The sequence below is a fragment of the Amyelois transitella genome, chromosome 14 (genome assembly GCF_032362555.1).
Source record: "Amyelois transitella isolate CPQ chromosome 14, ilAmyTran1.1, whole genome shotgun sequence".
Lineage (NCBI taxonomy): Eukaryota > Metazoa > Arthropoda > Insecta > Lepidoptera > Pyralidae > Amyelois > Amyelois transitella.
The window spans coordinates 4,939,770-5,044,661 of record NC_083517.1 but is presented as its reverse complement, the minus strand read 5'-3'; the positions used below and the strand labels follow the sequence as shown (position 1 = coordinate 5,044,661).

General features: G+C 34.7%; 14 protein-coding genes across 34 annotated transcripts; 8 read left to right on the top strand and 6 right to left on the bottom strand.

Moving 5' to 3' along the window:
* Positions 1 to 4,117: 4,117 nt before the first annotated feature.
* Positions 4,118 to 7,918, top strand: LOC106135403 (collagenase). 2 transcript variants are annotated; one of them, XM_013335692.2, is made up of 5 exons: positions 4,130 to 4,392; positions 4,886 to 5,153; positions 5,511 to 5,606; positions 6,905 to 7,098; positions 7,717 to 7,918. In XM_013335692.2, exons 1-5 carry the CDS (start codon positions 4,198 to 4,200, stop codon positions 7,819 to 7,821), a joined length of 858 nt encoding a protein of 285 aa, XP_013191146.2. In that variant the 5' UTR covers positions 4,130 to 4,197; the 3' UTR covers positions 7,822 to 7,918. The 2 variants fall into 2 exon arrangements, with proteins under 2 accessions (XP_060803802.1, XP_013191146.2); XM_060947819.1 differs by lacking the exon at positions 5,511 to 5,606 and having other exon boundaries at positions 4,118 to 4,392.
* Positions 7,919 to 8,051: 133 nt separating this feature from the next.
* Positions 8,052 to 22,291, top strand: LOC106135388 (uncharacterized). Its single transcript, XM_060947818.1, has 3 exons — positions 8,052 to 9,347; positions 19,353 to 19,446; positions 20,090 to 22,291. The coding sequence occupies exons 1-3, from the start codon at positions 9,213 to 9,215 to the stop codon at positions 22,018 to 22,020; spliced, it is 2,160 nt and encodes a 719-aa protein (XP_060803801.1). The 5' UTR covers positions 8,052 to 9,212; the 3' UTR covers positions 22,021 to 22,291.
* A 520-nt stretch (positions 22,292 to 22,811) lies between these two features.
* Positions 22,812 to 25,115, bottom strand: LOC106135389 (uncharacterized). The gene is made up of 3 exons (XM_013335673.2): positions 25,043 to 25,115; positions 23,421 to 23,568; positions 22,812 to 22,944 (listed from the first exon to the last, which is right to left on the bottom strand). Exons 1-3 carry the CDS (start codon positions 25,080 to 25,082, stop codon positions 22,812 to 22,814), a joined length of 321 nt encoding a protein of 106 aa, XP_013191127.2. The 5' UTR covers positions 25,083 to 25,115.
* A 251-nt stretch (positions 25,116 to 25,366) lies between these two features.
* On the bottom strand, positions 25,367 to 30,554 carry LOC106135404 (mitochondrial import receptor subunit TOM70). The gene is made up of 2 exons (XM_013335694.2): positions 28,872 to 30,554; positions 25,367 to 27,945 (listed from the first exon to the last, which is right to left on the bottom strand). The coding sequence occupies exons 1-2, from the start codon at positions 30,356 to 30,358 to the stop codon at positions 27,792 to 27,794; spliced, it is 1,641 nt and encodes a 546-aa protein (XP_013191148.1). The 5' UTR covers positions 30,359 to 30,554; the 3' UTR covers positions 25,367 to 27,791.
* A 630-nt stretch (positions 30,555 to 31,184) lies between these two features.
* Positions 31,185 to 34,819, top strand: LOC106135394 (large ribosomal subunit protein mL48). The gene is made up of 5 exons (XM_013335678.2): positions 31,185 to 31,348; positions 31,610 to 31,717; positions 33,210 to 33,343; positions 33,853 to 33,955; positions 34,571 to 34,819. Exons 1-5 carry the CDS (start codon positions 31,322 to 31,324, stop codon positions 34,772 to 34,774), a joined length of 576 nt encoding a protein of 191 aa, XP_013191132.2. The 5' UTR covers positions 31,185 to 31,321; the 3' UTR covers positions 34,775 to 34,819.
* A 5,609-nt stretch (positions 34,820 to 40,428) lies between these two features.
* Positions 40,429 to 50,520, top strand: LOC106135390 (uncharacterized). Of its 3 annotated transcripts, none has more exons than XM_060947822.1 (5): positions 40,429 to 40,736; positions 41,473 to 47,145; positions 47,593 to 47,923; positions 48,183 to 48,230; positions 50,334 to 50,520. In XM_060947822.1, exons 2-5 carry the CDS (start codon positions 47,140 to 47,142, stop codon positions 50,480 to 50,482), a joined length of 534 nt encoding a protein of 177 aa, XP_060803805.1. In that variant the 5' UTR covers positions 40,429 to 40,736; positions 41,473 to 47,139; the 3' UTR covers positions 50,483 to 50,520. The 3 variants fall into 3 exon arrangements, with proteins under 3 accessions (XP_060803805.1, XP_060803804.1, XP_060803803.1); XM_060947821.1 differs by having other exon boundaries at positions 48,180 to 48,230; XM_060947820.1 differs by lacking the exons at positions 47,593 to 47,923; positions 48,183 to 48,230; positions 50,334 to 50,520 and having other exon boundaries at positions 40,433 to 40,736; positions 41,473 to 43,908.
* A 2,671-nt stretch (positions 50,521 to 53,191) lies between these two features.
* LOC106135393 (uncharacterized) lies at positions 53,192 to 55,982 on the bottom strand. The gene is made up of 4 exons (XM_013335677.2): positions 55,725 to 55,982; positions 55,227 to 55,438; positions 53,897 to 55,034; positions 53,192 to 53,490 (listed from the first exon to the last, which is right to left on the bottom strand). Exons 1-4 carry the CDS (start codon positions 55,799 to 55,801, stop codon positions 53,313 to 53,315), a joined length of 1,605 nt encoding a protein of 534 aa, XP_013191131.2. The 5' UTR covers positions 55,802 to 55,982; the 3' UTR covers positions 53,192 to 53,312.
* A 2,120-nt stretch (positions 55,983 to 58,102) lies between these two features.
* LOC106135391 (menin) lies at positions 58,103 to 63,714 on the top strand. Its single transcript, XM_060947815.1, has 5 exons — positions 58,103 to 58,810; positions 59,053 to 59,278; positions 60,049 to 60,343; positions 60,655 to 60,804; positions 60,897 to 63,714. Exons 1-5 carry the CDS (start codon positions 58,253 to 58,255, stop codon positions 61,375 to 61,377), a joined length of 1,710 nt encoding a protein of 569 aa, XP_060803798.1. The 5' UTR covers positions 58,103 to 58,252; the 3' UTR covers positions 61,378 to 63,714.
* A 2,987-nt stretch (positions 63,715 to 66,701) lies between these two features.
* On the top strand, positions 66,702 to 67,870 carry LOC106135396 (uncharacterized protein KIAA1143 homolog). Its single transcript, XM_013335679.2, has one exon. The coding sequence runs from the start codon at positions 66,781 to 66,783 to the stop codon at positions 67,186 to 67,188; it is 408 nt and encodes a 135-aa protein (XP_013191133.1). The 5' UTR covers positions 66,702 to 66,780; the 3' UTR covers positions 67,189 to 67,870.
* Positions 67,871 to 71,133: 3,263 nt separating this feature from the next.
* On the top strand, positions 71,134 to 77,738 carry LOC106135397 (exportin-1). Of its 3 annotated transcripts, none has more exons than XM_013335680.2 (4): positions 71,134 to 71,328; positions 71,668 to 74,651; positions 75,079 to 75,222; positions 75,979 to 77,738. In XM_013335680.2, exons 2-4 carry the CDS (start codon positions 71,760 to 71,762, stop codon positions 76,123 to 76,125), a joined length of 3,183 nt encoding a protein of 1,060 aa, XP_013191134.1. In that variant the 5' UTR covers positions 71,134 to 71,328; positions 71,668 to 71,759; the 3' UTR covers positions 76,126 to 77,738. The 3 variants fall into 3 exon arrangements, with proteins under 3 accessions (XP_013191134.1, XP_013191135.1, XP_013191137.1); XM_013335681.2 differs by having other exon boundaries at positions 71,134 to 71,332; XM_013335683.2 differs by lacking the exon at positions 71,134 to 71,328 and adding an exon at positions 71,349 to 71,480.
* Positions 77,739 to 80,368: 2,630 nt separating this feature from the next.
* On the bottom strand, positions 80,369 to 82,765 carry LOC106135398 (putative lipid scramblase CLPTM1). The gene is made up of 3 exons (XM_013335684.2): positions 82,469 to 82,765; positions 80,639 to 82,259; positions 80,369 to 80,542 (listed from the first exon to the last, which is right to left on the bottom strand). The coding sequence occupies exons 1-3, from the start codon at positions 82,583 to 82,585 to the stop codon at positions 80,376 to 80,378; spliced, it is 1,905 nt and encodes a 634-aa protein (XP_013191138.2). The 5' UTR covers positions 82,586 to 82,765; the 3' UTR covers positions 80,369 to 80,375.
* Positions 82,766 to 83,863: 1,098 nt separating this feature from the next.
* LOC132902483 (uncharacterized) lies at positions 83,864 to 86,315 on the top strand. Its single transcript, XM_060947687.1, has 2 exons — positions 83,864 to 84,165; positions 85,262 to 86,315. The coding sequence occupies exons 1-2, from the start codon at positions 83,864 to 83,866 to the stop codon at positions 86,145 to 86,147; spliced, it is 1,188 nt and encodes a 395-aa protein (XP_060803670.1). The 3' UTR covers positions 86,148 to 86,315.
* On the bottom strand, positions 84,096 to 86,489 carry LOC132902484 (uncharacterized). The gene is made up of 2 exons (XM_060947688.1): positions 86,309 to 86,489; positions 84,096 to 85,175 (listed from the first exon to the last, which is right to left on the bottom strand). The coding sequence occupies exons 1-2, from the start codon at positions 86,487 to 86,489 to the stop codon at positions 84,820 to 84,822; spliced, it is 537 nt and encodes a 178-aa protein (XP_060803671.1). The 3' UTR covers positions 84,096 to 84,819.
* Positions 86,490 to 94,373: 7,884 nt separating this feature from the next.
* LOC106135399 (E3 ubiquitin-protein ligase RNF8) lies at positions 94,374 to 104,014 on the bottom strand. Of its 16 annotated transcripts, none has more exons than XR_009657135.1 (12): positions 103,720 to 104,014; positions 102,634 to 103,224; positions 101,896 to 102,147; positions 101,490 to 101,687; positions 101,059 to 101,136; positions 100,056 to 100,169; positions 99,515 to 99,774; positions 98,796 to 98,914; positions 97,720 to 97,809; positions 97,125 to 97,288; positions 94,728 to 95,602; positions 94,374 to 94,684 (listed from the first exon to the last, which is right to left on the bottom strand). XR_009657135.1 is itself a non-coding variant. In XM_060947679.1 (12 exons), exons 1-12 carry the CDS (start codon positions 103,807 to 103,809, stop codon positions 95,454 to 95,456), a joined length of 2,088 nt encoding a protein of 695 aa, XP_060803662.1. In that variant the 5' UTR covers positions 103,810 to 104,014; the 3' UTR covers positions 94,374 to 95,453. The 16 variants fall into 16 exon arrangements, 11 of the variants coding, with proteins under 11 accessions (XP_060803662.1, XP_060803663.1, XP_013191139.2 ...); XM_060947679.1 differs by adding an exon at positions 98,162 to 98,207 and having other exon boundaries at positions 94,374 to 95,602; positions 97,125 to 97,225; XM_060947680.1 differs by adding an exon at positions 98,162 to 98,207 and having other exon boundaries at positions 94,374 to 95,602; positions 97,146 to 97,225.
* Between the last annotated feature and the right edge of the window lie 878 nt (positions 104,015 to 104,892).

Genomic DNA, 104,892 nt, shown 5'->3' with positions numbered 1-104,892 from the left:
TTATTACCAGACCTTAACCAAATATCTATGGAACTCATCGGACACTCAAGTCTTTTGAAAGCAAAAAGATTTTATCAATTTTTTATGCGTACGTTGTTACCCATCCTTACAAATATGTAGCAAGGAACAATGTGTATCTAAAACGGACACAATAATTGCGCAACCGAATGGATCGTTATAACTTCTATGCACTGTCCTTTCTGCCGTGCTTTGTCTAACATATTATACAACACCAATTAATAACAGGATGTTCCATCATTAAGCCATCCAGTTGAACGTGCCCTTTTATAGTCCTTTCGATAATAATATTGACCTGATTACCCCATGAGGGGTAAAGATTAAAGATATATCTTATGCACACAGGTATGTAGGTATGCTTATTGACATAAATAAGCGGCTCTGGGATATATTGTGAGACAAAATCTGTAGGTACTTGGAGCCAGTGCAATTTCGAAAAGACCGAGAGTCCACGTTGCTAGCCCAAAGTCTATATGAATAGTTATTAGTTTGTAAGCGTATTCCCTAGTCGTTTTTTACGACATCCTTTGAAAAGAGAGGGAGTGGTTCTATTCTAATTGCCAGGAACCATACAGTACTACGATATCAAACTAAAAATACTTAATAACGTATTACATAGGTATACATAGATACTATCACTTCTTTGTCTCTAAAACCGTAGACTCCTTTGCAGGGACGTTTATGTAAACGGGGCAACTCTGTTTATATAAGTGTTGAAGCAATGCTTGAAGTAAATTTTCTATTAACCATAACTTTTTTTTTCTCTACCGATTTTGACGAAACAATAGTTTTGACAACACTCTTTAGGTATATCCACCTGTGAAAACCGAATTCGAATCTGTTCTGAATTTTTGAAGTTATAACGTACCAGACGAACAAACAAAATATCCAAAATTTGATTTTTTAGTTTCTGTTACTCTCCTTTTATCGCTTATTAGGTACTCGATTTTTCTTTTTATCAACTTTATGTATTGATGATAACTTTCTGAAGGAAGTTCTAAAAGCACTTTGTTCAGTTTTACGAGTACTTAGGTAATTTATATTTGAATGTACTTAGGTATTACTAGGTAAGTTCTTTTCTATCGCGTTTATGTAACGCAATGTATGTATACTATTCGTAATCCGTTCGCGTTTCTCTTTGCATTTGTTTCTTTCTCCTTGTATAGCACATGATACACGCGGTATGCATACGAATACGAATCATATCATGTTTTCACATTGACGAACAGTTGAACAAAACCCATGTAAAACCACTTGTATGTAGGTACCTAATCTAGGAACCACAGAATTATTATTTACATTTCTATGGTTTTATTGAAAATCGTTAAGTTAGTACATATATGAAAGGTTCTCCTTCTGATTATAAAAAACATCTGATTGATGCCTGGGTCTATGACGATTATCTAAATAGGTATGCATTTATTATAAAATATAGTATCTATCGTTGAGCTACTTTCTCGTAACACAAGTTTCGAACATACTTCGAGGCTAATCTGTGTAATTAATAAATAATAAATATATACGGGACAAATAACACTGATTGAGTTAGCCTCGCAGTAAGTTCGAGACTTGTGTTACGAAATACTAACTCAACCATACTTAATTTTATAATAAAAACTTATATAGATAAACAATCAAGACCCAGGCCAATCAGAAAAAAGGGAATTCTTTTCTCATCATGCCCTGGCCAGGATTCGAACCCGGGACCTCCGGCGTCACAGACAAGCGTACTACCGCTGCGCCACAGAGGCCGTCAATTGGTCCCATACACGTTTATTATTTATTTTATTTACATCCATTTAAACTTTAATCATGAAATATGTAATAGAACCTAGAAACCTTTCTTTACAAGACTGTAGGCCTTGTCTATCCCGTAAGGGAATGAATGAAAATGAAAAACAAATGAATTGAATGAAACAAAAATTTTTCACCGTGAAACCTCGTAGAACGTGATGCATATCTTATGTATGAATAATACCTATGTACGAGTAGTTTGTAGGTACTTATACTATAATTCAGACAAAATGAATAAGACAAAAGGCGCCTAAATTGTTTTTATATGGCTATGTACCTACCTCATCAAAGATTAGATATGAATTTGTGCGAAGGGCACAATATACATAAGCATTTGTTTTCATGACTTTGCGATAATGTGGTAGGTACCTACCTACGTACCTACTGTGACGATTATCGAAAGCGCAAAACGTAGTAAACTAGACTATTATATAGGTAGGCATCAAGTTTACCCATGGTACCTTCTAATATTATACAAAAATTGAGTTTATAAATTTGTTTGTAGGACTTATTTTCGGTGATACTGAACCGATCATGAAAATTCTTATATTATCTGCCGGTGTTATGGGTTATGTACTACATACCATGGGAGAAGCCATGGCGGGCTGCAAAAAACCTAGGCAACATTCTTACTTCAGTTGATACTTACAAACCAATCGCAATAATGAAATTAATTTGGCTTATATTTTGAAATTTTCAACTAGATAAGTATCCGCAATTACACGTCACATGAGATTTGAGCCACATACAGTCTACAGTATTAGGTACGATACACCTACCCTATAATTAAGTTAAACTTAAGTTTGAATGTTTTTGTCTTATCCTCCAGCCATATGCCTGCGTTATTGGCTGTCTAGCCCTGCAAGGTTGTGGATTTTTTTAGATACCGAAGTGTAAATAACAATTGCATGAAGGGGAGACCTGGGTGAGTTGTGACAGAGGAGAGTTGTGACAGCGATGATTTCTGAAAATTCGTGACCGTTAGCCGGACAGCAACAGCGCACAATAGTCTCTCTTGTGACGCGCTATTTGTCGCAGTAAGCACGGGGGCCCATGGCAAGTGGTTGCAAGAGCACGACGACGGCACGAAAAAATATCCAAAAAGTAAGTTTATTTATAAATATTTTGATTGTGTTTACATCACAACCTATAACACTAACACGGGTTTTCATTATTTTTTTATGGAGCATGTCTATTTAAGTTTCTAAGCATGGTAATATTTTATTGTGTATGCATCTTGTTTCGAATTTACAAAATAATATTCCGACGGTGTCCTGATTTTTGCCACCTAGGAGAGTTGTGACACGCTGTCACAACTCTCCTAGGTGGCAAAAAAAAACGTGTCTAGAGCTTGTACTCCTCTTGCTACTGTCTCTAATGTGTTCTCTCCAGAATAAGTAGGCAGTTACCAAAAGCTGCACCAAGAAAAAAGGACCACCCTAATAGACGCAAGATCAAGTCAGCGGTGCTAACCAACACACCTATCAAGAATGAAATTGCTGCTATAGAAGAAAAAAGGAAGTTAAAAAGTATGAAAAAGCGTGTTTTGACCGAAAAAGAGAAGAAACCTAAGAAAGCCAAGAAAATCAACAAGGAGGGTGAAGGCGATATAGATGAAGATGCGGAAAATGATTGCTTTTGCTTATGCTGCCTTGAATCTTATGAAAATAGCAGATCAAATGAGAAGTGGGTTCAGTGCCTTGAATGCAAAGGCTGGTTTCACGAAGACTGTACTGGAGGCGAGCTGCAATATGTCTGTCATAATTGTTTGTCCGATTAGATTAATAATTTTACCTCCTTATAAAACTATTTGTCTCTTATCAATAACATAAAATAATTAATGTTTTTTTAAGTTTAATGTCATTCTAGTTCCTATATTCAAGACAAAAATGATAATTATATTACTTTTATGCAAAATTATGTGTTTTTTTGTTTATATTCCCATAATATTATTTTTATTTATCTAGAAATAAAATTGTCACAACTTACCTCGGTGTTAGGAGAGTTGTGACAAAAGGAGTACCTCCGGTTTTTTCGAAAATGCTCAGAAACCTTCCACTTTTTATTGACTTATGTGATAGTTTTTGAAAGAGTAAGGGTTACGCTATAATATGATATAGAGTTTATAATTGTGCTGTGATTCTCCGACGAGATATACTCCTTAAAGCAAAAATTGTCACAACCTTCCTAGGTCTCCCCAACTTATTTTTGCATGGTTTATGCAGATTTTTTAAACAATAATCTCTTGTCAGGTCATTCATTAGATAAAGATGATGATTAAAAGATAACATGTAAAGTATAAATACTATCAAATTAGGTAAAAATACCGAGTATACTTGTATATACATACCTACGACATACAAGCTGGACACCCTAGTCGATAAAATGAGATTATTTCTTTTGTTTGGTTGTGCGTTTATAGGGTTTGGCAGCGGAGAAATAACAATTGATGTAAATTATCACGAAAACATAGGCATAAAAGAAGCAGCGCGAATCAAGCAGGCAGAACAAGCGATTGATTTTGATGGCGGCAAGATCACTGGTGGCTGGAACGCTGCATTGGGCGATCATCCTCACTTGGTATGTCTTTGAATTAAAAGCACAAATATTAAATCGAAGAAAATCTTTTTAAAACACCGAAGATGTTGATTGCTGACCCTCAATTTCCTGAACAACGTTGGATTAAATCTTGCTTGAATTTTCGAGATGTCAATTACAATGCGCTATTTGTAATATTTTCGCAACTTTAATTAAAAAAAAACAATAAATATTCCACTTACAACTAGGTATCTGCATGCAGTAAGCAAGTGGAATAAATATGTACTTTTTTGTTTTTTATTCAGAAAACGCTTCTGTGCGAAATCTAGGTCGCTGTCCTAAAACACAATCATCACAACATGCCCTATGTAGGAACTTGTTAAACGAAAATATATAAACAATATACCTACAAACAAAGCAAATACATCAAATTAGTTAATAAAAAACCCCTTCTACGAATTAAACCTCCATCATACTCTCTATAATTACTCTAACTTTCTCGATTATCAGTAAAAATAAGAATTTATAATTTCAGGGTGGCTTAGTAATTGCTCTAACATCGGGAGCGACCTCAGTATGCGGTTCCTCTTTGCTGTCGAATACCCGTGCCATAACGGCGGCCCACTGCTGGCGCGACACCTTCAACCAAGCCCGCCAGTTCACCGTGGTGCTAGGATCCCTCACATTGTTCACGGGGGGAACTCGAGTGGTCACTAGCTCCGTCGTCCTCCACGCCGGCTACAATCCTAACACCTTACACAACGACGTCGCTATTATCAATTTAAATTGGGTCACTTATACTAGTAAGTTTTTCCACTGAATAACAAGACAGAATCAATTTATATTTACATCAATTATTTTCTATTTTATATCTGTGCCAATTGATTAGTTACAAACATACATTTAATATTGTGAAGTTGACGTTGTTGAAGAAAATGCTGCAGTGCAGTTTGTTACCGCTTCTTCTGCACTGACGCCTTGGAAGCGGCAGTAAACTTAGTTTTTAAGTAATTTATTTGACGTCAACCAATGTTGTTAAACCATACGACAATTATTAAGCGATATAATAGTATCCTATAATATTGAATAAAAATTTTGAATTTGAATTTGAAAATTTGACAAAAGAACAAATCTTTGCTGTTTATTAATCTGTTGTTTAGATTTCATCCAGCCCGCTAGTCTGCCAACCGCTTTTGTGAATAACAATCTCGCTGGATACAGAGCCTGGGCCGCGGGTTTCGGCCGCTATGGAGATAGTAAGTACCTAATAAATAAAGTAATAGCAAAATATCCCCTCAATTTCATAGATACATTTATAAGAACTAGGTTTGTAAGTAGATACACATTAGGTCTCTGAATTAGTAGGTAGGTACTTAAACGAGAAATTCTTATCAGACTGAACAATATTTGCGAAAGCGAATTTCCATATAGGTACTTTACAGATTTGTTGGTCCGATTTCCAAATATCTTAATATGTCTTTTATATTATAAAGGGAAAGGTGACTGACAGGGTCTTCTCTTCTAACGCATAGCTCTAAGTTGGCATAACACAGCCTTAACGACAAAGGACATTGAAGCAATCCCTCCAAAGCGAATTTTAACAAAATTATTATACTACATATTCTATTTATGCTACTTATAACTTTTTGATGGGTGTGAAATTGAGTGACCGGATAAGGAACAGCGTGATAAGGGAATGGGAACAACAGAAGTTACAGGAATAGAAAAGGGCATGTTAAGAAGGTTTGGTCATGTGGAGAGGATGAATGAAAGCAGGTTGACTAAGCAGATATACAACGAGAGTGTGGAGGAAAAGGTCGGAGTGGGAAGACCTAGACGAACGTGTCTTGTTCAAATTAAGGGCGTCCTGGTAAAGGGTCAGGTCAAGAGTACCCGAAACCGCCGAGCTTGCATGAAGAGAGTTATGAATGTGGATAAAGCGAAGGAAGTATGCAGAGATCGTGGCAAGTGGAGAGAGGTAGTCTCTGCCTACCCCTCCGGGAAAGAGGCGTGATTTTATGTATATATGTAAGTAATAACTTTATAAAACAATATGTACAAAAAATATTATTTTTTACCTCCCTATTTCTCTGGAATTCACTTCCCGAGTGCATCAGGATATAGGAGTATTTTTATTGAAGGGGACGTCGAATCTCTCTCTTCCTGAAGGCTTCAGGATGGGAAAGAAACCGACTCGGAAAATAAAATGTAATATATTGTTTAGTTATTGTAGTTTTTAAGTATTTTATTATAATTATATTATCGTGTATTTATTTTTATAGATTTATTTATACTTATATATATTTATTTAGAACCTTAGAAACTAAATACCTTCTTCTTTTTCCTGGATTTGGTCCTGGTTGCATTCGCACCCCTCTAGAGAGAAGCCCGGGGAAACCCTTGACTATGGATCTGGATTGAGTGAGTCAGGTTTTTACACGAAGCGCAGGAGTCGCAGTCTAACCTCTGCAACCTTTCCAGGAGAACCTGACCCGTATAGTATTATGGTTATAATGTTTATATATCAAAGTATGTTTGTATATTTATTCCACAGATCTAGGGATCGGTAATAACCAGGTGATGAGACACGTGCACCTGACAGTGATCACGAACGCGGCGTGCGCGCAAGTGTACGGTTCCACAGTCCAGGCCAACACGATCTGCACCAGCGGTAACGGAGGTGTTGGCATCTGCGGCGGCGACTCTGGTGGCCCTCTCTGGTTCTGGTGGAACAACCAGAGGATCTTGGTAAGATTTAGAAAAATAATTATCGATCGGACGTGGTAATATATTTGTGCCTTTTGAGTTCAGTTTCTTTAATAATATTTTGATTATATAATAATTATAAGACTTAATAAGATTTTGAGACTTACTAATCAAAGAATCTAGGTGATAATCAAACAATAACAAATCAGCACGTTATCGTTAAAACGCAATAAAATAAATATACTTATAAAAATCGGATTATTCCGAACTCTACATATTTAATCAGTTTTGCATTAAGATAAGATGGATGAAGTAGACAAATAAATTATGATTAATTACATATTTTAGGGCGTGACTTAATTCCACATGACAGTAGTTTTGAAATCTGCCAAGTGCGTGTCGAGCCACGCGCCGCGTTGGCTAATAGTCACCCATCACGGTAAAACAAAGATTTATCTACTAATATTAATATTATTATTCGTTAACCTGTCACAAAATTCTTACAAGACAGTTTATGTCGTGCAGGCAGCCTTTGACCATATGTGTCATATTAGGTATTATTCTTTAGCAGGCTTTTGCTAAGTTTACATATTGGGCGCTTAGTTGAGAGACTTAGAGAGATTATAATCTAAAAACCTTAAATTTTGTTGGCTCTTTCAGGTGGGTGTGACTTCTTTTGAACATATCAGCGGTTGCCAACGTGGGTTCCCTGGCGGGTTCGCTCGTGTCAGCTCCTTTATCGCCTGGATACAAGCACTTCTTTAATTATAAATTACTACTTTGCGCCCGTAGGAAATTCCAGAATAAAAGCCTATAATATTCCTAAACGTCTACCAAATTTCATTAAAATCAGTTCAGAAGATTGCGATTTTATTAAATATAATTACCTAAGTACATACTTATAATTTATATTTACTTACGTAGTAAGTAATAACATTCACGCAAGTTCTATTTGGTCTTTTAGCTGACTAGTAGAAATCATCATAGTTATAGAAACTTTAGAGCACCATGAAAATACATACGTACATTACAGAACAAACATAATGACATGGCCCTATAAAACATATCCTATCATTGGTTCCTTTTAAACGTAAAAAATAAAACTTCCTAAAAATTAATCTAAGGAGTAGGCGTGAAAGCTGGTGATAAGTATCTAAAGGATTTCTTTTCTTTATTTAAGATCCTAACGATTGATAACTAAAGCGTTTTCCCTATCCTACTTCTACGACATTGTAACGAAGAGCTCACATTACATTTATGGCTTGTAGTAGTCAATGAACTAAAAGTGGTTACTACCTACATAGCCAGCACTCGCACAAATACAGTCGAAGCGATTAATACGTAGAATTACATTGGAAAATGAATTTATCTCTAAGTCGTATCGTAAGTCACACTATCTCCAAAGCTTCGGTCATTTCATTTCACATACGTATCCGAGAAGTGGTGAGCAGGTATCATGCATGGCAGGTGATACAAAACAATGAGGGTACAGCAGTCGAACCATATAAGTGAACCTATTCCATAGGTAAAAGAACTGTTTGTTTGAAGCAATAAGAAAGGAAAATCTTAATTTCTATTTTTTTATACGTATTTTCTATGTAGCGAAGCCATCCAAGCAAAATCAAGAAACAAAAGTTTGTTTAATCAAAACTGACTCTACTTTTAGGCAACCGTTTGTTAACTTAATCTGGTATCTAGACCAGATTAAGTTCACACACACATTCATATTATCCAGGTCATGTAGGTACTGTACAGGTTTTTGCAGTAGGTTTGCCTTATCTACCCCTTTGTCAAGGGGGATAAAATCACTGTTTTTCTAAAGCACCAGAAATCCGACAATCAATCCGGGTGTGTTGCCAATGATGATGTGTACTGTTATTCTTCCTGACGTTATTTCCAGTTACATCAGGTTTTTACAATAACCGATTTCCTTCTTCGCAGCCACTGTAGGGAATGTTCCTTCGTCTATTACCTTAGTAACCTTTTTCGAATTCCATGGAAAGTAGATAGAGTAGACTTATTCTAAAGCGGAAACCACCCGGCACCCGGTACATGTTCTTATTTACGTTTCAAGTAATAAATATGAGGGGAAGTAAATACGATGATACTATTTCTGCAATCTCCATATTGTGTTCGTATGGCAAGGAGCGTGCGCTATGGAGGGCCCCCGGTCACCGGTCACCGACAGACGTATCACAGACGTTGAGCAGGAAACGCGCCCACCGACCCGCCGCTGCTCAGCTCTGTGCGTGACTCGTGACAAACGTGCGGATAATATGGAAATTATTTGGGTGAGATATTTTGTTTATATGTAATTGATTTGTGCGATTTTAACGGATGTACTGTACGGTTAAGTAAGGTTAGTTAACAATATCACGAAAAATAAGAAAATTAGAAACAACATGCGTGAAGTTGTGAGTGCAGGAAGCATGGAGAACGCAGAATATTTGCATTTTTTATAACATCGACCAAAATCAGCAAAAACAATAATAATTATTCTTATTAAGAAAACCCTTTACATGATGCTTATTTATATATAAATCGGAATATAAAGTTCTTACAAATATTATTATTGTGCTTCTTGGGTCCGTGATTTCAACTAATGACTATTTTTTTAAGAATTAGTTTAGTGAATCAACGATGATACACGCTTAACTACGTTTATTAAAGTTTTTCCTATTGTTGTTCCTGTAGAATATAGAATGTAGTATATAGAGGTAAAAGCTGTGCAATTTATGTGCAAAAGAATCATTATCTTCGAGATTTTTCCCGTAAGGATTAAATAACTAAAAGTTTAAAACTTTTTTAATATTTTCTTTCGTTAAAACTAATTTTATTTACTAAAGCAAGCATTTGTTTTTCTATAGAGAATTTTAATTTATTTTCAGCGCGTTGATGTCTTTTGTATGTAGCACTTTTGCAAACTCAAAAGCTATTTTTCAATACTTCCTTTAATATATTTAATTGATCTATATAATTTGATCTTTTCGTGCTATTGATACATACATATAGTCACGTCTATATCCTTTGCGGATAAGATAGAGCCAAAAAGTTGAAAAGTCTGAAAAGCGATGTTAATCTGTATGGCTTAATAATTGGATTATATCAGCTTTATGATACCTACATAATGTTGGAATTAATAATATTTATAATAGAGTAGGCACATTAATTCTAGAGCAAGCTATAGCGAATAAAAAATATTAAGTGTGTGCCGTGCCAGTTGCTGCCCTTACTATGCAGATTGTAAAAGTCAATCAAAGAAAAGGGTAATAAACTTTTGACTCATATTTTATGCAATGGGCTGTCACTATTTGAATTTCAATTCCATCGTTTAACCATCTAAATTAGATAGTTAAATTACACCAGCAAGCAGATATTCATAAAATCAAAAGGAAGATTCATAAAATGATGTTATTATAAAAATAATAATAATAATTAAAATGATGTCACAGCAGCTGTTAATGTGACAAGTGGAATAGGCGTAGACGGGATCTGAAAAAAAGAAACGGGTTTACATTTCACTTACATTTTACAAAAGGCTAATTAGGAATAAAACAAACCTGCACTTGGGCTTTCTAGAACATAATATTGAATTTTCGTAACGTTGAATTCTCAAAAAGTTGGATTCTCAAACGGTTTTTTGACAAAACATGACAATGCTGATAAAAATTTACACAACATATAATTTCGAGCATACAATCAACTGGTATTGCCTTAATTATCTTCTTTCTTTTTATTCTTTTGGTTTTCCGGCCTCTTTCCAGGAGGAGTAGGCAGCGATTACATTTTATACATACCCGCGGACGTACTCTAGTACATACATAAAATCACGCCTCTTCATCATCATGTTTATATTCATGTTTCGCTTCATCTATTTAAAAAATAAATCAGGCGGGTAAAAAAGGCTGCCTTAGAAAGGAACTACCTATACCTACTATAAATTTCAAAGAGATCCAGGAATACATAAATTTCAAAGCTGTGACAGATCGGCCTCCGAACTCGGACGTCTGAAGGCGTGGGCTCGTCTTCAGCCAAGTGCCGCCGCCGGGTCATCGACACATTAAACATGTGAAAGTGTTAATATTTCTTTCCTTGCGCACCCACTCGATTCTGAGGTTGACAGAAATATATGTAATCCAAAGGACCATAATATTATTCAAAAACTTAGTACCCCCGTAAAATAATTTTTAACGTCATCTAGTTACTCTTTCATTTTTGTTTGATGTGCATAGTTAACTAGTAAACCAGTTAAATCCAGTAAATCTACGGCGATACTTAAAAGTTTAAGAAAAAAAAAATTCAAAGAAATATAAATTTATCTTACTTATCGGAAAATAAATTTCATAGAAATGTTCCTTACATCTCTAAGTGATTTTGCGAATTTTATGTGGTTTGGATAAGGATAGAGTTGTGAGAGATAAAGAGATCAACAGAGCGATCCAATAAAGAGAGCAATGCAATTTTATCCTTACTGAACTCCTGGCAGACTTAAACATCCAGAGGCAGTAATTAACATACCTATCACATTTCATGAATGAATTGACATTCATCATTTGCGTACCTATCTCCATTCATAAAATTTATTAAGTTTGACGTTTCGTTAACCCCGTTGGAGTAGCGCTTGAAGCGGTCAAGCAAGAGTCAGTCGGCCGTTTGCGAGTTGGCTGGTCCAGTCAGGCTGCTTCGTGGGCGGCGCGGGCGCACGCTACTCAAACCGCCCGTGGCGCCACTCGGTCTGTCTGCGCGGTTCCCACACCTCTCGCCCCGCCGCCCCTCCTCCGCGGCACGACACCCTACACTATCCAATGTCTGAACATAAAGTTTATAATAAATAAACGTCACACTTTAACTTTCACTGCTAAATAAATACAAGTTTTTTGGAAGTGCGTGAATAATTATTGATTTAGTTAAACCTGTTTCGGAATCACACGGAGACAACGCTAAGCTAAAGTACTCGTAGATATTAAACATGGAAATGACAAAGATCAATTTTGGTTCCCCAAATTTTTGTATTCCTAATATATGTATATTGGCGCACAAATTAAACGCGAAAGAAAGAAAAGAATTCGACGATCAAATATATAAGCACTGTAAAGAAGAGACTTATAGACAAAACAATCATCCTGTAACGCAATCTACTACGTATATAATTTTGCGTTTACGTTTTTTAGGGCGTGTAGTTGAGCAACAATTTTCGAAACAACTTCAAAAACAGAAAAATTCTTTAGCTTATGAAGTTACGGATAAAAATTACAATTAGTTACTTATTTAAAACCCAGGGTCAATTTTTGTTTTGTACACTTAGATGACATTTGTAATAAGAATAATTACACCAATAACAACCCTGAAGAAAAAAAATATCCGATCAATTTTTTTATTTGGTTAAAGGGGCAGTTCTAAATTTTAGATCCTTACAGCGCATTCGTACAATGCAAGCTCATCTGCTCCGTCAAATCGACTATTTAAAAAAGATGATTTATTTTTAGAATTTGTCTTCCCTCATAGGGTAACATACATACATATGGTCACGTCTATATCTTTGCGGGGTTGACAGAGCCAACAGTCTTGAAAAGACTGATAGGCCACTTTCAGCTGTTTGGCTTTATGATGGAATTGAGATTCAAATAGTGACAGGTTGCTAGCCCGTCGCCTAAAAGAAGAATCCCAAGTTTATAAACCTATCCCTCATAGGGTAACATTATGTAAATTTCAAACTACATAATAGGTATAATATAACAGATAATTGGCTGGTGAACCTGAAGATTGACGTGCGCACCATTGAGTATATCGAGGTTGGAACATAGAAAAGCGACAAGCCATGGCAAATCATTTTGCTTCTGAGAATTGCTGGGATATTGTTGGAAAATTGGAGTTATGTAGTAGTTGGAGTACTGATTATAACAATCTTGCGCGTAAATTAATATAATTTTAAATATTTAGTCTTCTTTAATTATATTTAGCAAATATTTCACTTTAATAAAAATCTATATACGTCCCGCATGACTAACGCACGTAAGTAACGTCTTTTATTTGTAAGACTTTTCAAATTACTTAAATGAAACTTTACTTGCTAAGTAGTTATTTATCAGGTGTTCTATAATGTACCTACCATAAATATTTGCCCAATAATAAGCCAGATAAGTAGGTACAATACAAATATGTAGTTGTTTTATCAGTGACTCCAGTGATTAGTGTGTACAGAGTTACAAACACCAACTTTTTTCTTTTTTATTAGAATTATTAATTAAAATGATTAATTCATTAATATACATGTGCCGTGTGGTACCCGGCACCAAAAAAAAAAGAAAAGGACCACTCCATCTCGTTCCCATGGATGTCGTAAAAGGCGACTAATGGATAGGCTTATTAACTTGGGATTCTTCTTTTAGGCGATCTGCTAGCAACCTGTCTCTATTTGAATCTCAATTCTATCATTAAGCCAAACGGCTGAACTTGGCCTATCAGGCTATTCAAGATTGTTGGCTCTGTCTTCCCCGCAAGGGATATAGACGTAATTATATATATGTATGAATATAATAAAACAGTAACAAAAATTGTCTGTACATTATTTTATTTTCTAAAAAATAATTTATTACGATGAAGAAATAGTAACCGAGCATGAATTTGAAAAAAAGGCTGTATATTTCTATGTGCACGCTAATCTCCGGAACTTCTAAGCCGATTTAATTGAAACTTTTGCTTGTTGTATTGCTCTTTTGGCTGGCCAACATATAGGGTATAATTTATTTTGAAATCTGGAACAGCTGAACATCGAAAAGACATTTAACAAAAGTCGTTCAAACTGATGAGCATTTTCTGTTGGCGTATAAAAATCGAAGATCTGGAACATCGGATGCAAAACCATTATCGACCAACTAAATCATCCGAATTATGGAAAAGATGTCATAACAAAAGTTGTTTCACCAGATGAGAATTTTCTTTTAGCGAAAATATATAAAGAGATCTGGATCATGTGACGTGGAAGCCAAAGGGACCAGCTACTCTGTAATATGTACGTGAATTTGAGTAAATTTAATAACCTTATAACCATAGTATTTTCAATAACACGCTTACGGATAGTTAGTGACAAAATAAGCTAGTCAGGGAATAGGCATATTCATTAGTGCATGATTCCACGCTGGTAGCAAAGAAAAAAGATAATGTGTGCCAGCTGCTCCTTTTTCGGTGCAGATTGTAAAAGTAAGTCCAGGGAAAGGCTAATTAACTTGGGATTGTAACAATATGAATCTCTATTTTATCTTTTAGCCATCCAGCTGAACGTCGAGACTGTTGGCTCTGTCAAACCCATAAAAGATAAAGACGTGATGTGCCTATATATTGTAACAAAATGATGGTAATAAAGGTTAAAATTCTCTGTATACGCTAAAAACTCAACAGAAAGTAAAAGTTTACAGCAAACGTTGTAATAATTTGTATCTAATCTATTTATCTAATATATTTAAACGAGCAATTCTTGTATACATATATATAATTAAGATCTCGGAAACGGCTCAAACGATTTTAATGAAAGTTACAGATTAGAGGCTTTTCGGCTCAAGGAATCGATTTATCAAGGTCCTAGGTTCGAGAAAAGCTCGGTTCCCAAGATATATAAACATTTTAAAAACCGCGTTTTAAGAAACTACGTACTGTATATCAGCGCCATCTCTGGTACACCGAGCAAAGCTCGGTCAACCGGGTACTTTATTATTATGAAACTAAACGATAGATTTCATATTCCCATGAAATAAAATCAGGAAGAATTTAATTTTATAGGATATTGCTATAGTAAGATTTAGACCTCGTAGGTATACCCATTAAAATGTTATTATAGACTACTAAAAGCTTTGAAATTACTTGCGCATGGTCGGAGCGGGTCATGTTTTGCGTTGTTCTAACGGCGGGACAGGTTCCAGACTGGCGCACGACGCAACTCGCATGCAACGTCAATAAATTGTGTCAGTATGTGGCGATACTGGAAGAAATTTAGAACATATATACATACATTTATATTCAACATCGTTTTTCTACAGCCCGATCGCGGAAAACAATCACAAGTAACCCTAATCTGTAGCGTTGGTGAACTTTTACGACCTATTCGTATGGACGACGACGTATTGGACGAACTCCACCGCACCACGAAACATTAAAAACTTGGTTACGATGGGAATGTAATTAATGGATGGTCCCAAATTGAAATATGCAATAATTGCTTATACACTATGTTCAAAAACTGAACTTATCTATATATGTACTATATACATATAATAAAACAGTAAAAATATTTTGTCTGTAGGTACATTTAGTATTTTTGACTGAAATGGATAGAGGGACACTTAGAATGAATAATAGAAAGCAATTTTTTTTGTCTGTCTGTCTGTATGTATGATCACGCTTATCTCCGAAAGTATGGAAGCGATTTAGTTAAAACTTTCACCAGTTGCTTTGTTTAAACTCAGAAAAACATTTAAAGTTTGTTTCATCAAAATCAGTTCACTAAAAAAAATTATCGTCATTTGAATGAACTCAAGGCTCATATGAGTTTGCCTGCAAAAAGTTACGAAATTTCAAATTCAAAGTCATTTATCATTGTACGACAGCATAATACCTATAACATATAAATATAAGTGAAAATCAGTTCAATAAATTCGATTCATCAGAATATATTGTAATACACAGGAGAACTAGAATTTATATAACTATTATCACGAGAATTTTAGACCTAACTTAAAACACTTAAGTTTTGATATTAGAAATTAAATCTTTTGCACAAATCATGGTGGAGAATAGAATTTCTAGTGTAAATCCGGAAATAACTTACACGGAATCTATCTGCAACAAACGAACATAAATTGAATCATAAAATTTTCCGTGTCATAGCTCTATTAAAACGCTTATTTTACACGCATATACGATTGACGGGTAATTTAAAATACATGGGACCATTTCCCAACAACAAGGTATTCTCCTTATGAATAATATTAAATAAAATATATTTTTTGTGTAAACTTCGAAAGCTGAGAAACTTTTATCATCGTTTTTTTAAAAGTACATACGTACATTTTTTTATCTACTTAACTGCGTTTGATTTGCCTGAAAACTTAAATAACAAAATACCTACGTATTCCGTCTTGCCTTGCAACTCCCTCTAAAATTGGTAAGAATGAGTCGTAAGAAGAGAATCTGTTTCCAATTCTTCATAAAAGCAGTTTAATTTCAAAAATAGAGCATATACAAAATTTACAGTCACAAAATAAATACTTATTAGCTATTGGAAGCTCTATGCAAATATTAAATTAATTTTATTTGTTACTTTTATTTAAATAAATACAAACAGTGTTTGTCTTTAACTGGAACGAAACATACTTATTTAGAATTTCACCAGTGAACCCGTGAGGACGCGGTCAGTATATAAATTTCATTTAGGCGGTAAAGCTAGACGATTCGATTGACCACAATGGCTCAAGAAGTAGAAAAGGAAAGTCGCTGCCGCGTTTGAGTCCGGACCTGGGTCAAATATTTGCGGAACGTGTCTGTTTTCCGAAAGGAGACATTAGTACTTACAATGTTAACACAGTATTTTGTGACGTGACGTGTGATTACTAATCAGCGCTATTGATTTGTAATCGACCCTTCTTTCCGACTTTGGAATGACTTCTTCAAGTCAATACTTTACACAAACTATTTAATGATACCCTATTTATATACTAATTTTGAAAACCTCGGCACTGGCTGACTAGACGATTAATTATCTATACAGTTTAAAAATACATAATAAAGATATTAAACACGCACGTAATGTACCTTTATTTGTCTCGGATGTTTCCAGTCATGTTACAATGATTCGGAGGGACTCGCTCGGTGACCACGGATCATTGTAATAAAGCTTGATAGAGATATTATGTCTTGTCTAACATCTCTTTCTAACTCTGAAGTTAACTGAAAATTCAGGAAAATAAGAAAATGTTCCTCGTCAATGTTTACTTTATTTAGTGTCAGACATTTGAAAGAGTGAAAGGACTCAAAAGAAAAGGAAAAATTAGAATTAAAACACTACCTAATGATTCCTGTCATGTAACACCCGCGTTAACAATTCGTCGCACGAGCAAGCCGCGTCGCACGGCGCCGCTTCGCTTTCACTACGCAACTATAGTCCATTTCTTTAGGTAAGAACTAAAATTAAAGGCAAACAATCTAAAAATATTAATAATATATTATTTAATCAAATAAAATTATTTGTTTAATAAAGCATGGTTCATAGCAAAAGTAATTCATTTTGCCTTCTGTTATTTTATCATTAAATCCTATTTTCCTTATCATAGCTACAAATTAATTTGAAAATGTTTGTTTCAACGAAAAGGCGTATAAAGATTTTTTACCTTTATTTCTTTAAAAATGGACTATAAAACTAAAAATACTACGCACAGTAACTGCGGTAAACGAATGTAACCTACCGTTAGAACGTGTTTCTACGCCCGTTTAATTTTTACTATAATTTAACTTCAAATTTTTTCTTCAAAAATGTACTATCTATCGGTTAAATCAAGTTCAAGCGGAGGAGGAGCTTAAAAAACCTTTGCTTAACAAGATAACCATAGTGTCAAAATTAAATTTTCGTCGATGCTTGGTACTAAGGCTAGCCTTCTTTACGGTGAAATTATGATCGATCGAGATTTCGTCCTCTTCTTGACTTTCCCGTGTCCCGGTAGAACACAGGTCTGTTCTATAAGACCACAAAACAGGAGTAGGAAAGTCCATTTATAACATGCCCCGGTTTCCTTACGATATTTCCGTTACTGCAAAGCATAAAATGATCGAATCTTAGACCGGGTGTTTGTATTTCTAAAACATTCCTAGAATGTCTAAATTCAAATTCAAAATTCAAAATTTTTATTCATTACTATAGGATACTACCTATATATCGCTTAATAATTGTCAAAACGTATGGTTTAACAACATTGGTTGACGTCAAATAAATTACTTAAAAACTAAATTTACTGCCGCTTCCAAGGCGTCAGTGCAGAAGAAGCGGTAACAAACTGCACTGCAGCATTTTCTTCAAAAACGTCAACTTCACAATATTAATTTAACTTAGAATAGAATGTGGACGAGAGAATACATTGTTCAGATTTATATATTTATGAGATTTAATATTGAAAAGTATATAATATATATATATATATATATATATTATGGATTGCCAATTTTAAAAAGATTTATGTACAGAGTGTACTGAATTTTGATTTAAGTTCAAATCAAACTACAATTAATTACGAGGTTCCTGTGCCAAGCTCAAGCCAGATGTTTTTATCATTAAGGTAATCATCAGTCCTATAATAAGCCTTCTCACAAAGTACTTTCTTTACATACTCTTTGAAGTCTTGTGTTCAAGATGAAATTATAAACAATATCTTCGTCCAGCCCATTAGCTAATCGTGGCGAAGGAGTTTTGAGACTATTGTCTCTGTCTACTTCATAAGGGATGAAGCGTGACAGAAGTGTCTAAAATTATAAAACAAAATGCCTTTATCAAACTTACGTTATAAAGTATGTTTAAATATTTTTCATACTTAAAAAAATGAAAACCGAAAAAAAAATCACATTTATTATACAATCAACATTTTTCGTCAATCGAGGTCAAACATTCCAAGTTAATAACAAGGAAGATGCATATATGATATAAAATTAGCTCTTCTTTTGCGCAGATTACCGACAGGTATTTTAACAAGCACCTTGGGCCAAAAACTGTCAGCCCTCCGAAGCATGAATGTCGGTAATGCGAACATAATTTTTAAAATAACAAGTTAACTACTTGAAACCCAGCAACTGTAAAAGATCTGAACCTGAACTTCAAGTCAGAACACATCACAGAATAAAGGAAATCTTAAAGTCACTTGCTAGGTTGACTGGTGAGAAGAAGCCGAAAACTTAACTTCGCCTTTTGCGATTTTTGTAATGAATAATGTAAATAACAAATAAATAATATAAAAATATATCTCACTTTAGAACAAATGGTACCAAAGGGCCTCTTCATGTTGGCTTCGGCACCATGAACGCCTCCCAAGTACCGGGTCCCCATGGGCCCGAGCACATTATTCATGTACCAACATAATAAATACTTAATAAGTATAATAAATTATCAAATTGATACTTATAGAAAGCAGCCACATGAGGACAGGGAGACTAATTTATACAGCATAATGATATGTAAACCAAGTAAAACAGATTGAAATACATAGAAAATATGGAAATAGTAAAAGCTTACCTTGAGACATAATTTTTTAAATTATTTACAGATAAAATTTTGCATGCTGCTAGCGCTGTTGAGCAGACAATCCGCAGTAGCAAACATAGAGTCCCGTTTGCTTGACACATCAGCTAACGAGTCGTGTAAGTTTTTCATCAGAAACAGCAAAGACTTATTGATAGTTTTCGAGATAGATTATTTTAAAATATAAATGCAAATAAAGTAATAAGCTTCTTGAGTGCTGCAAATTTTGTACTAGTATAGGCGCATAATTTTGGCGTTGTACCTATCGGATAATAAAAAATATATTCCATTTATTTTTTATTAAGCGTCATTAGATTAATTAATTAGGTAAAACCGAGAAGATATGACATAGAGAGCGAGAAAGTTTTGACATTATATCCCACTAAGTATGTGTGGATTTAATAGTCGAATACTTTCTGAAAAATATTTACGAAATGGTAAAAAATAAGTGCGAATGGCTGTTGCTACGCTTCACCATGGTTCCCTGGAAAGTAAAGGGAGGACGAATTTTCCGAAATTCTAGTAGTACTGGCTAGTTTAATAAATCCATATAATCACGTATGTATCCCTTGCGGGGTACACAGAGCCAGCAGTATTAAAAGACTGACAGACCACGTTCAGCTGTTTGGCCTAACGATAGAATCGAGATTCAAATAGTGACATGTTGCTAGCCCATCGCCCAGAAGAAGAAACCCAAGTTTATATGCCTATCCCTGTCCTGGTTTAATAAAATAAATTCTAATTGTAACAATTAAATTCCAGATGAAGCAGATAGAAGAAACCTTAGTAGTATAGTCTCTATATTTTCCCCACGTATGGATTTCGACCAGTGGAAACCGTTAACAGGTCGTGGAGATCCGCTCCGTCAGGACCCCACATACGATTACGAGCCACCGCTCCTCGAGCGGGTCCACTACTGGCTGGATGATACGAGAAATGACCGCGAACATTTTCCAGAAAGAAAGTCAGAAGTTCTCATGCTTGGTGTCTCTTCACGCCGTCCTAGTCTCGGATCTCGAATGCCTCCTTTAATTCCTAGGAGACAGCCGAGACCGCCGCCACCAGTTAAATATGAAGATTTCGCTTACAAAATCAGTGACGGTTTTCCCATGACAATACTTGTTCCTCCACCACCGCCTCCTCCACTTAATGTTCCACAGCATTTTTCAAGACCCGAAGAAAAAATACCAGCACAAGGCCGTCCAGCTTTGCCCACAACGCCTACCCTATATTCTACTAAAGTTACACCAGTTGAAGAACATATTACTCCATCTTACGCTTTTCAGGAGGCCAACTTAATATATCAATCTTCTTCAACAAATATAAACAATTGGATTTTAGACCTACAAAATAGTACGACTCCAATCCCGAACAGAGTTAGCAGCGATTATTCTGGTTGGGGACCTACAACCCTTATCGAAGACAATGATAATATCATTATAAATGAAACTCATAATTTCATATCGAATGATTACCCAAAACCTGATCAACCATATACTTTTTATAGGCCAATGCTATCAGAAGCACCACCACCACCTCAACTTACAGTCATGCCATTCGTTCCAACAGCTGCTCCTACTTTCTTACCCACTACTCCACCAGATACAGATTACACATACATGACTAATAACACAAAGCCTATATGGCCGAATGAAGAATTAGCAAACGCGACGTCTATAGACTTACAAAAATATTATGATGAGCCAACAACACAAAAATTGACGACGTATTCTCCCGAAATAGTTACCGAAACTGCTACTTATGCAAAACCTGAAACGACTGTTTTTGATATGTTAAGTTCAATGATGTCTATGCCTTTAGTAGATGGGCCGGACAGACCTGAAGATAATCTTTATGGGCATGCTTCTGAACATTTACAAGTTTTTAAAAAACAGCCTACTGAAAACAGCCTTTACATAGAAACTATGCAGACTATGCAACCACCACCACCAGTTAAAATTTCAGAAAGTACTGCTGCATCGCATCAAAATAATTTATACCGATTAAAAAAACCAAGTGTCCATACACACGATCCTTATTTACATATGAGATTTACAACTCCAATGCCAGCAACCACATTAACAGATTTGTCATCCACTGTTGAATCCACTACACCTTCTACTCCAATGTATTTAATAATACAAGGGCATTCAAAAGTAAAAACATACAGTTCTAAACCTGACATAGAATATAACAAAAAGAACATTATAAGTAACGAAATCCCCAAGCTCAATAGAACCAACGAAGTAAAACACCTCCATACAGCAAAAGAACATTATAAAAGTGATACAAAGAGAAAAAGTAAATCTCATTCTGATTTAAAAACCTTAATCGAAAAAGGTCTTGGTTCAATTGAAATACAGGAAACCGACTTGGGCATTAAATATGATGTTAGTGATGGTAGTAATGTACCTATTGAAGTCTATAAACAGGGCATTGTAGAAAATGATGAAAATGCATATTCTTCCAAAAACAAAGTTATTTTAGAAAACCGTGAAAAAAGACAAATCGACTTGGAAGATCTTATACCTTTTGATGAAGATACTATAGAAGAGTACGTTTATAATTTTCTGAATAGTAAAAAGAATTCAACGGGTATTACTGGATTATTAGCACAAGCAGTAACAAGCGATGCGGCTGGAGTTGTGGACGAACTAGAAGACGATGATAACGAGAGTGACGAAGAAAGATGAATAAAAAATGTTCATAACTCATTAGTGAAAATTTATTTATATTTAAATAGTAATTTGCAAGTTTCATATTGTCAAAAATGGCAAAACTTTGGAGCATTTTTCATTACCTGTTAATGCAATAGTAATTTTGCTTTCTACAGGATAATGGCTAAATAATATTGCAACTAAAATATTGCGAAAAAATTACAAGCAAAAAAATTCAATTGTACGTAAATGTAATTATACTCGAATTAAATGTAGAATGGAATCTACTATTAGCTAAGTGTTTATGTATCAACATTGATAATGCTTTACTTATGTACCCACCTTATATATAAGATTAATGTTTCTGTGATCTGATTTTTGATGTACCTATTCTTCAATTTATTTATTTTAATTATATTTACATAATTCAGTAAAATCATTAAAAAATACTTTAAATGTGTGGTTTTTTAATCCGTTAAAGAGTCCTTGAAACTGTTTATCTAGATGATAAGCCCATAAACATTATATTTTCTATTTTTCTAATTATGTAGCTACATTGATGCAAGTCTACAAAAAAGAAGTGTGCGAGGCACGGACGCGGCCCACTGACACACACACTTCTTACCATCCTTTTCGTAGAAATAAACGAAGGTAACTTAGATAAAGTGAAAGCTGCTTATAAACCCATAAAGTTACATTTATTGCGTTACTTAGTTGTTATTAAAAGTTTGAATCACAACATTTAACACAATTTTTGTACCTTCCATTCATGAGATAAGATTAAATAGAAGCTAAAGTTTATCTACAGAATAAGTCATAATGCATTATCAATAAAATTTTATCTTGGTAAGGGCTGCTATAACTGTCAATAAACACAGTGTGCCGCTTTCAGTCAGTTTGGAACTGTGATTGCACCAATCGGCTTTGCAAAGGCATACTTGATACTCAGCATCAGCTAACCTGCAAATAGTAGCAAACGAAAACTCTGAAGGGGTCCTTCTTCAAAAGTGAACCGAAACGACTTTTCAGGGCAACCCGCACGAGACAAATCATAGCAGCAGATTCGGGGTTTTTAGGAAGTACTTTACGTATCAGGTGGGTCTTGAAGTAAGTTATATTAATAGAATTTGTAATAGTAAGTAGTTAGGTACTATAAGACTTTAGAAGTGGTAAATACTGGTAAATGTAATCTAACGACGCAACTGATGGTTGTAATACCGTAACGTTTTCGTATTGCATCTTAATTCGGATTTATTTAACAGCTTTAATAGATAATATTTGCGTAGAAAACTGCATACCTTCGTTGCAAGCATAAGGTGCACATCGTTCCTATAAATTCGGGTAAGAACAATATGTTCTTCCTATAGTCTAATTCCAATTTCTATTGATAAAAATAGTGTTTAAAAATAATCACACAAAATAAACTATCTACTTACCTTTCTCGCCTGCACGCCATTGCTCGGGTAGGAGTCTGTAGGGTTAGTGGAAGAGGATCATCCTTAGGAGACTGATAGCAGCCGCGTTGCACGATCCACGCGAAGTGGGACCGAGAGGCCCATGACCTAACAAAACACATGGCATCATCTGAAACAAATACATAGCCTTAGATATAGAAACAAAGTCTGTATAGGATTTATTTCAAGAAATTCCACGGGAGAAAGACCAAGGCTTAGCCAGTTCTCATTGCGATTGACCTGTAAACTACTTTATACCAGAGGGATTTTCAGCAAAATGTATTTGTGCAATTACCTGAAGTACAGTTTACAAGGAAAATTCGACTGTGATTGAAGGAAAATTTCGAGATTGCGAACGATCCCGCGCACGTCGCCCAATCGCGATGTGTAGAAGAACAATTATAGCACAGTAGAGCTACCCCATTGTTGGCACCGACCAATATGAGCCAACTATATATTAAAAACATTAGTCTGATATAACTAAATTAAATTTTATTTACATTTACGTTGAGTGAGTATGAGAGTCAAGTCAAGTGAGACAGGATAATTCTAAAAATATTGAATGGTCTTGAGATAAACAACTGAAACTTTTTAAGAGTTAAGGACAACTTCATCATGATGCCTTATCGCTTATTTTTTATTTGAGAAACAAGCACTATAGATTATAGAATGCAGCTGAAGATTATACCACCTGAACTCTTTTATGGGAAAAAGGAACAATGGCGCTTACCTTCTTACATATAAAAAGTTAGACAATGACTTATATTCGATTCAGTTCGATTTCAAGGATAATCTAGAACCAGTTTCAAGTCTTTTTTTTCAACTACGAGTACACAATTCGAATCCCGCTTTGAGCAGCTGATGCTGCGCACCCAACCGGCGAACGTTGGCACATGATTGGCACCCACGGTCTTCTCCATTGGGTTTTTTACACATTCAGTTTCCTGAAATGTTTCGGTCTATCCCACTGGTCCCATTGAGTTCTCTCAGTGGTGGAATAATCCGTGCTCATGTATAGAATATTTATGTTCCTCTACTCGGTGTTTCTTCACAATGTTTTCTCTCACCGAATATCTTCATTGTTTTTCTTTCTCCACCTTAATCTAAGACTTCAGGAAAGAATCCTACGTTCTTCAAATAACTCTTACTACCCCTTTTCACCGTACAGGTTTTTCCTCCAATTCTTTCGCTGTTATAGCTGTAAGGCTTTGGTATTCACTTCCTGAGTCTATCCGGACATTCCCAAGTCGTTCTGGTTTCAAATCACAAGCCTTATACAGGTTTCTGTTGAGTCGCGAGGATATTTAATAGACACCTACTTATAAGCCTTTTCACTCTTTTCGGTAATCGTTGCACCTATTTATGTAAATTGTTTATTAATTGTAGTTTTGTGTATGTTTATTAAAATTATTTAATTTCATATTTTGTGTACGTTTAATTATATTTATTTAGTTTGACCACAAGTAAAGTTCTTTGTCGGACCCAATGGTTGACAGGTAGATAATGCTTATAGCATTAAGTCGGCCAATTGTGCTATACATTTGTATTTTACACAATAAATTAAAAGAAATAAGATCATGAGCCAATGAAAAAAGGATTCAAACCTGAACATCGCACTGTGGACGAGCACCGCAATCTTGCCATTATCTTCCGCTCAGGCGCATTGAGACCGACAAGCAGGAGCGGGTCTCGGTTGAAACACTTGCTGTTGTAAGTGCCGTTAAAACAGAATAATGAATTAATTCCGTGAGTTACACATAGCAATATAATAATTAAAAATATCATTAGTGACAGCTCTCAGCCCACTCGTTTAGCTACTTACAATTTATGATTCAAAAGAAAAAAAACACTTGCTTCTTAGTAACCTATTGATGAATAGGTTACTAAACAATATGCTCGTAAGGTACCAAATAAATAAAAAAACTTGATACTTTTCAATAATGTATTACGAAGTTTTCATAAATTGATAACTATTCACTATCGGTGAGGTAACAACTCTTGAAGAACTTTTTTACCAGCTATAATCTAACTCACAATCTAAGTATTTGACGATTTTAGGGTGCATTCAATGAATAATTATCCCTGTTAAAATTGTAGATATATAAAACATTATAATGATGACATGGATGGCAACTGAAATATTGAAAACAGAAACGATCGAATGCACCCAGCGCTAACAACCAATGTAAAGCGCACTACTTCATACATCTTCATCAAGGTGAAATGAACTGTGACCGTAATAACATAGACATAAGCTTCATATAAGTACGAGCTCTTGCCTGATTGGACAAAATAGTTGGTACTTCAACACCACACCAGTATTTGGATTTATTTCAATGCAATTTTAACATCTAATAAGTGATTAGGTAACAATCATTGACAAACTAAGCACGATCAGATGGTTAAAAAGTAACAACTGAAATATATATTTTTTTAATTAAGCCGAAAATATACATCTATCTATTATATACATTATATGTAGAATTAATATGACCTTACAGTTTTCAATGTACAAGACTGTCATATTAATATGTGGTCATCGAACAAGCGTAACGCTCACACAAGTTGTACCTTTACTTCGTGGAGGTGTAGTCTACCAATCGGAAGTGTCCGAACAGAAGCCGTGGGGCGCGATTGGTCTTCAGCGTCTTTTCGCCTCAGTTTTAATTACACACCTAACAATAGCATATTTGATGGCGACAATATGGCAAAAACATTAATTATTTTTAACATATGATAATGTAGTGCCCTATTCAACAATTTGTTTTTCTAATAAAATGTGCTATCAATCATGTTTGTCACAAAAGTAGAAAATAGGGTATTTACATAAAGCAGAATAGGCAATATAACAAGAAATATACAGAAGGCGCAAGATAACTATCCTTCAGGACTGAAATAAATTCAAACGAATGTGTTTTCGACTAGATCATAAACAGCAATGTAGTTCTTTTGAATAAATCGATGTACTGACTTAAGTATTTTGCACATTATTCAAGGCAAGATACAAAGGCAGTGAACAATATCGAAATCCCTAATTGCAAACAAACATAACGTCTCTATTACATATCTAGCTTGGCAAAGAGCACTTGCGATTACGACGTTTTTCAAAACAGCGAGCGCCACATACTTCCAAAACTTTCTCTTTCCAAATTTGATGTGAATTATTTCCTGCTGAGCACTGAAGTTTAAATATCACAAGGTTTTATGAAAAATTTCGGCAGAAGGGTGGCATAACAATTATATATGTGGATTATTTTAATCAAAACTATGACATAGTTAATGTCATCACCAGGCACTGTTTAAGATTTAGCTTTTAATTACGGACTTGTAGATTACTTTTCTCTTGTTTGTCATCAAATTTTTAAACTGTTCAATTTATACTTAAATCAAAATTTTGAACGCACACACTATTTTCCATGGCCACTGCACAGGCAATACTTACTTCAATATGAAGTACAAGGCCAACACACTATATAAAATAATTTCTTTAAAAGCTCACTTTTAAACACAAACAACCTCAAATTACACACTACAAAAGGTACTTCTTCAAAGTAGCAGAGTTACAACAATCAGTTACAAAATACATATAAAGGTCTTGACGAAAAAATTTTTATTCTGCCTAGCACCCACAGTACACAGGGTTTAAGTGTCTGAAATGTAACTATTCAAAATCAATAACTGACTAAAAACACAACTAAAATGTATCATACGCAAATCACATCAGTTCAATCACAGTGTGTGCTAACCTTGCAAATGAAACCTCAATAAGGAGCTTCAATATTCCCGTTAGGTACTAGGATCCGGCAGATAAAATATAATAAAGGTTTATTTGTAACTACAATGTTAAAATTTCGAAATCCTAAATAAGACAATACAATGAAGAGCTATTCATTCACAATAAATAATTTATTACTTTATTCATGTACAAATTCAGTTGGTTTCAAAATAAACTTTTCAAACTAGTCACATGAATTACATAATAATTACTTCCATTTCGTAACTTACATTTTTTTAAAGTAAATTAATAACAGTCGTAAGTCTCAATTTTCTTTGGATGAAACACCATTAATGATAAATACAGTTTAATTATTGGAATTATTCTGTAGTGGAAGAATAAATGCTAGCATATATGTAGATATAAAATCTATAATTTATATTCAGAGCTTAAAATTGTTCTTATTTTCAACAGAAATGTTGTATTTAATTAAAGGAAACGCAAAAGTGGGGATGACAAGAGAAAAGTTTTTAAAATCACAATAATGAACCAATTGAACAATGTGCCTAACTTGGACGTATTCTGGTGTATGCCAAGTAAGTTTCTCACAGTATTGACGACATTGTGGCAGCAGGGACCTAACTAACAGTCCAATCCAAGCCCCACCTCTCAGATACTTTCAGCTGAGCAGCCGCTGCATCCTTAAGTGAGTACAGGTGGGTCATTTCTAACTCCGTCTTTGCCAAAGCTATTGCTTTTTCAAACAACTCTAGTGATCGCCTCAAATTACCCCTGAAATTGAAATTAAAACAAAAGTTAGTTACCTTAAGGACATTTAGAAAGTGCAGTAAAAGTGTCATTAAAAACACATGAACAATGTGACTTAATTAGATGACCTTAATTAGAGACAGTATGAAAGCCAATGGACAAATTCTGAGATAAATCATTTTATAAATCTAAGTTAAAATAAAATTAAAGCCTAAAAAATATGGCTACATTGTTATACAGATTAAATACATAGGAAGAAAGTTCTTAAGAACACAACATTCAGTGAGTTTAGTTAAGATATCCTAAATTGTAGGATTTGAGATAATATGTAAGTGATAAGGAGTGATAAAGAGTTACCAGGTGTTGTATCTAACCAACAGTTATATACTAAGTTCTTTAAGTCATAAAATACTCCTAAGTGGAATGGGTGAAGAACATGGTCTTTCAGTCAACCCACAAGGGATATAAGACTTATTTATGTATTTACTAGAGGCCCCCCACGACTTTGTCCGCGTGGAATTATTCCCGCGGGGACTCGGGGATAAAAAGTAGCCTATATGTTGTTCTGGGTCTTCAGCTACCTAAGTACCAAATTTCATCATAATCTGTTCAGTAGTTTTTGCGTGAAAGACAGTAACAGACGTAACAAACATCCATACTGACATACTCACAAAGTTTCGCATTTATAATATTAGTAGGATGTATTTTTGTGTTTAATTAACCAATTAAATAATACTAGATCTCAAAGTTTCAAGTCTATGTCATTAAATATGTGATTTCAATAAGTATCCTTGTATCTAATTTTGAAAATAAATCTATTTTATTCTATATCTAGGTCTCTCAACAACTTAATAGCAAAATTTCACTTATTGAATTATACATACTACAGCCAAATGACTAGGGTTATATCAAATTAGTTGAAATTGTCTCTGAACAAAAGTGCCAATTACCTCTGTACTTCAATGGTTCCAAGAGTCTCGTATGCAAAATCACACTTGTCATCCATCTCAATGGCTTTATTGATCAATTTCACTGCCTTGTCAAAATCTGTGCTCTTCTGCAATTGCACAAGACCTTTATGTACATAGAGGGTAGCATTGCTTGGGTCTACAGACAGGGCGGAGTCAAACAGTGATTCAGCCCGGCCCCACTCCTGCTGATCTGACAAAACTTGTGCAAACAGAATATATGCCTCTGCACACTTTGGAAATCTTTCTAAAGCTTTTTCAAAGTCAGCTTTAACTTGGGCGAGTGCACCAACATTTTTATTTATCTGAGCATGTCTGTAGTCAGCGTAGCATTTCTGTATAAAAGCAATAGAAAAATCAGGGTTGAGTTCTACTGCCCTAGCAAATTCAGCGGTGGCTTCATCCATTCTTTCCACTAGTAAATAAACCTGACCACGATGGTGATAAACATCAGAATTCTGTGGGTCTAGCTGTGCAGCACGGGCAAAGTCTTCAAGGCAGCGTTCAGTGTTCTCTAGCTGAGTGAACAGGGATGCCCTCTTGATCAAAGCATTGACTTTGACCTTAGTAGGAGCATCACTATCAATGACTTGTCCAAGATCAGCTTGTGCTTCATCATGTTTACCAAGCAACAAATAAAATGTAGCCCTCAATAATAAGGCTTCATTCTTATACTTTCCACTTGAATTTAGTTCTTCTGTGCATGCATCTACAATAGCATCATAGTCCTGAGTATTAAAGGCCTTCTTGGCTTTAGCAAATCCACCAGTTTCTTGGTCATCTAACTGAACTTTTGTTACAGGATCTTCAGAAAATGCTGAGAAGTAGGTTTTGATAAAATGCTTTGATGGCATGACGGGACGACGTTTGGCAAGCGCTTCTCGGGCATGTTGTCTGCCAAGGGCTTTTAAAATTCGGTCAGCATTTACCAAAGAACTTTGTACTTGAAATCTCTCAAGAATACAGGCAGAAGTGACGTCTTCTAACGCCAGCACTAGATCGCCACTTTTCTCAGCTGCCCGTGATCGTCTTAAGAAAGCTTTAACATACTTCTCATTGAGTTTGAGGGCAAAAGTGCAGTCTTCCTTTACCTGTTCCCACATTTCACGTTTTTCATAACACGCTGAACGATTTTGATAAAAAGTAGCTAGATCGACTGGACGATCAGGAGGACATGCCTCAATCGCTTCGTTATATAAAGCAATAGCCTTATCATACTCTCCAGCATGAAAAGCACGATTTCCGGCACCTTTCAACTTCATAGCACGGTCGATAGCAGTCTCTGATGTTTTTGCATTATCTTCATTGTCCAAAGATATTGTTGTCTTCGCTTTAAGCTCTGCAACTTTTTTACTCTCAGAATCTTCTAATCTATTTCGTAGATAAAGGTAACCTAAGCCGATGGCTAAAGGTGCACCGAGAAGTATGGCCAATTGCCATTTGGGAAAGGGAGTACTGCCCGTCGACATATTCTTTGCCGAAACTTATCTAAATATTGTTGCACGAAACGGATTCACCATTTAATATAAAACTCACAGAAAAACAGATAATAACGTTAAATTTACTTTACGCTTTTTTAACCATTTCTTCTAAATCTTGATGCAACGAGCGATTAAAGGTCTACCATAGACAACTTTTTGACATTTTCATCATGACATGAGTGTTGCAAATAAAAAAAAGTAGAGGGATTATCTTGCCAGTTCGGCTGTCACGGATAACAAGAACACTTTCAAGAAATAGTCTGTAATTTAGTTTATGCAAGACTTCTCTAACTTGCACAATAATATTATACGTACACAAATCTCAATAAATCAGAACAGTCATAGTCGAAAAGAAAGAGATCGAGAAGAGATGAAGTCGGTCGTTAAGGTCGAGCATCATGGAAACGTGGACCAAAGATGCTTCCTTGCAATTATAAAAAAATAAGAAGATTGATGCATGGTCTCGTATATCCCAGGAATTGACCTCTCATAATGGATAACAAATCATTTTGTTGATTGGTTCTCATTTTATATAGATTTGTAGATCCCCATCGTCTTGGTATTTTTCGTTTTTTGCTAACTATCACTATAATCGCTGCTGCAGCAGCGGCTGCTGCAGCAGCGGCTGCTGCAATGTCGTCCATTTTCGCCAAGAGTTGCGAGCACACTGCGGAGAACTATGTTCGAGGATAGTGATCGTTGCAGGTTCGTTGTACGTCCACACTTGACGCCGCGAAAGATAAAGCCGAGAACGCTCCGCTCGTGCTCGGCTCTTGCATAAAATAAAGAACACGTCTATTATGGAAACGTTAACTGTCATTTCGTCAAAATAAACTTGAGTAATAAACATAACCTTAAATTTTAAAATCAATCGTATTAAAAAAAATTATAATATTTTCTGTTACCTTACTATAGCTTAAAATAAAAACTATTAGTTTAATTTATTTCGACATGATTGGGTTGCAACTTTTGAGACTGGTGAGTATAAGCAAATTTTGCTTTAAAGAAATAGGTATATAGTATATTAAATTTAGTATACATCAATCAATAAGTCTATAGTACACATAAGTAAGTTCATCATGCTATACAGTTTTACGAAGCCTTTTATTCTTTTCGAGAATGTGGGCTCCGTCTACCCCGTTAAGAATAAAGACGTCATTATATGTATGTACAGTGTACAGTCCATTTTCGTATATCAACACAAATCAGTCAATATAATATTATGCTTACTGTTTTCAGGCAAGAAGTAAAACACATGTAGGACTTACAAAGTCATTACCCATACCGGTAATACAGTGTCAACAACTAAGAAGAAAAAATGATCTCTATGAACCTGATTACTTAATTGTAAGTAAAAAATCTGTTCTAATAATCTACTTCCTATAAATAAGCAAATATACAAAGGAAGTGTGAATGGGACTGTTGGGAGTAGGAAGGCCTAGATGAATTTACCTTGTTCAAATTGGAGATGTTCCAGCAAAAGGTCTGGTCATGAGTACCGAAACCGGCGAGCTTGCATGAAGAGAGTTATGAATGTGGATGAAGCAAAAGAAGTATGCAGCGATTGTGGCAAGCGGAAAGATATGGTCTCTGCCTACCCCTCCGGGAAAGAGGCGTCATTTATGTATGTAATAATCTAGTTTACATAATAATGATGTTTTCCATACAAATTGCAATTGTTAGGGTTTCATACCTTTTTATTTTATTTTCTTAGGTTTTTTATTTAGCTATAAAGCCGAAATTTTCACAAATTATGTATTGCAATTTCTGATATACCTAAATACAAAAAATTAAAATATTTTGGGTCCCAGACAATAAATGTGATTATTTCAAGTTTTTTTTTTGCTCAATATTTATAATGGTGACCAGTAGCCTTTTAAAATCTTCACAGGAAATTTAGTTGTATTATTGTTGTTATAACCTTTTAAATAAATAATTTAATTGTATGGGGGGCTCCTATACAACAAACGCAATATTTGAGCAATTTTTTTGGTGATTTTAATAACAGGTTGTGTTTTGATAAACTGGTTTTATATGTGTCATGTGTGCCGTGTGGTTCCCGACACCAATAAAAAAAGAATAGGACCACTCCTTCTGTTTCTCATGGATGTCGTAAAAGGCGACTAAGGGATAGATTATAAACTTGGGATTTTTCTTTTAGGCGATGGGCTAGCAACCTGTCACTATTTGAATCTCAATTATATTATCAAGCCAAAAAGCTGAATGTGGCGTATCAGTCTCTTCAAGACTGTTGGCTAAGCCCCATAAGGATTATAGACGTGACTATAAACAAGTTTATTGCAAACACACATGATGATGGTGTGGAACCTTTCGTGCACAAAACAAACTCACAGTAACAGTTGACCTGCTTTTTTATTTAAGAATTAGAAAATTTATTATTTATACAAATAAAGTACAAAAATACAAAGCATATTTTTGTTTATAGAAACACTGGTTTTTTTAGTTTATTATACAGGATGTCTGGTTAATCGCATTGCATATTAAGTTTCTCCAAATAGTATCTCATTCTCATTTAAAGTAAAAAAAAATAGGGGTTAAAATTGTTCTTAGTTATCCAACAAAAACAAGAAGTGTGGGAATACACGCTGAAGGCGCGAATTCAAACAATGATTCGACAGCGCGTGTGAGCGGGCAGCAAGCGCAGGGTGTCCAAATTCTTACTGCACTATTTTGATTAATTTTAAACTAGTGAGTATATTGTTGGTTTACCAGACACCCTGTATTTGATCTGTTCTTAATCAAGCAAATTAACAAAACATCTCATTAGTCCACCTGTACAACATTGCCATAACATACTAACTGGTTTCTCTATTTTCAGAGTATGGAGCCTGACGAGCCGGTATATGACTGTTTGAATCTTCAATTGAATGGATATGATTTTGCATTGCTTGAATCTGCCCAAAGTCAAATACACAAATTCGCAGAAGTAATGGGCATTCAAGTTGAGGAATGGTATGTTGAAGTGATTTTAACTTTGTGAAGTCTTAAAGCAGAAATTAATAAGAATGTGATATTGAAGTTTCTCTATTGCATCCTCAGCTGGTTTCCACTTAGAGAGTATGAAAATATTATTGTTACTTACCTTCTACATACATACATATAGTCACGTCTATATCCCTTGCGAGGTAGACAGAGCCAACAGTCTTGAAAAGACTGACAGGCCACATTCAACTTTTTGGCTCGATGATAGAATTAAGATTCAAATAGTGACAAGTTGCTAGCCCATCGCCTAAAAGAAGAATCCCAAGTTTTTAACCCTATCCCTTAGTCACCGTTTACGACATCCATGGGAACGAGATGGAGTGGTCCTATTCTTTTTTTTTTAATTGGTGCCGGGAACCACACGGCACAACCTGTTAATAAATTTCTATAGTAATTTTTTGTGTAGAACAATCAAAATTCTTTATTTTATCCTAACTACCACTATGTATAAATATATTGGATATAAAACTTTTTTCCAGTTGGGCAACTCCAGCGAAAAAGCTTAAAGTTCAAAGGTTCAAACCTGGTGGAACTGTGGTTGATTCAGAATATCTTCTCAATGTATATGAGAGAAATGTGCAGGTAAATTATAACAAAATTTAAAAAAATAAATGTTTCTTAATTCCTTATTTACAAATGGTCAAAGCCGAAAGATAATAACTAATATTTGGCCGAAAGATATAAGTCTTTAATTCATCATTCATTAAGTTAAATTTTTACTTTGCATAAAATACTAGCTTTACAATACCATATTACAGTGATAAATCATTATGTACATACCTAATTAAATTAATATAATACTTTTGATAGTCTTCTAATAATAATGATAAAGCACAAAGCTGTCCAAGCTAGCCGTTCCCAGCATCAATAGAATAGGACCACTACATCTCTTTCTCATGGATGTCGTAAAAAGCGACTAAGGGATAGCCTTATAAGCTTAGAATTCTTTTGAGCGATGTGCTAGCAACCTGGCCCTATTTCAATCTCAATTCTATCATTGAGCTTAACAGCTAAACGTGGCCTATCAGTCTTTCAAAACTGTTGGCTCTGTCTACCCCGCAAGGGATATAGACGTGATTATATATATGTATGTCCAAGCTGGGTTAGATTTCCTGTACATGAGAGGTACTAAAAAATATATAATAGCTAAAGATTTCTTATTAGATTAAACATTATTTACAAATAAATTAATTACAGGTGACCGACGTCCCGGCGTGGGCTCTAGGTACCCTACTGCGGGTTGCGCGCGCGTCTCTCCCCGAGGGCTGCACGCTCAACGTGCAAGAGCACGCTGTAGAGCACGAAGAGATTCGCTACGTGCCGGACAACCAGCTGATCGAACTCAAACAACAGCTTGAAGACATGGGCGGCAGCAGAGCCGAAAAGAAGAAGAAGAAATAGTGTTAATTATGTATATTTTTATAGTTCGTTATTTAATTATAGTTTAGAAAATATATAATTTCTTTTTACTTTTTTCAACCCTGCTTCTCAATTATTTCCATTTTGTAAGATAAATTGTACTGGAATCCGTCTATGATTAGATATGATAGCTACTTACACAACAAAAAAATATTCGTCACAATCTTTTCACTATTTTTTTTCCAAACAACTGAAAGATTTTAAATTTTATCCTACAAAAATTTACCCTTTACCACCTGTAGCTAGTTTTTTTTTATTAAATTCAATGTATAGGACTTATTCGTATTTAAACAGTGTGTTGTTATGTCTACATAAAAATTGACTGCTTGTAATTCACAAATTGTAAGGTCACTGAGATAATTTGAACTTAATTGAGATCCCAATCTGTTCTCACTATCTCAGTACAAGACAATAAAATTAGTTACATTAATTTTCAGTGTGTAGATGAAGATAGTTTAAATGGCGAATGGACCGAGTAAGTATACTTTTTGCTGCTTGCCTCAGATCACAAGATCCCGGATTCGACTCCCGGTCAGGTCTACTGACTGAATCTGACTGGCCTGAATCTCGAATCTTATATTTGTTACAAAGATATTATATATTGAGCGTGTATCCCATGAAACAAGCCCAATAGCGATGGTGTGTCCATTTGTAAAATACCATCCTACCACCTAAAATAAAATCGGCCATAACTCGGCATAGATACCTACATACATAATATAATCACTTCTGTACCTATCCCTTGCGGTGAACACAGAGCCAACAGTCTTGACAAGATGGAATGACCAGTTCAGCGGTTCAAATAGTGACAGATTTTTAGCTAATCGCCTTTTTTGATCCTAAGCTACCGGGAACCACACGGCTATAAGGGTGACCGTTTTTGCGTTAACTACCCCCATATACCTACTAAATGAGTACACTTCAGTATTTCTAAAATGTAAATATGTATATTTCCGAAATTTACCTAATTATTGTTGTTACATTACGCAATGACTACACATAAACAAAGCTATTAATCAATCATTAACTTATTTGTTAATATCTATCTATAATCAATAGAATTATTGACAAAAACTTTTGTAATCATACTTATGAATTATTAATAAGGGCTACTTAATTCTCATAGATATTGTAATAATAATTCTCACTTCATAGATCGATAAAATGCACAAGGTTCAGGCAGTACTGTTATATAAGAAAATACATCCGAGCAATAATAGTGTAATAGGGAGGTAAGCCTTTAGTAGTTTTTATAGAACTTTGTTATACCTATGTAATTTACCTTCGTTTGAATGGGGAATCCCAGCGGAAAAAATAATTCATGCTTGTGAAGTCGCTAAGAAAATTAACCCCATTCCTGGTTGTATGGTAAGTTTCTGCAAATGTTTTTCCACCAGATGTTGAAGATACCCAATAAGGTAAACTGCTTATTATTTTGCACGTATTTCTGTGTAATTATTAAGTAGATATTAATTTTGTAAGTTGCTTCAAAAGATTAATTGCTGGCACATTCGACCTTCGTCATCCCAAACGACTTTGCATTTATATTAAATATATGTATATACACCTTATTATTTGGTCAAACACTTACGATATAGAAGAGTGAACTACCAACTTAACGTGATGTACCCCAAACTTAGATCAAGTACGTTTTTTATAACTACCTATAACGCGAGAAGAACGACCACTCTAGGTACCACCAACGCTCAACTCCATCTCTACATGAGAATAGTGTGTGGTATTATAGACCAGTCCATCAAGCTTAAGTGTTACCTACCAAAAATAAGTATTTCACAAGATCTTTGGTGTCCTTAAGTGCAGCTATATCCGTCATTGGTAATAAAACACGAAACATGATATTACAGCCAGCCTGGCATCACTGTTTCGCAATATGGAGTAGAGCAATAGCACAGAGGTCACGGTGGATCATAATTACCTACCTTTTATCTATGATGAACGTACTGTTAACGCTCTTCGAAAGTCCTACTTCAAGGCAGATAAAGATTAGATCTGAAATATTTATTTTTGTTTTGGGAAGTGAGTCGAATAAACAATCAAACGAAGTATAGGAAGTACCAACTACTTAAACCAAATAAATTTATAAGAAGCTTTTTTTACATACATACATAACATACCTATGCTCACGTATATATCCCTTGCGGGGTAGACAGAGTCGACAGCCTTAAAAAGACTGAATGGCCACGTTCAGCTATTTGGCTTAATGATAGAATTGAGATTCAAATAGTGACAGGTTGCTAGCCCATCGCCTAAAAGAGGAATCCCAAGTTTATAAGCCTATCCCTTAGTCGCCTTTTATGATATCCATGGGAAAGAGATGGTGCTTCCCTATAAGTGATTCCAAAGATGTTGTATATGTTACTATACGGGTATGTGGGAACCAGTATGTGTAAGAATATTGTAAGATATTCACGCCTAGATCACATTATCCACACAGTCAGCATCTTCTTTTGTAAACACGAGTAGAAAGTTGACGATATTAACAAAAAATTAAGTAATTTTTTGAAGAACCTTAGTAGTAATTGCTTGTTTTTGAGCTTCTTTATTATGAAATAAACACATCAAAATCATGAGGTAAATGTACTTAATCTCAATGTCGTAACGAAACAAACGGACAATAGATTTTATAGCGTAGATTTAGTACAGAGAGAATGGTCTATCAAGAAATCAATTGAACATGATTTGATAAGTAGGTATTATTCAGAAAGCTTTGAAATCTCAGAAGACGATATCTTTTTTCGCACAATTTCAATTCAAGGACGCCAGTTATTTTAGTACCTCAAATTGTTTTCCCGTGCTTCCCGCTCTGTTTTCCCAGAAAAACAGAGCCTTTGTTTGATTTAGTTTTTCACAGATTTATACAAAATTGAAATTGTAGTTTGTACCTTGGAAACTAATAATACCTTCTTCTTCCTCCTGGCTGTCGTCCCGGTAGCATCCTAACCACTCTAGAGAGGAGCCTATGACCATGGACCCTGGATTGGGTTAGTCAGGTTAAATATTACATGAATAAACTCCTATCTAACCTCCGCAACCTTTGCAGGGGAAAACCCAACCCGTATTTTAAACTTTCGCGTTGCATTATACTATTTAGTTATGTTCGCGTAATGATGGTGTGTCGTAGAGTATCCTGAATTCAAAAATAATTGAAAAAGTGAAAAATGACTACAGAAATCAGAAACAACTAGGTACTACATGTGTAATGTGTGATACCTACCAAGTTACGTACATAACTCCATTCGAATTAATAAAAGCAACGTGTCACTCATTATAGAACACTAGAGTACCCATGACCCAAGCCCTGTTATTTACATAATATAGTAGTAGATAAACATATTCTCAATCTTAAATCAGCGCATCATTCACAGTAAATATTCAGGGCGCGCATGGAGGCCTATGATGACCCGACGTCATCAAGCTGAGACGAAAAAAAATTAAGCGATAATTGCATTTACCATTCCATATCCATTGCATGATTTGTATGTTAGTTCAATACTGTTAAAAATACTGAAGTTATAATGAATTGTAAATTTTGTTACTGCTCGCCTCGGCTACCTATAGCAAACGTTAGACTTTAAGTCCGTATTATCTGCAGCTGTTATCTAACTATAATCAACACTTTATATGGACCAGGTGTTCCTAGAGACTAAAGCTAGTACAGTGTGATGCGTTGCAAAATCGTAGAATTCATAGGACACCATTTTGCGCAATATTTTCTACTCAAACGCTGGCTAATGTGTGGGTATGGCGGCTACCCGAGTGTATATTATTACTAGTTTATTTTGATGGTCAGTGTATACCTTCCGCTAATCTTCGAAACTATGAGACGAAATATTATCGATTTCTTGTAATAATAATATGCTCTCTTGAGAACTTATTAAGATCTTTTTTAGCTGATGTCTACACGTATTAATGACATTGAATGTTGATTCGTTACCAAAAATATCATACATACATGCATACATAAAATCATGCCTTTTTCCCGGGTGGGTAGGAAGAGACTACATCTTTCCACTTGCCACGATCTCTGCATACTTCCTTCGCATCATCCACATTCATAACTCTCTTCATGCAAGCTCTGCGGTTTCGGGTAGGTACTCTTGACCTGTCCCTTTGCCAGGAAAAAGAAGTAGGTATTCATAAGTACGAATTCTTCTTCTTATCAGCGATAGTCCTTTACTACAATGATCTTGTATTGGGTGAGTCAGGTGTAAAAACCTGCTACTCCCATCAGAACTCCACAATCTTTGCAGGGGAACCTTAGTCATATTGGATCATGGTTAAACATTCAGTACAAAATTAGAATAACTTCCTATAAAAAGAGGATATAAACATATGGTACCTACATATTGCTGTTTTTGAAAGTATCTTCACTTTCAGAGTTAACCATTCCCGCATGATGTAATCCCTCTTACTTTGGTCATATTTCACTATGAATTATCAGCTGACCGCATTGGTGACCACTGTCCGGTGTATTTGACCTACTGAAGGTGAACCAAAACGACATGTCTAATAATTATTGATGCTCATAAGAGTTCTTTTCAGGAAGTGTAAGAGTAAATATATCGTTTACTCACTCTGGTATGTACCTACCTACAACGATAATGTAACAATCAAAATTTTCGTAACGAACTTAAATTGTCGAATTCACTATAAATATTTACTGCTACGATTAGAACTGACCTTTGTACTAACCCAAATTGCCTAATTTTGTTTGGGAACTCTCGGTACAGCGAAGTTCATTCTTACATTGTACATTTACAGCAAAACAAACCATCATGCGTGGATCCTTCTCACGATAATTTCAAGTAATATACTCTCTGAGAGAAAAAATGCATTACCTACTAATGTTATTATAAGTCAGAGTTTTGCAATTAACTAAAGTTCAGTTTGACTCGTTTCCCGGGGGAAGATCCAAAATAAATATTATCTTATGTTTGATCTTAATAAGTTAACTGTTTTATACATACAACATTTCAAAAAGTCGATCCCTCGTTTCAGCCGTGAACGCATAAGAGATAATAATTCAGAATAATAATATTGTAATTATAATTGCAACAGTCTGATCGGACCTATTGAAAAGAGGCAGATCAAGACTCGAATGCAAACATAGGGTTCCACTTATTATAAATACCTACGATTTTGTATACTCTACTCCACGTTATGAAACTTTGAATGCAGATATTAGATACTAAGATTTTTCAGTGTGAAAATTGCTTTCGCCTTAATAAAAATAACTTTTCCTGCATCATTTACGATACAACCATTCAGATTAAACCTGTAAAGGCAAGAACCAATTAGATAACTAAATTTCAATAAATTGAGTAAGTATTAGGTGCAGGGGCGTAGCTACCGCCGTATCTGCCGTATCAATTATACGGGGCCCCCGAGCCACGGGGGCCCCAAAGTGTGTAAGGAAAAAGAAATAAAAACTTCCTAATTTATTTAATTTTACAAATGACAAAATTCTATAAAGCAATTACTTTTTATCCCGCCTTAAGCGTGCGTTCAAAAGTTGGCAACACTCTACATCGTTATGGCGGGCTGCGGGACTTCCCCGTTTTACTTACTTACATCTGCAACTCAGCGGGGAATCCCTCAATAAATAAAATCGATATCACGATGTACGTGTACGTCCATACTCTACATTTGATGTTAAACCACGGAGTGCAGTGCAGTGTTTATTTACGCGTTTTATGTAATTGTGCATTACCTACATTGTAATTCAGTACAAACAATATTGTTCTTCTGGTTTAACAATATTAGTAGCGATTTGTAAAAGAAATGAGTGAAAGGAAAAGAGATTATCCCAGCGGTGCTGAGAAAAGAAAAAGTAAACGGAAAAGGGAAGAGGTTATAAAAAAAGTGCCCAAAATTTCTTCATTTTTTCAGAGACAAGATACTGTGAGTGATTTAGATTGGAAAGGTAAGTACTACCCAACCCATTTATTCGGGGTCCGTAGTGATTAACAAGGAAATCTTTTAATTTCGGTCTGTCAATCTGTCCGTCACAAAAAGTGGTCTCCCCCCCCTCGTTTTTCACAACTACTGGTCCAAAAATCTAAAAAAGATATTGGAGACTCCTTACTAATTAAACTTTTACATGAAATTGGTTTGGCAAAAATCTTAAAACGGATAAGGTTTAAAAATAAATGTCAAATTGTAAAATTAGTTGTTCGAAAAACCGAAGTACTTACTAATTTACACAAGTACTATTTTACACGACGCTAATGTGGATCTGCGTGGTTAGATACGCGTGGTTGGTTTATTATTTACCTGTAGCGAAGGGTAAATTTTGTTTCTAGGGTGCCTCGAAACAAAAAAAAACCGAAACTAACTTATCTATAGGATCAATTTGTTTTGTTGTTTGTCTATCAGTCTGTATCGTATCGTAAATTGCGTGTTGAGAAGATGTGCTGACTCGCTTTCGGGTTGTTCTCGTTTTGTATGGCCACTACACTACGCGCTGCGTTCAAATAGCACGCAGGTGTAATGTAACGCACGGACGGGCTGCAGGTGATTTTGTATCTACTAATACGAACACAATCCGCGTAAACACTAACTGTAACCCTTAGTAAAGTTATTTATTTATATATAACTCTTTTTAGTTTAGTACCAAAGCATTCGTATTTATTTTTTAACGAATACTCGTTTATTTTTAGATTCTTCTGAAGCACGTTCTGCGTCAAATATCCATTCGGAAATAGAAGAAAGTCAAGCACATACTTCATCGGATGTCCATCCAGAAATTGAAGAACACCAAGTCAACGATTCTGATATATTTGAGGATTGTAATATAATTTCATCAGATAGAGGAAATTTCGGTGACAATTTATCTGAATGCGAACGAAAAATAATTTTTAAATTGGGTCCATTTAAACCACAAGGACCATTTCCAAAAGATCCAGAAAGTAACCGACCTTTTTCGGCCTATTATTATTCATATTTCAATCAGGCAGGCATAAAACTTGTAAGACCATGGTTATGTTATTCTATCGTTTTAAACAAACCGTACTGTCACTTCTGTTGGTTATTAGCAGATCGTCAAAACAAATCATACTCCTCTGCTTGGGTTAACGGTGTTTCGGTTAGAAGCAATTTTACGCAAACTATACTTGACCATGAAAAGTCACAGCAGCATATGAATGCCTCACTCTCTTATAATAATTGGTTGCAAAGAAATACCATCGATACTCTATTGCAAAGTGAAATCAATAGTAAAATTACATTCTGGAGAGATGTACTGAATCGTATTATTAATGTTATAATTACTTTAGCATCTTGTAATCTATCTTTGAGAGGGCATGATTCTGATTCTGGAAATTTTATGGCAATTTTACGTTTGCTATCTAACTATGATGCAACTTTAAAAGAACTTCTTCTAAAACCGAAAGGCGAAATAAATTATTTAAGCCCTACGATTCAAAACGAAATTATTAGTTTGCTTGGTACCACCGTTAGGAACAATATTATCTCAGAAATTAAAAAAGCTCCATTTCTGACAATAATTCTGGATACAACACAAGACTTGTCAAAAATTGACCAACTTTCTGTAGTTTTTCGATATATCTCGGTTACAGAAAATGATGATAATGTGCCTAAAGAAATAAAAATCTGTGAGTCCTTTTTAGGATTTATAGCAGTAACCGATTGCAGTGCTGCAGGTCTGAAAACTGACATTTTAAATTTGACTAAAGAATATGGAATTGATTTGACTAAATGTAGAGGACAGGGTTACGATGGAGCAAATGTTATGTCGGGTGTTTATGGAGGATTACAAACCCTAATAAAAGAGCATGCTCCAAATGCCGATTATGTTCATTGTGCTGCGCACGCTTTAAACTTAGTTTTAAACGATGCTGCGAGACACGTTCGTGAAGTATCGACTTTTTTCGATAATTTAGAAAAAATATATACTTTTTTTGGCAATAGTATAAAACGCTGGGCTATGCTAAGTGACGATCCATCTGAAAAATATTTGATTACCCTTAAAAAGGTATGTCCAACCAGATGGTCTTCTAGGAACGATGCTTTATTATCGGTAAAGAAAAATTTTTTACTTATCATGAAAACTTTGTACCAACTAAATTTAATTTCAAATAAAAAAGATGAACGTGAAGAATGTAAAAACATAATTAATATTTTAGAGAGTTATAATTTCTTAGTGCTCGTTACATTTTTTTCTTCACTATTTGAAATTATTAATCCTATTTCTAAAGCTCTACAGCATGAAAATAATGACTTACAGAAATCTAGTATTTTATTAAGTAATCTTTTAAATAGACTGTGCCAATTAAGAAATCAGATTTCATTTAATAGTTTGCTAAATGAGTCCAAAGATTTAGCAAAAGAGTGGGGGGTAACAACTGTTTTTAAAAACAGTAGGCGAAAGATAACGAAGCGTTTTTTTGATGAGTTATCACAAGATGAGAGAATTTCCGACCCGGAATCCTATTTCAAAGTCAATGTATACTATTGCTGTTTAGATATATTAATTTCTCAAACTAAAGAAAGATTTCAGAGCCTTTGCGACCTGAGTAGTATGTTCGAAATATTACAACCGGAGAAACTCCTATCTTCTTCAAACGAAGAGATATTAATCGCTTCCGAAAAACTGTCGGTTAAATACAGTAAAGACATCTCAGTTAATCTTTGTGACCAATTAAAGGCTCTAAAAACATGCTTAAAATCTGAAATTCAAAAAATTTATTCCATTAAAGAACTCATTGAATTATTGCTACTAAAATTCAATAGTCTTGCATCTAGTTTTCCCGAGGTAATCACAGCATGCTTTTTATTCTTGACCCTTCCAGTTACAACCGCAACTGCCGAAAGAAGTTTTTCAAAATTAAAACTGATAAATATTACTTAAGAACTTCGATGGGACAAGAACGGCTGTCAGACCTCTCACTATTGTCCATAGAGGTAGAAACTTTAGAAAAACTAAAATCATCATCAGCCATAAATGATTTAATAAATCAGTTTGCCGAAAAAAAGGCAAGGCGAATGAATATTTAAAATTTGATTTTTATTTGTAAAATTAAATTTTTAAATTAAGGTTAAATTATGTTATGATAAATAAATATTTCTTTTCACAATATTTTTTTTCTTTTGTGAAAAATCTTTACCCCCAAACAATACAAGGGCCCCCAAACAATTTTTTATACGGGGTCCCGCCAATGCACGCTACGCCACTGATTAGGTGCCTTCATGTGACGTTGACTGTACTAACGCAAGCAACATATTAACATAGCAATCATTGACTAGTGTTTATCTTAGTGCTCGTGACCGTGTCAGAGGAACTTTAACGTTTCAGAGCCGCTAACTATTCCGACTTCCTTTTTGATTGACGTTCAAAATATACCAATCCTTTCTACAAAACATCACGACTCAACTAATCATCGTTTTGGTAGCAAGCCATTAAAAAATATAAAGGACAAATGAGTTATTTATATTTATCGGTACAACCCAAAGATTTAATAAGTATACTCAACAACATAAATAAGTATACAGATAAGAATTTTCTACAAAATTTTAATCTGACACTAAAAAATTACGGCATAGCAACTAAATTTGAGAAAATGGTAGCTCTTGGTAGATATGCAGGGAAGATTAATTTTTGTTTATTATTATTTATTATTTAATTAATTACAATAAAGTTAAAATAGTTAAGTAAGTAGATCACAGCCCTAGGTCGGTTACGTTTTTGACTATATGTGAATAAGTTTACTGCATTCTACTGACTATACCCATATTGATCCGACAATTCATCATAATTATTACGATACGAAGGTTGTAAAGATTAAGTTGCTAGATATTCTTCTAAATGTGATGCAATTCGTGATGCTCGAGATTGTCAAAAGCAACCTTCTATTGCTTCAAATATTATTAGAACAATTAATCGAGATTTCAATGAACGAAAACGAAGCAGTCGTTTTCGTTCATTGAAAATATTGCAAAATACTTGGTGTTTATCGCAGTTATGTCTGCGTATGAGGGCCCATGCCCTTTTATACCATTATAAGTAGGTATGAGGCGTTATTTACCAACGTCAATATCGTCCCTCGCTCTCCAACAATTTGACAAATGTAACTTTAGAATTAAATTATAGAAAGCGGTGAAAACGCCTCATGTGACATCAGATGATATCTATTTTTGCTTACACGAATAATTGTTTTATATAAAATGACAAACTATTTGTAGGGGGTTTGATTTATTCATTAATTAAAAGGGTCATTAATTAATCGTGCAACAGTTAATCCTTATTGACAATAACTTTTTTAAAAAGAGAACCGCCTTCAATGGATATCCTCCTTTTTCAAAAAAGTCAGTTAAATTTCTAAAACCCTCTCCTAAGTGTAACAAACACTTTCCTAAAAACCGCATCTAAATCGGTTCAGCGGAACGCGAATAATCAGGTCAAGCAAACATACGCAAATAAAATAAAAAAATTGAATTTGAATTACATACATTATCGCATAGTTCAAAGTGAGAACCACCTTTTTTTGAAGGCAGTCAAAAATGCATCTCGCCGCCAAGTTAAAGACATCAACGCGTCGCTTACAAAGTAGGGGTACGTAACGTAACGCAATCGCAATAATTATGAATTATGAACAATGGTGAAGGAGTTGGTTTTCGCAAACTATTATTATGCATGTTCACAATATTTGCTAATTTCGACCCAAGTCCAACTCCAGTTAGCACATATTAAAATTAAATTATCAATTGCAGAAGAGTTGAGATTGAGTGAAGATTATTCGTTAGAAAATCGTAAGATGGTATTCATTGGTAACCAAGGCAACTATTCCAAATAACTATGGTTAACCTTAAAAATAGAACACGAGAAAGGGTTTGGCCCCTTTCTTTCCAATCTTTAGTCACTCTTTACCGACTTAACCACTTGACCGGTTTTGAATAAATTTTCTAGGTATAAATGCAGTTAGAGGTATGTACAGGTAGGTACATACCTAGTCTATTTATACTGAAAATTCACACCTGAAAGGGAAAAACAGGAATTTTAATTTTCACAAAGACACAAAGTGCTCATACTTACTTAGCAGTTACTACTACTAAGTATGAGCACTTTGTAGTAAGTAACTAGCATAAGTAGTAGCAGTAGCAACTAAATGTAATAGTACCTACCTACTTACTTACTTATAAACCATTAATGACAAAATCTGTGAGGCCCCGAATATGAATTAATCCTATAAAAAGTAATTATGTACTTACCCATTATTCATTTTGAAATTTTCAGATATCTGTTTTGTAAGTAAAGATAAATAAAAAAATAAAATAAACGATTTTTTCGCTAAGCAACGGGCTTCTTTATCTATAGTTTCCGCACGCTATTTCCAGGTGTCGGGAATTTAAGATGAGCATTCTAAACACTATGCAGCTTAGCTGCAGTGAGTTAGAAGATTGAGTCAAGTAAGAAACAATGGCTTGCGTTATAGTGGTGCATCGGTTACAAATAAGGAGAGGACAGAAAAAGAACTATAATAGAAGTATGTACAAATCCCTCCTCGGCCATGTGACAATGACTTTTCTAAGGTACCTACTTATTTTAAATATTACCTAACCGATGCTCTTACGATAAGGGAAACAATCTTGAAGAAACCTGTAGGGAAACTGGACGAGTAATTCCACTGCAAAGGTTGCAGAAGTCGGGTAGAAGTCGAAAACCTGCCCATACCCTGAGCTCCTTTTCAGAGTGATGATGTACCCAAGACTATAGCCGGAATAGGAGGAAAAAGACAAATTTTGGACGATAATGTATTCTGCCTCAAGTAGTCACGTCATGCCGTCGACGAATGGTCGCCCGAAACTTTTATCCAAGACCTAAGGATATTTGTTATTTTTTTAAATTATAAATCCAAAATGTTCCAAAAAAAACATTCAATTTTTTTTTTTTATAATGGTTCTGTTTAACATCACTAAATAATTGTTATAAGATTGACGTCAAATAAATTACTTAAAAATAAGTGTACTGTCAAATCAATACGGTAACAAACTGTATTGCAGAATTTTCTTAAATAACGTCATCCTCTTTAAGGTACCTACCTAGTACCCCACCCCGACATCATGTTCCAAGACCTAGGCTAATAAATAAAGTTCGTTTTCTATAATGATTGATTCTATAACCTAATACTTGGATTGAACCGATTAGTTACTGTGACTTAGTTATCCATCTAAGTTTTAATAATTTTATCTCTGCGGATCCGCTTCCGCTGTCCATTCGCCGGCGCGGCCCTCGGCGTTTGGGTGGGAGATGACACTCCGTATATAACGCCAGACATTCGACCCTCAGCCAAGCAGTAAACAGCTTCATCATGAAGGTAAATAACTAGCACATATAATATATCATCTCATTCCCCTTGTAATTAATTTACTTCAATAACTTACCAAAATAAAAGGTAACGACGTCCTGACATAAAGGAAGTAGACAGCTGAATATTTGAGAAGTGAGCATCTGCGGCTGAGCTATGTGTGTGTGTCAGTCAATTCAATAGTTAGCTCTGGAAGCGAATTCTTAAACAGCTTAAATCAAATCGTGTATGGGTTATGTAATTAAAATACTTTTCTAAATATATCTAGCTGCTGTTTTGATCATTGCTGTTTTCCTATAATAATTTGGTAAATTTATGAAATAATAACTGACATTGAATAATTGAGCCAAATTCCAGCCGACCGTCGTCCTGCAGTCTTTTCAGGGCTGTTGGCTCTGTCGACAACCCCCCGAACTACCCCGAAAGGTGTATTGAACATTATAATGTATTATTCAGGTATTCGTCTGCGTACTGATTCTTGCCGCGGCCGCGCACGCCGGCTTCATCAGCAGTGGAGGCTGGTCGGGGGGCGGCGGCGGCGGCGGGTACGGAGGCGGCAGTGGCTGGTCTAGTCTGGGCAGCGGCTGGTCCAGCGGTGGCGGCGGCGGCGGCTGGAAGCTCAGCGGAGGCGGCGGCGGCTGGTCTAGTGGAGGCAGCAGCGGCTGGCCCAGTGGAGGCGGTGGTGGCTGGAAACTTGGCGGCGGCGGAGGCGGCTGGTCCAGCGGTGGTAGCAGTGGTTGGCCCAGCGGCGGCGGCGGCGGCTGGTCGAGCGGCGGCGGCGGTGGACGTAAGACTTTTTAGAACTTTTCTCTCAATAAAGTAAATCTCTTTTATTATAGTGACAAAACACGTTTGTAACTTTAAAACTGATACTCCGTTACGAAAAATTATATACCTATATATTAGACTAAGATAGTTAATGGAAAATCATTCCTGATTACATACATTATCAAGTGCTGACAAAACCCTTAGCTTATTCATGTTAATAAAATATGAGGATAATATGGTTATACTGATTTACTACATTGATTTTTTATTCACAGAAGTGAAAATCATCAAGATCATCACCACAGGCGGTAGCGGTGGTGGATACGGTAAGTCTTTTACTAGTTTTTTAAAATATTCTTTTATAGTTTCATACTTCATCAAGAAGAATTTTAAAATGGTGGGAGTCACTATAGAATAACTGCATGGGACTTATGGGATAGACGGCTAAATTGAGTTTCATTTCAAGAGAAATAGAGAAAAGAACCGTGCTGTATTAGACCAAAATCCATCGTTTAGCATAGAATGCCTAGGGGAGATGCGAATTAATTAAAAATTTTCATTTAAATCAACCAAAATTGTTCGTTTACTTTTTTAAAGGCATTTCGAATGATAAACTTTTATTCTATCCTCATTGTCGGCAAAATATTCAAAATAATCTCAAACAATCCGGTTGGTTTTTATAGCGAACGAGATAAAATTTAACGAGATTATATTTTCTAATCATTCAACCAATTCACATACACCCTAACAAAGCACTGCAAAAATATCTATTCATTTTAAAATGTAATTATCTTTGAAATTGTTACAAAAATACACCATTCGAGTTTAAAGGCCAAGAGATCGTTCACATAGGGTCATCCATTCGCTCGGCTCACAAGACACAGACTGATTTCGCAATCGTCCATTCAGTCAGTCCTGTACGCTTGTCATTACATTACTTCATATTAACAAAGATTTTTATGGCTAATCCGCAAATCATAATTTCGGCAGGCAAAAAATGATTCGGCCATTACAATGTCTATTTACGACCGACTAGAAATAGAGATTGAAAGTTTCTGACCTCAATGACCTTCATAAAATACTCTTGCACATCATTAAATGATTCGCGAGTTCGCAAGGATTGATGATAGAATTTAAAACCACAAAAAATATACTGCGGAAGTAGGTACTCGGTAGGTAGGTAATAAACACATGTTATCAAATTACTATACTATATATGCAAAAAATAATTTGGGTGCAGCTACGGATGACTCAAACTCGTGTCATTTATTATGTCGGCCTTCATAGGTCTGTCCGTACTATTAGTTCCATGATGAGGTGTGTTAGGTCGTTAGGTCATAATATGCTACCGGTTTATCACACTTACTTAGGTCTTAGTTCCGTTAAGATCGCGAGAAAATAGGTATTTCGTAAATTCCTATGTACATCCCAAGGCACGTTAGCCTAGTCCCACGGCCATTGTGGGTTTTCAATCCAATATTTACTAAGTTACAACAGACAAAATAATTAGTTTACGAAATCTCTGCGCTCTAAAAGACTTTGAAATTCTCAAGTCATTGTCTGTAACTTAGGTAGATATCCATTTTCGAGAAGTCGTACTCCCAGAAATTTGTGGTGGCTAAAGGAAAAATTCTTTGACCTATGATTTCGTGCAACAACGATTAAAGTTGGGTTTGGTTCCCCGGCTAACAAAGTTACAGAGATCAGCCGGGAGTTATATGTAAATCGGGACAGGCAGACCAGTTTTTTCACTCTTATCGTGGTCGTCAACCAGCTTCAGTGGCAAGTTCAGTCAATCAATCAATAAGAGGCCTCGAATAGTAAATGAGTGGCTACTCAGAGAGTAGTATGTACCCCCGCCTTCTTCAACACTTGCGCTTTGGAAGCGGTAGTAGATATAATACATACATACAATTAAAATACAAAAAAATATTGTGAAGTTGTTGAAGAAAATGCTGCAGTGCAGTTTGTTACCGCTTCTTCTGCACTGACGCTTTGGAAGTGGCAGTAAACTTAGTTTTTAAGTAATTTATTTGACGTCAACCAATGTTGTTAAACCATACGTTTTGACAATTATTAAGCGATATTATAGTATCCTATAGTAATGAATAAAATTTTGAATACATACATATGGTCACGTCTATATCCCTTGCGGGGTAGACAGAGCCAACAGTCTTGAAAAGACTGAATGGCCACGTTCAGCTATTTGGCTTAATGATAGAATTGAGATTCAAATAGTGACAGATGGAGTGGTTATATTCTTTTTTGTATTGGTGCCGGGAACCACACGGCACGTAGTACGAGTAGATATAATTAGGGTATGTTAGTTGTGTTGAAATCATTTTGCGATACCTCGTATCCTATTTTGAAAACATCTAAACCTATTTCTATTGCTACGCTGGAAGATGATAATGTTGAATGTTGAACAGGAGGCGGTCACGGAGGTTGGTCTGGCGGCGGCGGCAGCGGCTGGAAGTCGGGCGGTGGCAGCAGTGGGTGGTCGAGCGGCGGCGGCGGCTGGAAACTAGGCGGCGGCGGCGGCGGCTGGTCCAGCGGCGGCTCGTCTGGCTGGTGGTGATCTCCAACTTGTGTTCTAGCTAAATGTAATAAAGTTATACCTCCCAACAATATAATAGCCTTTTTATTCAACCACCACACGAGTAATCCCCTTGTACAATTGACTTGGTGCTTACTTTTTTATTCAATCACAACACGAATTGTTTCTTTTGGATGTGTTAGTTCCTCTAGTAACTATTTCCCTGTTGATTTCTACATACATACGTTATTATACGTCACGTTCTATATTATATCACGTCCTTATCCTTTACCGGGCAGACACAGCCAACAAACTCGAAAAGACAAAACTGAAATAATGATAATGATTATAATGTGAAATAATGCCGTGTCGTTCCCGGCACCATTATAAAAAAAGGATAGGACGACTCCATCTCTTTCCCGTGGATAATGGGTAGGCTTATAAACTTGGTGTTCTTCTTTTAGGCGATGGGCTGTCACTACCTATTTGATTCTAATTCTATCATTACGCTTAACATAGCCGAACGTGGCCTTTCGTGAACATCGAGTCTTTCAAGACTGCTGGCTCTGTCTACCCTACAAAGGATATAGACGTGATTATATGAATAAATATGTGAAAAAATTATGCTTGATGGAGTTTTAACTTTTGTCCGGTCACTCAGTGTTGTCAATGTGATGATAGAAACTCCATTTATACCCATAGGTAGATATTTCTTAAAATTAGAATACAATATTTTTTGTCATCATACTTAATTCCGGTTCTAATTAGGGTTGGGGTTAATGAGGGCATATATATATGTATATATATATTTGACGGCCTCTGTGGCGCAGCGGTTGTATGCTTGTCTGTGACACCGGAGGTCCCGGGTTCGAATCCCGGCCAGGGCATGATGAGAAAAGAACTTTTTCAGATTGGCCTGGGTCTTATCTATATAAATATTTATTATAAAATATAATATCGTTGAGTTAGTATCTAGTAACACAAGTTTCGAACTTACTTCGAGGCTAACTCAATCTGTGTAATTTGTCCCGTATATATTTATTTATTTATATAGGTTATAATGTAAAAGTTCTAATGGGCTGTGGTGTACGTACTTCCAAGCGTCGGTGGTTGTGGTAGAAAGTTACGAGTACCAGAATAAAAGAAGCACGAAGCAGAGCCAAGTCTCGAAAAGACTAAAAGGTTACATTCAACCGACAAGCTACCAGCCCATTGTTCAAAAGCATTCAAAATTTATGTAGAGTGCTTTTACTTTTTTACTGACAAGGTATGTTTCCCCTCTTTTCTGCAATGAACTTTGGATAGCTTCATATATTTCACAGTCGTACCTATTACATACTGCATTACAGTATTTACAACTATTATAAGTTCTAATAGGGATGTGGACTATTTTTGGGAAAGTGTTTATAACCATGCATAAGTACCAAATATAACCCAAACTTTTTATTATTATTTTTTTATTTGAAGTAATACCTTTAAAATAATTTATTTAAAATTCCATTTAAAATTTCGCGCTAAAACGCGGATACCTGTCAAACGGCCGCTGTGACGTCACGCGTTATAAAATATTGTCGAAGTTGAATGTAATGAATAGTTATTTCATAGTTGTGTGATAATAATATGAATTCTACATTTTATAAATATTGTGCGGTGCCGCAATGTAAAATTACAACTATTAAAACACCTGAAAAACTGTTTATTCACGTTCCACGTACAAAAACGATGCTGAAAAATTGGCTTCAATTAGCCCGTCGGGATCCGGCACTTGTATCTACACAAAGTAAAATGTATTTCTGTGTGGATCATTTTGATGTAAGTTTGATAATATTTGTTACATTTACTTGTATTAAAATAATTTAACTCTTCAAGTTTTCAAAGACGAAAACTCGAATTTTTAGGTTAGAAATAAAGTAAACAATGTTTCGTAGTTTCATTGTAGTTGCCAATGATATGGAGAATTATCCAGAATATCATTTGATGGGCACAGTATCCCAGATCAGACTGGGAGCAGGTTGTGTGCCAAGAAAGTTTGCATGTCAACCCGATAGAAAAGACGAACCGAAAACATAACTCGACTATTAGCAGTTAAAAGACAAAGATTGGAATCAATAGCGGAATGTGAATGAGAAAAAGAACAGACTCATTCTACACAAAGTATTTCCGTGGCTAAGATAATCGGACGGTAATCATGGTAATAATATGATCCAAATATCAACAAACACCATAGTATTTGACAGCGAAAATTCTTGTATTGCAACGCGTGACATCACGCATTTTGATTGGTGTTCATTGTCACGTGACTTGAGGGTGAAATATTTAATTACATTTTATTAAATAAAAAAATAATCCCTTGTTTTTTGAGGAAAATATTGTGTTTTTTATTATTTTTACTATAGAAACTACCTTTTCGTGGTAAAATTTTATACTTATTTGAGTACAGTCCACATCCCTATTATTATTTGACGCAAAAATATTTGAGCCTATCGAGTTATTAGAGCGCGTCATTTAAACTCGCGAACTAAACTTTTATGGGCAAGATACCAGGAGACAGTGGATTTTTAGTTTATTGTACTTGTAATAAGGTCGTTATTTTATTGAGTTTTGATTATATTTGATTCGGATGTAGGTTGCGGTATTCTGCGCCGTTCAAAAGTGGTAGGTACTGCAACAGGAACAAATATATCAGGACAGGAAAAACAGGACATTATTGCTTGAGATGTTGCAATAGTGTGGACGAATTTTAAAATATTATTAATGTATTGTTAATTGTAATTGTATATCTGTGTAATTTGACATATAGGTTATAATAGAATACAATGTACTTATTACTTATCAATAAATTAATTGAATTACATTTGAAAAAAATCAACCCTCAGGATTTTTTGGGTTTCTTTTTACCCTTTTTTGTATATTTAGATCTTTTGATTCTATTGGGATCTAAATTCTCCTTTTCTGACGAGTCGGAGCTGCCGGGCGTCGCTCCACGTTGCGCCCGCCTTTTCCTGTTCATCATCTCGGATAATGGTAGTTGCGACAGAATTTCGTAATCCCTATAAATAAACACTTCAATTAAGAGACATTAAAATTAAAAATGTATATAAGATTTCAATTTAAATGAATGTTTTTTTATTTATTTATATGCATATATGAAATGGTCATTGTTCAGATCTTTTTCCCATTAATAGGAACATTCATATAGTAAAGCTTTTACCATGATCCATTATGGGTTAGTTTCCTCTGCAAGGGTTGTGGAGGTCATACTGGAGTCGCTTTGTGTAAAAACCTGACTAATCCAGTCCAGGATTATGATCAAAAGGCGCACTCCTGGCTCGTAGATGGGGATGTATTCGGGATTACCGCCAGAAAGTAGGGATGCTTATTACAAATGAAGAGAACACTCTTCTTCATGATAAAAGGAACATACTCAAAAGCTCACAAATCTTCTAGAACACTCACTTTGGTAGACATGCTCTGTGAACCTCAACTGCTACTTGCAAATGCTCTGACTCAACATCAGTGTCAGATTCATCTATAACCTGTATTTTTTTTGTATTTTGTGATAAATCATTTTTCTTATTTTCGTTAAATATTTCCAAGTCATCCATAAAAACATCTTGACTCCCAAGAACGAAATCTTCCTCTGAAGTGGTTTTTTGTGTCAAGAGTTCATCATTATTCTTATCTAGTTCAACAGAGGTAATAGTGTCAAATATTTCACTTATGTCTGTTTGAACAGCAACTGATTTCTTATTAACATTTGCTTCATTGCTAGAGCCATATTCAATTGCAATAGATATATTACTAGTTTTATGATTTTGAGCATGTGAACTGCAATTAGGGCATGATAAATAAAGTAAACTCCGTTTTTTATACACTACCTTTATCTTATCTTTAATTTTACTTGTATATCTACTCTCTACATTATCATTTGTTGAATAGTCTGAGTGTTCATTCTTTTCAGCTTCATGCACAGCTCGCAAGGCTAGCTCATCTTTATCAATTATCTCAGTCGGAGTGTCCTCTATGGTGATACACTCTTCATCCATAACAATACCACTATCATCCTTCCATCCAACTTTGCTTGTATTCTTTAGCCGCAAATAATCTTTAACAGTGTACTCAGTATTCACATTTTCTTTGTAAGATTTAAAAAAACTTTGTAAATTTTTGTCCGAATGCGTATTAGCACCAACTTTTCGATTTTTATCAGTTTTAGTGAGTTGTTTTGACTCATTCAGAAACTTGTTTTTTACTGCAATAGACTTAATGGAACTCTTTTTTCTTACATCTTGTACAGCTCCACTTGAAAATGTCTGATTATTGACATTTATATTTGAAAATGGTTTACGAGATTTAGTAGAATTGCTCTCTAACCACTGCTGAACATAATTAGACTTTTTCATTTTCACTGTCTTCAATGAAGATATCTGTTCACCAGGATAAAAAGGCTGTTGACTGTTCTCCTTATTTTTCCCAAAAAAAGATGATTTTAGAGATTTTCTCTTATTACTATATTTTACTGGAGCTTGTATACAATCTGGGAACAATTCTTTTTCAACTTTCAATTGGTCAGACAGCCTCTGCCTTTTGTAAACTGGAAAAATATCATCAAGATATAAATGAAAATATTAAACCAAAGTTTACAAAAAAAATTAGTACCTATGTGCATAAATATCTCTTTTGTCCAGTAATTTAATGACTTTAAGGCTGGTGGTTTTAGCAGATTATTAATATTGTCGTTATATATTCCCTCTAAATATTATTTTAATAAATAAGTGAAACTTACCATCAGTTTTAAAAGCATCTTGGAATGTATTCAAAAGGTTGAGTGCATTTTTAACTTTATCTGATTGCAATTTGTCAATCACCCAAGTATTGTGGACAACTGGTGAGTTGAATATAGTGAAACAAGTAAGGCAGCCTTCTTCTTTAGAACAGCATTCGTTACATACTATATGACCATGAATACATCTCCAATAGACGCTACCTAATTTGTCACTGAATAAAGTGTTTTAGTATTAGTATATGTACTCAAACATGGATCATGTTTACACTTTCAAGGGGAAGAGCAATAATACAACAGTAACTGTCAATTATGTAATATGAAAAATAAGAGCTGATTGATACCATAAGGTGCCAAGTGTAGAACAACTAACACTGACTCCAAAAAATTTATCTTAGCTAATACTATAAGTACGACGAAGACAATTTAGCAATTGCATACGTTAAGCGTCACATTATAAAGATATATTTCGGGTTTAAATTAAAAAAAAATAATGCGTACCAAATGCCACATCGATTGTTGTCTATCAAGTTACGAAGGCTTTCGCCAACTTTATCAATATCAGTAAATTTAGACATGAGATTTTATCATGATTATTTATATTAAGAAAAACATAGCATCAAGAATGAACACAATTATTTATTAAATTTCCCTTTTTTGGTGTATTCGTATTCTGGGCCATGGGCATGACGTAATTCGAAAACAGACGAAAATTCGAAATCATTCAACCCACAAACTCAATACAGATAAAAGTCAGTGTTGCCAACCCCAAAAAGCTAAAAAACAACAACTCGCCTTAAAAAACAGTAGGTAGGTAAAACAAGCAGATTTCATAATTTTGCTCATATAATTATTATTAATATACAATTTTCTTAGTTACAAGAACTGACATACATTGACATAATATTTGTAATTACAACAATAAAATAACAAAAATCAAAGTAAAATTATTTTTCAGTTTCAATTTCGTCATCATCAATATTTTCACACTCATTATTATTTTTAAAATCATACATATTTTTGTTGAATTTCTTCATGTGCCTTTCTGTGGCTTTAAATGAATAGCAATCGGTTATTTCTGATTTAGTGTGTAATACTCCTTTAATAGTTGTATAGTCGCTGCCGGCAACGTTCCCAAAATAGGATTTTACTGGGAATATTGATTATTTTTTCTACTAATTTAAATCAAATATATGTGGGATTACTCCATGACATGACATTCATGTTTAAAGGGTTAAGAGATGAATGATATCAATAACTAAGAGATAAATAATAGAAATTGTTCGTGTCTTCTTTGTAGTATTTATGTTCTTTTGAATCTTCGAGATTTCGTTTTGACTAAATTATATAAACTTAATGATAAGCTATTGCCAAAAGATTGTTGCAAAGTCGATTTCTCTTTCGTGGCCCTTGAATAGGCCTGTAGCGGGAGAGATGATTCGGGCTCGACCGCCACCAAACGGAAGATCTTCCGTCAGGCAAGGTGTTACGCCTGGAGAACCGTGGCACACATGGGTATGTATGTTTCCTTGCCGGATATTTTCTATGCCAGTCATTTCTAGACACGATTCGATCCATGGTAAACTAAAACGAGAAAAAATACTTTACCATAACTTAGACCCTAGTTTATCAATATGATTTTATGTTCAATGATGTTTGACACTAGCGCCCGTGTTTATGTTATCGATGTGAATGAAATATTGAGAATATTACATGTTTCTCAAAGTCACAACTAAGAAGATTAAAAGTAATAGGTTTTAAAACACCTTTTTATAAATACACTTATAATAATTTTACGAAATATTAACCACTTACCGGTGAAAAGTTAGATTCGGCCTATTTTTGCACTTCACTTTATAGTTTATTTTCGATTAATATTAGCACAGCTTTGTACATAGTCGAAAACCACGGGAAAACGTATAAACATCACGATGACAACTTCATACACGTAAACAAAGCGGGAAAGTTCGATGGCGTCAGCGGCAGCAAAACTACATCGAAGCCAATGAAGAGGGTGCTGATAAAAGAGTATAAGTATTTTTTCTTCTGTAAACCACTGTTTTGAGAAAGAGACAGATACATCATTGTTATTTCTGAGTTGAACAAATTTGGCATTCTTCATTGTCCAAAGATTGGGTTGTAAACTACAATGACAGTCACTATCATTGACATTGCCAAACTAAAACATAACTTTAGTTCTATCTTAGATTATTTAATAATAAAATAAATTCTAAATTAAATTTTGATCCGTAGGGAGGGCGCATCACGCAGGCAGCATACCTGCGCTGTACCCACAGATATTAGAATCCTAGTGACCAGTATCCATGGAGATTTTATACTATAGCAACTTGCGAATTATGTAAAGAAAAGAACGATTAACAAAATAAATATATATTGGGTGCTATTTATACAATTCTCTAACATAAAAAATAATCGAATGAAAAAATGTGAAAAGAAACAAAAAACTATCGAAGAAAAACGCAACGAAATTCAGAGAAGACTCCGCGATTTCAAATTGCCGGGTGCTAGAGGGTCTTCCATTAAGAGACAAGACCGTACTCTAGGGGCCGGACTCAGCAGAAACTTAAATACGACATAATGTACAAATAATAAAAAACTTTAAATATTAATTATAAAACAAATTTTAAACTTAACCCAATACCCGCTACAATACCTAAAGCTTGTCGAATCGAACACAGATTGAAAAATCGAATAAGTTTATTTTGATAGTTTTATAATACTAAAATATTAATGAATACAAACTAAAACACAAACACTACATATAAATTCACATAACCTTATACCTTGATTATAAATACTTATAATAAATAATCAATAAAATTAATATATTTTGTAACTATATCCGTAAAAAAAAAAAAAAAGTAATGTACCGGCCGGTTCGCGTCAGAATTGCGATGATGGATGTTTATTACACATTTGTTGTTATTATTTTTGTGAATATTGTTCTCATGTTCAACAAATTTAATAGGTAAACAGTTGAGTAATGAAATGAATAAAGTTAAATAAGTATGTCGGGAATAGTTGAGTGTAAACGTTTCTTTCCCATTGATAGTATACAAAAAGTTTGCGATCTATTTCATGATCAACTGCGTAATGAAAAGGAACCCGACTTAGCATTGTTTTCTATAATTATTGGTGCAGTTGAAAATAACTTAACAAATACAAAGAATAGTGACAAAGATGTTACTTTATCTGCTAATAAATTTATAAAAATGAAGTTTCCATGTGTTGAGTGGGAAGACGTGCAATCTCTTTACGAGCGCTTTGTATCTTTGATGAAAGGAGGAGTTGATACGAAGCTTCTGAATGGAGAATACGCAACCCGCGACTTAGTTAAGCGAGTAGCCGATGTGGTGTGGAACTCTTTAACTCGTAGTTATTACAAGGATCGAGCACACCTGCAGTCTATCTACAGTTTCTTGACAGGAAATAAACTGGACTGTTTTGGAGTAGCCTTTGCTGTCACTGCAGGGTGCCAAGTTTTGGGTAAACGGGATGTACATTTAGCTTTGTCTGAAGATCATGCTTGGGTTGTTTTTGGAAAAGATAAGACTGAAACTGCTGAGGTAACCAATTATGTTTCTTTTAGTAATGTTAATTTATTAGTTATATGTTTTTAAAGAAGTTAGTAGCAAACTTTATATATGTATGTATATAGACAATTTTATTAGGAAGTGATGCTAGGCCCTAAGATTTTAATTATACAATTTTCTAAAAATACGTATAATTAAAAAGAAACAAAGTTACTTCAGGATTTATATGAAATGTTTATGATTCCATTTTTTTTTCCATATATTGTTTATTTTAGGTTACTTGGCATGGTAAAGGCAATGAGGATAAAAGAGGCCGTTCAGTAGGCGATGGTGTTTCAGCTCGTTCTTGGTTATATGTGGCTGGAAAACCTGTTGTGTGCACCAGAATTATGGAGCTGGCAGCATTGGTGTCCTCAATAAATCCTACCTTAACACCCACTATAGATGTCCATGAAGTGGCTTTGATGCAATATAATCTCTTGTGGATGCTGTATGACAAAGGTTTTCTTACGAACTTTTTTATCTAGTTTCACTGGGCATGTACAGTACACCTTGAACAACCTATGTTGTATATAATTTTTCTATGCTTATGCCAGTATTAATGAAATCAATTTGAATTAGAAGTTAGGTGATTTAGCAATAAAGCATCATTAAAATCTTAGAAGTAGTCTTGCAGTGCCTATGACTGCAATCCTGGATTGTTTGTCAGGTTTTACACTAGTTACCTCCCATTTGATGGTTTGAGCTCCATAACCTTTGTAAGTGTACCTATCATACACATATAGTTGCCTGAATGTGCAGGTTCACTCACAATAAAAATTATACATATATATACCTCACTCAGGAATGATTTATTAGTACTTTCTCACTGTAGTGGTATTTGAACCCTTGTATCACAGTTTCTCCTCTTGGTTGGATGTCTTAACCTTAAGACTGATCCTCAGAACAACTGACCGCCACCAATGGGAAGATAAAAAAAAAATCATACATACATAAAATCACGCCTCTTTCCCAGAGGCGTAGGCAGAGACTACCTCCTTCCACTTGCCACGATCCCTACATACTTCCTTTGCATCATCCACATTCATAACTCTCTTCATGCAGGTTCGGCGGTTTCGGGTACTTTTGACCTGACCCTTTACCAGGACGTCCTTAATTTGATCAAGATATGTTCGTCTAGGTCTTCCCACTCCGACCTTTCCCTGTAATTAAAAAATAAAAAAAATCACCTGAAGATATATTTGTAAATTTAGTTCTTTAACATTTGTCAGGACATTTAGATGCATATCCCATGGCCCTGGGTAATCTTGGAGACTTAGATGAGTATATGAGAGTATCAAACTGTTCAGAAGACAAGAAAGATTCTCCCGAGACAGGAAACTTGCAGGGTGGACAGCCTCGGCCGGATTCAGCAGCCCTGTATGCGCAGGCCATTCGGTCTTCACGTACTCATTATGAAGACAGGCATGTTTATCCTTACACATTTCAAGGAGGCTATTACCATCGCCACAAGATGTACAAAGAAGCTTTCCAAGCATGGGCCTGTGCTGGTGATGTTATAAGGCAGTAAGTATTTGCTTTTGAGTTGAGCTAATAAAAACAATTTCTTTAAATACCTACCTCAATCCCAAAAAAATTATACAAAACCCAACTAAATTGCCTTTGACTGGAAGAGATCCCTTCATGGGATAAGTAGCCACTGCAAGTGATTTATATCTTTCCTAACTTTGTACTATTTCTTGTAACTGTGTAAATTTCAGTGCAATAAAGATATTACTAACTTAAAATATTTGGACACCGTGCACTTGCTACGCCTAGTCAGCCAGCGACGCTGACCCTTATATTTTATTTAATGTATTTTTTTTATATATTTGCAGTTATAATTATTCACGTGATGATGAAGAAATATATAAAGAATTTTCCGAGATTGCAAATGAATTAATACCTCAGCTAATGAAAGCTGAAAGTTCAGGCCATTCAGCCAGATCTATACTGAAGGACCCAGAATGTTTTGCATCATTACTCAGGTGTAGTAAAATTGGGTTTGAATAATTCATTGTAAGTAAATTAATTGTTTAAGCCTTTGCACTTTATTGATGTCCATTTCTTTTATTTATAGGTTTTATGATGGAATTTGTAAATGGGAAGAGGGTAGTCAAACTCCAATACTGCACATTGGTTGGGCAAAACCTCTTGTGAGCACTATTTCCAAATTCGATGCAGAAGTTCGTGCTCAAGTTAATATCATATGTAATACAGACATTGAGGAACCCAGTGAGAAACACAAAGAAGGCGTTAAATCTGAAGATGGTAATTCTGACGAGAAATGGAATAATAATTCTGAAAATACTGAAATGAGTGTCAGGGAGCAGTTGACAGCTGCAGTGAATAGTCGACCTCGGGTAACACTTTACAGTCATAAAATGGCTGCGCTGAAGCCTTTACTTTTGGCTGAAAGACTCAACACTCACGCTCTTCAACTGCAGTTGACGGCGCAGAGCCAGCTTCAGCGGCCGCAAGCCCCCGCCAAGCGGCGGGACGACGACGACAGCCCTTGCGCTCCCACCGCACGCGCTAAACGCGCTAGGCGCGAACGTTAGACCCGGCTTCACAGAATACCGGTAAAGTAGCTCTGTGGGCTTATTAACAAACAATGACAAGGCATGACTTATCTTCTCTGCAATGATTTCAAAAGTAAGTATACGCCCATACAAAAACATTGCTATTACTAATGGTTTTTTTTATATACTCTCGACTAAATGACTTTGGCACTAAATGGAGTGTTTTGGGTCAAAAGCAGCGGTGCCATTTCAATGAGCACTTGGCTTGGTCCTTATGTAGTATATATGTATATACAAAGAATTCAATGCTTCTCTTTTTCACTAGGGTTAACCTCTGAGATTACCTCTAAGATAGAAAGAGATCATAAGACTTATGCCTTGTCAACGTTTGTGAATAGTGCAAGTAGCTATGGCAGAATGAGCTTTCTGAGCTATAGCTGAGCTTTGTCATATATGAAACTGATTTATACATAACAGTCATTAGGGTTTCAATCCTGCAATAAATATACCAATAGGTAGTGTTTAAATACAACATGGAATAGTTTTTGACTTTGGGTCATGCACAATCATTTTCCTGGTTTCCTGGTGTTATTCTCTGTTGTGACCTCAACTCTTTGGAGAGGAGCCCGCACGGGTTCACCTATTACCACTATCCTGGATAAATTAAGTCAGATCTGCACACGACGACTCCCGTCTTACCTCTGCAACAATTGCTGGGTACCCTAACCGCTATAGATCTTGGTGACTTATTGAGTCTGGAAGGCAAATACCACATCTAAAATGACTCCACTGCGAGGTTGTCGAAGTCCGATGGAAATCTTTTCATATAACACCTCATTCATATGCCCTTGGACTCCTCTCCAATCCAATACAGGAAATAAAAGTATACAAACGGGAACGGGGGAAGAAAAATTAACACAGGTTATTATTTTTAAAGAATTGAATTAGTATTCATGTTTGTACTGTAGATTCATCAAGTACAATGTCTGTAAAACTCTAATACGCTTTCTGTTAGACTGCAATTGTACTATTGCCTTGAATTATTAGTAAAAGAGTAATGTATAGTAATCAATGTACAAATTTGACAAACATAAATTTTTATCTAGTTATATCAATAATATGTGAATTTTCTGTTATAAATATATATTTTCTGACTATGGTCAGACATAGAATATATTATCACAAGAAAATAAATATATTGCGTACGATATCATCACATTACAGTAAAGGTAATAGGATTACTAGGTCAACTGTAAACCCACGACGTGAACCACGTAGACAAATGCACGTGTTATTCACTTGTTAGTTAACATACCTATTTCTTGATACGACATGAGGGAGGACTGTGATTATTGTGTCACCCATGCATGGCCGTTTTTCTCTGTGCAAAGTCTACTAAAAAATGGTATGTAAGTACCTACATACCTATAAGTTCTATAACTTTAACCATATAAAGTCATATTACCGACCTAGTGGCAGAAGCTAGAAATATGGACATGGAAAGAAGATGTATGTCGAATATTGTAAAAACAATCGGTTGTCATCTTGATTATAGCTCTACCGATTGTAAGTATTATTATTTTATTTTATGAATTTTGTTCTACATGAATATGTTAATTTTAACTAGGGTTGTTGAGAATGACTCTTCCGCTATCGCTTCCTCAGAATTTAAGAGGAATTAATGAGGAATTTCAATGCGCATGCGCATCGCGTATAATGAACGGAACAATTCTAATATGTAGGTACTGGCCTGAATTGGGTGGCCTAATATGTACTAATATATCTATAAATTCAAGACATGCGAGACCGGGTCAGTAGTGTAAAATACACCATTAAATTGTATCGATGAAGTAGATCAGGGCATTTTAATTTTAAGCGAAAAAATCAAACGTGCATTTTTATGTACCTATTACTTTTTATGAAACTACGAGTTGATCCACAAGGAAAACGGGCATTTCTTCACTTCATATGGCCGAACTTTGTTTCCGGACGAATCACTGGTAGTAATATATTTTCTGGTTTAACATTCCAACTATTTATTTACCAAATTATGTACACAGAAAAAATCGGGAATGATAAACACAAAAAACAAAAATACCTAGGTTCTACATTCTCTAAAGAAATCACTTCTAGCAGACCTGACGTAGGAGACGTGTTATTTATTCTTTACTTTATAACTATGATAAACTTTAGAATTTCGGTACAAGTGATTTATCTATATTTTTTTATTATTATGTTTTGATCATAAATCGTTGAGATAATTAAGGATTTTAGGTATAAATATGCGCTAATTATGATAATTTTGTGATAAATCTAGGATTAGATGATTTGTTTTATGTCGCACTCTGCAGAAATCGTTTGTAATTTTGTTGTTAAATTACAATAAATCTATTTAATAGTAAAATTGTTTGTCTCCTTTCTTTGTAAATTCTCTAATAATTATTTTTACATATTAAAAATGGTGTAATAAACTTTCTTTGTATGTAGTTACCTACATACTTAACTGTTTTCCATTTCGGATAACAACACTCAGGTTCGCCTCTTGGTCTGATGGTCTCAAACTTTTATTCCATATATCATATGGAATAAAGGTTTGTTTTTATCTAGAATAGTAAAATAAAGAAATGGTTATGTTTATTTGCGGTCTTGAAAAAAATAAATACATACATAGGTATATAATCACGTCTATATCCCAGCCTAGCCTACAGTCTTGAAAAGATTGAAAGGCCACGTTAGGCTTACTGGTAAAATTGAGATTCAAATACTGTCAGGTCGCTAGCGCGCCTAAACGAAATCCCAAGTTTATAAGCCGATACCTTAGTCGCCTTTGACGATATCCATGGGAAAGAGATGGCGTGTATCTATTTTTTTCTGTGGGTGCCCGGAACCACACGGCACTAATCCTTTTCCCGGATAACTTTATAAATATTGATTATCTGCAATATAATTAATTTCAAAACAAATATATGCTTATTGCAATCTGGGATAACGTACCTTTCTAATGTTGCAACACATGGTACCTAACAAGCTTGACATATAAAAACCCTTGCAGAGTCAACAGTTTCGGAAAGACTGGAAGTCCACGTTCAGCTGTATGGCTTCATGATGGAATTAGCGATGGAGATGCAGATATTCGAAATTTACGCGGACGAAGTCATGAGCAAAGTCTAGTGAGAAAAAAAAAATAGTTTTTTGGGGTTCGAAGTTGGACCGCCAACTTCAGTCTCCCGCGCCAACCACTGGACCATCGAAGCCGCTGCGTTGGTGTCGAAATGAAAGTAGACTAAAAAACCAAAAAGCTTTTTACGTGAGAATTACCGCACATACCTATTATGCTTAATATAATGTGCGGCAAAACCAGGATATTATCAAACTGATTTTCACTTATATTTATATGTTATTTATAGGTATAATGCTGTCTGTCGTACAATGATAGATAAATGACTTTAAATTTTAAATTTCGTAACTTATTTGCAGGCAATCTCATGCCTTGAGTTCATTCAAATGACAATAACTTTTTTTTAGTGAACCGATTTTGATAAAACAAACTTTAGATGTTTTTCTTAGTTAAAACAAAGCAGTTGGTGAAAGTTTAAAGTAAATCGGTTCAGTACTTTCGGAGATAAGCGTGATCAAACATACAGACAGACAGACAAAAAATAATAATAAAAAAAATTTGCTTTCTATTATTCATTCTATGCCGTGTGGTTCCCGGCACCAATACAAAAAAGAATAGGACCACTCCATCTCTTTCCCATGGATGTGGTAAAAGACGACTAAGGGATAGGCTTACAAACTTGGGATTCTTTTTTAGGCGATGGGCTAGCAACCTGTCACTATTTGAATCTCAATTCTATCATTAAGCCAAATAGCTGAACGTGGCCATTCAGTCCTTTCAAGACTGTTGGCTCTGTCTACCCCGCAAGGGATATAGACGTGAACATATGTATGTATGTATTCATTCTAAGTGTCCCTCTATCCATTTCATTCAAAAATACTAAATGTATAGACAAAATATTTTTACTGTTTTATTATATGTATAGATATAGTATCTATCGTTGAGCAAGGATCTCGTAACACAAATTTTGAACTTCGAGCTAACTCAAACTGTGTAATTTGTCCCGTATATATTATAATAGCTGCGCCCGTGGCTTCGTCCGCGCGGAATAGTTATTTTGATATTTATTTTTATTATTGGATGACTAATTTTCCCCGTTTTTTTTCACATATTTTCCATTATTTCTTCGCTCCTTATAGTTGCAGGGTGATGTTATAAATCTAGGTCTATTCAACGCAACAAACTCTTCAGCTTTATTATATTAGTATAGATTTATATCTGGCATTTTTCTACATGATGCATTGGTTAAATTCGGGAAACAATACTTCACCATAGTTTTTATATAGTCCGCTTAACTTTTTCGTTTTTTAGTCTGTGGACGCATATCACTGACAGCTGTCAGGAATCCGTCACAATATACATAGTATCTCTATTAAGTAAGGATGTGACATTTCTGATAAAAAATCTATTTATATTAGTATGAAAAATCGATTAATAAATAATCGATTTTTCTTAAGAAAATAATCGATTTAATTATATTGATAGATTTTTTCCTAAGTTTTTATTAATGTCAAAATAAACGCAATATACATTACATCAATAGATTTATTCATTAAAAATAAACAACAGAAACAGTAAGTTCTTAATAATCAACACAAATTAAAGTTTTTAACAATCAAGTTTAACAAAAGGAAGTTTCAGCAACGAATAATTAATAACATATCAACCGAATGTTGGTAAAATACTATTCATCGACTAACTCCATATAGAGAATGATTGATTAAATGAATCATCTAAACTGTTTTAAAAGCACAGAAAGAATGCACAGATGGCGTTAATGTAATATTATGGAGCTATGATAGTATTATTAGATTACCATAGATAGTAGATTACCACAATAAGGCTGCCGTGTGGTTCCCGGCACCAATACAAAAAAGAATAGGACCACTCCATCTCTTTCCCATGGATGTCGTAAATGCGACTAAAGGATAGGCTTACAAACTTGGGATTCTTTTTTAGGCGATGGGCTAGCAACCTGTCACTATTTGAATCTCAATTCTATCATTAAGCCAAATAGCTGAACGTGGCCATTCAGTCTTTTCGACTGTTGGCTCTGTCTACCCCGCAAGGGATATAGACGTGACCATATGTATGTATGTATGATAGTATTCTTTCCGGGCTCCAAGCCAGAAGACAAAAACGTAATGTCGGAGTGCATTTATAGCATGATTACAAAAATCGATTTTTTATCGATTTTTAATTTAAAAAATCACGTATGATCGATATTTATTTCACATTCCTACTATTTTGTTTGTGTTGTGTCCGTCACGAAAACGAAAGGTAAAATTTTTTCAATTCTGCATCTTTTCAAATAAACAGTAGGTATGAATCGAAAAAGAAACGTTCAGTTCACAAAACCAGACGATCCACAGTTTTTAAAAGTGCTTAAAAAACAAGCAGGTTATGATGATAGAAATCATAAGTTCGATAAACTTGATAATGACGAAGATGATTTTGTTGATGATACTGAAAGTGATAAACCACAAGTAGTGGTACTTATGGAAGGTGATCTGACTGCTGAAGAGGCGGATTTAGAACACAAGAGAATATGCGATAAATTATCCGAAACTAAAGCAGATTTAACTAAACGAGTGATATTTAAAGTCAAACAGAAACCGGTTGAAGTTAACAGTAAAAAGCATAAGCTCAAAGATTCCAAACCAGAAACATCGCTTAAAAAAAACAGAAATTTACTGTCTTTTGATGATGAAAACCATGAAGATGATGAATGACAAAAACCTTTTGATAGTTATGGACTTACAGTTGGATTATAGTTTTGTGTTTTGGGACAGTATCAGACAGTAGACAGTAAATAATATATAATTGAATTGTATTTAACTGAAAATAAGAGTGGTCTTACTGTAATAAACATAGAGTTTATTTATTAGAAACAAAAATACAAATCCTTTCTCATTAAAATATTAGTTGTATAAAACAAACCCAATTAAAGTGAAATTACTTTAATTGGTTTTGTGATGGGATGGGACCATAGGTATACACTCCTTTATGTTTAGTTAGAGTTCCTTTATATATAGTTTTCTGTCAACAAATTAAGGTTAAAATGTTATTGTCTAAGATATGATAAGATGTTGTCTGGTACTTTCAAAATGTTTTACCACTAGTGCTGAGGAATAGAATTGGTTTATAAAAAACTATGTTAGGTTGTCACCTATCCTTATATACCTACCTACCATACAATATACTATTACAAAAAGATAAGATCAATATTTTTGTTTTTTAACTTAAGACTAGGTAGTAACTATTATGTAAACTAGTAAATTTGTATTGAGCACTCCTCTGTTCCAGCTATAGATGATTGAAGATTAAGATGAAATATATCAGACAAATATCGTATGTAAATATTGTATCTTGAATAAGTACCAATGTTGTGATGAAATTAGAATCTTAATCCTTCTAGAGTGTTTCACTACAAACCTCTAGTAGTACATAATCTGAGCTACAAGCACTATGCTACCTATCTAAAGGTACTTATGTTCGTCTGTACTCATAAAGGCTTGCTTGAGGCGTGCATTGTATAATTTTGCCCACCAATCCTTATGCACCATAACAAAAAAAAGAAAGAAATTTAAAAAACAACATATATACATACATAAAATTACCTCTTTCCTGAAGAATAGGTAGGGTAGGTTTTTCACTTCAAAAAATTGGGCATAAAAATAATAAAAAGTGAGCACCCCTAAAAAATTATTCTAAGGCACACCCTTTCAGACACTCTGACCCAAAATAATGGAAAAAGATTCAAAAAGTGACAGGCTACTAGCCTATTGCCTACTGAAGAATCCCAAGTTAGTTCTCCTTGTCGTTTAGATGCCTTTTACGACAGTCATGTCAAAGATGTGGAGTGATCCTATTCTAAAGTGCCAGGAACCACAGGGCATTTTATACAAACCTACCCATTTTGTTTTTGTTACAGGCACCTTGCCTTACACACCTTAAGTGAGTCTAGTCCCATTCTAATTTTATGATTAAAAATACTTACTATGTACCAAATTTCATGAAAATCGATCTAGTAGATTTTGCTTGAAAGAGTACACTCGTGCTACAGATATTTGCTTACCATAATTTAGTACATACATATAATCATGTATATAGCCCTTGTGGAGTAAACATAACCAACAGTCTTGAAAAGACTGATATGCCTTGTTCAGCTGTTTGGCTATATGATAAAATTGAGATTCAAAAAGTGATTTTGTCAAGTTGCTAGCCCATCGTCTAAAAGAAAACCAAAAATATCCCTTGATCCCCTTTCACTTATATAATTTTTCTATTGGTACCAGGAACCACGTGTCATATATATGCCAATGTCTAACTAAATCAGTATACTGTATAAGTAGAATCTAGTTTTTTTTTTAATTTAAAAGAATTTTCAATTTAGCCCTTCATAACTTTAAAATTGATAAAATTTTAGGTTTATCATATTTAAAACCTACACATCTATATAACTTCACGCTGCAACTATAAGGAGCACAGAAATAATGGAAAATGTGAAAAAAAAACAGGGAAAATTGTTCATCCTTAAGCCCTAAGTTTAATGATGCCCAAAATAATAATTCCACGGCGACGAAGTCGCGGGCACAGCTAGTAGGTAATATAAAGAGTAAAATACCTAGTTGTTATGTACCTACACAAAATTTTATTTTAATCAATTCATGTACACATCACACTATTAGATATTTTGTATATGTTTATTTATTTGATCAATTTTATACTACATTCACAGATGAGTTTGATTTTCAAACAAATTCATATAAACACCATTTTCAAGATATATTCCATTCAAATATGGACCATAACATATTGCAACAATGCCTATTTGAGGATTGTATGACTTATTGTAATACATTATTTGTTTTAACAAATTTGTTTAGTTGGGACACTTTTCCCAACAGAATTGTGGGTTTAGATAGTATGTCGATGAGTTTTGTCCTTAAAATTAAATTTGCTAAGATATTGTGGTAACTTTTCCACTTTCTTCCAAACTATTTCTTTTTTTAGTTTTCCCTCTTGTGTTGCCATTTGCTGTAATGACAGGTTCACTTTTAGGAACTGTGACTGATATTTCCACATCATTTTCATATTCTAATAATTTACGCAGTAAAAATTTTCTTTCATCCTTAACAATGAGTATACTTTCTTGAATTTTGGCAACTTCATCACATAAAGCAGCGTTTTCCTGAAAATAAAGAAACCACCCATTATTAAATATTTCTTTAAATAATAGAACCATCAATAAATATATATGGATACTGATACAGCCCTATTTTGGGCTGTAGAAAAAGTAAAATTTCTTTGCAAATTTTTTATATTGTAAATAATAATGTAAATATTAAAAGTCAAGGTACTTACTAAAATTAAACTTTTAATCCTTAATTTAAGATATTTGTACTTTTGTTTATACCGCTTGCTTTGTTTCTCATTTAGATTCATTTCTGTTACGAAATCTATTGTCATCAATAACAACAACTTTTTGCTATACAAGCATGAAAATTGTCGACCTTATACATAAAACACAACTTATCTATTTGTTGACTATTGTAAACATGTATGGTACATAGTGTTGAATTGAATTTATAAGAGGGTAAGCTGCATTGTGCTTAATTTCTTTGTAAATAATGAACCAAATATGAAGGTAATTATACTATATAAACTTAGGAATAGGAAATTAAATAATTATATTTGCTTTTATTGAAAGCAAAGAGTATATAACCGCGAGACCGCGACACTATTGAGAGCAGAACAGAATTCTACGAGAGGCTAGAGATGGGAATTCATTCATGTCACGAGTGGAATCTGTAATGTTCTTAAGTAATCTTTAAATCTATAATTCCAATCAATTATACATAGCTATAATCAGTAGATCGTTATAGCAAAGTTACATCTTAGCAGCTGATGAGATTTTTTTTTGTTTAATTCATAGGTTTTCAGATAGGATAAGAATATTTAAGAATATATGGCATATGTATTTTTTTAGCTCTCGTTGATTTAAAGATCAAACTTGTAAGTAGGGCTTGAATTACCGTTAAAAAATTATTATAATTATTACTGTCAAACAGGATTACCGTTAGAAATTCAGCATCGATAAGCTGGCTAACGATATTTTTGACGTCATTTACTGTACTTTACTCTGCTACTCATATATCGTTACTCGTAAAATTAACGGTAAGAGTTATCGTTAAGATTGTTTAACGTTAATTAAAAGGAATGCAAGGGACGCGCGTGCGGCACGTATAGGCAACAACGCTTTGGTAAAGATATTTAAAGCATTAATTGGTAACGTTATTTATGTTATTTGATATAGTTATTATTAGCGTTTCTTGGTAACGATGTATAATAATTTAATATCGTAAAATTACATTACCGATCACGCTTTTCTCGGATTCAGTCATAACTTTTTGAAAATGTCGTGATTTACCGTTACTTTAATGTTAATTTAGTAACGTTAAAAAGCCCTGCTTTTAGTCACGTTCTCTACTCTAGTGATGTACTGATCTGATTGATGCTCGTGACGTTGACACACCGTCGGCAGAAATTGACACTGTTCTCATATTAAGTGGGCTAAGATCACAAATCATACTGTACCGCATAAAATGTAATGCTGACGCATTCCTTTGAATTACATGAACAAATATTTGACTCAGTGGCAAATATGGAACTAAATGTATAGCTGGTTTCATAAAAAAATCTGTTCTGAAATGAAAATCTGGACTTTTTTTATTTGCTGAGCATAGACAATGACGTTCTCTATCGTTCTATACAACAAGCTTTTTCAAGCTTGCTTCAAGAAAACAACGGAACGGACTAGTGTGTATGGAAGTGCGTTAGATTGATTGCGCCGCAAATAATTTTCACGGGTAGGTAAGTTTATTTGTTTCTTAAAATTGTTCATGTGGTATTTATCAAAAAACCGCTTGTCGTTATATCCTAGTAACGGCTGATTTCAACAATGCAACCAATTCGGTCATGACAACTATTACGGGTGTGTGTTGTGTGCAGTGCAATTTAGGTAATAAATTCCCAAATTTTCATACCTTTTCATTATATAATTAGTTCAAAATATATGCGTCGTAAATATTTATATTATTATATCACAATAATGTTTTAGTACAGTTTCTTGCTATTTGCGACGCTATATTTCGAAGAGGTTATATTACAAGAGTAATCTGTAATTCTGCATTTGTTTGATTTTTCAGTGTCGCATGAGGTGAGGAATGAATGTGCAAAAATAATTTAATTTTGATCGTAAGAAGGGCAATTAATTTTCATCAAGAATAAAAAAATCACAATGGCAGGTTTAGAGCAACAAGCTTCTAAGCTCTTGGACTTCAATCAAAAGTTAGATATAACTTTGTTGGACAACATTGTGGGATGTTTATATTCGACTGTTGGAGAGCAGCAACGTGTAGCACAAGATATACTGACTGCCCTTAAAGAACATCCTGATGCTTGGACCCGTGTTGATACTATTTTAGAGTATTCACAAAATCAAGAAACAAAATATTATGCTCTACAAATATTAGAACAAGTGATTCAAACCAGATGGAAAGTTCTGCCACGAAATCAGTGTGAAGGTATAAAAAAATACATTGTTGGACTTATTATAAAAAATTCTTCTGATCCAGTCATGATGGAAAACAATAAAGTTTATTTGAAGAAGCTTAATATGATTTTAATCCAGGTGTTAAAGAGAGAGTGGCCTCATAACTGGGAAACCTTCATCAGTGACATTGTGGGAGCTTCAAAAACCAATGAGAGTTTATGTCAAAATAACATGGTGATTCTGAAACTGCTAAGTGAAGAAGTGTTTGTTTTTAGTACAGGTCAGTTGACACAAACTAAAGCTAAACATCTGAAGGACACTATGTGCTCAGAGTTCAGTCAAATTTTTCAGCTCTGTCAATTTGTACTTGAAAATTCACAAAATGCATCTCTGGTTGACGCAACACTTCACACTTTATTGCGATTTTTGAACTGGATTCCACTCGGATATATATTTGAGATGAAGTTGATAAGTACTTTAATATTTAAGTTTTTGAATGTGCCTATGTTCCGGAATGTCACTCTCAGTTGCCTGACTGAAATAGCCGGTGTGACTGTCAGTAATTATGAAGAACAGTTTGTGGCATTGTTGGTCCAAACAATGGAGCAGCTGGAAGTCATGCTTCCCTTGAGTACCAATATCCGAGAGGCGTACGCTGCTGGTCGCCATCCGGAACAAGTGTTTATACAAAACCTGGCATTGTTCCTATGTACATATCTTAAAGAGCATGGTAAACTTATTGAAAGAAGAGGTCTGACAAACACATTAATGAATGCTTTACGTTATCTTGTTTTGATATCTGAAGTTGAAGAAGTAGAAATATTTAAAATCTGCTTAGAGTACTGGAACTCCTTAACATCAGATTTGTACAAGATGGCACCATGCTCACATGCTTCCAGCCTTTATGGACTTGGCAAGGGAGTAGTGAGAAAGGCATTATATGCAGAAGTACTAAGCAGTGTCCGATATATTATGATATCAAGGATGGCCAAGCCAGAAGAAGTGTTGGTTGTTGAAAATGAAAATGGTGAAGTGGTCAGAGAATTTATGAAGGATACTGATTCAATAAATTTGTACAAGAATATGAGGGAGACATTGGTTTACCTCACTCATCTGGATTATCAAGATACAGAGCGCATTATGACTGAAAAACTTCAAAATCAAGTGAATGGCACAGAATGGTCTTGGAAAAATCTCAACACATTGTGTTGGGCTATTGGTTCTATATCTGGGGCTATGATGGAAGAAGACGAAAAACGGTTTCTTGTTGTAGTCATCAAAGAACTATTAGGGCTTTGTGAACAGAAGAAAGGCAAAGATAATAAAGCTATTATTGCCAGCAATATCATGTATGTGGTTGGGCAATATCCACGTTTCCTTAGAGCTCATTGGAAGTTTTTGAAAACTGTTGTCAATAAACTTTTTGAATTCATGCATGAAACTCATGATGGTGTACAGGACATGGCTTGTGATACATTTATTAAGATTGCACTGAAATGTCGGCGCCATTTTGTAACCACACAGGTGGGCGAGGCTTGCCCTTTCATTGAAGAAATTTTGAGCACTATTAGTACTATTATCTGTGATCTGCAGACACTTCAAGTACATACTTTCTATGAAGCCATAGGATACATGATTAGTGCACAAATTGATCAAGTAGCTCAAGAACAACTAATTGAAAAGTATATGCTGCTACCCAACCAAGTTTGGGATGATATTATCTCACAAGCATCTCATAATGTTGACACACTGAAAGACCCTGAAGCTGTAAAGCAACTTGTGAGTATAGTGAAGACCAATGTAAGAGCATGCCGTGCTCTGGGTCATCCATATGTTGTCCAACTTGGCAGGATATACTTGGATATGCTGAATGTCTATAAAGTAATGTCAGAAAACATAAGCCAAGCAATTGCATTGAATGGAGTGGTTGTGACTAAACAACCACTTATTAAGAATATGAGGATTATAAAAAAGGAAACATTGAGATTGATAGCGAGCTGGGTTTCTAGATCTACAGATAATACAATGGTGTTGGAAAATTTCATTCCTCCACTTCTGGATGCTGTTCTTTTGGATTATCAAAGGACCACTGTCCCAGAAGCTCGAGAACCAGAGGTTTTATCTTGCATGGGGGCTATTGTTTATCGGCTGGAAGGCGATATAACATCTGAAGTACCGAAAATATTTGATGCTGTGTTTGAGTGTACTCTGGAGATGATTAACAAGGATTTTGAAGAGTATCCAGAGCACAGAACAGAGTTTTTCTTGCTTTTGCAGGCCGTGAACACACATTGTTTTAAGGCATTCCTTAGTATACCACCAGCACAGTTTAAGCTGGTGTTGGATTCCATAATTTGGGCATTTAAGCATACAATGAGAAATGTAGCCGACACAGGTTTGCAGATCCTGTACAAATTACTTCAAAATGTGGCAGAGCATCCACAAGCAGCTCAGAGTTTCTACCAGACTTACCTGTGCGACATTTTGGAGCATGTGTTCAGCGTAGTGACAGACACGTCGCACGGCGCGGGGCTTACAATGCACGCGACAATTTTGGCCCATATCTTTGCTCTGGTGGAAGCTGGATGTGTCAAAGTTCCCCTTGGACCAACTCCTGACAACATTGTTTATATACAGGTTTGTTTTGTTTTTATATTTATTTTATTAAAATTTAAGATATATCCTTTTAAATATATTTATCCTTAATGGGGTAGAGAGGACTAATAGTCTCAAAAGACTTAAATAGCATTCACGTTTTTTTGAACCTGTTGCCCTATATGGGATAAACAGGCACACCTCAATAGGGCTGTTTACTTCACACATAAATACCTATGCCATGAGAACTACCCTCGATTAAAGTATACAAGTTGCACAGGAAAAGAAGCATTTTTTTTTCAAATTATAGTCCTTAATTTTTCTATGATTTTCAAGGGCAATATGATATGATTTTCAATTCGAGCTTCCCAAATTTGTATGCTAAACTTTATACCATTTAGAATTACAAAAGAAAAAGACAACTATCATTTTTCATATGAAATTATGCAACAATATATTTTATTTTCAGGAATATGTTGCAAATCTTCTCAAAACAGCATTCCCTCATTTAACTGACAATCAGATCAAAATCACTGTGCAAGGTTTATTCAACTTTGATCAAGATATTCCTGCTTTCAAAGATCACCTCAGAGATTTCTTAGTGCAAATAAGAGTAAGTACCTACTCAAATGTTTATTTAATAAGTTAAAGAGGATGATGAGTGATGGCTTGGTTCATTCAGGCCATTTAGTAAATTATCCTTCTGGATAAATACCTAAGACATGTTTTGTAATTATCGACTTAGGCCGATTTACATTTGTAGTCTATATAGATTCTAGTCTAAATGCGAAATATGACATCATCATCCTACTGGCGTAAATCGTGATTTTGTCCTCCCATGTCTGGAGAGGGTGTACCCACGATTCTGGATTGTGTAAGTTAGATTTTTTCATGAAGCTTATTTTATTTGAACTCCGCAATCAACTGGTATTAGATAATGGTTACACAACAAATGACTGAATGTGCAGGTCACGATGTTTTCACTCACCGAAAGTTTAAGTTATTTACAAAGTACATTAGTTTGATTGCTAACCGATGCTTTAGCGAACTATTGTATCTAAATAATCAGGAAAGAGTTATTTCAGAGTTCACTCACAGATATTCTCACACTCATGGTTGAGAGAAATATCGTGAAAAAACGTCAGTCTTACCACATAATAATAACCTTCTAAAGTTCTCCAACCCATAGTTTGTTGGTCTACCTGTTTTGATTTAGTAAAATGTACATAATGGATTGAATTTTTAATTTTGAGATACTAATTTTTGAATGTAATAAGAACTCACCTCGGTGTAGAAGAGCCCGCGCGGTGGGCCTTTTGGCTATCATCAATGAAATTAATATTCAACCATAACATAATAAAAATTTCAGGAATACACTGGTGAAGATGACAGTGATTTGTACTTAGAAGAGCGTCTGTTTGCTCTCCGCCAAGCCCAGGAGGAGAAAAGACGAGTGCAGTTGTCTGTTCCCGGCATCCTTAACCCACACGAATTGCCCGAGGAGATGCAAGATTAATCCTATCCCTAAGTTATGTGGTAACAGTTCACTTTAGAATAATAGTTATGTCTAAAGAGATAAGTAAATGCCTATTCATTACATGCCGGGCTTTTTCTTGAACACCCACAGACATTGACGGATTGCCAAGTGCCTATTTTCGAAAACAATTTTTTTTTTGATGGAGGAAAATTAATGATCATGTAATAACATCTTTTACATGCCCACAGTTTTTCTGGATGAATTTTCGATCATTTTTAATCAATTCTGTTCAAATTGAGTTCCTGTCGTTCATGAACGCGTTTAAGTTAGGTAATTATAACTGTAAAAAGCTGTAAAAATTAAATTTTCTCAATTACCTTCTTTGCCATGGGATATAGTAATTCGAGATTCTAAGGGCCGCCTCAGATCAGAATGTTCGCGGCGCGCACTTTGTGTAAAATAATTTTTCAGTTTGAACTTGAAAGACTCAGCATTGCTTTAGAAAATTTGTATTGGCCGGACGCATGCAGCACCATTGCCATTCTGGTCTGAATCATTCCTTAGACTGCAAGCAGTCATTATACATAGGGTCTGGTTTATAAGATCGTGCTGATTGTCAACAACTGTAGGGTAAAAGTTATCAACATGTTAATGTGATGGTAAATAGAGGTATTGCGTTTTTGCTCAACATGCAAGATGTAATAATGTACAGTGAGCAGTACTTGATATTGAGTGCTGTGTGTATGAGCATAAATATATTATATGACGCTATGAGAAGGTAGATTGATGAGGTGGTACTTTATTTTCGCTCACTGTATTTACACGAGCAGTATGTCTAATCTCTCTATTTGTTTATGTGAAGTGATAGAAAGAGTTAGAAAAAATCCTAATAAGCATTCATGAATAAGCCCCCCAGGCCAAGCTATCATTTAGATACCTGAATGCTTATTCTTTCTGAAAAGCTACTATTCAAATCCTGCAATCAAAAGTTTTGTGAACATTTTGTTAATTGCATGCTATATTTTCTATACCCTCTGGTGGTGTTGGCGTCCATTCCATATGCTGTGGAATTAGACTGGTTTCTACATGCCCATATAAGAAAAAGGCTTGAAACGAAGGCATTAAATGAATTTAAACATGTAGTGGATTGTTACCAATAAGTGAAGGCCCTTATTGTAGTGCCTATAAAATATCACCTTATAATGACAGTTTGTACAGAGGATCGCAAGGAACCCTGCAAGGTGATGTATGTTAGTGAAGCTTCAATGTTTATAATAATAAGGTGTATTTTGCATGCACAAGATAACATAGGCCGCTCTTAGTATAGACGAATCGTACATAATTTGCATTGCTAGAGACAATAGAATGTTTTTAAGTAATCTTCAACTGTAGGTAAATAAAATCTCTGTGATGGAAACCATGTCGAATGTTGAACATGTAAGTACGCTATGGAATCTGAGTATTAAATGAGTAGATTCTAGGTAAAACTATTATGTGATTGCTGTTAGTAACATTTTCTATGTTTTGTTTAACATTGTCAAAACTAATTTTGTAATGGATTGGGAACCTAAACATTTTATTAGATTTCCAAACACATTTCGGGTCGGATTAATATTGTCAATCTTTCAATTTTGTGTTTGAAATAAACCAATAAAGTAAAAAAAAATGCAGTTTGTATTTTACGGGGAACTCTATATAAATGGGAAAGCCAGAAGAGAAATAGAAGAGACTACACTTAACATAAGTAGTAACTACCACCAGCATCTAGTCGATCCACTCATTCTCTCTTGCCTGAATAGGGTCCAGTTTTCAGGAACGGAACCCTATTACTAAGCCTCGGCTCTCTGTCTGTTCGTTTGTCGGACTGCCTGTAGCCAGACTGTAACTCATAAACGGTGATAGCTAGAAAAATGAAATATTAACGGAGGTCTCCATATAATATACGTGTTTCGTTTTCGCTTTTTTTAACGGTAACAGATAGACGCTTAAAATTTTAACACTATATTTACATGTACACTTACACAATTTCCTTTCAAAATAAATAAATAGGTAGAAACGTCAATATTAAATATGAATATTTGTATCAAACGTGATGATGGTATGGAACTGTGCGCTGGTGCGCGAGTTAAGACTCAATTGGTTTTTTTACTATATACATAAAAATGTAATGTTATCCTGTGAAACAGTTTATTGCTTTTAAAAAATATCAAACAACATAACTGCATACTGTCTGGTTAGGGTTACCTAAAACAGGTTTTTTTTGAGACAAAAATGAGTTTTTTTTAAACAATGACTTTATTTAAAATACCCAAGGGTGATAAATGTAAATATGTACTGGGTCGGTACGTAATAATTAAAATTGTGCAAGGAACGGAATATCTTTCAGAGAACATATTTTTTAAAGTTCTTATAAATAACAATACGAACGCTCATCGTCAGAACGCCTAGCTAGTGTAATACCTTGGCAGGCGTGAATAAAAAATAAATAAAACGACGTAAATACATAATATTATGTATGTTTTAAAAGGGTCAATATAAATACTTCTGATGGATTTGGAGAGCCATTTCATTGGGACAGGCTATACCTCCACATTTTTTAATTCTTTAATCTTGTGCTGTTCCGAAATATAACCTGCATGTAGATTATTATTATACTAGTATTTTTCTTTAATTCAGAATTCAAAGACAGCTTCTCAAAATTTCGTCTATTCCGTTTTGATCGTTTAAATTTATTCAATATACACATGAAGTAGGTAGGCGTTTCACACTAGATAGGCGTCAACATGATTTAAAAATACAGAATTACATAATTTGATAAATTTAAATATTTTTGTGGTCTTGCAATAGGGGCTATCATGCTTTAATTTCTTCTAGTAGTAGTAAAGACTAATTAATTCTTGTTAATTTGTTCTTGTTCTTGTGTCTTCCACTGAAATAGGTACTCTTTCAGTTTAATTTGATTTAGCTCCTCTTTTTTGAAGTTAAAGTAAGAGAGGGGGCGTAAGCCGGGCAGTAAGGAGAGTCAGGATGTTTCTAATCCACATTCGTGAATAAACACTCAGTTTTCTTTCGTGGTGATCGTAATAATTAATAGAATCTATGTTAGCCCATATTGAATAAACAAAATGTGTATTAAATCTTAGAAATATTATTTTGATAATAATAATAACAATCTATTGCGGCAGGTTTACAGGACACCGATCAAAATGGGTATTAATATTAAAATCATCGAAGTTAATAGTAATCACACAGCCATTTAATACATATTCGCATAAAATGATTTTGATTTAACTTGTAAGAAATAGGATTTAATCAAAATTTTGAAATTGTGCTATATACATACAAATAAATTATTAAAAATCCACAAGCCAAAAGAATTTCTGTGAAAACATACATATGTATGCAAGGCAAATGTATTGTGCTTTGGCAGTATCTGGTCACCTCGCCAATGAAGCTTAAATACACTACCTGCCTTTTCTTAAAGTCTCGTCGTTTTTATGAACACTCATTTCATTCATTACTAAGTCATAAATGTGATTACCTCTTTATCCCTTACGGAAAAGACGAAGTCTATAGTTTCAAAAATGGGCTAATAGCCTGTGAAATTCAGACAAAAATATAACGATTATATTCTAAAAAATACAAAAGTGTTCAATGAGTTTTAAGCGTGTACCCTAGAAAAATAGTTAAACGAAAATAATTAGCATTTTTATAATCTTACTTCTAGTATGAATACTGATACCCATGTCAGAGAAAAACAATAGGGCACAGCTAGTTTATTTATATTATAACATACATACATACATACATATAATCACATCTATATCCCTTGCGGGGTAGACAGAGCCAACAGTCTTGTAAAGACTAATAGGCCACGTTCAGCTGTTTGGCTTTAAGATGGAATTGAGATTCAAATAGTGACAGGTTGCTAGCCCATCGCCTAAAAGAAGAATCCCAAGTTTATAAGCCTACCCCTTAGTCGCCTTTTACGACATCCATGGGAAATCCATTATATTATAACACAATAAATTAATATGTATAAGTTAAATTTATAAGCAACCAAAAACATCATACTTTGAAGGTAACATTACTCAAATTAATGCAACCAGTTCCAGGAGGTAAAGAGGAAATAAGGCATTCGAAAAGCTTTTAACATATACATACTACACATTCATTATAATACCATTAAGACAATTCCATATTAAGGATTATTATTACCTATGAAAACAATTAGCTCTTCAACAAAAGAATTAAAAGTATAACATTATTTTGAACTAGTTGAAATGGGTTTAATCATTCTTTTTATCAGCTGTTTCTTCTTTCTCAGTAATAGCTGGTGTATTGTTGGAATTTTTCTGCTGTTGCTCCATTTCTCCAGAGAAACCAAATTCATTGACACGTTTATGGTCAACTTTGTAGATCCAACGCTGATACAAGAAAATAAAGAACACTATGTCTGGAAAATAAAGATAAAATTGGTTATCACATGTTTATTATTTTTATCAGTTACAGACAAATGCAAATACTCTGAACATACTGTGCTCCTACTTACCATCTCTGAAACAACCCAATCGGTACATTGTAGGCATTTTTATAACAAATGCAAAAATATCATCAATAAACGTATTAAGGAATTTGTATGTCATCATGCGCCATGGCAAATGAGCCACTGACTTTAACTTGTAGTTTATAAACAATTGAGGTGTCATCATGATAAATCCAAAGGTTAAAAGGTAACCGTACATCATGTTTAGGATAAAAGAATACCATCCTTTATGTTCTTGGTACAGCAGTGAGTATACACCATAGCCAATTAGGAGAGGAAAACATGCCCAGCTGAGGTAACGGAAAGCTAAAGTATCATACTCTCTGGTACTAGACTGTACATATGAACCTTTATCTGTAAATGTTAACTTTGGAATGCCAAATATGCGATCTTCTCTATTGATCTTCACATCCATAACTTTATTTATCTTCCATACTTCAATCATTAAGCCAATGAAGCAAGATATTCTGACCATCACATTTGTTTCATTGTCAAGAACATATAGAAGAACAACTGTTGATTGAAAGACATTGAAGAAAACAGATCTTACAGACAGGCCTTCTAATGACTGCCTATTGTTCCAGAACTGAATGTCATTTTTGAAAGCTAATAGCTCAAATATTGAATGTAATACTGAGACTGATATGGTCAATGCCAATAAATATGGAGATGTATCTAAAAGCAATTCTTTAACTGTGTCTTGTTCTTCATCTTGCTCCTCGCCTCCTAATGCTGAAAACATGCTTAGTTTGTCACGCATTGCTTGGGCTGTATACAGCTGCCATTTGAAAAGGCTTAGAGGCTGATATGTCAATTGCAATGTAAGGCTTTCAGTAGTGTCATTGATTGGGAAATAGTCTCGCATCATATTCCAGTAATCATTTAAAAATACAGCTGGTTTGTACTCTTTACCATCAGGTAAGAAATAAATAAATTCATCTAGAGGAGGAGGCACACTACCTTGCATCCAGTTAGTTTGATCTGTTACCAGATTTACTGTCAGATTAGGATGCCAGTGTGACACAATTTCTTCTTTTAGTGTTTCTGCTTTCTGTATTTCTACAGCAGATTTTTCTGTTTGTCCAGTGAGCAGGTTATGTGTTTTTAGGTAACGCATTTTCTTGTATTTATTTAACATTTTCTTGCCATATGTATATCTTCCTAAAGCATAATTTTGTTTATCATTGGGATCAGGTGATTTTCCCGTAGGTACAATAAATACATGAAGATATATGGAACCATTGTTCTTTAAGGTATCTGAAGCTTTGAAATTTAATGAATGTGTGAATGTACCATCCCCATTGGGCCCTCCATACCAATCTCCATATACAAGGCCAGTATGTTTCCATATCAATTTGCTAGAGTCAAAATTAGAAAAACTCTCTTTTTCAGTTAGATAACAATACATATCTAATAATGTACCATTAGAGAACATGTTGGTGGCAGCCACGCGTGGCGTCCCTGTAGGACTTGTTATATCTGTTTTAGGAGCGGATGGTTGGCGGAACATTGATGTGATAAAATAAACTACTAAGGCCCTTAGGATGAGGGACTTGGTTATGGCAAAAAATGATTCCAATTTAGTAGGTTGCATTCGTCGTCGCTGTTCATCGATTTCAGCATTGATCTAGAAAACAATATTTTTTATTCATAAAATAAAATAAGTTAGTTACTCAAAAGTATCTAACTTTTGAGTGTGCCTGAAGGGCATAATATCAACATAGCATTGTCTTATTAATAAAATATAATGAAGGTTAGATTCATATTTCATTTATTTAGTTATACTTCAAATGCTCCTTTACTCAGTCATAACTTTTGGATCAAAATTAAACTTACATCTCTGCTATCATCACTTGTAGCTACAGCTATATCGTTCTCCGTAGCACCAATTTCGCTTGGCACTAATTTATTATCTTCAGATCCACTAGTGGACTCCTCGTTACTATTAGCCATATTTGAAATACGTTATTGATTTTGGTTAGATTATTCTGAAAACACCAATAAGAACATTATCTAGTTTACAATTTTTGATATTAAAATCTCGAAAAGCTGGAGACAAGACGAGACGAGAATGCGAGAATTATAATTTGTTATTCAAAAACCTCTTCGATTTCTCGTGCTCTAGTGTTGTACTGTAGTTTCCGATTATTGCCGATAACATATTCAGTTTTAGTTATCGATTTGTGTTTACCTTTATTACCCCATTTCTCAAAATAACTTGATATTTTCATGTAATTAAAAATATAATTGCAATAATAACGCACACTTTTCATGTAAGTTTCGTAGCATCTGCTATTTGAATCTAGATACGATTCGTGACTTAACTTTGGCACACTTCACACACCATTGATGCCTAAAGGATGTCTGGTAAATCGCGTTACGCGTAACACATTGAAGGATGTACTCACTATCTGATTCTCGTTCCAAATAACTAGAAAAAAGGGGATATAAATTTTATCTAAATATTCAACAACAAGTGAGTTCACAGCGCGGTGGTGCCCGCAGCGAGCACACGGTGTACAGACAGTGAGACTTTGGGCACTATTTTGTTTATTATTATCTTTTTAACTAACTTTAACTTTTGTTGATTTTATCCACATCCACACTATTAATAAAAAGTTTTGCATTTTTGAATGTTTGTGACGAATAAACGCAAAAACTACTGGACTGTTTTCAAGAAATTTGACACAGTTAAAGACTAGACCTTCAGAAGTGACATAAGCTAATTATTAGGAATTTTGAAAGCGAAGCCCCGCACCAAAAGTAGTATTTTATAAAATAAAGTTTTTTCGCACGCAGAAGTGCCGGCACGCGCCGATGCGAATCGGCCATTAATTTTATTCATGATTTACTGTCCTTAAATATGAAACGCGATTTACCAGACACCTGTATGTATCTATGGCCGTATTTTATGGCCTCTGGCTAGTGTTTCGGGCTTGTCTGTGACATAAAAGTTGAGAGTTAAAATCTCGTCGAAGGCTTATTTTCTCCCTCTTTTATTTCTTTGCTTATTCGAAGTAATAGAAAGAGAGAGCAGAGTATGTCCTTTTAACGTTCGTTAATAAATATGCAGCCCTTAGGGCGTGGACCCATGTCTACGGTGCGGCGCCGTTTGCCGTGCAACGGTACGGCACCGCCGCCGGCAGATGGCGCGGCGCCGTGCCGCGCCACGGCGTCGTGTACCGGCACGTACACGCTCAGCACTTATACCAAAATTAGTTTTGGCTTGTTATGGACCGCAAAAGACGTATCCTGCTCCTGTTGCTGTTAAGACGTCGACGAATGAAGAAAAAACGAAATCAAAGAAAATATTGGGTAAATCCATACCTTTCTATAATGAACCATGATGGAGATCATTTTAAGAGGAAATATGAAGCGTTGAAAATATGTGGTGATGACAAATTTTACGAATATTTTAGAATGTCTATATCAAGTTTTGAAGAAGTGCTAACCAAAATAGCGCCTCGTATACAGAAGAAATACGTGTTCAGGAAACCTGTTGGGCCCATGGAAATGCTAGGCTTAACTATAAGGTAAAAAAAAGAAATTTATTTCAACTTATTTACATATTCTAATCATAGAAATATTTTCTTTGATGTATTCATACGTATGTATTAGCTAGGTCTGTGTTTTGTGTCAATCCGCCAAGCCTTTTAAAATTGCTAACTCGTCAAGTGGTCCTTTTTGCAGAATTTAAATAAAACAATCAAGTTCACGCATTTAAACAAATGTATATTTTTTACTTCTTTTCGCAACCATAATATTGTAATCTTTGTATCAATAACAATCAAACAAAAAAAAATCAACAAAGAAGAAAATCAATAAAAAAACCGTTTTCTTACAAAATTATAATATAAATCAGTAATAATGTAATCTTTTTCGTATTTATTATGATTTAAGAAAAATCGTATTCGGATTCCAGTGTATCTGTGGTATTAGACATGATGTCTTCCAAAGTTGAGACTGGTGATGTTTCGCGACGATTTATACTAATTGGGTTTGATGAATTACAAGCTGTTTGATAGTTAGTTTCATAAGACATTGTAGCTTGTGGTTGTTGGGCAGTTTGGTTATAGTTAGCGTCGTAAGATGTTGCTGTCTGGTACCCGCTATATGACTGGAATGGTGATTGATGGAAATCTGTTAAAATCTTTAAAACCCCGCTTTGAAATAGCAAGGTCTGGTGGTCATTTCTTGTTGAGAGACGGTAAAATGGCTTTAAAAAATGACAGGTGTCGATTTTCAGAAGCAGCTAAAGTTTCGACGATTTGCTTCTCAAATTCATCGCAACTTGGTTTTCGTTTTAGCGTAGTTTTTCTGTAGGGTTGATATCTTGACCTTGTGTTCGGAGTTTGAGATTCTTCTTCTATACTATCTTCAGTTAAATTTGGTGCATTTTTTTGTAAAAACATGAGTTGTCTATACAAATGATATTCTTTTATACGTTTAGCACCAGCTCCAGATTTCTTTGAAAGTTCTACCTTCTTTGTATATTTGAAAAAATTATCCTTAATGTTAGTCCATTTTTTTATGACGTCATTACCTGTAACAATCGTTATAAAAATAGAACTGATAATAAAATTGCTTTTATAATGGTCTGTAAAATTTTAAGAAATGTTTCTTTTGCAGATTTTTGGCAACAGGGAATTCATTCAGAGATATGGAATTCACAGATTATCGTGGAAAATCTACAATTGGAAAAATTGTACGAGATGTTTGTCGTGCTATATGGGACATTCTTTTAAGTGAAAGTATACCGAAAATATCCGAAGAGCGAATTGAAAAAATAGCTAAGGATTTTGACGTAAAAACAAATTTCCCGAATTGCATGGGGGCATTGGACGGGAAACACATCCGAATATGTAGTCCTGCCCACAGTGGGTCCCTTTTTTTTAACTATAAAAGTTTTAACTCTATAGTCTTGCTGGCACTGGTGGATTCTAAGTATAGATTTGTATATGTTGATATAGGATCGTATGGAAAGGAATGTGATTCCACCATTTTCCACAATTCAAAACTATACGAATTATTATTGCAAAATCGACTTCCCATACCAGCGCCAAAGCCTTTACCGGGGCTCCAAAATTCAGTTCCCTATGTTTTTATCGCTGATGAAGGCCTACCGTTACTTAACAATCTAATTCGTCCATACCCAGGGAAGCATCTCAGAGAAGAACAAAGGGTTTTCAACTATCGTTTGAGTCGAGCAAGAAGATATGTCGAGTGTGCTTTTGGTATTTTCGCAAATAAATGGCGAGTATTTCATCGGCCCTTAAATGTTCAATATAATTTTGCGACCGACATTATCAAAGCATGTTGTGTTTTACACAATTTTGTTGTAAGTCGAGATGGAGTTAGAAAATCAGAGGAGTTATATATTGACGACTGTTTTTTGAACCTTCCACAAACAGCAGATGACGTTTCCTTAACAAATCCTGTCAATATAAGAGACGAATTTTGTAAATACTTTAATAGTGATGTCGGTGCGCTTAGTTGGCAACTAAGCAAAATATAACTAAAGTTGGGTCACGGATCGAACCCACCAAATGTATTGAGTGTGTGTAAATGGCAAGTTCATAATAATACTAAGCATTAATGCATTGATTTCACTTTGATGTTTATTGTATTCACTTTATTAAGTTAAAAAGATAAATAAATAGGTAGGTATATACTCACCGAGTTTCGTTTTTTCTTTATTGTCCATGCTGTCGAATGATGGAAAAATATTTAGGCAGACATCTTTCCACCCTTCTGTTTTTAAATTTTTATTCTTATAATCCTCCTTTGACTTGTCCCAGAGAACGGGACGTGCTTCCACTAGTGAAATCAAAAAGTCTAAATCTAAATCGTCCGCCATTTTATGCAAAAAAAATTACCACGTGCGCACTATGCAACTGACAACACAATAATGAGCACGTCGGTACACGACGCCGTGGCGCGGCACGGCGCCGCGCCATCTGCCGGCGGCGGTGCCGTACCGTTGCACGGCAAACGGCGCCGCACCGTAGACATGGGTCCACGCCCTTAGAGTCACCTAGGTACGTTGATAAGACATACCTACGCTTTCGATTAGATTGTCTCAATGGTAGGAAGTGAGAGAGGGAAAAATACTATACTAAGCATGTTAATAAGGGGGTTGCGGCAGGGGGATGAAGACGATTCACGAACGTTGAAAAGACATAATAATATGTTCTTAGACATTATATATTAATATCTGTGACAATGTCTTATTATACGGCCAACTCTCAATTTCATTACAAGTATAGTTTATGGAAGTGGACACTTTTTCTTCCTCACGCTCTCTCTATGCTTTGGTAAAAAAAAATTGGGTTAACCCAAAAACAAAGTGAAAGAGAAGATATGACACATACCTTGTACGTTCGTGAATAAGGGGGAGGGCTTATTCATGAGCGTGAATCCTGAGGGGCGCGATTTACGTTGTCCGGCGACATAAAGTACCCGCAAAATTAAAATCATGAACCAAAATATTTTTTAACGCTACTTTTATGTATAATCTAATTGAGGCGCGATAGTAATTATGTATAATGTTGCATCGAATAGTATAAAAAATCGTAAGGGTTAAATATTGATACCATTGGCCTGTCCGCTTCTCATTTCGCGAACAACTTTCCAACAAAACACTAAGTAATAAACGGAAATAAAATAAACAAATTATTCTAATCGCTAGCAGGTACTTTTGGATATATAAAAAAAATACATTTCTTTTATGTCATCAGACTTAATATTATTTTTTTGGAGCAATTTGTAATAACGCGAGATAAAAATATTGCATTATTTAAACAAAATCCGTCTCAGAAAATTAGGTTTTTATATGCAGCTGTCACGTGACTAAAAACGAACGTGATTGGCTATTTCTATTATGACGTCAATTATCCATAAACAGACTGTCGATCGTACCGTTCCTTAGCATTCGCTATTATTTTTCAAGATTTTATAAGTGTTTGATCGCTCAGGATTACTCAGATAACATAGGTATTTAATAATGGAAACCAATTCCGCGAAAGCTGACAGTCGAAACCTACCAAAAGTGGACGCAATAATGGTTGGAAGAAGAAATCTGGATTGTCTTCTTCAAAGACAATCCAGATTTCTATGCTGCCGAACTGAGGAATGTGAAAACATCAATGTAAGTATATCTTGGTAACCCAGATCATGATCTAAGATCAGTATCTTAGATCATGATCTGAAACCACTTCTTGCGAATATTCAAATCCATCGGCATAGAAAAAAACAGTTTCGTAGGAGATTTTATTGTTGTATTAGTGCATTGAGGCACTGCACAACATTTAGAGGAACTCATTTTAATAATTTTCACACATATGACGTGGCACAAGTTAAATAAAACAAGAGAAAATCATAACTTTTCGAAACACCAACAAGCTTTGTATGATATTTACACGAAATTTACGTCACTGCATGCCATGGCCGCCATATTGCTAAAAGTCGCGTTTTGGCGGCATATTTGAATATTTCATTTTCTTTTTCGATTTTTTAATAAAATAGCTGTAATAAAGGCAGAAAAGTATTTTTGTAGGGCTCCTTATAAACAAATAAATACCCTAAGATAGTTTTTTGAACTTTGTCAAATAGCCTATTATAATAGAAAGTTTGTCCGAGACTTTACATTGATTCCCCTGGCACATCACTAAACTACGCGCCATCCCTAATAGACCGTTTAGTCCAAGATCCCAGAGCCGTAAGACACAACTTATTTTCTAAAGAATGGATCTTTCGATTCTCAGTAGTCTTGCATGTACTTTTAATACCTGCATGTTTGTGAGACTTGCCCGGTGACACCTGCGCAGGTACCAGGCGAGAAAGGTAACTAAAAATCACAGTTACTTATCTTAAATTTTTATGACTGATTTTTATATATATTTTATAGAATATTACTCTGAAGTCATATCAGAGAAGTCAGACGCTTTCCATGCGCCAGAACTTTTGTCAGACGCTTTAAAGCTCTATCAAAAAAAATTAACTTAATTTATTTTTAAATGTCTGACTTTTATATATGTTATTCAGATAACTATTACAAAGTTGTATTAAATCAGTCAGACAGTTTGTAATGACCAAACACCCCTTAAACACAAGAATTACTCAACCTCGAGTATGAGCGCGATAGCACAATGCGCATGCGCGTCAGAGTAAAATATCTAATATTTGAAAAGTATTTACTGTTTCAATATCATATTTTTGCATATCTACTCAAATACGATGAAATTTATAATTAAAATAATAATTAATAATTTTTTAAATAATATAATATATTGCATATAAATAGGGGAAAATGAATTTTTTGTAGCAATAGCCTTTCAAAAAGAATGATTTTTATTTTATTTAAAAAAATATATCTATTATAATAATTTCAATAAGAAAATAATTAATTATGATTAATCAATTGAATTATTTTATTGTCTCTTAATCATCTTCATCATCAAAATAATCATTTGAATTTTCATCATTTATACCAGCAACATTATAAGTTTCGCAGATAATTATCTGCGAAACTTATAATGTTGCTCATGTTGTTGTCAAAAACAACCAACTATTTTTACTCCGGAAAATAATGGATGGACGTTAGAAGATAACCAGTAGGTACCGTTTTCATTGGTTTGATGGTGACCAATTACCCGGATTCGTTAGCGAATCACTTCATGAACCAGGTACCGTACTTTGACTTTTGGCTTACAATTTATTATATTTGTCATTCTATTTTTTTATTGTTTATGATTTTATTTTTACAGAAAATGCTGCCAGCAACGACAATCTAACTGATGATGAGGATGATGACTTGAGTGGACAGTATAGAGATTTAATAAATGATGAAAATTCAAATGATTATTTTGATGATGAAGATGATTAAGAGACAATAAAATAATAATTCTATTGATTAATCATAATTAATTATTTTCTTATTGAAATTATTATAATAGGTATATTTTTCAAAATGAAATATAAATCATTCTTTTTGAAAGGCTATTTATTGCTACAAAAAATTCATTTTCCCTTATTTATATGCAATCTATATATATAAAACTCTTCCGTTACTGAGTGACTGACTGACAGACAACGCACAGTCGAAACTACTGGTCGTAGACAGCTGAAATTTGGAATGTAGGTTCCTTGGGATATGTAGGGGAGCACTAAGAAAGGATTTTTGGAAATTCAACCCCCAAGGGGGGGAAAAGGGGTAAAAACGTTTCTATGAAAAATCTTATTCCTTGGGTTTATAAACTTGAAACTTGGCATGAACACGTACATAGGCAAGTAAATATGTTTGACATTATAAGTTTTTTCAAACTACCCTCCAATCGTGATTTAGGGGGTGCGATTGGGTGACTGATTTATTAACGCACAGCCGAAACCGCTCGGTATAGGAGTCTGAGATTTTGAACAGAGGTTCCTTTAGTAACATAAGTGAGCACTAAGAAGGGATTTTTGAAATGTCAACCCCCAAGGGGGGGAAACGGGATAAACTGAGCCGGGGCTGCGGGAAAGTTCTAACGAGATACCGTGGCCCCGGAACGCAAAGCGCAACTGAAGGAACGAGGTGGGTTTTAGTCAGTAAAAGTCTGACACTCCCTTCCGTTCCACCCAGAGCGGGAGAGGTCATTTGATGATTTCCCATCCTTAAAAAAAAGACTTTGTATGACAACTTTCTACTAATATTATAAAGAGGAACAATCTATTTTTTTATATGTTTGTTTGTTTACACATGTAATCGATAAACTCCGAAACTACTGAATCGATTTCAAACATTCACCATTAGAAAGCTACATCATCCCTGAGTAACACAGGCTATATTTAATTCCAGTTGTAACAAGATTTCAGCCTGTGGAAGAAAAAGCCCTGTCGAGATCATTAAAAAACGCTATATATAACCGAATTACACGTGGGCGAAGCCGCGGGCGGAAAGCTAGTATATTATATTATTTAAAAAATTATTAATTATTATTTTAATTATAAAGGGTATAGCCGGATAAGTATGACGATCTGGCCTCAAAATGAGAACCTTTATCGAAACTTATGTTCTAATATCGCCTTGATGTACAAACACAATTTATGTACTTTTCGCGGCCAGCTTTCGCTTTGACCTTGAGATATGGGAAAAAATAACCGCACGCATGACTTTTATTCAAAGTCATATATCTCAAAAATTAATTACGCTAGAGAGATGAGACCAACGCGAGTTTTTAGATTACATTGCAGAGTATATCATATATTATTTTCAAATTTTTAGAGTATATTTATATATAAAAAAAATTAAAAAATAAGTAAATCATAATTTTTTTTTCATGTTCTCTGAGACTTACAATCACGAAAATAATATATGTTATGCTCCTTTACGTGCTCTATTACTCATAAAAATTTGGAAAAAAAAAGTTGGTGCAACACTTTGAAAAAAAAAATAATGTGATTAGCGCCTTCTACTATACCCTTGTTCTATAAGGCCTACATTACATTTTATTCATTTTTTCGAAGTGTTGCACCAACTTGATAAGCGTTGGAATAATTGTTCAAAAAGAAAAGAAAAAATAACCAATGTCCAATATTTATCACAACTTTTATTACTTTTCGTGTTAATCAAAATAGAAAAAAGAGAAAAAAATTAATCATCGTCACTATTGTAATTAATTATTACTGGAACATTTTGAGTAGCAAATATTTTAGTGAGGACTTCAGAAGGACGCAAAATTTAGGACAAAATATCGTCCATATGACAGATAATAAATAATAGCTGCTGTATGTGAACAGCACCCCACTGTACGGTTGCCATTGGGACAATCACACCAATAACGGAGAATACTATTGTAATCATTACCATCGGAAATATAGTGAATGTAAATACGATAGACTTTACTATTTATATGCCTTGATTTTACTTCTGCTTTAATGATATTAGATGCTGATTTCACATATTGTACTAAAAGATTATTTTGATCGTCCATTATTTCGGCCAAGTAAGATAAAGCCTGTGAAAATTGATACGAGCCTGTGAATAAAATCAAGTTGGTGCAACACTTCGAAAAAATGAATAAAATGTAATGTAGGCCTTATAGAACAAGGGTATAGTAGAAGGCGCTAATCACATTATTTTTTTTTTCAAAGTGTTGCACCAACTTTTTTTTTACCAAATTTTTATGAGTAATAGAGCACGTAAAGGAGCAAAACATATATTATTTTCGTGATTGTAAGTCTCAGAGAACATGAAAAAAAAATTATGATTTACTTATTTTTTAATTTTTTTTATATATAAATATACTCTAAAAATTTGAAAATAATATATGATATACTCTGCAATGTAATCCAAAAACTCGCGTTGGTCTCATCTCTCTAGCGTAATTAATTTTTGAGATATATGACTTTGAATAAAAGTCATGCGTGCGATTATTTTTTCCCATATCTCAAGGTCAAAGCGAAAGCTGGCCGCGAAAAGTACATAAATTGTGTTTGTACATCAAGGCGATATTAGAACATAAGTTTCGATAAAGGTTCTCATTTGGAGGCCAGATCGTCATACTTATCCGGCTATACCCTTTCATGGTATTTGAATAGATATGCAAAAATATGAAATTGAAAACAGTAAGTACTTTTCAAATATTAGATATTTTACTCTGACGCGCATCCGCATTGTGCTATCACGCTCATACTCGAGGCTGAGTAATTCTTGTGTTTAAGGGGTGTTTGGTCATTACAAACTGTCTGACTGATTTAATACAACTTTGTAATAGTTATCTGAATAACATATATAAAAGTCAGACATTTAAAAATAAATTAAGTTAATTTTTTTTTGATAGAGCTTTAAAGCGTCTGACAAAAGTTCTGGCGCATGGAAAGCGTCTGACTTCTCTGATATGACTTCAGAGTAATATTCTATAAAATATATATAAAAATCAGTCATAAAAATTTAAGTTAAGTAACTGTGATTTTTAGTTACCTTTCTCGCCTGGTACCTGCGCAGGTGTCACCGGGCAAGTCTCACAAACATGCAGGTATTAAAAGTGCATGAAAGACTACTGAGAATCGAAAGATCCATTCTTTAGAAAATAAGTTGTGTCTTACGGCTCTGGGATCTTACTCTAGTTTAGAGGAGTACATAATGTCAACGCATCGGTGCCGCTACCGCTAGTAGCGTTTCGAACATCGTTGGGGATGATTGTACTACTCGTCGCTCGTTTTGTTTCACTAGGTCGTTGATTACCCTGGACAGATTGAAATGTTATTTAATTTGATTTGAATTATGTGCTGTTATTATGGTATAGCTTTTAATGATCGTTATTTGTTTATTTTATTATTATAATTTAAAATATTTTACCACAATCGGTAATCGCTGGCATTGATCCCCTTGGTACTTATTTGCGCCAGGGTTATCGAAATTTATTATTTTAAAGAAAGAAAATCCTCATTTTCCTTAAAACTAGGCAGAATTCTTGCAAATACCTTATGTCTTATACATAATATAAAAATTAATTGCTGTTCGTTAGTCTCGCTAAAACTCGAGAACGGCTAACGGATTTATCTTATCTTGGTCTTGAATTATTCGTGGAGGTCTAGGGAAGGTTTAAAACGTGAGAAAAATTAGAATAATTGCCGGGAAAATCTTCAAAACAGCATTTTTCTATTTCCCATACAAACGTTTTCTAACTAATACGAACAGTCAATTTGAGTTTTATTGCTAATGTATAAAGTTCACTGTTGTCTAAGCAATGTAGGTCTAACCTAATAGATAGGAACAAAAAACTGTCATATTACAAATTTTTTTGACAGAACGAAGTCATTCGGTTCCGCTAGTGTCTTATACATTCTTTACATTAAAAAGTATTTATTATTGTTAATTCACGCTACTTTCTATTTCAGTAATGCTATGCTTTAAAACCACCAATGCATGTTGTATTTCAGACTCCAGCCATGCCTCCAAAACAATCTAGAGAAGAAATACCTACTAGAGAAAAAACGACTCGTCGAACGTCACAGACTGGAAAAAATATTTTTTAATTTTATAATATTTTTATCACTTCATTTCAAACTGTTTGTACCGATACTTTATTATGAATAATTTGCTACTTGATTTACTTTCAAGGAGAAGTTGGATTTTAGCATTTTTTTATTTTTGTTTAATAGTGCTTTATGTACAATGTGACAACTACTGCAACTAAAAGACTCATTAAATTTATGTAGAAATAATTACCTACTGTTAATTATTAATAAAACTTATTTTTTTTCTAATTATCGTTTCTATTTTGATTCCTTTGTCAAATTAAAAATTCAAAATTTTTATTCATTATTATAGGATACTATACATATATCGCTTAATAATTGTCAAAACGTATGGTTTGACAACATGTCACCATTTGTTGATTCCTCTGTCCACAAAACTTTGAATATCTCTATATTTCAGGAACCACCCAACCAAACGTGATGCCTATGATTTATATATATCAAGAATGAAGTAAAATTTTATGTTCTATTTTTTTACTATCTATCTATAAAAATAAATTTTGCGAGGGTAATCAACTGAATACGCCGAATCTCAAGATTTACCCATGAACGTTATTATTACATGTCCCTCACTTTAACTTTGCTTTACTTCAAAAATACTTAAGAAGTGACAATGAAGTTATGACATGCTTTATCAACCTTAGTGATATGAAGTTATATATATAAAGGTATGGGGAATAACATAAATTTTATATTTAAAAAATAAATAAAAAGGCAACATAACTAACAATACATAATATTTTTGTAAAATTTTTTGATCTATAATACTGAGTATTAATACAATTTTTATTTTAATGAAAACAAAATAATAACACACATGGCCCCAAAACTGCCCGAAATCATTGTCGTCGCAAAGCTGGCGAGCTTTTTCACATTACAAAATACCAACAAAAAAAAGTAGCCATGTGTGAGTCGGACTCTCGCACGAAGGGTTCCGTACCGTCCATATTTGTTTTGTGAATACTTCAAGTATCTACATGCCGCTATAATTATTGAGCAAAGGAAAAACTTCCCGCTTGTTGTAAGGGAGTCCTTTAAATATTTATAATTGTAGTGGCAACGAAATATCAAAAACAAATATGGCAAACAGAACCATTTGTGCAATTTAAACCGTCTAGCTATCATGGTTCATGAGATACAGCTTGGTGACACCCAGACAGATGGACAACGAAGTTTCAGTAATAGAATCCTAAAGTTTTATAACCCTTTATGTTTGCAAAACCTTTACTTAGACATGCGAAGCATTTTTTGAGACAACCTCCAATATAAAAGTTTCCAGTAAAATTCTATACAAAGATTAAATTTAAAACTTTCGTGATAGATTCATTTACTAAAACATAAATGGAGTTAATATATCTCCATAACTGTGCCTATAGGCAAGAAATGTTTGAGATTCTAACTTTTGGCAAGCACGTGGTAAGCTACGCGCATCATAGGTTTCTTTCTGTAGTTAATATTGAAATTTTTACTAGATGGAGCGGCTATTCATTGACTTCGTCAATATTTTTGTCGGCTCAAATACAGATCACTCCTTAGTCTGAGCTTAGCTACAGATAGGAAGGTATACGTAGTAAGATAAAATGGAATGACATTCTAAAAAGGCCTGAAAATTTAATACATAGTCGATTTACATATGCATAATATAATTCAGCTCATAAGAACTCGTAGAATCTCATTGTCGATGTAAAACGATGAAAAATAAAGACTTTAATCTATGATAACCCTTAAAAAGGCCTGAGAAATTGCCCAATAAAACTTGGACGTAATTAACGACATAAGATTACACTAGTTAGTATTAGAGTTATCTGAAGGGGCAGCGGGGGACCCAATGGCCGCGGGCGCCGCAATGGAAGCAGCGGCCGTAGCCGCCGTAATGGGAACCAGGTACACCTGCGATGTTCTGCCGTCGGCGGTGGTTGCCTGCACGGGCCGCGCCAGTTGCTGCTGCATCTGTTAAATAAAATCCATATACAATAAAATTGTAACTGACTGATGACTCTACTTGAAAGATATTGGCAAGCAATCGATATGGTTGGTCATATATATCTATACTAGCTTTCCGCCCGCGGCTTCGCCCACGTGTAATTCGGTTATATATAGCGTTTTTTAATGATCTCGACAGGGCTTTTTCTTCCACAGGCTGATATCTTGTTACAACTGGAATTAAATATAGCCTGTGTTACTCAGGGATGATGTAGCTTTCTAATGGTGAATGTTTGAAATCGATTCAGTAGTTTCGGAGTTTATCGATTACATGTGTAAACAAATATAGTCTGATAGTCATCATCCCATGTGAATGAGCTGATGATGGAAGGTACAACTCCTCAACGGTTAGGAGTTGAAAGAAAATTCTTACGAAGTTATACGTACATGTGAGGCTATTAGGTTGACCTGATAATAAAAAGTAAATCTCATTAACGTTAAGAATTTAGGTGAAAATGGATGCGGACAAATTTCGTCTCTTCACTTGTTTCCTTTTAGCTGTTTGTATGGGTAGTGTTAACACAAAATAGGGATTTAAAGGCGTGATGTTATTAATGTTTTGCATGTATGTACATAATTATGTATGTTATTATGTATGTTAAAGAGACGACTGAAAGTTGTCATACAAAGTCTTTTTTTTTAAGGATGGGAAATCATCAAATGACCTCTCCCGCTCTGGGTGGAACGGAAGGGAGTGTCAGACTTTTACTGACTAAAATCCACCTCGTTCCTTCAGTTGCCCTTTGCGTTCCGGGGCCACGGTATCTCGTTAGAACTTTCCCGCAGCCCCGGCTCAGTTTATCCCGTTTCCCCCCCTTGGGGGTTGACATTTCAAAAATCCCTTCTTAGTGCTCACTTATGTTACTAAAGGAACCTCTGTTCAAAATCTCAGACTCCTATACCGAGCGGTTTCGGCTGTGCGTTAATAAATCAGTCACCCAATCGCACCCCCTAAATCACGATTGGAGGGTAGTTTGAAAAAACTTATAATGTCAAACATATTTACTTGCCTATGTACGTGTTCATGCCAAGTTTCAAGTTTATAAACCCAAGGAATAAGATTTTTCATAGAAACGTTTTTACCCCTTTTCCCCCCCTTGGGGGTTGAATTTCCAAAAATCCTTTCTTAGTGCTCCCCTACATATCCCAAGGAACCTACATTCCAAATTTCAGCTGTCTACGACCAGTAGTTTCGACTGTGCGTTGTCTGTCAGTCAGTCACTCAGTAACGGAAGAGTTTTATATATATAGATTATGACCAATAGAAACCAAACTTGCTTTTTTTTAAATTTATATTTATACTCCCGTTACGCGAAAAATAATGCTCCGATTTGAATGCGGTTTTTTCGGATACGATTGGCAATTCACGCCTTTTGTTCTTTACTAATTCTAATAATTACCGATGCCGTCTAATTTGCGTGAAACAACGCTGCGAAGCCGCGCTGATTACAGTACCTACTGTTCCTTGCAAAGTTACAAGCAGACTCACCAGCGGGCGCGCCCCCGACGCCAGCACGACGACGGGCGGGCGCGGCGGCGGCGGCCGGGGCACGATGCGGGGCGCCGTCGCCGCCGTCAGGTCCACCACTGCTATCGGAGCCGAGCGGTTAGACGTGCCAGCTGTAGAAGCCGGTGTAATCATCGCTGCTGGAACTTATTGGTTACATTAAATAAATATGGACGAGACGATTTACACAGATTGAGCTAGCCCCGAAGTATAAATTATACTACGTGTTCTACATGCAACAATATTATTTACTGGTATTCCTCCTATCGCAATAACTATCACACAATCCATCTGCTGTAAACTTACTACGTATACTACGTATACAAACTCTTTCACTTGTTCCACTTTTTCTCCTCCAATTAAAATATTACATTCTGTCATATTCTCCCTTTTTTCTAAGAATATATTATAATATGAACATACATACATTTATAAAGTTACGTCTATTATCTATACGATTTGAACCCGGAACTTTAAAACTCATATGATTTTTCAGCGGGATTGTGGGTCTTTAGATATTACGTCGCTAGCTAAAAGGGTTATAAAGTAGTAAAAACCCAACAAAATATTTACTTACGGGTAATATTCGTAGTCCTCCGCCTCGAAGTATTCGAAGTACGTGTCGATGTTCTCGTAGCTGGCTTCTTCTTCATAGCTGTGATCTCCTCTGCAACATCACGGAATGCTTTAGTCTTTGAACAAGAAGGCCAAACTCATAGACATATATTACATTATTTAGTAAGACTAATATATTCGGTACTGACAATATTTCCACGATCCTTGCACACTTCTTGTGCGTCATCTATCATTTTATGCAATCTTCCAAAAACAAATATGTGTCAAGGCCTGTAGGTACTCTATGTGAATAAATTTACTTTAGCTGCCACAAGATGCTTATATCTTTTAGTTACAAATCAGTCGATCTATGCATGTTACATTCACATTCAATGTTTCGTACTCATATAGAGTTACTTACATAAAATTGGTGAAAATAAATCCATACACAAATAGATTCATACCTACTGGTGGATGCGCTGGGCTGTCGCCACAGTTGTAACTCCTGTTCTGTAAACAATACAGCTTCATCAGCTATGTAGGTACTACTTTCTTATTATTTAATTACGTCTATAGGTTACGGTACAAAATGATTTTTTCACCAATTTGATATAAGTATTAAAAAAGATAATATTTATTTATAAAATTTTGTAATTAGGTTGCTATGAAGCTGCATTGTTTGTTTACATGTGGCCAGTGACTTTTTGTAGCGCTCAGAAATTCTAGATTCTTGGTGATACACACATATAGCTACTTCTTTCTTACGGGGTTGACAGAGCCAACGGCCTTGAAGTCTGATCGGCCACGTTCAGCTTTTTGGCTTGCCGGTAACTACACGGCACCATTCTTGGTGATCCCTGTTTATAACACATGCCTGGTCTGATGTGACGAAAATAAAAGTAATATTGTATTCACAGATGTTTCTCGCTATAAACACATTGCCAAGCCTTGAGATTTTATAGCTTGCAGAACTGCATTATATTATGGTTATAATAGATAAGCATTGAAGGAAGAGTGAAGATTGACATGCTTTAATAAACAGTACAATAACAATGAAAGGAATGTCTTTAAATTACTTTATTTATAGATAAAGTTTACCTTCTCTGTTCTTAAGTAGCTCCTGCCTTTTCGTCTTTAGTTCTTCAGTTAAATTTTGTACCATCTTTTCTATAAATGAATCTATGACTATGCTTTTGCACTCTGATAGAATGTGAGATCTAAAAAAAAGTCATTAAATGTAATTAATTCACAAATACATAGTAGTACAGTACACAAATAATAGTTTAGTAGCTTAGTTAAAAAATACATTTTGCCACACATGCGGTAATTGAACAGTCATTTGATACATTTCGTCTATGATTTGTGCAATGGACATTTCATCAGCTTACCCATAACCGAGATGTTCTATGAAAAGTACAGTCAATTTTAAATTATTAACTTGTAATGATTTTGTGTCTTTTTACATCCATACATATGGTCACGTCCATATTCCTTGCGGGGAAGACAGAGCCAACAGTCTTGAAAAGACTGAATGGCCACGTTCAGCTATTTGGCTTAATGATGAATTGAGATTCAAATAGTGACAGGTTGCTGGCCCATCGCCTATCCCTTAGTCGCCTTTTAAGACATCCATGGGAAAGAGATGGAGTGGTCCTATTCTTTTTTGGTATTGGTGCCAGGAACCACACGGCACTGCCAAAGCTGCTTATCTTTTCGGGTTCTATAATACAAACGGAATGACATTTTCGATAATTAAGTTTTATCACATATAAAACAATAATTTGGCTTCCGTACATTACTTATATGTTTGTACTCACCTACAAATAGGGCAGTCTTTCTTTTTTTTCTTCCACATTGTGATACAATATTTGCAAAAAGTGTGCGAGCAATTAAGTGTGGTCGCTGTGATGAACAGTTCCGCGCAGATGCTGCACTGCAGCTCGCTCTCCATGACCTCCCCGACTGCAGCCAGCATCTGCTTCGAGGAGCTTTCGCTGCTAACCTGAACCTCGGGCAGGGACATTGTTTCAAGCAGAGTATTTTTTTCGTTCTCTACGGACTCCAGCTGTTTCTTTACCTGCAAGGAATACAAGATGGATTAACTCCTCCTGGCGATAGACACATTCTCATAGGGAGACTAACTATAATCAAGAAATATGTATGTTTGTCAGCATTTGTATGCTGGAATTTGGAATAATATAGAACAAATGCGCTTTCTGTGCTGGTCAGGCAATAACAGGAAGCTACTTCCATTTCATTCTATGAATTAAGATACAATTTTTTATGTAGATAACCTTAAAGTAAATAATATATCAAAATTATCAAACAGGACAAATAGGAACATATACCATTGCTTACCTTTTCTAATTGCTCTTGTAAAGAGTTGATGACTCCACTAGATTGCTCTACTTGTTGCTCAATCCTTTCAGCTGCCAAAGCTGCTAACTCTGTTTCTCTTTCTGTGACTCGTGTCTGAAACAAAATCAAATAATAAAAACAGATAGTTGGAAAAAAAGGCTAAGAACAAGACTCACTTAAATCTTTTATTTTTGACTTATGATCGAAATAGAAGGAAATCATCTTTGTCGTTCATCAATGAAGCACATTAAATTTTCTCTAGGTAGGCTATAGGCGTGCTGCCATATAGGAAGTGATTTGAAAATGTTAAATATTACTTTTTAATTTCCAGTTTACATGTATACATTAATTATTTATTTATTTACGCCAATAATACAACGATAGTACCTCTTAAAGTATTTGGCAAGGAATTCTTATATAACAAAATAAAATCTTGACAGTTTTCATTTCAAATGAAAAGGACAAATAACAAGTATAATATGGGCAAGAAACAAAGAAGTTACAGAAACAAACAAGTTGAAGAACATTCACCTTTCTCACAAAATAACAAAAAAATTCTTCTTATTCCATCCATCCAAATAAATATCACAATCAGGATGATGATTTAAATTTTCATTTTCTATACGCAATCCCCTCTCTGTCGCATGCTCAGAGCGTGCGACAGAGAGAGGATTGCGCAGGGGATATGGTAGCGTGGTCAGAAGTGCAAACAAACGTTGCGGCTGACTTGCCGCTGCAGTAATCGTCGATTTGGTACAGATAGACGATTAATTAAGTTATCGAGTTGAATGTGGTTATTATAGCCTCGTATTATCTTCAAGGATATGATTAATTCACCTAGAATTATAATTAAGACTACATATTTTTACTTGACACAATCATGTATATTTATTTGTTTCATCCACATCAATGTTTTGCTTTAAGCTCATCAGTTTAGTATACTTCTGACCTAACCTTTCACCATAATGTCTCTGAACTATAAGTTCTATATATTTTATGTTACCTTCAGATCTTTAAGGGATTTCTCAGACTCTGCTTGTGCATCTGCTAGTTGTTTTTCTATTGCTGCTCTTTCCAAAACCTATAAATATAGAAAATAATATTCAATTTTTATTCTCACAAGGGTAAAATAAAAACATATTTACAGAAAAAGGCAGTCTATGACTGTTGGCTCTGTTTACCACACAAGGGATATAAACATGACTATATGTATGTTTGTATAGGCAAACTAGTTTTAAGAAAAACAGTAAGGAAGGACAGTAAAATAAAATAAAGGACACAGTGTTTTGTGTGCTAAAACTAGTCTATCCAATCTGACCCATATAATTCTCATTTTTACAAGTTTGGCAAATCAGTCTGTAATCTGCTTATTTTCAGCAAATATTGACACTTCCTTCTAGGGAATGTACTTAATTATAAACTCTGTTCACATACCAATTGCTCCATCTTAGCTTTTTCCTCATCATTGAATCTCTTCATCTGTTCCATTTGCTCACTAAGAAGCTGTTCAGCCCTTTGTTTTTCTTGCTCAGTCTGTTGCACTTTCTCTTCAAAGGACTTCCTTATTTTCTCAAGTTCCTGTTCCAACTCAGCTTCCCTTAGTCGCTTTTGCTCATCTAACTCTTTTAATTCCTAAAATAAAGAATTACTAATACGTTACTAATTTATCATTTCAAACTGCACTTAGTATATAGAGTTCATAAAAATTTAATCTTTATTACTTTTACTAGTATCTCTCAAAGAATGTGAAAGAAATAGTGCAATGTTTGTACATAATTTAAGTCAAATTTGCACTTTTTTTTTAAAAGATTCAGTAGTAATAGAAATACATAAAACTCACTTTTTCTTTAGCCAATCTCAGCTGCTCAGTTTCTTTTCTTAGCATTTCTTCTAACTCTTGTTTTTCCTTTGTGCGGATTTCCTCTTGTTCTTTTATTTTTGCTTCCAGTTTTTCTAACATTTCTTCTTTTGAGGAGTTCTTACGGTTCAATTCAGATAAAAACTCTTCACGTTCTTTCAATAACTTCTCTTTAAGCGTATTATTTTCTTTCAAAAGCTCAGATTCTGCGTCATTATGTTTTTCGATTTGTTCCTGCAAATTATGAATACTTAATTAATGTTTCAATAGTAAGCACTACAATCCTAATTGCTTACACTTATCTGTGCTCATCCATATCTCTTTTTATTTTAAAACTGTATGTAAAATGATTTTTCTATGAAATTATTACACATAACATTTCTATGAAATTTATTCATATAAAAGAAAGTGAGTGTCTTCAAGGGATAGGCAAATAGATCTGTGATTCTCCTTTTAGGCAATGGGTAGACTTCCATTATTGAGCCATGGAGCTGAGTGTGGCCTTTCAGTGGGACTGTTTTATCTGTCTACCCCATAAGACCTGATTATATGATATGTATTTATGGATATGACTTTTTATCAAAATTCTTATTCTCACATTTATAGTGTTGGTTGTCCATTGTTTTCAGTGATAATATATGTTACTTCTAATTGAGTTGAGATTGTAAAGTGGGAGGGAGAGGGTAGCCCTCAATATGAATTAAAAAAAGTGAAACCTACCATTAACTCAGCAATTTTTCCTTCCATCTCCCCTTTGATGGCAGCTAGCTGAGCATCTCTTTCCGCCACATGAATTGCTTTCAGTTTCTCCACTTCATTCTTCTCCCCTTTCAAGTTCTCTATCTGAGCAGCATATTTACTTTCCAGCTGCTGAATTTTCCTGTTCATATCAAGTTGAAGTTGCTGCTTTAATATCATAGATGTTGTCTGCATCTGTTTCGCATTCTGAATTTTGTCCTCTATATGTTTTATTTCGTAACTTTGAGATTCTTCAAACTTTATTTTCACATTATCAATGAAATCTTCCTTTGTACATTCCAATTTCCTCCTCTTACTTGGCACTTCAAAGTCTGAATTGTTTATAAATTTGTATGTAAATTCTTCAGAAAGATCTAAGGTAATCAGGTCTTCATGATGAAGTATTCTTAATTTATTTTTCCCTAACTTTTCACCGTTGATTGATATACCAAAAGAACTGAAATCTTCAATGATCCAGTCATTGTTTTCATTATTCTTTATTGCACAATGATTTCTAGATATAGCCAAATATGGTATAACAACAGAGTTCTTCAAACCCCTTCCAATAGTAAACTAAAAAAGCAATCAAAAATGATATTTAGAAAATGAGATTATATGTACAACTCATGACAACATGTGTGCCATTTATATCTGAAATATTACTTGTCATGACAACATGATTGTGCATCAGGTTCAAAGCTCAAGGTACTTTAAAAAGCAAGCTATATGTAAAGCATGCCACAGTGTGAGAAGATTTGCTAGTTTTATATGGTTAGTATGCCCAATATCAAGTGGCCCTGTTACTTTTGATGATCTTATATTAATACTTTCTCTTTTTGGCTTCTTTTAAGACATCCATTTAGAGATATTCTTTCTTTACTTAACCAAACATTGTTTTACTATTCACTAAGCCACGTTTACACTGGCTAAAAAGTTCCTAATTAATGGCCAATTGTGGTTACTTGGGTAGAGGTTAATCTATTACATTCAAAACAAACTTTTAAAACACCATTATTTCATAGCAAACATTTTAATTTATCTTGACTTTTATGTATATTGGAAACTAACCTCGGTACAGGATAAAGGAATTTTACTTAATTTCTCAAATTCTGGCTTCAGAGGCTTACAAGAAACTAAAATAGGTATAGTTTCTTCCATACTTGTAGGTAACTAAAATTTATTTATTCATTGTTTTATCATATCAGGGTAGAAAATTTATAAGCTATACAAATCACAATAATGCGAGCGAATCTCAAAATACAAGAAAAATATTTTGCTGGGACAATACAAACGTGAAACAAAATTCAAAACAAAACAACTGATATAAGAAAATTGTGAGAAAACAACAAAATCCGTAGACTAACACCACAAATAATAACTAATGTCAGAGACTAAAACCAAATTTTTCTTTTCGATTTACCTACTTTTGCAGCCATGGATACAAATTCTAGAGACGCGTCGTGCATTTTGACATAGTGTTGACATAATTGGTACAGTGCGTACATTTTATCTTATTTCATCTTTATTTATTTGACGAAATATTCGTATTTAAATAATTAGTAGTTTTACATTCATTCATGTTTTTTAATGTAGACAATGTGCATTCGTCCACAATTTAAGTTTAAGAAATCTATATTTGTAAACTGACGTCCGGTCATAAAGTTGCAGTGTAGTTTGTTCCGCCGCTTCTTCAACTCATGCGCTATGGAAGCGGTAGTCGTTATAATTAGATTTAAGTGATGTGACGTCAATAAGTGATACCTTGTATCCAATTTCGAAAATAACTGTATTCTATTCTATTCTGCATATAAATATTCCAGCTTTATCCGAACGTCTGGCAACCTCTTAGAAACATAACAACGCAAGAACAAAGGTTACAAAGCAGTTAGGTTGGCAAGGCATGTCGTGTTTTCCTTCTCCCTCTATACATACATACATATGGTCACGTCTATATCCCTTGCGGTGTAGACAGAGCCAACAGTCTTGAAAAGACTGAATGGCCACGTTCAGCTATTTGGCTTAATGATAGAATTGAGATACAAATAGGTAGTGACAGGTTGCTGGCCCATCGCCTAAAAAGGAATCCCAAGTTTGTAAGCCAATCCCTAAGTCGCCTTTTACGACATCCACGGGAAAGAGATGGAGTGGTCCTATTCTTTTTTGTATTGGTGCCGGGAACCACACGGCACCATTCTCCCTCTATCTTTTCGGTTATCCATTTATTATTAAGTCTCTCCTCCG

Bases quoted from the DNA above. Each gene is read 5' to 3' on its own strand.
- LOC106135403 (XM_013335692.2), top strand. From the start codon at position 4,198: ATGAGATTATTTCTTTTGTTTGGTTGTGCGTTTATAGGGTTTGGCAGC. The intron at 4,393-4,885 runs GTATGTCTTTGA...TTATAATTTCAG, and splicing joins TGGGCGATCATCCTCACTTG to GGTGGCTTAGTAATTGCTCT. The intron at 5,607-6,904 runs GTAAGTACCTAA...TTTATTCCACAG, and splicing joins TTTCGGCCGCTATGGAGATA to ATCTAGGGATCGGTAATAAC.
- LOC106135388 (XM_060947818.1), top strand. From the start codon at position 9,213: ATGGAGGGCCCCCGGTCACCGGTCACCGACAGACGTATCACAGACGTT. The intron at 9,348-19,352 runs GTGAGATATTTT...AATTATTTACAG, and splicing joins ATAATATGGAAATTATTTGG to ATAAAATTTTGCATGCTGCT. The intron at 19,447-20,089 runs GTAAGTTTTTCA...ATTAAATTCCAG, and splicing joins CACATCAGCTAACGAGTCGT to ATGAAGCAGATAGAAGAAAC.
- LOC106135389 (XM_013335673.2), bottom strand. From the start codon at position 25,082: ATGGCAAGATTGCGGTGCTCGTCCACAGTGCGATGTTCAG. The intron at 23,569-25,042 runs GTTTGAATCCTT...TATTTGTTTCAG, and splicing joins GTCCACAGTGCGATGTTCAG to ATGATGCCATGTGTTTTGTT. The intron at 22,945-23,420 runs GTAAGTAGATAG...TACTATTTGCAG, and splicing joins ATGGCGTGCAGGCGAGAAAG to GTTAGCTGATGCTGAGTATC.
- LOC106135404 (XM_013335694.2), bottom strand. From the start codon at position 30,358: ATGTCGACGGGCAGTACTCCCTTTCCCAAATGGCAATTGGCCATACTT. The intron at 27,946-28,871 runs GTAATTGGCACT...TTTCAATTTCAG, and splicing joins GGAACCATTGAAGTACAGAG to GGGTAATTTGAGGCGATCAC.
- LOC106135394 (XM_013335678.2), top strand. From the start codon at position 31,322: ATGATTGGGTTGCAACTTTTGAGACTG. The intron at 31,349-31,609 runs GTGAGTATAAGC...TACTGTTTTCAG, and splicing joins GGTTGCAACTTTTGAGACTG to GCAAGAAGTAAAACACATGT. The intron at 33,344-33,852 runs GTATGTTGAAGT...ACTTTTTTCCAG, and splicing joins GGCATTCAAGTTGAGGAATG to TTGGGCAACTCCAGCGAAAA.
- LOC106135390 (XM_060947820.1), top strand. From the start codon at position 40,595: ATGAGTGAAAGGAAAAGAGATTATCCCAGCGGTGCTGAGAAAAGAAAA. The intron at 40,737-41,472 runs GTAAGTACTACC...GTTTATTTTTAG, and splicing joins GAGTGATTTAGATTGGAAAG to ATTCTTCTGAAGCACGTTCT.
- LOC106135393 (XM_013335677.2), bottom strand. From the start codon at position 55,801: ATGTCTAAATTTACTGATATTGATAAAGTTGGCGAAAGCCTTCGTAAC. The intron at 55,439-55,724 runs GTACGCATTATT...CACTTTATTCAG, and splicing joins AACAATCGATGTGGCATTTG to TGACAAATTAGGTAGCGTCT. The intron at 55,035-55,226 runs GTAAGTTTCACT...ATATTTTTCCAG, and splicing joins AGATGCTTTTAAAACTGATG to TTTACAAAAGGCAGAGGCTG.
- LOC106135391 (XM_060947815.1), top strand. From the start codon at position 58,253: ATGTCGGGAATAGTTGAGTGTAAACGTTTCTTTCCCATTGATAGTATA. The intron at 60,344-60,654 runs GTAAGTATTTGC...ATATATTTGCAG, and splicing joins GCTGGTGATGTTATAAGGCA to TTATAATTATTCACGTGATG. The intron at 60,805-60,896 runs GTGTAGTAAAAT...TTTTATTTATAG, and splicing joins TGTTTTGCATCATTACTCAG to GTTTTATGATGGAATTTGTA.
- LOC106135396 (XM_013335679.2), top strand. From the start codon at position 66,781: ATGAATCGAAAAAGAAACGTTCAGTTCACAAAACCAGACGATCCACAG.
- LOC106135397 (XM_013335680.2), top strand. From the start codon at position 71,760: ATGGCAGGTTTAGAGCAACAAGCTTCTAAGCTCTTGGACTTCAATCAA. The intron at 74,652-75,078 runs GTTTGTTTTGTT...TTTTATTTTCAG, and splicing joins ACAACATTGTTTATATACAG to GAATATGTTGCAAATCTTCT. The intron at 75,223-75,978 runs GTAAGTACCTAC...TAAAAATTTCAG, and splicing joins ATTTCTTAGTGCAAATAAGA to GAATACACTGGTGAAGATGA.
- LOC106135398 (XM_013335684.2), bottom strand. From the start codon at position 82,585: ATGGCTAATAGTAACGAGGAGTCCACTAGTGGATCTGAAGATAATAAA. The intron at 82,260-82,468 runs GTAAGTTTAATT...ATTGTTTTCTAG, and splicing joins CAAGTGATGATAGCAGAGAT to ATCAATGCTGAAATCGATGA. The intron at 80,543-80,638 runs GTAAGTAGGAGC...TTTATTTTCCAG, and splicing joins ATTGGGTTGTTTCAGAGATG to ACATAGTGTTCTTTATTTTC.
- LOC132902483 (XM_060947687.1), top strand. From the start codon at position 83,864: ATGGACCGCAAAAGACGTATCCTGCTCCTGTTGCTGTTAAGACGTCGA. The intron at 84,166-85,261 runs GTAAAAAAAAGA...TTTCTTTTGCAG, and splicing joins ATGCTAGGCTTAACTATAAG to ATTTTTGGCAACAGGGAATT.
- LOC132902484 (XM_060947688.1), bottom strand. From the start codon at position 86,489: ATGGCGGACGATTTAGATTTAGACTTTTTGATTTCACTAGTGGAAGCA. The intron at 85,176-86,308 runs GTGAGTATATAC...CGATTGTTACAG, and splicing joins TAAAGAAAAAACGAAACTCG to GTAATGACGTCATAAAAAAA.
- LOC106135399 (XM_013335685.2), bottom strand. From the start codon at position 103,809: ATGGAAGAAACTATACCTATTTTAGTTTCTTGTAAGCCTCTGAAGCCA. The intron at 99,775-100,055 runs GTAAGCAATGGT...TATTCCTTGCAG, and splicing joins TACAAGAGCAATTAGAAAAG to GTAAAGAAACAGCTGGAGTC. The intron at 97,810-98,795 runs GTAAACTTTATC...GTGATGTTGCAG, and splicing joins GCTACTTAAGAACAGAGAAG to AGGAGATCACAGCTATGAAG.